At 43.0% G+C, this 121,896-nt stretch overlaps 2 protein-coding genes across 2 annotated transcripts; one reads left to right on the top strand and one right to left on the bottom strand.

Annotated features, from left to right (window-relative positions):
• The first annotated feature begins 58,869 nt into the window (after positions 1-58,869).
• Positions 58,870-72,807, top strand: CHORDC1 (cysteine and histidine rich domain containing 1). Its single transcript, XM_070942918.1, has 11 exons — positions 58,870-58,958; positions 63,167-63,216; positions 63,973-64,029; positions 64,453-64,613; positions 64,948-65,048; positions 65,297-65,355; positions 65,886-65,956; positions 66,084-66,189; positions 68,109-68,228; positions 70,029-70,091; positions 71,521-72,807. The coding sequence occupies exons 1-11, from the start codon at positions 58,895-58,897 to the stop codon at positions 71,671-71,673; spliced, it is 1,005 nt and encodes a 334-aa protein (XP_070799019.1). The 5' UTR covers positions 58,870-58,894; the 3' UTR covers positions 71,674-72,807.
• Positions 72,808-77,540: 4,733 nt separating this feature from the next.
• On the bottom strand, positions 77,541-118,886 carry NAALAD2 (N-acetylated alpha-linked acidic dipeptidase 2). The gene is made up of 18 exons (XM_070944012.1): positions 118,840-118,886; positions 116,677-116,863; positions 115,478-115,579; positions 113,912-114,037; positions 111,679-111,865; positions 109,225-109,318; positions 108,657-108,755; positions 101,190-101,275; positions 98,398-98,517; positions 97,954-98,036; positions 96,850-96,913; positions 90,469-90,536; positions 88,546-88,637; positions 85,890-85,980; positions 83,216-83,480; positions 81,477-81,558; positions 80,874-80,966; positions 77,541-77,800 (listed from the first exon to the last, which is right to left on the bottom strand). Exons 1-18 carry the CDS (start codon positions 118,869-118,871, stop codon positions 77,611-77,613), a joined length of 2,061 nt encoding a protein of 686 aa, XP_070800113.1. The 5' UTR covers positions 118,872-118,886; the 3' UTR covers positions 77,541-77,610.
• Positions 118,887-121,896: the final 3,010 nt, after the last annotated feature.

Here is a 121,896-nt window from a genome sequence, read left to right on the forward strand (position 1 = left end):
ACCAGTAGGGAAAAATTTTGGATTTCACCCCTGGTATATAAGCTGTGTGTGTGTGTATTCTGTGAGTAGATATATATACTTTCTTTTGAGAGCAGGCAACAAAATTTCATTTTTAATGTGGGTTCACAGTAAAAAATGACAATAAAGGTTATCTTATCTATCTTACCTTATCTAGTTGCCAAGCATCTGAATTTTGATAATGTGATCATTGGGATGCTCCAATGGTCATAAGTGTCAAAAATAGTCATACGTCACTTTTTTCAATGCTTTTGTAACTTTGAACCCTAACCCTAAACGAATGCTAGTAAGTCAAGGACTACCTGTACCTGGTATTTTGAACATATAATTTCTCAAAACAAAAAATAACAGGCTCAGTTTATGAACCAGAATATTATAAGCTGGAGATTATAAAGAAATAGAATTTGGTAGATTTATGACCAGGAAAATTCAGTGCAACCAATCTGGCAAATTGTTGGCAAATTATGCTTGAATGCTTAATGAGTTTGTTAATTTGAACTGTAGTTAAGTCTATGAGCAAGAAATTGAGAACTGACAGCAACTGAGCAATGAAGTGAAGGCTCTGTTTTCCTGTACAGTTTCATTTTAGAATAGAATAGAATAGAATAGAATAGAATAGAATAGAATAGAATAGAATAGAATAGAATAGAATAGAATAGAATAGAATAGAATAGAATAGAATAGAATAATAACAGAGTTGGAAGGGAACTTGGAGGTCTTCAAGTCCAACCCCCTGCTTAGGCAGGAAACCCTACACCACTCCAGACAAATGGTTATCCAACATCTTCTTAAAAACCTCCAGTGCTGGAGCATTCACAACTTCTGGAGGCAAGTTGTTCCACTGATTAATTGTTCTCACTGTCAGGAAATTTCTCCTTAGTTCTAGGTTGCTTCTCTCCTTGATTGGTTTCCACCCGTTGCTTCTTGTCCTGCCCTCGGGTGCTTTGGAGAATAGCTTGGCTCCCTCTTCTTTGTGGCAGCCCCTGAGATATTGGAACACTGCTATCATGTCTCCCCTAGTCCTTCTCTTCATTAAACTAGACATACCCGGTTCCTGCAACCGTTCTTCATGTTTAGCCTCCAGTCCCCTAATCATCTTTGTCCTCATTGGAATTGTATTTCAATGAGACTTTTAGTATGGCCCTTCTTTAGGAAAGTCTACCTATCTTGAGCTCTTCTTCCCATTATCAATTATAATCATGTGGGAATGGAGATTTTGCAGTATCCTTCCCCTGGAGAGGGGTGGGAATGGAGATTTTGCAGTATCCTTCCTCTGGAGAGGGGTGGGAATGGAGATTTTGCAGTATCCATCTCCTGCCATGCCCACAAAGCCATGCCCACAAAGCCATACCACGCCCAGAGAACCGGTAGTAAAAAAATTTGGATTTCACCACTGACCGAAACTAGGAAATCGTATCATGTCACAAAGTAAAGAAAATGAACAAGTCGGTCCGAAGGTTCAGGCACCGAGATATAGCAATGTGGGAAAACAGAATACAGCGGTAGAACAGCAAGATCGATACTAAGGTTATTCCATCATTGGACCTTCTCTAGATCCTAAAGAAGACTGTCATGCTTTTATTTGTGTGCTTTGTAATTTATGATAAAAGCTGTTGCCAAGGGCTAAGCACCTTAAAGTGTTATTTAGAAGTATCCAGGAACCTGGATAGCTGAACAGACAGAAGCACTGTAATTTAACACCAGCTGTCGGTAATTAAAGTGAGATCGAATCTCGCCAGGCTCAAGGTTGACTCAGCCTTCCATCCTTTCTAAGGTAGGTAAAATGAGGACCCAGTTTGTGGGGGCAATAAGCTGACTTTGTATAAATAGACAAAAGTATGAAGGCTATTGCTTAACGCACTGTAAGCCGCCCTGAGTCTCCGGAGAAGGGCGGCATATAAATCAAATTAAAAAAAAAAAAAGTAGACCTGAATCTTTGACTCTAAAGGAGTTTTACCTACACTGAACTCCCTTGGTGTCCTCACTTTGAAGGATACCGTATCTGTCTTCTCAAAGTCTCCATCTGGAGCTCAGATCTGGGTATCCATATATGAGATGCTGCAGATATTGGATTTTGAATAGTCTTTCCTAGTGGTTTGTGGTTCAAGGGCTTCTTAATTGTAAGCTTTGTGGGGAGGGAGAAAATGTAGTATTGGGAGGGTTATGCCAATTTCTGAGGGATCATTATATGAAAGAGGCTGGATGGTAATCAAATTGCACATGAATCATTCATTATATGTGTGATGGGGACCATTTTTCTCCTTTGCTCACTGCTTTCTTTTATATTATGCAGTGCCTACTCTGGGCTTCCCCATCCATGCCTTTGTTTTTCCATATATTGTAAATCCAGCAGGAACCTGCTCTATGATTTTTGGCCATGTGATCAGAGAAGGATAATCAAATATGAGTCCAGAGAACTCTTGACTCTCTAAAGGTAAAGGTAAAGGTTCCCCTCGCACATATGTGCTAGTCGTTCCCGACTCTAGAGGGCGGTGCTCATCTCCGTTTCAAAGCCGAAGAGCCAGCGCAGTCCGAAGACGTCTCCGTGGTCATGTGGCCGGCATGACTAAACACCAAAGGCCCACGGAACACTGTTACTTTCCCACCAAAGGTGGTCCCTATTTTTCTACTTGCATTTTTTACGTGCTTTCGAACTGCTAGGTTGGCAGAAGCTGGGACAAGTAATGGGAGCTCACCCCCTTACGCGGCACTAGGGATTCAAACTGCTGAACTGCTGACTTTTCGATCGACAAGCTCAGCATCTTAGCCACTGAGCCACCACATATATAGGGTTTTATAAAAACAAGTCTCTTTGTTCGGCTGTTCTTAATAGGCATCTCATGGTGATTTTGACAATGGCATATATTTTTAGAAAAGCTAACTAGCAGTCACAAGAATTTGCTACTGGCACAAAAGTAAAATAATACAGTGAGTGGTGATTGAAGTTTTCCACAAAGAAATGTTATTTCACATTCTGGATTGGATTTTCTCCCCCTGAATTTATAGTTTAAATAGGTGGGAGTGTGTAGTTAGATTAATGCACTAAAATTGTTATGTAAGATATAAAGTTCTGGTGTAAATTTGCATTCATGGCACTAAAGGAAAAGAAGGGGAGGATCTCTCTTTTTCTTATTTTTATTGTCCTTCCTGGTAATAATCGGATGAAAAATATTTCATATATTATTGAATTATTGTTATGCACATATTCCTTCCCCAAAATTTCATTAAGGTTAAGATCCTATCTGAATCATTTCTCTTGTATAAATTTGCAACCAATCACAGAACTGAATGGAAATTGGCATGAAAGCTATGGTTTTTATAAATAATTTTTTTAAAAAAATCATTTATAAGGACTGTGCTTCAAAGTTAGAAACTGAGGGGATTGGCCCACCAGTTTAAATAGTTGTGCTAGAATATTGCATGTATTCAGATAGGGGCATAAACAATGAACAATGAGATGGAATTGTAGAATCACCAAGTTTGCTGAATTGTGACCTGTTGAATAAGCTACAATTAGCATGGGTTCATTCATCATCAATATAAAATTATATAACATCCCAAATAATTTCTCTTCTCCCAAGTTGTCTAAATATTTATGGCTTGTTTTTTTTAGTAAAGAAGCCATAAATTTAGTAAAATGGCATGGTGGCTCAGTGGTTAAGCTAGTGGGCTTGTCAGCTGGAAAGCCAGCAGACCAGGTTCAAGACCTGAGCTTCATGCAACAGGATGAGCTCCTGTCCTTGCTCCAGCTCCTGCTAACCTAGCAGTTCGAAAGCATGGATAGGTGCAAGCAGATCTCACCTCTGGGGGCAAGATGTTCCAAAGAGCAGGGGCCACAGCAGAAAAGGCTCTCCTCCTAGACCCAGCCAGCTAAAACTCTTTGACCAATGGGGTCCACAGCTTGGCCTTTCTGTTGGAATGAGTGGAGCAGGCCCATCCCTTTGAGATGACACAATTCCTCAGATAACTTGGTCCCAAGCCATGAAGGGCTTTAAAGGTGACAAGCCACAACTTGAATTGGACCTGGAAGCAAATCGGCAACCAATGCAGCTCACACAGCAGCGGTGTTACATGTGCCAACCAGGGGCAACCAGAACTATCAACTCTGCCATTTTCTGTACCAATTGTGGCTTCCAAATATCTTTAAGGGTAAAAGCTAAAGGTTTCCATGTCCAATTGTGCCTGACTCTAGGGCATGGTGTGCATCTCTGTTTCTTAGCTGAGGGATCCAGCATCGTCCAAAGACACTTTCTATGGTCATGTGGCCAGCATGGCTGTATGTGAAAGGCACACAGAATGCTGTTATTTTCCCACCAAAGTGATACCTATTAATCTACTCGCATTTGCATGCTTTCAAACTGCTAGATAGGCAGGAGCTGGAGCAAGGAATCAAGAGCTCGCCCCATCACACAGCGCTTGGGTCTCGAACCCAGACTGTCAGCTTTCCAGCTGGCAAGCTCACCATATTTAACCACTGAGCCATTGCGCCCCATGTAGAGCACCTAAATAACTTGCAACATAACCTTCCAAGCCAGGGGTGGGTTCTACTTACCTTTACTACTGGTTCGCATCGTGCCCGCGCGCACATGTGCAGATCATTTCTAATGACATCCGGTTCAGTGGGCGGAGCCTCCTGCCAGTTTTACTACCTGTTCTTGTGAACCGGTCCAAACCGGGGGCAACCCACCACTGTTCCAAGCCCATTTCAGAAAATAAGCAACATCATCTTTATTTCTTGACACGTTACACTCAGAAGAATCTTCAAATGAGTCAGCTCCACTGCACCCTGGTCTTCAAATCCCATTTCTTCAAGGTAGTTTGTTGATACCTCTTAAATGCCATCAAAGTTAGCTGTCAATTTGACTCCTCATGATGAGAAAATGTTGAACATACTTGGCAAACAGACCTGGATTGCTGTCACTTTGAAGGGTTTCGATTGTTTTGCTATCTGATGATTGCAGCCGATACCTAAATTAATGATGAAAATATTTCCATTTACATATCACCTTTTCGCTCCTTTATACTAATAAGAAAGTCCAGAGAAAAGGCCAGGATTTTCTTGCTCGTATCTTCTTTCCAACAGAAACATTTCCAGAAAGCCTTCTCGGTAGATTTTGAAGGAAATTGTTTACGCCAAAACATCATAAACTTGTACGTTTTCCTGCTACAAGATACAATGAGGACAACAGACTTAGATTTTTGCTTTATGAAGTTTGGCTAAGGGTATATACAAGGGCAGGACAAGAAGCAATGGGTGGGAACTAATCAAGGAGAGAAGCAACTTAGAACTAAGGAGAAATTTTCTGATAGTTAGAACAATTAATCAGTGGAACAGCTTGCCTCCAGAAGTTGTGAATACTCCAATACCGGAGGTTTTAAAGAAAATGTTGGATAGTCTGAAGTGGCATTTGTCTTTCCTGCCTAAGCAGGGGGTTGGACTAGAAGACCTCCAAGGTCCCTTCCAACTCTGTTATTCTATTCTATTCTATTCTATTCTATTCTATTCTATTCTATTCTATTCTATTCTATTCTATTCTATTCTATTCTATTCTATTCTATTCTATTCTATTCTATTCTATTCCTAGTCTAACAATTTGCCATATATTACATGACCATAAATAAAAATAGCTCTTTTAGAGATAGTTTATTAAATACTATTTATTAGAATAGTTATATTGTCCTGAAAAGTGGGGGGGGGTCTTAAATTTGCTTACAAAATAAGAACATTAAATAGCAAATATGTGCAGCTAAGCACATCCCAACACCCCCCTTAGGCAGCATATTAAAATAGATGGATGGATGAATGTGTCTAAAACTATTCTGCCAATTCTCGCTAGATCAGGAACTTGTGAGTGATATAAATTATTATATCCTATTGAGGGACCACTTATTTTTTTTAAAGGTTTTAGAGAAGAGACAGAAGGTAGGTAAAATACAGTAATTCTTTATATCTTCCATCCAAGTACAGGTAGGTCTCAGCTTACAACCACAACTGAACCCAAAATTTCTGTTGCTAAGCAAGACAGTTGTTAAGTGAGTTTTGCCCCATTTTTTGTCCTTTCTTGCCATAGTTATTAAGTAAATCACTGCAGTTGTTAAAGTTAGTTGCGTGGTCATAAAGTAATCTGGTTTTCCCATTAACTTTATTCTAGAATAGAATAGAATAGAACTGCTAGGTTCAGCATCTTAGCCACTGAGCCACCGTGTCCCCATAATTCATCTTTACTGTGGTCTATATCGCTCATAAAAACCTTTGATTGGAAGTAGAATAGACCAAGTTCCAGTTCTGATTGAGTTAACCTTTATGACTTCTATTTAGAGATATTATGAAAGCACTCTCCCTGATTTCAAAGACCGGGGTGGACTATCAACTGCTGAACTTTATCAGACGGATCCCTTTTAATCAAGAACTTGGTTGTGTTCCATCTGAGGTGTTGAAATCTAGCAACTTGCTCATTGAGAAGCACGAATTATCTCTTTTGCTCTTTAAAAATAAAATTTCAAACTACAAAGGCCCCATCTTGTTGACTGAAGGCAGGCAAGCTTTGGCAAACTCACAGCAGAAAAAGTTCTAGTTGTAAGGTTTATTTTCAAAACCTGAGTGTATTTAGACATGATCAGTTGGGCATTATTTTGATGTGCAGTTCTCCTATTAGCAAGCCATAGATAAGGGAAACTAATTATAGTATTAAATTGAGGGTTTCATTTTGCCTTTTGTACGCTTCAAGAATGCTGTCACGGAAGTAAGAATTATACTTCTTTTCTTCCTTTCCTTTGCCAAAGACAAGAGAACTAGAAAAAGAGTTTTAGGCACTAATGAATGCTTGAAGGTGAATTTTTTTGAAGCACAGAACATTACAGGAATTTTTGGAAAAAGCAGAAGTCAGAGTTGATGGCGCAATGTTGCAGAAGGAACAGCATCATGACACGCCTATAGAAGTCCATAATAGAGTTGAAAGGGACTAGGAGGTCTTCTAATCCAACCCGCTTCTCAAGTATGCCTATATCATTTCAGACAAAGGATGATGTTGCCCAATATCTTCTTAAAAACCTCCAGTGATGGTACACCCACAACCTCTGGAGACAAGCTGTTCCACTAATTCATTGTTCTCACTGTCAGGAAATTTCTCCTTAGTTCTAGGTTGCTTCTCTCCTTGATTAGTTTCCACCCATTGCTTCTTGTCCTGCCCTCAGGTGCTTTGGAGAATAACTTGACTCCCTCTTCTTTGTGGCAGCCCCTTAGAATTTAGAACCCTGCTATTTTTTTTTTATTTGATTTATATGCCGCTCTTCTCCGGAGACTCACAGGGCGGCTTACAATGCGCTAAGCAATAGCCTTCATCCTTTTGTATATTTATACAAAGTCAGCTTATTGCCCCCACAACTGGGTCCTCAATTTACCTACCTTAGAAAGGATGGAAGGCTGAGTCAACCTTGAGCCTGGCGAGATTCGAACCTGCAGTAATTGCAGGCAGCTGGGCTTAATAACAGGGTGCCTTAGACCACTGTACTACCAAGGCTCATTTCATGTCAGCCCAGTCCTTCTTTTCATTAAACTAGACATACCCAGTTCCAGCAACCGTTCTTTATATGTTTTAGCCTCCAGTCCCCTAATCATCATTGTTGCTCTTCTCTACACTCTTTCTAGAGTCTCCACATCTTTCTTACATTGTGGCTAACCAAAACTGGATGCAGTCTTCCAAGCATGGAATAAATGCTTGGAATACTGCATAAAATCATAAAATGGTATTAAAACTTCACATTTTGGAATTTTTTTTTTTTTTAATTTGATATATATGCCGCCCTTCTCCGGAGACTCAGGGCGGCTTACAATGCTTTAAGCAATAGCCTTCATTCTTTTGTATATTTTATACAAAGTCAGCTTATTGCCCCCACAAACTGGGTCCTCATTTCACCTACCTTAGAAAGGATGGAAGGCTGAGTCAACCTTGAGCCTTGGAGAGATTCGAACCAGCAGAAATTGCAGGCAGCTGTGTTAATAACAGGGTGCACTAAACCCTTGTACTATCAAGGCTCATGGAATTTTACTTTCCATTCTTCATTATCCAAGCAGCCTAGCTTGTTATTTGCTCCCAATTCATCCAAATTGTTTAGCCACCTTTCTTTGTCATACAAAAGGGATCCAAACAGAAACAAAACTGGTCAGGTGATCAAAATTTGGGCACTCGGCAACCAGCAGGTTTTTTTTATTTTTAATTAGATTTATATGCCGCCCTTCTCCGGAGACTCAGGGCGGCTTACAATGCGTTAAGCAATAGCCTTCATACTTTTGTATATTTTATACAAAGTCAGCTTATTGCCCCCACAACTGGGTCCTCAATTTACCTACCTTAGAAAGGATGGAAGGCTGAGTCAACCTTGAGCCTGGCGAGATTCAAACTTACTTCAAACTTGCAGGCAGCTGAATGTTAATAACAGGCTATTAGTCTGTTGAGCTATCCAGGCTCCTGGACAATGGTTGCAGTGTTCCAGGATCATGTGATCACATTTGTGACCATCCCTGCTGGCTTCCAACAAGCAATCTGTGGGGCAAGTCGCTCCCTTAACAACCATGCCAAATAAGTCATAAAATGGGACCGTTTCACTTAACAACTGCCTTGCTTAGCAATGAAAATTCTGGTCGCCATTGTGGTGGCAAGTTGAGCATCTTAATCATTATTCCAACTGATATCAAAGTGGGGATGATGAGCGTTGACTGACAAATTGACTATGCACATAGCAGCTGCTGTGAATGGACCGAATATGTAGAAAACCTCTCCAATGAGCAAAGTGTAGCCACATAGTTGTTCACCTCTGCGGAATAGCAACAAATTCTCCCTTCAGTTGACAGAATCACTTCACATGGTTGCTTCTTCAGCTAACTGTTTAAGTGTCCCATCAAAGATCAGCCCAGCTTGGGAGCATCTGCAGAGGGGGTTGAAAAGATAATGGTCACAACTGTGTGATCAAATTTCCCAGTCACAACACAAATAAAAAGGAATGCCACTATGTTAACTTTGCCTCTGTCTCCTGTGGGTATGCCTGGTCCACCTATACCTAAAACAGCTAAAATGTAAATTCTCTTTGGAAAAAGAGAAAACTCAGCTGTAGTACCATCTGGCTAACCTGGAAGATAAGCCTGTTCAGATCAGTAGTGGGATTCAAATTTTTTTACTACCAGTTCTGTGGGTGTGGCTTGATGGGCGTGGCTTGATGAGTTTGGCAGAGAAAGGATACTATAAAATCTCCATTCCCACTCCATTCCAGGGGAAGGATACTGTAAAATCTCCATTCCCTCCCCACTCCAGGGGAAGGTTAGTGCAAAATCCCCATTTCCTCCTGATCAGCTGGGATTCTGATGAGGTGGGCGGGGTAAGCGAGCGGCGACCGGGCCGGGGACCGGTTTGGGGGCGTGGCCAGCCAATGTTATTACCAGTTCTCTGAACTACTAGAAATTTTTACTACCGGTTCTTGCAAACCGGTGCGAACCCACCACTGATCCGGCTGCATTTCACCACTGGTCTAGCATAAGTTTTATAAGCTCTAGTTAGCAATACAATGTTTCCAGAAAAGAAGCTTCATAGAATTAAGTTTACAACTCTTAGTGCTTTTTTAGCAATGCTCTTACAGTGAACTTTGGAGCATAGATCGTCAGAGATAAGTACACCTAGGGTTAGGGTTGGTTGGTTTTAGATTGGTTTTCTTATTTCTGGGGTCCTTGGTGCTCTCTGATCTTGGTTGTTTTCTTGCAGACATTTCATTACCCAACTAGGTAATGTCATCAATATTAGAAGGTCGTGGGGTTTGTTCTCTGTTTATATACTAGTGATTTGCCCTACCAGTGTTGGTGGGAGTTTCTTGATTAAGCTGTTGCTTACCATTTGATTGTTTGTGTGAGCTGGTAGTTCCTTGATTGGTGTATTGTTTACTGATTGATTGTTGGTCTAGTGTTAAGCTTGGCGTTAATCATTGCTTATCTGGGTGACGATTGCTGGTGAGGAAATGTTTTGGTCTTTTCTTATTTGATTGGTGACATTCAAAGATTTGCAACTTATCTGAACTTAGCTACATAATGATATACAACTGAAGTAAACACATTTGGAAGCGATAGTAAATCAGAGTGGGAAACATCAAAGGGGAAAAAAAGGACAAAAGAGAAGCAGTAGATTTAGTTGAAGGGTGTGACACACTAAAAATTGATATTAAGCAAACTATGCGTGATATTTTATGTGCAATATTTTTAAAGCTGAAGCCTGTGGGCACCAAATTGCTGATGAACAGTTTGCTTTGGGTGCCAGTCAGTCTTGCAGCCCTATTCTAGTTCATTTGTTTACTTATTTAACATGAATTTCATTGTAGCTCGTCTGTTCTTTTATTCATAATGAATTTAACGGGAAATAGGAATGCTGCAAAATCATGCATTCAGCCTCAATGCTCGAAGAAGAAACAGTCATCAAATTTCAAAGGTATTGAAGACTAGACTAAACTAGACTAGAATAACAGAGTTGGAAGGGACCTTGGAGGTCTTCTAGTCCAACCCCCTGCTCAGGCAGAAAACCCTATACCCGTAATGGCAAACCTATGGCACGTATGTTGTGGCCCGTACGTGGCCTGTGTGATTGGTGGCTGATTCGGACAGCGAGGAGGCTGGTGTGGTGCTGCGCCAGCAGCCTGTGCAGCTGGCACTCGAGTCAGACAATGAAGAGGCTGGAGAAGATGTGGTACCAGAGGTGGGGATTCAGCCAGGGCCTTCAGAACCTCCAGAAGCTCCCTTAAGTGAAGAGGATGAAGAGGAGGAGCCTCTTCTCGATGCACGGGCGCGCAGAGCTGCCAAAAGGCAGGAATGGCTCCTCAGGAGGAGGTCTCCTCGAGAGTAAGGCTTGGGGCTAATTGGCCACTCCCCTAGCCTATTTAAGGAAGAACGCCGACTGAAGCAATTTGCAGGGAACAACTTCGTTCACTCTCCTTCGTGCCTTGATCTTAGTTCTCTGCAAATTGCTTCTGGGCTTTCTGCCAACCATAGTAAGATTAAGATTATTTATTCTTTGGATTCTTGTAGGCTGTTAAGAAAGTTAATTAACAGCCTTTATTTGAAAAAAAAACTGATTTAATTTAGTAAACTAACGTTTGTACAGACTTTGTGTGTGCTGCGTTCTTTGGGGTCCGTAGCTGAGGCTCTTTTTTTTTTTTTAATAATTTTATTAACGATAAACAAACATACATATACAAACATACACACATAAAAACAAACTATACATAAACAAACTGTACACTAAAATCAAGTCATGCAACTTGAGCTTTGTGAATGGAGCTACATCGGTAATTTGTATAACCCTATATCTATCTATCTATCTATCTATCTATCTATATCCTTCATTATATAACAATATTTATGTAATGATATTAATTTTGGTTCCTCATTTTTGTGTCCTTGAGTCTTCTTTTTCTCTAACCAATCGTACCATTTTTGCCAAATCAAATAGTAATCTGAGTCTTCTTTTTCTTGAATTTCTTTGGTAAGTCTGTCCATCTCCGCACATTCCAATGTTTTTTGTATTGTTCTCTCTTCTGATGGTGTGTCTTCCAATTTCCACATTTGTGCAAAAGTTAAACTTCTAAGTGTATTGTGCTTCATAGTCCCAAAACATTCCTTATACATCAATGAATCGTTTTATTTATTTGATTAGATTTTTATCCCATCTTTTTTTTTTATTTTTATAAATAACTTAAGGTGATGATCATACCTCATATCCCTTCTTTCTTCTTTTTTTTCTCACAACCCTGTGAAGTAGGACAAAACGACTGACCTAAAAATAGACCCAACCTGGGACTATTTTCACAGATAATAACATTTGTTGCTCCCAGACAATAATGTAAATTGGATAATCGTACCTTAGAAAGTTGTCTTTGTTGCTTTTAATGTTTTCATTTGTTTAGTTGTATCGTTTAAATATAATTTTAGATATTGTTTTAACTTTTGATTGGGAGCTGGCTGGGTTAGAAGATGGGAAGCTGTATGAATACTTTAAACAAGTAAATACATAAAATAACATTTATGCTTGTATCGTAACCATGTTCCTTTTTTCCTTGTTTGTTAGCTCTTTGCTGATTTCCGTACTGGAAGCGCAGCCTGTGCCATTATGAAATATTAGTCTTCGCTCTGATAAGAAACATTCAGAAGGCACCTAAAAACAATAACAGGGCTGTGAGTTTCCTATTTTCCTTGTCCTTTGGATAATTGCCAAGTCCATTTCCCTGTATCTGTCTGCTCTCAGAGGAATTGGGGGGAAAAAATATGTAGGTCATCCCCATTAGTCAGTTCCTAGGCTGTTGTCTTTGATCAGGAGGAAAAAGCAGGAAAGGGGGAAAAAATCCAGCTGTCAAACCTTGTTTTATCATTTGAACAAAGTCAGCAGATCTGCGCTGGCAGTTTTCTAGCCGTATTAAGCCAGGAGTAATGGCATTTCTCTTCCTGTGAGAGAAAGAGGCAAAAAAGTTTGTGCGCGTGTGTGAGTGTGAGTGTGGGCGTGGGTGTTTGTGTGGGTGTGCAGCACAGCAGGGGGCATCTTCTGTGAGCGATGATGTCAGGTGTCTCGTGATTTCCTTGTGCAAACGCATCGCAGGCCGCCAACAAGAGGAACATCATCGTAAGAAAAAAAGTGTCAGAATCCTGCAGGGCAGGTAGTCCTCGACTTACGACCGCAATTGAGCCCAATGTTTCTGCTGCTAAGCAGGATATTTGCTAAGCGAGCTTTGGCCCATTTTACGTCCTTCCTTTGCTGCCATTGCTAAGTGGACCGCTGCGGTGGCCACGTTAATAAGATGGTTGTTAAGTGAGCCTGACTTCACCATGGGGGATTTTGCTTGTCAGAAGGCCGCAAAAGGGGATCTCATGACCCCCGGGACGCTGCGACCATCATAAATATGAACCCATTGCTAAGCGTCCGAATGTAAATCACATTCAATTCTCTGCTCAGAATCAGAAGCTGCAGACTAAGACATGCCCTGGCTCCAATCTATCTCAGCTCCCAATTGGCTGTCTTAGTTGCTATGCCTATTCATTGTCTGAACTTATTACCATGTCTTCCCAGTCATGAATATTCTGACAGAAGATACCTTGTAGATCATCTAGTCCAACCCCCAGCCCAAGTAGGAGACCCTACACCATTTCCAACAGATGGCAGTCCAGTCTCTTCTTGAAAGTTTCCAGTGATGAAGCTCCCACAACTTCTGAAGGCAACTTCTGTTCCATGGGTTGATTGCTCTCACTGTCAGAAAATTTCTCCTTATTTCTAGGTTGAATCTCTCCTTGATCAGTTTCCGTCCATTATTCCTTGTCTGGCTTTCGGGTGCCCTGGAGAATAGCTTGATCCCCTCCTCTCTGTGGCAGCCCCTCAAATATTGGAACACAGCTACCCTGTCTCCCCTGGTCCTTCTCTTCACTAGACTAGCCATGCCCAGTTCCTGCAACTCTTCATCGTATGTTTTAGCCTCCAGTCCCCTAATCATCTTGGTTGCTCTTCTCTGCACTCTTTCTAGAGTCTCAACGTCTTTTCTGCAGTGCGGTGATCAAATATAAAATGGTTCTTTTTAGCAATAATTTAAACATATACAGTAAAAGCATTGCATGGTGGAGAAAAACTGAAATCAGGTAAATCATGTGGACCTATGGTAGCACAATAACTCAGCTGCACACATCAATATTTATAGACATACCTCCTTCCGTTCAGTTTGATGGGGCGGGGGGGAATGCTCTCAATTTGTTTTGATTTCTGGCTTCCTAAAAGAAGAAAACTTAGACCTAAGTTTAGGCAATTTTTGTCTTCAAAGTTTAAAAGGATGAGGGATAGATGGAAGCGCTTTGTTTTCCATCGTGTGTTATCAGATTGAGAGTTTGAGGCATCCTTTCAGTTTCCTGCTTCAGTCACTTCCGGAAGGAAGTTGCACCTTCTCCCATCATCAGAAACAAACTCATAAAGAGAAAGAGGAAGAGAAATTGAGATGAAATTCACAAGCAACCTGAGAAAATGGAGGCGTTGAGTATCACCTTGCTCCCACTTCCAAAATGGATGAAAATCTGCAGTCATAGATCAATCAAATAAAGGTGATGTGTGTATGTGTATATGTATATGTATATGTATATGTATATGTATATGTATATGTATATGTATATATGTACACATATATACATACACACCAGTCATGAAATCCAAATTTTTTTACTACCGGTTCTGTGGGCGTGGCTTGGTGGGCGTGGTGTGGTGTGTGGCTTGGTGGGCATGGGTTGGGAAGAATACTGCAAAATCTCCATTCCCACCACACTCCAGGGGAAGGATACTGCAAAATCCCCATTCCCTCCCCACTCCTGGGGGAAGGATATTGCAAAATCTCCATTCCCACCCCTCTCTGGGGCCAGCCAGAGGTGGTATTTGCCGGTTCTCCGAACTGCTCAAAACTTCTGCTACCGGTTCTCCAGAACCTGTCAAAACTTGCTGGATTTCACCCCGATACACACATACACACACACATACATAGATATATAATATATCTACATGTCTACATCTATCTATCTGCCTGTCTGACTGCCTGTCTGACTGCCTGCCTGTCTCTATCTATTTACAGTATCTGTCTCTATCTATCTATCTGTCTGTCTGTCTGTCCATCCGTCCGTCCATCTGTCTATCCATCCATCCATCCATCCATCCATCCATCCATCTCTATAATTTATCTGTCTGTCTGTCTGTCTGTCTGTCTGTCTGTCTGTCTGTCTGTCTGTTTAGTGGTAGATCAAATCATGGAGAGAAGTAACCAGAACTAAGGAGAAATTTCCTAATGGTTATAGCAATCCGTCAATGGAACTGCTTGCCTTCACAAGTTGTGGATCACTGGAGGCTTTCAAAAAACAGATTGGACAACCATTTGTCTGAAATGGTATAGGATTTCCTCCTTGAGCAGGGGGTTGGACTAGAAGACCTCCAAGGTACCTTCTATGTCTTCTACAGCCCTAGCCTTGTTATACATGTATGCATCATTATATACGCACACATTTATTTTGCAATTGCACACACTTACAAAAGGAGCTGGCTTTTTATTGTGATGCTTGACATTTTTGCAAATGTTTAGCGTGCATGTGTGTGTGTCACCTTTCCCCCCTAGATGACCCCTACCCACATCCCACCCTTCCTGCTCACTAGCCCGTATGACAGCTACGTCTGGGTGTGATGGATTTGTTTACGCAACAAGGAACCAAATGAGGTGGACTTATCAAGACATTCACCCCTTCCCCCAGCCTTGCTTATAAGAAAACACCCACAGAAAATACTTCTGAATTTATCTCATTTGTGAGCGATGAGATATATAGAGGAACCGCATTTTCCTCCGAAGACAAGCTTTCTTTCCGGCAGTAAATACAATGTTTGCGAAATGGAAAAGAGCCATTTCAGAGCTGTTACAAGTCTACTGAATAATTGAATTATTACTCATTGGTGACCAATGGAATTTGTTACCTGCATGGTTCCAGGCCTGAATCAAAGTAATTACACTCACAGTGTCAGCAAGGTGAAATAATAGTATCAGGCTGTTTGGAATGCATAGGCAATTCTGAACAGAGGGCTTGGGGGAAAGGGAGGGGCCGTAATAGCACCGGTAGAGTCGCCTTCTTGCTTTCTTCCTGGTTCCCATGACTAAATACATTCATTCTGTTTTGCTTCATTGGGGATGACAAAAAACAGAGCTGCAACATCCATCTTTGGAGAAATTAGCACACCGTCTTTAATAGAAGTAACATGAATGAGCTGTCATTCCTATGTCATGAATGAACCAGAAGTGGTATTCAGCCGGTTCGGGCCAATTCACCTAAACTGGTAGCAAAAGTCACGGGTGGGCCCCCATCCCACTCCTGCTCTATGCCATCCTATTTAGGCACATTTTTGAGGCTGTGTACATTTGCGGAAGGCGCACGCATGAGCAAAGCACATGCACAGAAGTGGCACCTGAGAGCGAAGTGAGCGAGTACAAGCGTGCTCACATTTGCGAACCAGTAGGGAAAGTAGGTGAATGGATACTACCCCTGGAATGAACCCTACAACCCAGCTGATGCTGCTACAGGTAGTTCTCGACTTACGACCACAAGGGAGCCCAACATTTCTGTTGCTAAGTGAGACAGTGGTTCGGTGAGTTTTGCTCCATTTTATGCCCTTCTTTCTTGCCACGGCTGTTAAGTGAATCACTGCAGTTGTGAAGTTAATAACATGGTTGCGAGGTGAATCTTTTTATTTTTTTTCAAAAAGTTTTTATTTTTATTTCTCATAATCATATTTAAATGTACAATCTTTTATCCATCATTTTCCATCCATCTTATCTTTTAACTTTCATTTTTAGTTGTTCGGGGCTGCTCTTTTACCATTTACCTTCCTTTATTTTACCACAACTTTCCCTCTTCTCCTCCCCTTCTCTTCCTTCCTCCATCTCTTCCTACTTTCTTCGTTCTTCCTCTCCTTCTCTTTCCTACTTCCCCTTCACATCCTCACATCCTGGACATAAACTGTTTCAACGCCTACCCTCAAAACGACGCTATAGAGCACTGCACGCCAGAACAACTAGACACAAGAACAGTTTTTTCCCCAAGGCCATCACTCTGCTAAACAAATAATTCCCTCAACACTGTCAAACTAGTTACTAAGTCTGCACTACTATTAATCTTCTCATTGTTCCCACCACCCATCTCCTTCCACTTAGGACTGTATGACTGTAATTTTGTTGCTTGTATCCTTATGATTTATATCGATATTGTTTCCTGATTGCTTATTTGTACCCTATGACTATCATTAAGTGTTGCACCTTATGATTCTTGATGAACGTATCTTTTCTTTTATGTACACTGAGAGCCTATGCACCAAAGACAAATTCCTTGTGTGTCCAATCACACTTGACCAATAAAGAATTCTATTCTATTCTATTCTATTCTATTCTATTCTATTCTATTCTATTCTATTCTATTCTATTCTATTCTATTCTATTCTATTCCATTCCATTCCATTCCATTCCATTTTTTATTTTGATAGTAGTATCAAAATAAAGTATTTTTAGTACTTTAGTAACCTTATTAGTAACCTTGACTATCACTAAGTGTTCTTTCTTTTTATTCTTGATGAATGTATTTTATTCTCCTTATGTACACTGACAGCATATACACCTAAGACAAATTCCTTGTGTGTCCAATCACACTCAGCCAATAAAGAATTCTATTCTGTTCTGTTCTATTCTATTCTATTCTATTCTATTCTATTCTACTCTATTCTATTCTATTCTATTCTATTCTATTCCATTCCATTCCATTCCATTCCATTCCATTTTTTATTTTGATAGTAGTATCAAAATAAAGTATTTTTAGTACTTTAGTAACCTTATTAGTAACCTTGACTATCACTAAGTGTTCTTTCTTTTTATTCTTGATGAATGTATTTTATTCTCCTTATGTACACTGACAGCATATACACCTAAGACAAATTCCTTGTGTGTCCAATCACACTCAGCCAATAAAGAATTCTATTCTGTTCTATTCTATTCCCTTCCCCCACTCCTCTCTTCTTCAGTTATGAGGTGAATCTGGCTCCCCCATTGACTTTGCTTGTCAGAAGGTCACAAAGGGTGATCCCATGAGCCCAGGATGCTGCAACCATCATAAATACAAGTCAGTTTGTCAAGCGTCTAAATTTTGATCAGGTGACCAAGGGGATGTTGTAGTGTTCATAGGTATGTGCTCTGTAATAAGCACACTCCCACCAACACTGAGAGAACAAACTACTTGCATATAAACAGAGTGCAAACCCCACTCCCTTCTAGCATGCTGATGTTACCTAGTTTGGTAATCAAACGTCTGCAAGAAAGCAACGAAGCTCAGAGAGCACCAAGGACCCTAGGAATAGAAAGGCAGAAGCCCTTGTGTTCTGACCCAGCTCCCCAAATACGACAAACCCTCTGAAGTGAATTCAAAGATTTTTTTATTAGGAGCGCCACCAGCCCCGGAAAAAGTTTCTCTTTCACCGCAGGCTAACAAGTACTAAATAGTTGCCTGCCCCCTGCCTTTTATCCCCAGAGCTAGGGTGGGGCTTCACTAGCAGCAGTGGCTCTTCCGTCCCAAGGATCAGCCCATATATTTCCACTGCTCTCCTCTCCTCTGCCTTCTGCGTATCCGCATGTCAGGCATTGGACCCAGCTGTTCCTCCTCTTCCTCATCAGCCACCTCCAGACCTGGGGGCTGTTGACTCTCCATTTGAGGGCTGATGGATGGCCCAGGCTCCACCTCTGTCTCTCTCTCCAACAGCTCCATTCCCTCTTCCCCCTCGGAGCTCTCAGGTTGCCCTTACACTCACTCTGACTCTCATGCCTCCTCCTCCTCTGATTTGACTGCCGAAGGGGCCGATGGCCAACAGGCCACAACACCTTGTTAATCAACTGTAAATCCCCCAAATATCCATCAGCTGGTCTACCTTCTGTTTATTATATCTATTATAGCTTTTGAACTAGGTTTGGGGAAGGAAGATTTGTTTTTCTTTTCATTTAATGCTTCTCTACTTTATACTAGGGGCCACACATTACAAGAAGAAGATGGGACAAGAACATAAAGCTTCAGTTTTGGTTGCCATGATGTAAAAAAGATGTGGAGACTCTAGAAAGAGTGCAGATAAGAGCAACAAAGATGATTAGGGGACTGGAGGCTAAAACATAAGAAGAACGGTTGCAGGAACTGAGTATGCCTATTTTAATGAAAAGAAGGACTAGGGGAGACATAATAGCCATGTTCCAATATCTCAGGGGTTGCCACAAAGAAGAGGGAGTCAAGGTATCCTCCAAAGCACCTGAGGGCAGGACAAGAAGCAATGGGTGGAAACTAATCAAGGAGAGAAGCAACTTAGAACTAAGGAGAAATTTCCTGACAGTTGGAACAATTAACCAGTGGAACAACTTGCCTGCAGAAGTTGTGACTGCTCCAACACTGGAAATTTTTAAGAAGATGTTGGATAACCATTTGTCTGAAGTGGTGTAGGGTTTCCTGCCTAAGCAGGGGGTTGGACTAGAAGACCTTCAAGGTCCCTTCCAACTCTGTTATTCTATTCTATTCTAAAAATGTCATGAAATGCAGGGAAAAGAATAAATTAAAGCAGGTAATATAATAATTTGAGAACCTTGGACCCCACAAATTTTTGTGCTTGTGCTTTGGAAGACAAATGCATCTAGCAGACCACTTGGAAGAAGACAAGGGATGTTTCTGTCATTAAAGTCAGATTATATTCCTGTCACAACACGGTCTCCAGGAATCAATGTGAATTGCCCTTCCACCCCCATTTGTGACTCCACCTCAGTATTTATCCTGATTAAACTGATCATCATCAACAGATGCAGAAGGTTCATAAAGGCAATAAAAGCAAAAGAACTCCAAGCTATCTGATAAAAAAAAAATTGCTGGCTGCTGTAAGACAAAAGTTCATGATTTCAATTATTGGAGCACTGCCGTCAAAATCCTTTTGCAAATTAGATCCACTCAGAAGCGAACAGAGTCCCTGGAGTGAATTCATAATTTACAAGACAGAAAGACTTGGCTCATTCAAGACGAGGTCATGAATTCCTTGGCTAATGAAATGTTACATGAAGTGTTTCTTTCACTTTAACAAACGCACCATTTCATGCCTCTGGAAATGACTAGCAGGAGAATTTATAGGTGTAGGTAGCAATTTGGCCTCTTGACAGGAAGAAAACGGACTCCGTATCTGTGCAGTAGGGAACTAAAAAGTTCCCTAAGATGCTACTTGTTGTAGGATGATTTCCTTGATGTTTGGACTAGTGATTCAAATATGTACCAAGCTTTTCTCCTTTCATTCCACATAGCTGAACGTAGCTCAGGGAGAAAAAAAAAGTAAATTTGCTTTATGCTTCATCACTGGCTATATGGTGACCTTGATAAAATAAGGAGATAACTAGAGACCTGGGAGAGCAGAAATAACAGAGTTTATCCAAGACCTATATCCGTGATGGCGAACCTATGGCACACGTGCCAGAGGTGACATGCAGTGCCCTCTTTGTGGACACACGAGCCGTCGCCCCAGTTCAGCTCCGCCGCTCATGCGCGCATGCCTCCTGCCAACTACCTGGTCTTTGGGTCTCTGCAGCACATGTGTGGGGGGCAGGGGGCATGTGGGGGGGCATGCGGATGAACGGGGTGGAACGAATGCAGGGGTGCATGCACATGCACGGAGTGTGCATGTAGGGGGCATGTGGGGGGCAGGGTATGTGTGGGGGGCATGCACATGTGTGGGGGGCAGGGTGCATGCAGAGTGTGTGTGCACTTTGCATTTGGGGGGTTCAGGTGCGCGCTTTGGGCACTCGGTCCAGAAAAGGTTAGCCATCACTGACCTATATGGTCCTTCAAAAGAATGACAATTTAGGATTTCCAGCTGTCACTTAAATGAATCTAGATTGAGACTCTACAGAACCTTACCTCTGCCTTAACTCCTATAGTTAAGGAACCCACATATTTGCTTGTCTGAATAAAGGTTGCCCTCGATTTGCAACCGTTTTTTTAAATGGTTCAAAGTTACATCGGCACTGAAAAAAGTGACCTATGACCATTTTTTTCACAATTACAACCGTTGCTGTATCTCTGTGGTCATGTGATCAAAATTTAGATGCTTGGCAACTGGCATGCATTTATAACGATTGCATTGTCCCCAGGGTCATGCAATCACCTTTTGTGACCTTCTGACAAGCAAAGTCAATGAGGAAACTGCATTCACTTAATATCCATGTTACTAACTTAACTGCAGTGATTCACTTAACAGCTGTGGCAAGAAAGGTCATAAAATGGACCAAGACTCACTTAACAACTGCTTCTCTCAGCAAGAGAAATGTTGGACTCAATTGTGGTTGTAGGTTGAGGACTACCTGTATAAACTTTGTAAGCTCTCTTTGGGAGAGCTACATAAAAAAGTTGTACTGACCAACCCAGCCAATGGGAGGAAATAGGCATGGACTTTATAGTAGAGCTACCAGAGAGTGGGGGGAAAACTGTAATCTGGGCAGTAGTTGACTTGTTCTCCAAGCAAACCCACTATGTAGCTGGTCCGAGCTTCCCATCAGCCCAGAACTATAGACTGCATGGAGTGCCAAAACCCATCATCTCAGACAGAGGGGTGCAGTTTAAGTTCTGGTGGGAATTCATGAAGCTAATAGGTCATCCCAGGGGCTTACTTCTGCATTTCATCCGAGCATGAACGGAGCCATGGAATGAGCTAATTCAATGGTAGAGCAGTATCTACGTTGCTATGTCAACTATCGGCAATCAAACTGGGCAGAACCCCTGCCATTTGCTGAGGTTGCATACAACAACGTGGTGCATAGCAGCCCTGGACTCACCCCATGTACAATAGCTACAGGGATGGAATATGTACCCATACCATTCTTAGCACATATTCATTCTTAATTTTTAGTACATATTTGTGATCCATATCAGTCACTGTTCTGCAGCTGAATCATCTTGATAGATTCCCATGTTGTTTGTTGGACTCAAATAGCAAAATAGGCTAGACTGATCCAATATCTTCATTTAACATTTATTTGATGTCTCTATTGAAAGCTTCAAAGGATTATACATCCAAATTGACAACCAGAACTCAAAATTTCGTAAGGATTATTGGCCACAAACTAAGAGATGGGTGGGTGGATCATGGTGCTATTATATCATTGCTATCCTTGGTGACCACATAGATACAATTTCTCCATGATGATTTGTCCCGAATCTGGTCATCCAATGGTGGACTCATCCTCACTGTAACTCAGTCCATCACATTACAGCTGATCTTCTCTTTCCTTCCACCTTTCCCAGCATTAAAAACTTCTCCAGAAAATTACTGTATTTTTCAAACTATAAGACGCTCCAGACTATAAGATGCATCTACCTTTTGGGGAAGAAAACAAGAAAAAAAATCTGCCTCTGCCTCCCAGCAATTTGCCTCCTTGCAGCAAACAGCAAACAGTCTAGTCAGCTTCAGCACAGCCTGATTTAGCATGAGCAGCTGATTGGTGGTTGGATCTGCCACCTGGAATACCACTGATCAGCTGTTCCAGGCTGTGGGATCACCACCACACATCGGTGCCATCGCCGCCCATCGTCGCTGCCACCTATCACTGCCTCCACATGCCCCATTTTCAGCCTCCGTGCATCCCATTTTTGGCCTCCAAGCACCCCGTTTTCGGCCTCCACGCATCCTGTTTCTGGCCCGTTCCAGACGGCAGGAATCTCTGTCGCCACCTACCCCCGCCGCCTGGAAAGGGCCAAAAATGGGACACGTGGAGGCCGAAAATGGGATGTGCAGAGGCAGCAATAGGTGGCAGCAATGATGGGCGGTGACAGCAACGATGGGTGGCGACGGCACCAATGAGTGGTGATGATTCCCACAGCCTGGAACAGCTGATGGGTGGTATTCTGGGAGGCAGATCCAATTGCCAATCAGCTGCTCATGCTAAATCAGGCTGTGCTGAAGCTGACCAGGCTGTTTGCTGCAAGGAGGCAAATTGCTGGGAGGCAGAGGCCAAAGTGTGGTGGCTGATGGACGGGCTGGGCTTCAGCAACATTTGCTCTATAAGACGCACAGACATTTCCACCCACTTTTTTTGGGGGGGGGGGAGAGAAGTGCTTCTTATAGTCCGAAAAATAGGGTAGGTCTTTATAGATTGCGACTGAAGTAGAATCATTTAATCCTGAATAAGGAATAGATACTTCAAAACTAGCTTTCCAAATGAAAGGATGAATGCTCTGGACGAATGTTCCTGCATAAGAATCTGAAGGGGAATGCCGCCTAAGGATTGAGGCAAAAAGCAATTTATAGCATGAACATCTGCATTCTCTTTCTTTCCTGATTTCCTGTAATAGTCTTGACAGCAGCGAAACATCTACAATATACTAGCGCAGTGATTTAGACCGCGGACAGTTTCTTTTAAATGCAGAATCCAATTATAGGAGAACACCTGGAGTGGTTGATACGAAGCTTTGCCCAGACAGAAGAGCCAGCTAAAATATGTTGCTTCAGATGATGACAATGCTTATGTGTTGGGTACTTTGGCACGGGTCTAGAAAGACTCTTACAACGCAAACAAAGATGAAGGACAAGCTGACAATTTAACAAATGCTAGAACCAGTGGCAAAAATTATGCACATCTGAAGAAGACAATGTCTATGCTGCAGTGATAATTACAGGACCAGCTGTGTTGGAAGGGAGTTAGAAAGCAGGTTTCATAGAGAATCATTACAAAGAAAAGGGAGAAGGGGAAAATATATTTTACATATAAGCAGAGAGATATGGGCCTGTGTCTTACTTTCTAGTGTAGGAAGGTTTTTTTTAATCATTTTCTATGGTATATTTCTTTTTCTGGGCTGCCACCAGGAATCAGCATCTCTCTCACATTAATAGTTAATAGCTTGTTTTTTTACAAATATGAAAGGTCAGATTAGATTCTCTTCTGTTGCCTGTGTATCGGTCATGATGTATGCCCCCTTTTCCCAATATGCACTGGTTTCCATGCCATCGCCCTCTGGTACTAAGTGTTTTGTGACGGCTTAAATGAATGACCGTGTAATGTACTTGGGAGTTGAAAAACTTCATCACAAAATTGTGAAAAGTTTCAGTTTTAGCCTGCAGAGACTTTAAAAACTGGGTATTACCTTGGAAAGTTAGAATTCAATAATGGATACTTCGATAGCCTTAGTTATTATTATTTATTTACCGTCTGACGTATGGACTAGCAATATATTGTATTTTTTGGAGTATAAGACGCACCGGAGTATAAGACACACCTTAGTTTTGGGGGAGGAAAATAAGAAAAAAGCTGATTGGTGGGTGGATCGCCCTCTCGGAATACCCCCAATCAGCTGTTTCTAGAGGTAAATTTTAGCAACAGATTCGTTGGTTGTGAGCGCTGCGCCTTGCTTTTTTTTTTTCTGCCTCTGAAAGCTTCCAAAACAGAGCTTCACAAAAAAAGGCTTTTTTTCTGAAGCTCTGTTTGGAAGCTTTTTTTCTGAAGCTTCTTTCAGAGGCTTTTTTTTTTCTGAAGCTCTGTTTGGAGGCTTTTTTTCTGAAGCTTCTTTCAGAGGCTTTTATTCTAAAGGACTATCTGTACTCTGTTCAATCTCCTTTCTTTGGTATTGGTATATAGATTAACCTCTTCCGATCTGTTGGTTATTGTGTCATTCTCCAGATTAGTTAGCATAGTTTGGTTAGAACCTTTACTGATTCTTCTTTTGTTGCTTGCCATATTATTTTAGATAAAAGCCTTTCAGAGGCTTTTTTTCTGAAGCTTCTTTCAGAGGCTTCTTTCAGCCTCTGAAATCTCCATTTGCAAGGTTGGACAGGGCTACATTCAGAGTATAAAACGCACCCAGATTTTCACCCTCTTTTTTGGGGAGGAAAAGGTGTGTCTTATATTCCGAAAAATACGGTATACCATGTTTCCCTGAAAATAAGACCAGGTCTTATATTAATTTTTGCTCCAAAAGATGCATTAGAGCTTATTTTCTGGTTAGGTCTTATTTTGTGGGAAATACCGTACTAAATGCACCCATCTGGCTGACAATCTTAACTGGGGCTTATTTTGGGGTAGGGCTTATATTAAGAGCATTATATTAAAATCATGCTAGGACTTATTTTCCAGTTGGGTCTTATTTTGGGGAAAACAAGGTATTTAACTTCACCTAGATTAGTAAAACACAATAAAATATAAATGTTAAAAAGAGCTATGTTCAAATAGAAATGGCTAGACCATCTAACCATTGAAGTGCAGCATCATTTATATTTTTTTAAAAAATATCTCTTCCAACTACAAAGCGTGGATGGTCTTTCCAACCTGCTCCTTCAAAATCCAACTTTCACTTCCACAGAGTGTCACAGAAACTACCATTGTTTCCATGATTCTATTTGTAGGTACTGTGTAAAGTTTCCTTAACGTCTGAGCTGAATTCCCTACTTTTTTTTTCTTTTTAAGGAAAAAAAATGCAAAATTTCACATGAAATTTTGCATTTTTTTTCCTTAAAAAGAAAAAAAAAGTTTCCCATTGCAAAGTTGTTTTAAGAAAGAAAAATTAAAAAGCATTTTTGACTGCAAAAATTATGCTTTGCTTTTCCTGAACACTAACATGTGATATCGAAGGTCATCCTAATATATTAGGCACCATATTCCTTGGGTTACATTCATGCCCATTGCTTCATTCAGAGGTTCTTCAGGGCCTTCTTGTTTCCTCTTAATACTTTACACCTTGTGATGCACAGCTTGGGGTCTTCTTACCAGTGGTGGGATTCAAAAACTTTTTATTACCAGTTCGGTGGGCATGGCTTGGTGGGGGTGGCAGGGGAAGGATACTATAAAATCTCCATTCCAGGTCCACTCCAGGGGAAGGTTACTGCAAAATTCCCATTTCCTCCCGATCAACTGGGACTCGGAAGGCAGAGAATAGATGGGGGTGGGGCCAGCCAGAGGTGGTATTTACCGATTCTCCGAACTACTCAAAATTTCCGCTACCAGTTCTCCAGAACTGGTCAGAACCTGCCGAATACTACCTCTTCTTCTTACCAAGAAGGAAACATTTCACAAAGTTAAGGAACAAAGAAGACTTTTGTGTTGCTGTTCTCTCCCTCTCTCTTTCTCCATGGCTAAATTCAAACTTTTCTTGTCTTGAGGATGCACCTTAATCCTGAATGGAAAAGGCTGCAAGGCACTGAGTCACAACTGAGGTGTCTCTAAGGTGGGACTTTTAACTAGGCAAGTATTCATTCCATCCTCTGTATTTCCTCTTTCATTCATCAGAAGAAGATTTACAAGAATCCGAGGACAGCAGCCAGGAGAGGCAGCAGCAGAGAGGGAATTAAAAAAAAAAAAATACAGAACTGATTCCGCCTAAATACAGATAACTGAGCCACAAATATTATTCATTATTTTTAGAAGGCAGGGGAAGATCACCCAAGATCACTTGAAGGAAGTCAGAAGCAATTTATTTTCTGCGGTACTTACATTCTTTGGTTAGCAACGGCTGTAGATTAAAGCCTATTTACAGGCTCAGTATGTATTGTGAGTTTGGGAGAAAGGAGGACAGAATAAATTATAGCCCTTGGCAAATAACTGGGAAGCTGACTCTCTCTCTCGTGTTTAAGATCATCATTTCTTTCTGAATCGCTCTGGGGAATGAAGCAGCAAAAGGACTAAGCATCAGAAGAATTCGGAGAGATTTACAAGGGCAGCGGAAAGGATGGCCATTTTTCCTCCTGTTTCCATGGCAGGGCTCCCATGCCTTTAAACAAATATATCTAGAAAAGGACACGGTGGCTCAGTGGCTAAGATGATGAGCTTGTCGATCGAAAGGTCGGCAGTTCAGTGGTTTGAATCCCTAGTGCCGTGTAACAGGGTGAGCTCCCGTTACTTGTCCCAGCTTCTGCCAACCTAGCAGTTTGAAAGCACATAAAAAATGCAAGTAGAAAAATAGGGACCACCTTTGGTGGGAAGGTAACAGCATTCCGTGCGCCTTTGGTGTTAAATCATGCCAGCCACATGACTGCGGAGATGTCTTCTTACAGCGCTGGATCTTCGGCTTTGAAACAGAGAGGAGCAGCACCGCCCCCTAGAGTCAGGAACGACTAGCACATATGTTCAAGGGGAACCTTTACTTTTATCTAGAAAAGTATTGCAGGTCAGGAAAAAAAAATAATACTTGGAAAGGCTTTCCCTATTGACTCTTTGTGAGGCATTTTTATGCCAATAGCATGTAGACTTATATACCGCTTCAAAGTGCTTTCACAGCCCTCTCTAAGTGGTTTACAGAGTCATAACATTGCCTCAAACAACTTGGGTCCTCATTTTACTGACCTGGGAAAGATGGAAGGCTGAGTCAACCCTGAGTCAGTGAGGATCGAACTCCTGACAGTGAACTGAATTAGCCTGCAATAGTGCATTCTAACCACCAGGCCACCACAGCTCTTATATCTAAGGCAAGGATGAAGAAACTGAGGGCTAGAGTGGTATACCTGCCCAAACATCATTTGGTTAGACAAAAGCTCCAAAAAATTGAATTGAACATAGTTCAGATCAGGTAAATTCAGCTCAGCTTGGCCCGGCCCGGCCCAGCTATTCAGAATGAAGAATACAGAATAATAGTGTTAGAAATGACATTGGAGATCTTCTAGTCCAACCTTCAGACAAATGGCTGTCCTGTCTCTTCTTAAAAGCCTCCAGTGATGAAGCACCCACAACTTCTGAAGGCAAGCCATTCCATTGGTTAATTGTTCTCACTGTTAGGACGTTTCTCCTTAGTTCTAAGCTCTTGGTGATTATACAGATCTATATACTGAACCTACAATTTCGGAATTTCTTAGAAGTGTCTCATCCAAGTCCCAAGCAAATCCACTCTTGCATAAGGGTTTTGTTGTGGTTGTTGTGTATTGTACTGTTGGGATTCCATATGTTTGGCTAGATACTTCTACTTTTTTTAACAATTTCTGGTGATTTTGAGACAAAAACCTCTATTGGTATCCCTGGAAAGGGTTCATTGTTGTTAATTGAGAAGTCGTGTCTGGCCCATTGCGACCCCATGGACAATGTTCCTCCAGGCCTTCCTGTCCTCTACCATCCCCCGGAGTCCATTTAAGCTCACGCCGACTGCTTCAGTGACTCTATCCAGCCACCTCGTTCTCTGTCGTCTCCTTCTTCTTTTGCCCGCAGTCTTCCCCAGGATTAGGTTCTTCTCCAGTGAGTCCTTCCTTCTCATTAGGTGGCCAAAGCATTTGAGTTTCATCTTCAGGATCTGGCCTTCTAAAGAGCAGTCAGGGTTGATCTCCTCTAGGACTGACCGGTTTGATCGCCTTGCAGTCCAAGGGACTCACAGGAGTCTTCTCCAGCACCAGAGTTCAAAGGCCTCTTTGGCGCTCAGCCTTTCTTATGGTCCAACTTTTACAACCATACATTGCAACTGGGAAAACCAAAGCCTTGACTATACGCACTTTGGAAAGAGTTCAGAGAAATGTAAATTGTAAAGAAAACCCTTAAACTATGCAGGTTTGGGCAGTAGTACTTCAATGGAAGACCATTATGGAGTGTGACACATAAAACACAAGGTCCAGTTTTAATAATAGCATTATGGTGAACATCTTCTTGGCTTTAGTTTAATGTATCCTGCAGACACCTCTGGTGGAATTATTAGGGTAGTAGACTAAATAGAGAACTTCGGAGTTAAGAGACCCCAGAGAATGAAAATGCAATGAAAAATCAGTACCATCTTATTCCCCCAAAAAAATTCATTCATGAGATTAGCAGGAGCATCTCGCAGGAATCTTTCTCTTATTTAGCCAAATGACTCTACAGGCAGTCCTCAGCTTATGGCCACAATTGAAGCCAAAGTTTCTGCTGCTAAGCCAGGCAGTTGCTAAGTGAGTTTTGCCCCATTTTACGTTCTTTTGGCCACTGTTGTTAAACGAATCACTGCTGCTGTTAAGTGAATCTTGGGGTCATTAACTGGCTTTACTGATTGATTTTATTATTATTATTATTATTTATTCACTTTATATACCGCCCTTCTCCTATTGGACTCAGGGCGGTGCACAGCCAAGGATAAAAAACATACCAATACAAAATTTAAAATCAATTTTTTTTTTAAATTTGATTTATATGCCGCCCTTCTCCGAAGACTCAGGGCGGCTTACAATGTGCTCAGCAATAGCCTTCATCCTTTTGTATATTTATACAAAGTCAGCTTATTGCCCCCACAACTGGGTCCTCAATTTACCTACCTTAGAAAGGATGGAAGGCTGAGTCAACCTTGAGCCTTGGCGAGATTCGAACCCTGCAGTAATTGCAGGCAGCTTATACAGCTTTTGCATATTGGACGCAGGCAGAGAAGGTCACAAATGGTGATAACGTGACCCCAGGATAGTGCAACTGACACAAACACATGCCAGTTGCCGAGTGCCTGAATTTTAATCATGTGACCATGGGGAATGTTGCCTATATATAGAAACTTTTTGTCTGCATCATTTCAAGGATCATTTTGGGTACTGAGCAAATCAATTCCCTCGTCTTCTTTTTTCCTCCTGGTTTGTCATTCAATTGATGGCAGAGAAATTTTCTTTCGATATTTATTTTGAAAAGAGAAGGAAAAATCAGTGAAAATCTCACAGGCAGACTGTGGCACCTTTACACAAGAGTGTTGTGGTCCACCAGCAGCCTGCGGAGCTGGCAGCAGAGTCGGACAGTGAGGAGACTGGGGAGGAACATGGGCCAGTCCTGGAGTCTGGAGAAAGCTCGGACGAGGGCTCTTGCATCAGAGGCAGAGATGGAGCCAGGGCCATCTGGGAGTTATGCACAGACTCCGAAGCCTCCAGAGTCGGACATAAGAGAGGCAGAGGAACAGGAGGAGCCTGTTCCTAGTGCGCGCATGTGCAGAGCTGCCAGAAGGCAAGAACAGTTAAAACAAAAGGGACGATTTAGGAGTAAGGCCAGGAGATGATTGGCCCCTTCCATAAGGCTTAAGAGAGGAGCAAAGGCACGTGGGACCTTTGCAGGAAAGCAACATTGTTAATTTTGTTTCCTGTCAGCATCTCTGTTTAATTCTGGACTCTGTGTGGCTTTGCCAAATAGGTCTTTGGCAGCGTGTCAAGGGAGATAAAGGTTGGTGATTATCCCGAAGGACTTCTCCCGAAGGACTTTTTGCAACTAATTGGGACTCAGCTGTGAATGAACGTAATTCACAGCTGTTGCAATAAAAGAGGTTTTTATTTATTAAACCACTCGTGTGTTTTAATGACTCAGGAAGCTTAGGTCACAACAGAGAGGTTGTCAGGGGCTGAGTGTGATGTCCTCTCTTTTGTTGTGAAATTATCTTCACAGAAATGTGGGCCTCCTCGGTTTCTCACATGTGTTAAAAGTGAGGCTATTATGACCCAATGCTCCCATGGGGCTCTTTAATAGCAGGCATTTTGTCACTTGTTATGTCCATATAAGGGCATCCGCCCTGATTGGCTGCCAGCCATCGGGCGGGAGATTTGAATCCCTGTCTAGGGGCGGTGCGTCTGCCGGGAGCGAATATAAGGAGAGCTCCGGCAGCGCGCCAGCAGTCTTCTTTTACTTGTTACTATGTAAATAAAGTTGTTACATGTATCGAGCTGGTCACGTCTTCTGTTCCTGCGCCTGATCTAACACTGGCGACGAAGGACTAGAGAAGAGAACCTGAGAAAGACTCACGGCACGATCGCCCAAGAGCTGAAGTCACTCCACCACAGCGACTTCCAGAATGGCTACCCCGCAAGCCCCGATGACCGCGCTGAACCCGTTCGACCCATCCCGGGAGAAGTGGAGGTCATACATGGTCCGATTCCGGCAGTTCCTGCGAGGCAATGGATACCAGAACCTCGATGATGAGAGGAAAAGAGCCCTCTTCCTGGCTCATTGCGGATCGGACGTCTTAGAGATGGCGATGGACCTCGTGGCACCTAGGGACATCGAGGAGATGTCCTGGAATGACCTGCAGGACGTCTTACAGGAGCACTATGCACCTACAGGCACCCCCATCGCAAACAGGTTCACCTTCCAGCAAAGAAACCAGCGGGAAGGTGAATCAATCAAAGAATTCGTGGCAGCGCTCCGCCAACTCGCTGCCAACTGTGAGTTCGACAATGTGGACAATGCCATCCGGGACCGCATTGTGTTTGGAATGCGAGATGTGGGGCTGCAGAAGAAATTCCTCAGCAGGAAGAAGATTCCGCTTAAAGACGTCCTCGACGAGGCAACAGCGGCGGAAACGTCCGAACAAGCAGCCGCTGCAATGGTAAAAGCAAGAGGGATCCATAAGATCCACAAGTCGGGCCCAACCTCATCAGACGAGGCAACCACTCAATCCGAGTCTGATGAGGAAATGGCCGTCCACAAGGTGTCCCGCCCTCCCAGGCGGGAAACCCCACCGCATGGCGACCGCGGAGAGCGATGCGGCAGCTGCAGAGGCGACCACCCCAGAGAGACCTGCAGATGGAGGGACGCGACCTGCCGCCGATGCCTGAAGAGGGGCCACATCGCCGAGGCCTGCAGAGCCACAGACCCAGCCCCGGAGCCGCCCAGACCGCGATTCCGGGAAAATCGCAAAGATAACCAGAGGACATCCAAACGGTCCTCAAACCAGTCCCGGCGCGGGGAGGAGGAATATCCCCGAAACAGAACGGTGCACCAGACCACCACCATTGCTCACACAAGCGACGAGGGGACCACCAAGTTCCACGTGACGCTGCTAGCAGAGGGGTCTCCGTGCAAGATGGAGGTAGACTCCGGATCCGCCTTCTCCATCATGGACTGGCAGCACCTACAACAGCTGAAACCGGCATACAAAAGGACCCAGCTGAAAGCCCCGAAAGACAAACTTGTGGACTTTAATGGAAACCCCATCGACATCCTAGGCAGAGCAACCATCCATGTGAAGTACAACGACTTCGATGGAAAGCTGCCCATCACCATCGTGCAGCACAGCCGACCGAACCTGCTGGGCGTGGAGTGGTTCAAGCCTCTAGGACTTTCACTTCAGGGCATCCACGAGATCCGCAGGGACGAACTCGACTCCATCATCGAAGAGTTCAAAGAAGTCTTCGATGGTAAGCTGGGGAAATTTGTGGGGAGGCCAATCTCCTTTAATCTGGACAAGGGAATCACCCCAATCAGGCTCAAGCCCCGCCGAGTTCCATTTGCCCTGCGGCCGAAAGTAGATGAACAGCTGGATAAGCTGATCGCCCAGGGCGTACTGGAACCGATCGATCATGCCTCATGGGAGACCCCCATTGTGACCCCACTGAAGCATGATGGGTCTGTGCGCATCTGTGCTGACTACCGTTGTACCATCAACAAGGCGTTGGCACAGAGCGCATACCCAGTCCCAGTGGTGCAACACCTGCTGCATTCCCTGGGATCTGGATCAATTTTCGCGAAACTGGACCTGGCCCAGGCTTACCAGCAACTGCCAGTGGATGACAAAACGGCGGAGGCTCAAACAATTGTCACGCACAGAGGGGCATTTAAATGTAACCGCCTCCAATTTGGAGTCAGCGCTGCCCCTGGCATATTCCAATCCATGATGGAACGCCTTCTCCAAGGCGTTCCAGGGGTGGTGCCTTACTTCGATGATGTGCTCATCTCCGGTGACTCGAGACCCCAACTCCTTGAAAGGCTCAGGCTTGTCCTGCAGCGGTTCAAGGACAAGGGTTTGAGGGTCAGGCGGGACAAGTGCATCATAGGAGTACAGGAAGTCGAGTTCCTGGGCTTCCTCATTGATAGCACAGGCATACACCCCACCAAATCAAAAGTGGAAGCAATCCATGAAGCTCCAAGCCCAAAAAACAAAACGGAGCTTCAGGCTTTCCTTGGGTTGCTCAACTTCTACGCCATTTTCTTAAAACAGAAAGCCACAGTTGCTGAGCCACTCCACCGCCTGCTGGGGAAATCGGCTTCCTGGAAGTGGGGCCAGGGGGAGGAAGCGGCATTCCGGGCCATCAAAGGACTATTGACGTCCAAAAGCGTCCTCATCCAGTACAGCGAGACGCTCCCCATCAGACTGACCTGCGACGCGTCGCCTTACGGGGTGGGGGCAGTCCTCAGCCACGAACTGCCCAATGGCTCGGAAGCCCCAATCGCGTACTTTTCAAAGACTATGTCCGGCGCAGAACGGAACTATAGCCAGCTGGACAAAGAAGCCCTGGCCATCGTGGCTGGAGTGAAGCGCTTCCACGAATACCTCTACGGAAGACGCTTCACCATAGTCACAGACCACAAGCCTCTCCTGGGACTCCTCGCAGGCGACCAACCAACCCCGACCTTCATGTCCCCAAGAATGACGAGATGGGCCATCTTCCTAGCTGGCTACTCCTATAGGCTCGTGCACCAGCCAGGCACAGCCATAGGGAACGCTGACGCCCTCAGCAGATGCCCGTCGAGGAAGCCGGTCGAGGACCCAGCCCCCACGCTCCACCTACTTCACATTGATGACGACGCCAGCTGCCCGGTGTCATCCGCAGATGTGGCCGTCCACACCCAAAAGGACCCCACACTCCGCCAAGTGAAGTCCTGGATCCTCAGAGGGTGGCCAGCGGAAAAGCCAGAGGAAAGGTTCAGCCCGTTCGCAAGGAAACAGGAGGAGCTGTCCACCATCAAAGGCTGCCTGCTATGGGGAGACAGGGTGCTGATTCCAGGCACCCTGCAACGGCGGACGCTAGAAACCTTACACAAGGGGCACCCGGGCATCGTCCGCATGAAGGCCCTGGCACGGAGTTATGTCTGGTGGCCCTCCATGGACAAAGACATTGAACAATGGGTCTCCAGATGTGACCCGTGCCAAGAAGTTCGCCCAGCGCCGCCGCAATCCGAAGTCGCGAAGTGGGAGACCCCCAGCAACCCCTGGTCGAGGATCCACATTGACTTCGCGGGTCCGATGCAAGGGCGACACCTCCTCATCGTGGTAGATGCCTTCTCCAAATGGCTCGAGGTGGTGCCGATGGCATCTACCACAACTGAAGCAACCATCCGAGCCCTGCGCCGCCTGTTTGCCACACACGGCCTACCGGATGTGCTGGTCTCAGACAACGGCCCCCAGCTCACATCCCTGGCCATGGAGTCCTTCCTGGCAGGACTGGGCATCCGCCACGCCCTGTCCGCCCCTTACAGGCCGGCCGGAAACGGACAAGCCGAACGCATGGTCCGGCTGACCAAAGAGGCCCTCACCAAGATGGGCCCGGGGGACTGGCAAGAGCGCATAGACAACTTCCTCCTCACACAGCACATCACGCCACACGCCACCACCCACAAGAGCCCGGCCGAACTGTTGATGGGCAGAAGGTTGAGGTCACCCTTGGACCGGCTGCACCCCCAATACAGCCCGGAAGTGACCGCAACCGCCAGCCGCCCGCTTCGCGCCTTCAGCAAAGGAGATTCAATCTTCGCGCTGAATTTCAGCGGCTCTCCTAAGTGGCTGAAGGGGAAAATTGCCAGCACAACCGGGCCCAAATCCTACGTCGTTGAGTTGGAAGATGGACAGTTCACGAGACGCCACATCGACCAACTCCGAAAAAGGTGGGGGGGGGCACATGAAAACCAGCCTGACGAGGGAGGCCTACAACACCCCGACGAGGTAGGCCTCCAACACCCCGGCGAGGTAGGCCTACCACACCCAGACCAGGTAGGCCTACAACACCCCGACGAGGTAGGCCTACAACACCCTGACGAGGTAGGCCTACCACACCCCTGCGAGGCAGAGCAGCACCACCCCGACAAGGTTGGCCCAGCCCACTACCAAATGCTGTCACACCGGCAGCCCAGCGAGGTAGACCGGGGCCAACCGCACGGGGGATGGCACCACCAACCCAGCCAGGTGGGCACTGGGCACGGCAAGGCCAAGGACCACCAACCCAGCCCGCAGGTAGACCGGGACCTGCCCAGAGGAGGAGCAGCGCACCCCACCAGTTACAGCAGCCCATGCCAGCCCAGCAAGGGAGACTGCAGTTCCAGGCGAGTAGACCGGGACCCATCCAAGACGGGCACCCCCAAACCTATGGGCAAGGGTGGCACTCGACTCCCCGGCGAGAGGGACCCCCGCCCATCACAAGAGGCAGCCAGGAAACAACACCCCGACCCGGATGACCCTAGGCACCACCCAACGGTAGACCAGGGACTAGGGGGAAGGGAAAGCCGACAACAACCCGGCCAGGTAGGCCTGCACCACCCCGGCAAGGGAGACCTCCGCCGCCCCGCAGAGGTAGTGCCGCAACAACAGCCCGACCAGGTCGACAACCACCGACCAGACAGGGTAGACCAACACCAGCCCGACCTAGCAGACCAACACCACCCCTGCTAGGTCGGACAACGCAACACGGGCCAGCACCTCCCGCAGCCGGCGGGCCGGTCCAGAGGGCACCAAACAGAACCACCACCCACCCGGCACCAGGCCGAACCGCAACCGAACCGCAGCGCCCGGGAGACCAGGGAGGAGCAAACGATGGACTTACCGAGACTCAGACGCTCTTCCCGGGTCGGAACCGAGCCACCGAGACGAGGAAACAGATCCACAGGCCAGGAAGAAGACCACCAGAACCAGCCACCCAAGGTCTGCGGTCCGGCCGGAGGCGCTGGGGGTGACCCCGCTCACTCGACAGCCGAACCAAGCCCGGTTCCGGAGAGGGAGCCCGGAGACGACAGAGCCCCGTCCATCCAGGTCGGAGACGGAGAACAAGTGAGACTGCGCAGGTCAGCTAGGGTGCCGAGGCGTCCTACGTACCTGCGCGACTACGTGACTTTTGTAAACGAGATTGACAGTTCAGACTAAGGGGGGAGGAGTGTTATGTCCATATAAGGGCATCCGCCCTGATTGGCTGCCAGCCATCGGGCGGGAGATTTGAATCCCTGTCTAGGGGCGGTGCGTCTGCCGGGAGCGAATATAAGGAGAGCTCCGGCAGCGCGCCAGCAGTCTTCTTTTACTTGTTACTATGTAAATAAAGTTGTTACATGTATCGAGCTGGTCACGTCTTCTGTTCCTGCGCCTGATCTAACATCACTTCTAACCAAGAATCCTGCATTATCATCTCTTTCCTGAATAAAGGTAGGTAGGGAAGAGAAATAGGAATTTTACTCACCTTGTTTCTCTGCCCGCAAATTTTACTAAAGAAGTTTAAAGACCATCTGGTGACAAACGTCCATCATTTTATCACTTGTCGACTCCCAAACTAGAAATCTGAAGAGTTTTAAAATCTCCCACAACATTGAATGCTGAGGTGAGCAATATTTTTGGTGTGATGGTGTTCTTCCTTATTAGCTTTGGAGGAAATAAATAAAACACCAAGTTTTATAGAAGATCAAATGAGATGTAATTATATTGCCAGTGACAGGACTGGAAAATTTGGCCTCGTTTGCCAAAGCATTCAATATTAGGTTGACTTCTGCTAGAAGCACTAAGAAATTAAGGCATCAGGCACCAGGAGTCTGTGAGTTCTAGAGCCTTGGGCATGAAAGCTGGCTGGGTGACTTGGGGCTAATCATCAGGAGACTGTGAGTTCTAATCCTGATTTAGGCATGAAAACTGGCTTAGTGACTTTATGCTAATCATTCATTCTCCATCCAGAATAAGAGGTTATCTGGGGCGGGGAGGGGAGCTTTAAATCTGGGGAAATTTGGCCCAATCAAATGTGTGGACTAAGTTAAGATCAGAACTCACACTGTCTCCTGCTGATTGGCCCAAAATCACCCAGCCAGATTTCATGCCTAAGGCAGGACTAGAACTCACGTCCTCCTGGTTCCTAAGGCCAGCACCTTAATAGTGGTTCCCACAAATTTTATCAAATTAGTTATTTTCTAGGGCAGTCCTAAAGAAACTGAAAAGAGTTTGGGGTTTTCTGACAGACTAAGTGACCAAGCGGTTAAAATGAACCAAAGTTAATATGTGTTTATGAAGCTGCCGGCTTGTTTGTCGATCTGAAAAAAAAAAAAAAATCCCGCTGTGAATTTAGCAGGAGCTTTTCTGAATATGTTTACCCCAGATTGCTGCTCTTGAGAGCTATATCTAGGTTAAGATTAAATCAAACCTAGGAACTTCTCGTTCACAATGTGTTTTCATGGATGTATTTGTTTTGCCTGTATTCCTGTGAGAGATGCTGACCCATTTTATCTTCCAGCCTATAGTATCCGCTTCCCACACCCCGTGCTACACTCCATGGGGAAATTAGCTAGCAAAAAATAGCTAAATCCAGGCATATTTGATGCTGGGCTGGGAAGTCAAAAGAATCACAGGGTCCTGGCTGCAAAATCACAGTTGCCATCTTGACTTTTTTGACCTGTGGGCCTATCTGCTAAATCCCTCATCATTTATGATAAAGCTCTTGCAGAGTAAGTAGAGGAATGAGTTACAGTAGGTTAACATGGAACGGTTTATGCAGGTTTTATATTTGGGATTCTTTCTTTGTGCTTGATACAATTTTATGCCCTGAGCCTTTCTACCATTTAGTATCCAACTGCAACATTTGGTGTTGAAATGCAGATACCTAGAAAGGAATAAGTGTCTGGGGTCTGTTACTGATTTTCCTTTTCCCCCTTGCAGAGTTATCTTCCTAATAAGCAAAAGCAAAAGAAATCTTATACTGCCATCTCTTGGAAAACCTGTGCCTTTCGGGGAGTTACGTCGCTTTTGTAGGCATTTGAATATTTGTATTTTAATAAGAGCACAGTGCAGTGATTTAAAAATGGGGAAGGAAGGAAGGAAGGGAGGGAGGGAGGGAGGGAGGGAGGGGGAGGGAGGAGAGGAGAGGAGAGGAGAGGAGAGGAGAGGAGAGGAGAAGAGAAGAGAAGAGAAGAGAAGAGAAGAGAAGAGAAGAGAAGAGAAGAGAAGAGAAGAGAAGAGTTCTTTATTGACCAAATGTGATTGGACACACAAGGAATTTGTCTCTGATACATAAGGGAAGAGAAGGGAAGCGAAGTAAAAGAGAGGGAAGGGAGGGGAGGGGAGGGGAGAGGAGAGAAGAGGAGAGGAGAGGAGAGGAGAGGAGAGGAAAGGAAAGGAAAGGAAAGGAAAGGAAAGGAAAGGAAAGGAAAGGAAAGGAAAGGAAAGGAAAGGAAAGGAAAGGAAAGGAAAGGAAAGGAAAGGAAAGGACATGCACCAACACACACACAACTGGCTTGGGAGAATGTATAATATGGTTGCTTATACAATTGATACCTATAGATAGGATGTAAGAAAGAGAAAGGACCTCAGAATAGAAAAGTCTAGTTGGCCTAATCCGACCACACGCCCAAAGGAGGCTTGGTATACGGGATGCCGTACTAAAGCTGATGGCCATCTTGTTCCAGTGAATATGAACCACTGAATGTCCACTGAATGTGAAAGGCAAGAATGTATGTCACTGGCCTCTAGCTAGTGGCAGTCTCCTAGGAAAAGGAACCGATTCTCACTTTAGCAACGTAAATTTTGAGCTCAATTGTGGTTGTAAGCCGAAGACTACCCATACATACTGCATGCATAAATATTGACTTTCTGCATTGCGCTTCCTTACTACAAAATGTTAAGCTGTTTCAGAAAGATTCCGAAGGGAGATATACAATCCTTCACTTCTAAACAACAACACTCCTCCCCCAAACAAAAAAAAGAGAGAGAGATTACCACTGTGTTTGCAGAGATCTTTTTGCTGCACGATGTGGATTGTTCAACGTGGCAATTTTATGGAACGTATAGATAATGATTGCCATTCTACTATGGTAAACAACTTACGTTTCGTCTCCCTCCTGACTTTACTCCAGATAAGGATAATTGCCTGGAAATTCCCTTTACTAAATTGTCTTTTTTTTTTTCTCTCTCCCTTGGACAGGCTCCCTTTATTGCATTTCTTGTTATGGAATCCACAAAAAAAAAAAAAAAGCCTTACAGCAAATCTTTGCGGGTGTGAAATTCTCCTGTTCCTGCACTCCAACAATGGCACTCCACAAATGAGTTTGTTATTAGTATGTAAGGCAAATGCCCTCCTCCCACAAAACAGGGAGGAAAAAAAAAGGAATATCATATTGATTGAATTTATGAAGCTGGCTTTGTTGCAATATCAGAATGGCTCTGAGCAAAACCTATTGCACTGCAGAGGCATTAATTTAAAGAAGGGAATTAATTTTAAAAAAGAAAAAGGGACAGAGTTGCAACGAGTATGCTGCGTTTATAGGTATTCCTCGACTTACAACCAAGAGTGGGTTTCACTTACCTTTACCACTGGTTCGCCGCACACACGCTCGCTTTGCTTTTTTTTTTTTTTTAATTTGATTTATATGCCGCTCTTCTCCGGAGACTCAGGGCGGCTTACAATGCATTAAGCAATAGCCTTCATACTTTTGTATATTTTTACAAAGTCAGCTTATTGCCCCAACAAACTGGGTCCTCATTTCACCTACCTTAGAAAGGATGGAAGGCTGAGTCAACCTTGAGCCTTGGAGAGATTCGATCCAGCAGAAATTGCAGGCAGCTGTGTTAATAACAGGGTGCACTAAACCCCTGTACTATCAAGGCTCTTGCTTCATGCTGTCCGCGCAGGTGCCTAACCTTCCGTGCTTGCACTTTGCTTGCTCACGCGCCTTCCACGCATGAACCCGGCCTTGAAAACGTGCCGCTACCGGTTTGCCTGAATCGGTGCGAACCGGCTGAATACCACCTCTGCTTACAACCATTCATTTCTAACCATTCAAAGTTACAACAGCACTGAAAAAAGTGACTTATGGCCATTTTTCAAACTTAAAACCGTTGTAGCAGCCCCACAGACACCTGATCAAAATTCAGGTGCTTTGGCTAGCCAGCATGTATGTATGATGGTTGAAGTGTCCCAGAGGGGTCATGTATTCACCTTTTGCGACCTCCTGACAAGCAAAGTCAATGAGGGGAAGCCTGATTCGCTTAACGTCCACATGGTTCACTTAACGACGACAGTGATTTGTTTAACTACTGTGGCAAAAAGGTCATAAAATGGGGTGCTGCAACTCCCTTAACCACTGCCTTGATCGGCGATGGAAATTTTGGACTCCATGATGGTCGTAAGTCAAAGACTACCTGGCATCTGTTTCTCCAAACGACAGGTTATTCGCCAAATAATTGCCTCATGAATTATGGATGCTATCATACGTAGGCCAAGACAACCAAACATGCTTGGGGAAAGGACGATGGTATATAAACCAATGTCAGCGAGGCTGACTGGGGAATTCTGGGAGTTGAAGTCCACACCTCTTCAAGCTGTCAAGCTTGAGAAACGTTGGTATAAACAGTGGCAGATAATTCTGCCAAAAATTCTAGATTAACCTCCATATCAGTCCTTGTGTGACTATGGAAGAAGCTTTTTTCCTGCTCTTGTAAATGTTAGCCGTTTTATAATGCTTCCCAATCTTTCCCTATCGAGGTTATATCTTCCTTTTTCCTCATCTCAATCCAGTTTTTTTTTTAATCCTTCTCTAACTACTCCTTGAGGGATGCAGTGGATCAGTGGCTAAGATGCTGAGGTTGTCAATCAAAAGGTCGGCAGTTCAGCGGTTCAAATCCCTAGTGCCACGTAACAGGGTGAGCTCCCGTTACTTGTCCCAGCTTCGGCCAACCTAGCAGTTTGAAAGCAGGTAAAAAATGCAAGTAGAAAAATAGGGACCACCTTTGGTGGGAAGGTAACAGCGTTCCGTGCGCCTTTGGCGTTTAGTCATGCCAGTCACATGATCACGGAGACGTTTTCTGACAGTGCTGGCTCTTCGGCTTTGAAATGGAGATGAGTACTGCCCCCTAGAGTCAGGAACGACTAGCACATATGTGCGAGGGGAACCTTTACCTTTACTTTAACTACTCCTTCCTCTTATCTCCATTTTTCTTCTTGTTGTTTTACCTTTTCTGCTGGGAGAAGGGAGATAAGTACATGGATGAGTGATACGTTTGGGTGCCACCATTTTTTTGTGCATGACAGAATAGTTAACATATGCAGATTGGCAGTCAATTAATGTTATAAATGGACTACCTTCCCCTTACAGGCTATTAATTTTAATCAGTCATTAAAATCACTGATTTGTCATTTGTATTATTGGCGTCCCTCATCCCTGCACCATTTAGGCTGGTGGGGGAAGAGTGTCACACATCCACAAGTTTAATGCATTCATGTATGAACGGGGGGGGGGGGAATAGTCAATGTGTGTATGGGCACACAAATACACACATTGACTATTCCCCCCACAAAGCAGAGTTTTTGTTGTTGTTGTTGTTGCTGTTGTGTTGTTATGCTCTTGAAACGTAGCATCTGAAAGGGAACTGATGGCCAGTAATTTGGAACACAGCACAGGAATGCTCTTGATGCATCATTAACTTAGGAAACTTATGAATGTCAATGAAAGGAAACATTCATATAATTCCACAGGACACATCATCCCCAACAGCTGGCACCTGTCTTCAACAGGTAAGGGACACAGGGCAGAAAACATCCTGCAGCCAAAAAGGCTCCACACCCATTTGCACCACTCAGGTGAACCTGAGGACACACATAAACCTCCAAGTGGCCTCAACGACTCTCTAATGACTCTGTCTGCAAGGAATATAAATCCTTCCATTCCCCACTATTCTGTCAGAGCTGAAGAAGCTTCTTGGATGAGAAGCGAAACGTCTTCAAAGAAAAACAAGAAAGTCCAGTTGCCTCCTGAAAAAGCATCTTTGTGTTAGGGTTAGGGTTAGGGTCAAAAATAATGTCCTGTATCAAGGAAATAAAAATAGAAAATAGATCTCAGGAATAGCCCATCTTTCCATTAACTCATTAGGACCGCGCCAACAGAGTTGGAAGGGACCTTGGAGGTCTTCTAGTCCAACCCCCTGCCTAGGCAGGAAACCCTACACCACTTCAGACAAATGGTTATCCAACATCTTAAAAATTTCCAATGTTGGAGCATTCCCAACTTCTGGAGACAAGTTGTTCCACTGATGAATTGTTCTAACTGTCAGGAAATTTCTCCTTAGTTCTAAGTTGCTTCTCTCCTTGATTAGTTTCCACCCACTGCTTCTTGTCCTGCCCTCAGGTGCTTTGGAGAATAGCTTGTCTCCCTCTTCTTTTGGGCAGCCCCTGAGATATTGGAACACTGCTATCATGTAATCCCTAGTCCTTCTTTTCATCAAACTAGACATACCCAATTCCAGCAACAGTATGTTTTAGCCTCCAGTCCCCTAATCATCTTGGTTGCTCTTCTCTGCAGACGTCTAGAGTCTCCACATCTTTTTTACACCACCAAAACTGGATGCAGTATTCCAAGTGTGGCCTTACCAAGGCTTTATAAAGTGGTATTAACACTTCACGTGATCTTGATTCTATCCCTCTGTTGATGCAGCCTAGAACTGTGTTGGCTTTTTTGGCAGCTGCTGCACACGGCTGGCTCATATCTAAATGGTTGTCCACTAGAACTCCAAGATCCCTCTCACAGTTACTACTATTGAGCAAGGTGCCACCTATACTGTGCCTGTGCATTTTGTTTTTCTTATGTACAGTAAATGTAGAACCTTATTTTTTTCACCATTGAATTTCATTTTGTTAGATAATGCCCAAAAAACATCTTCACACCGTATAAGAGAAAAAGGATGGGCAAATCTGCATTTTCTGAAAAAGAAACTACTGACCAAAAGGAGTTCATGGTATGAAAAATAATAATAATTTTAAAAAATTACAATGTGTAAAATATTCAGACATTAGGAGTGGGATGCATGAAAATAAATCAAACTATTCATGTAGAAGTTTGACAGCCAAACGTATCAAGATATAAAAAAGTGAAAACAAATACTATGAGTTAGAGACAAGCTGAAGCACGTATTCTAGCAAAGTTTTTTTTTAAAAAAATGATTGAATCATTCTCCTAAGCCTAACAGTTATAATTTATTTATTATGTTCATCCTCTCTTAATTATTTTTACAAATAATTCAAGGTGGCGACCGTATCCAACACACCTTCCTCCTCCTATTTTGCCCACAACAACCCTGTGAGATGGGATCAGCTGAGAGAGAGTGACTGGGCAAAAGTCATCAACCTGGCTTTCATGCCTAAGGCAGGACTAAGTGGGAAGCCCACCCACTCCTGAGAATGAAATATCTTGTGGAATATTAAGAGGCAGAATATTATATTTCCCAAAGAAGAATGGAGAAACATGCTCTAAAAGGCAGAAAGCAGCCCGTTTCCTGCATAGTAAAACAGCCCCCAGCAGATGCCTGAAGTCTTTAGAGATGGATATTTTGTGCCCATTATGAAAGACTGAGCCAATCTATTCACAAACAAAACACCTTCACCTCCAGGTGATGGGAATAAGAATTTGCATTCCCCCACTCAAATTCCAAGGACAGGACGTGACCTTTTAGGCAGGGGTGAAATCCAGCAGATTCTGACAGGTTCTGGAGAACCGGTAGCGGAAATTTTGAGCAGTTTGGAGAACCAGTAGTGGAAATTTTGAGTAGTTCGGAGAACCAGCAAATACAATCTCTGACTGGCCTCAGAGTGGGATGGGAATGGAGATTTTGCAATATCCTTCCCCCAGGAGTGGGGAGGGAATGGGGATTTTGCAGTATCCTTCCCCTGGAGTCGGGAGGGAATGGAGAGTTTGCAGTATCCTTCCCCTGCCACGCCCACCAAGCCACACCATGCCCACCAAGCCACACCCACAGAACCGGTAGTAAAAAAATTTGGATATCACCACTGCTTTTAAGACATAATAGGATTAACCCACCAATAGCAAAAGACACAAGCCCTTTCATTGCACAATCCCCAGAACAGTTCAAACTTCAAAGTCACGGAAACCTATAAAGATCCAGCCACTCATTCAACCATTTTTGTCAGCTGTCCCAGAATTGCATACTGTGGTTCTACTCATCAGTGAATGGAATCTTCCTTTCCAATCAGCCTCCATTTTTATTTCCAATGCCTTTATCCCGGCTTGGAAAGGAACCAGATGGATTTTTGTTCCAACAACTAGAATTCACAATCTCCTGCTTTCTAATCTGGTGCCACTGGACCAAAATGGCTCATTACTGGTCAATCTAATTTTATTTTTATTTTATTTATTTTTAATTTGATTTATATGCCGCCCTTCTCCAGAGACTCAGGGCGGCTTAGAATGCGTTAAGCAATAGCCTTCATACTTTTGTATATTTATACAAAGTCAGCTTATTGCCTCCACAAACTGGGTTCTCAATTTACCTACCTTAGAAAGGATGGAAGGCTGAGTCAACCTTGAGCCTGGTGAGATTCGAACTTACGGTAATTGCAGACAGCTGGTGTTAATCACAATGCTATCAGTCTGCTGAGCCACCAGGCTCTGTGAATGCAGATCCCAGAACATTCCAGAATCTTCAGCCATGGCCGGAGAATTCCAAGAGGTGAGGTCATCCTTGTTCAAGGTACTTACATTTGGCAGGTTAGGGTTCCCCACATGTGCCCTTAACTATACAACCTACCATACACCAGATGTTTTTACTCTATGTCAGCATTTTCATAACAGACGTGTAAGGCTTTTCTTCGGCAGACCAAATGATATGGAAAGAAGTCCCTAAAGATTTTTTTTTTTTTTTAAAGTGGAAACCCAGACAGTAGTCCAACCAATTTAAAACAATTTTTGGGATAGTTATCAGTGTGGTGTTTTTTTCCGCCCAGATGTTTGGGGAGAATGAGAAGCAAACATCAATGCAATAAGCCTGGATAACATTACCTCTGACACATGTAACAGTCTAATTTCACTGCTCCAATTATTTTATAAAATGTCAGCATCTTAATTCTAGCAGAAGGATTTACATTCCCTGTTCAGCGTTACAGACGAATACTTTATCTACTATTCGGAGTATTTGCCATCCCACTTCCTTTGCTTTTATTTACATATCCTAATTCTCTCTTCTTTTGAAATAAAAATTTGTTTTGACTCAGAGTCATCCTTTGGAGAAATAATTGCTAGGGTTTTTTTTTTCCCCTCCATTCTTAATCTCTCTTTAGTTCTTGGCTTAATTTTTCTTTTTCTGTAGAAAAAAAGAACAAAGAATATCTTGGCCTGAAATTAATCTCTATGTAGTGTCCCAGATTTTCATGAAGTGTAAAAAAAGAACAAAATACATGCCAATTTCAGGGTTCTTCTATTACCATATCAAACACAAACACACCCAAGATCTGATCCAATCCAATGATGGGAAAACCCAAGACCAAATTGTCATGCATTTCAGTGGAAATGGAAACGGAGTTTTGACAGTTATCAAAACAAATTTCTGAACAATCTGGAAAACAGCACAGCTGGAGGCCACTAACGTTTCTCAAAATTCCTCAAAAGGCTTTTTGTTCATGAAACATTCAGAGGACTGCACTGTGCGGTGCAGATAATAAATGGGGCACACCACCACCATTGCAAAGTTAGAAGAGCTGTAAAGGAAAACACATTGACAGATGCACCAACCAAAGGCACCTATTTGCATTTGGCAGCATTCTTCTAATTGGCAAAGTTTTTGCAGGCTTTCTTTTAGGACAGGCAGTCCTCAACTTACGACGGAAATGTATTTTGCTAGGTGAGAAATTTTTTAAGTAAGCTTTGCCTCCTTTTATGACTTTTCTTGCCACGTTGGTTAAGTGAATCGCTGCAGTGGTTAAATTAGTAACACAATTGTTAAGTGAATCTGGTTCCCCCCTTGACTTTGCTTGTCCTGAAGGTCGCAAAAGGGGATCCACATGACCCTGGGACACACCAACCGTCATAAATGTGAGTCAGTTGTCAAGCGTCCGAATGTAAATCACATGACCATGGGGATGCTGCAATGGGCATATGTGTGAAAAATGGTCATAAGTTAATTTTTTCAGGGCTGTTGTAACTTTGAACGGTCATTAAGGAAATTATTGTAAATCGAGGACTACCTGTATGTATTTTGTGTGTGTGTATGTGTGTATGTGTATCTGAACATCCATCTTATCTGAGTAATATGGACAAAACCAGAGTGTTTCTCATAGATAGCAATAGCAATAGCACTTATATACCGCTTCACAGTGCTTTCTAGCCCTCTCTAAGCAGTTTACAGAGTCGGCCTATTGCCACAACAATCTGGGTCCTCATTTTACCCACCTCGGAAGGATGGAAGGCTGAGTCAACCTGGAGCTGGTCAGGATTGAACTCCAGGCTGTGGGCAGAGTTAGCCTGCAATACTGCCTTCTAACCACTGGGAAGGGAAGGGAGAAAGGAAGGGAGGAAAGTAGCTACAGCACTTAGACTTATATACTGCTTCACAGTGTTTTACAGCGCTCTCTAAGCGGTTTATAGAGTCAGCCTATTGCCCCCAACAATCTGGGTCCTCATTTTACCGACCTCGGAAGGATGGAAGGCTGAGTCAACCTTGAGCCTGGTGAGATTTGATCTGCCAAATTGCTGATCAGCAGAAGTAGCCTGCATTACTGCACTCTAACTACTGCGCCACCGTGGCTCTATGGTGGACTGTAGATTGGTCCAGTCTGAGTATAAAACTCTGAATATAAAACTCTCTGACAGTATTGCCCACTGATGTTTCTGGCATCATCAAAAAACTCTAAAATCTCAGCTTTGTCCTGAGAAGCTGCTTAAATAAAGATTAAGATCCAAGCAAGGCACGCGAGGTAAATGAACAATCTTCCATTGTCAAGAGAAGGGCCCCTCGAGTATGCAAAGAACGAAAATTGCAGAACTTGCAAACATCCTCCTGTCTGAGTTCGCACACGGCATTAAATCTTGGCTTGTTATCCCATGAATTATTGAATAAATCACAGGTGGCTGAGTTCAGCTCTGGCAAACCATAAACCAGTGGTTTACAAACCCGCGGGGACAATGTTTGCCCTGAAGAAACCTGAGGAAACAATTGTGACTTAATTCACGGGCGAAGTCAACCGCTGTCATAACAAAGTTAATTCAATTTTAAAGGCTTTAAAATGGCTTCTAGCGTGACCCTTGTAATAGGCACCACTATAAATGTCCAGAATTTCCCATTAGATCAGAATACACACACTCAACTACCGTACGGATGAATCCTTTTTAAGGTGAATAAATTATTTCCCGTATGGCCTGCTAGGAGCATTGTTGGAAAAAAAGAATTGGAAGGAATTCCAGAAGCCTTTCTCTCTGGGCTATACCTTCCTTACTTTCCATTTTGTCCAATTAAACTGAAGCTTTATTATTTTTACAAATAACTCAACAGAATAACAGAGTTGGAAGGGACCTTGGAGGTCTTCTAGTCCAACCCCGTGCTCAAGCAGGAGACCATATATCATTCCAGACAGATGGTTGTCCAATCTCTTCTTAAAAACCTCCAGTGTTAGAGCACCCACAACTTCTGGAGGCAAGTGTTGTGGTCCGCCAGCAGTCTGCGGAGCTGGCAGCGGAGTCGGACAGTGAGGAGGCTGGGAAGGAACATGGGCCAGTCCTGGAGTCTGGGGAAGGCCCGGATGAGGGCTTTGCGTCGGAGGCAGAGATGGGGCCAGGGCCATGTGGGAGTGATGCACGGACTCGGGAGCCCCCAGAGCCGGACAGCAGAGAGGCAGAGCAACAGGAGGAGCCTATTCCTAGTGCACGCATGTGCAGAGCTGCCAGAAGGCAAGAGCAGCTAAAGCAAAAGGGATGACTTGGGAGTAAGGCCAGGAGATGATTGGCCCCGCCCATAAGGCTTAAAAGAGAAACAAAGGCACTTGGGCCTTTTTGCAGGAAAGTAACATTGCTAACTCTGTTTCCAGTTGGCATCTCTTGTTTGTTTCTAAACTTTGTGGGGCTTTGCCAAGTAAGGCCTTTGGCAAAGTGTCAAAGAAGATAAAGGTTGGTGATTATCCCGAAGGACTTCTTCCGAAGGACTTGTTTTGCAACTAATTGGGACTCAGCTGGGAATGAACACAATTCACAGCTGTTACAATAAAATAGGTTTGTTTGGGACTAATTTTGTATTGTAATGACTCAGTAAGCCTAGGTCACAACAGCAAGCTGTTCCATTGATTAATTGTTCTAACTGTCAGAAAATGTCTCCTTAGTTCTAGGTTGCTTCTCTCTTTGTTTAGTTTCCATCCATTGCTTCTTGTCCTGCCTTCAAGTGCTTCCAACACATATTCCTCCATCTATTTTCCCCAAAACAACAACCCTGTGACGTGAGTTGGGTTGAGAGGGGGGGGGGAGAGAGAGAGAGAGAGAGAGAGAGAGAGAGAACTAGCCCAGTTGGCTTTCATGCCTATGGTGGAATTAGAACTCACATTTTCCTGGTTTTCCCACTGAAAAGAAAAGCAACTGAGCCCTTTGGAGGAGCTAACTAGCTGAACTGATTTATTGGCTGGGTTTTCAGGCAATTAAACCAGGAACTAATAATATTGAGGTTCAGGAAGTTTTTGTAGTCAGCCAGCTATTGCCTTAAAGCAGGGGTGTCAAACTCGTTGTTGTCATGTGACATATCACATGGTGGGCGTGGCCAGTACATGACACATCTGGCCCACAGACTGCGAGTTTGACATCCCTGCCTTAAAGCATTATGGGAACCAGATGATTGTGTTAAACCGTGGCATGCTTTTGCCTAAGCACGAGAATCTGTAGAGATTTTCAGTCATCCAGGTCATGGTTGTCCGAAAGGTGCTTTTTCAGGAGGAGCAACTGGTCTTTCTTGTTTTTTCTTTGAAGATGTTTCGCTTATCATCCAAAAAGCTTCTTTCAGCTCTGACAGGATAGTGGGGAATGGAAGGATTTATATTCCTTGCAGACAGCCAATCATTTGCATCCGTTTAGAAGGTTTGTTGGAAGCACTTGGAGGTTTACCTGTGCCATCAGGGTCACCTGAGTAGTGCTCCTGCAGCTTTGGCTGCAGCTTTGCTCTCGGATCCAGATAGCAGCTGACACAGGCAACATCAAGGGGATGTATGATGGCATCAAGCAGGCCTTAGGTCCAACACAGAAGAAATCTGCCCCTCTGAAGTCTGCTACAGGTGAGGTTATCCAGGACCAAGCACAGAAGATGACACGCTGGGTGCAGCACTACTCTGAGTTATATTCCAGAGAAAATGTGGTAACTGAAGAAGCATCAAATAACATTGAGTGCCTGCCTGTCTTGGAGGAGCTTGACAGTGAACCAACTTTAGAAGAACTAAATGCGGCCCTGGACTCCCTTGCCTCTGGCAAGGCACCCAGGAAAAATAACATTCCTGACGAAGTTCTGAAGTGCTGCAAAGAGAACATCTCCACTGAACTGCATGAAATCTTCTGTCTTTGTTGGAGGGAAGGTGGAGTGCCACAGGACATGAAGGATGCAAATATCATCACACGGTACAAGAACAAAGGTTTCAGGGGTGACTGTAACAACTACTGTGGCATCTCTCTTCTTAGTGTTGTAGGGAAGCTGCTTGCCCGTGTCGTACTGAAGAAGCTCCAGGTGCTTGCAGAGAGAGTCTATCCAGAATCACAGTGTGGATTTTGAGCCAATAGGTCCACTACTGACATGGTATTTTTCCCTTAGACAGTTGCAGGAGAAATGCAGGGAACAAAGACAGCCACTTTTCATAGCCTTCATAGATCTTACGAAGGCTTTTGACTTGGTTAGCAGGGACGGCCTTTATAAAATTCTCCCCAAGATTGGATGTCCACCTCAGCTCCTCAACATCATCAGGTCCTTTCATGAGGAAATGAAGGGCACTGTAGTTTTTGATGGCTTAACTTCAGATTCCTTTGATATTCGAAGTGGAGTGAAGCAGGGCTGTGTCCTCGCAACAACTTTATTTAGGATCTTTTTTGCTGTCATGCTGAAACATGCTTTTGGAACTGCAACAGAGGGTATTTACCTCCAGACCAGATCAGACGGAAAACTCTTTAATCTCTTTAGATTGAGAGTAAAGTCTAAAGTCCAGCTGAAATGCTTACAGGATTTCCTCTTTGCTGATGATGCTGCCATCACTGCTCACTCTGCTGAAGACCTTCAACAATTTATGGACAGTTTTAGCAAGGCCTGCCAAGACTTTGGACTAACAATCAGCCTGAAAAAAACACAAGTCATGGGTCAGGATGTGGATTCACCTCCCTGTATTACAATCTCTGCACAAGAACTGGAGGCCGTCCATGACTTTGTGTACCTCGGCTCAACTATCTCTGACACTTTCTCTTTAGATACTGAGCTGAATAAACATATTGGTAAAGCAGCCACCACATTTTCCAGACTTACAAAGAGTGTATGCTTCTCATTAGATCAGTGTTTATTAACTTTGGCAAGTTTAAGATGTATGGACTTCAACTCCCAGAATTCCCTAATCAGCTTGGCTGGGGAATTCTGGGAAATGAAGTCCACACATCTTCAAGTTGCCAAGATTGAGAAAGTCAGCCCTAGATACATACCTCCACATATTTAACATTAATTGTAACTAGAGCTCAGGTAAAACTGGACTGCTCTGGAATTGGATCAAATGTAGTTTTTTTGTTTCTGACTTGCACCTGATTGGCATCTGTGGGCTGGGGACAAAAAAATTAAGAGATTATATAAAGGAATAGCACGATCATCGTGGATTTTCTCACACAAACATACACCCACATACATCAAAAATGCTACTGTTGAACCTTAACATTCATCACTCAGTTGCTTAGCTGTTGCATCGCATCTTAAAATATAGATGGCTTGGTTTATTTCTGAACAGACAAATCAAAATCCAGGATTAACGAATTCTACCACAGTAATTTTCTTAGGTAGATTCAAACTAGAGATGCCAAGAACTCAATCTTGGTAAGAAGGAAGAAAAAAAAATGGGCAAGGACACTCAACTTTCTTTCTGAGTACTGGAAATTCTAAGTAATAACTTTATCCAGGAGTATATAATTCAGTTTAGACTTTAAATAGGCTGGTGTTTTCTGAATTAGGCCCTTCAGTGCCATCTACTGCTACTTTTATGAACTTCCTATATATCTCAACCAAAATCAAGTATTAAAAATTCAGTTACAGTGAAAGGAGCTTGTTAGCGCTTAACATTTTATATTTTAAACAGAAGAGGAAGCATGGTTATCAATATAATGAATACAACAGTATTATTAGCTATCTACAAGGAAACCCAAACGAGGCAAATGGGAAAACATATATTTGGATGGAAAAGAGACCAGTTCAAAATTCTGCCATTGTGTACTTGTCCAACAAGATGACAGCACAAAGCCAACCTTGGCTGATCTTTAAAGATGCTAAACAGGATTGCCAGTGTAGAAAGCTAGCACCCACCCCTCTCCTAGAAGAATGAAATACTTTAGGAAATATTAAAAAGGCAGAATATTATATTTCCCTAAAGGAGAAATAGAGAAACGTGCTCTTGGAGGCAGAAAGCAGCCCCCAAGTGTTTCTTAATAGCCCCCAGGAGATATTTTGTGCCCATCGAGAAAGATTGGGCCAGCCTATCTACAAAACAAAAGATCTCCAGCTCTAGGATGATGGGATTAAGACATGATCCCACAGGCAGAGGTGGGCTGCTGCCGGTTCGCACCGGTTCAGGTGTACTGATTGTTAAGATTCTGTGCAGTTCGGCGAACCGGCAAATGCCATTACATGACCACCCAGCCATGCCCACCCAGCCAGTCAATAAGGCAGAGAATCGATTGTTTAAAAAAATTGAAGACCACCACTCCCCACAGGACATAATAGGATTAACCCTCTATCATCTAACAGCAGAGCTCACCACATTGCACAATCTCCTGGGGACGTTGCATCACCCTCCAGGCTTCAACCAAATTTAGCTAAGACAAACTCCTAGGATTTGTACATGGCCCCATAGGAGTCTGACAACAGCCAATAGAATACATGTTCTTGCACAGGAACAGGAAGCTCAAGTGCAAAGCCCACGAGAAGGTACAAAAAAACCCTCACTCTCAACTCCATGTGGTCAGTTACCCAGAATCACACCTGATTAGTGGTTCTGCTTCATCATTAAACCATCTTTCCAATCAGCCTCCATGTTTCCAATGTCTTTATTCCAGCTTGGAACTGAACCAGATGGATATTTCTTCCAACACCAGGCTACCATTGAATGGAAGATTGTCAGAAAATCCCAGGATTCATAGGAAATAACTGGAAATCAATGGTCAACCACTAAATACTATTGCCAAGATAAATAGTATTAGACATGTCAACATTGGCATCAGGAGTCAAACTTGACTCAAAGGAGACTTTAATAACTCTTTTTTTCAGATAGGTGGTAACATCAAATAGTCTGCATTAACAGAGGGATAGAATCAAGATCACGTAAAGGGTCAATACCACTTTATAATGCCTCGGTAAGACCACACTTGGAATACTGCATTCAGTTTTGGTCACCATGATGTAAAAAAGATTTTGTGACTCTAGAAAGAGTGCAGTGAAGAGCAACAAAATGATTAGGTTAAAACATATGAAGAACGGTTGTGGGAATTGGATATGTCTAGTTTAATGGAAAAAAAGGACTAGAGGTGACATGATAGCAGTGTTCTAATATCTCAGGGGCTGCCACAAAGAAAAGGAGGTCAAGCTATTCTCCAAAGCACCTGAAGGCAGGACAAGAAGCAATGGGCGGAAACTTATCAAAGGGAGAACCAACATAGAACTAAGGAGAAATTTCCTGACAGTTAGAATAATTAATCAGTGGAACAACTTGCCTCCAGAAGTTGTGGGTACTCCAACAGTGTAGGTTTTTAAGAAGAGATTGGACAACCATTTATCTGAAATGATAATATAGGGTTTCCTGCCTGCGCAGGGGGTTGTACTAGAAGACCTCCAAGGTCCCTTCCAACTCTGTTATTCTATTCTGTTAAAGTCACTAAGCAATCATAAGTTGAAGAAGTCCTGTGTTTTTGCAATCATCCAACCCAAAAGGAGCTGTAAATAACCACCAATGTTGTAGTCTTTGCAATCAAGTGTGCCCCCTTTTCAAAGTCACACTGACATCATATGTGGAAATCATTTCATTATTATACTTGTCAGAGTTAATAAGAATGTCAACAACAGCATCTAAGAGAGCACTAAAAGTGGGACTTAATGAGCAATCATTACTTCTAAATAGCTGCCTTTAACACAGCTTGTGAGGACAGAAACTTTTAATGAACTCTGAATGATGGGTACATTTCTTGATGGAGACCAATCATTCATAATGCAAAAGATGCTTAAGTAGAAAACCGTCCAATTAATTTCTAGGAGTACAAGAAACAACTGTTTATTTTCAGTCTGGGACATTTCTCCGTCAAAGTTGTGGTTAAATAATCTAGGATCTGCTTAGTGTTACCTGCTCTTGATATCCAATTGCATTTGATCTCTGAATTGTGGGCAGCAATTCAATTATTTCTGTAATTTTGGTGTCCTTCCCATTGGCATCTGAAAAAAAAAATGTTTTGAAGTTTGTTATAATATTCGCTCTATGTTTCATGGGGCAATGGGATGGTAGAGTTTTGTTATTCCCTAGATCTGTGTCAAACACAAGGCCCGCGGGCCGGATCTGACCACATCGTCCTGGAAAATGTAAGGGGCTGGCCCTCGTTGCTTCAGCCCGGTCTACCCAATGCGAAGAGGAAACATAACAGCAGTTTGCAGAGTGGCGTCAACCTGGCCACGCCCACCCAGTCGGCCACGGCCAGTGAGTGGTGTCAACCTGGCCACACCCACTCAGTTGGCCACACCCACCCAGCTGCCCCCCCCCCCCCGCCGAGGTCAACCACAGCCCTGATGCGGCTCTCAATGAAATTGAGTTTGATACCTCTGCCAGTGGTGGGTTGCCCCAGTTCAGAGTGGTTCGCAAGAACTGGTAGTAAAACCAGCGGGAGGCTCTGCCCACTGACCCGGACGTCATCAAAGTTGATCTGCGCATGCGCAGAAGAGCGCACACGAACCGGTAGTAAGTAGAACCCACCCTTGACCTCTGCCCTAGATTTAGCATTTGACAATGCTACTGGCCAGGGGTGAAATGCTCCTGGTTCAGACCGGATCGCCCGATCCAGTAGCGATGGCTGCAGGTGGTTCGGAGAACCGGTAGCAAAAATCCCTGCCCCCCCCATGCCCAGCTGAGCCGCACAATCATCAGAAGCTTTTTTAAAAAAAATTAAAAGCATTTTTTCTACAACCTCTTCAGCCAAAACAATGTTTTTTAAAAGTTAAAAAAAAAAGCCTCTGATGATCGCGCGGCTCAGCTGGGATCGTCAGAGGCTTTTAAAAGCATTTTTTTTACAACCTCTTCGGCCGAAGAGGTTGTAGGAAAATAGTTTTAAAAGTAAAAAAAAAAAAAAAAGTTACCCACACCCACTCAGTCACATTACCCCACCACCACCACCACACCCCAAGCCATGCCCACAGAACTGGTAGTAACAAATTTTACATTTAACCACTGCTACAGGTAGATCTCAAGTTACAAACTCCAATCCTGCAATTACAGTTGTAAGTCAATGTGGGGAGCTGGATTCACTTAATGACCACATGGCTCACTTAACAACTGCACCATGGCAAAAAGGTCATAAAATCGGGCAAAATTCACTTTGTAACAGAAATTCTGGTCCCGGTTGCAAGACTTAACCGGATACAATAAATAACAGGGGCAGGTGTGGAGCAAAAATAGAGGTGGGGGGGTATTCATGGGAATTACTTGCAAGTATTTCATTAACATTCGTATATATCACTTAAAAGGTTGTCACAGATTGGGGGGGGGGGGTTTGCAGCAGGCTGTACTGCAAATATTTTGAAATGAGAATTTATTAGCCATAAACATTTGTTGTTGTTTCAGTATTTCAAAGCGTACACTGTACTCTTTAGAGAAAACCTTGTTTCTCATCATTAATTTGCTTTTCAAGTTCTGAACATTTAGATACTGAAGAGCACAATTTGGGCACATCTTCAAAAAAATAAGTCTTGAAACTGTATAAAGAAGGCATCAGAGGTGGTATTCAGCCGGTTTGGACCGGTTCAAATGAACAGGAAGTGGAGATCATGGGTGGGCCCACTTGCCCCGGCTCTATACTGTCCTATTTGAGGCTCTATACCTGTCCTTTTGAGGCCAGGCACCAGTGTTGAAATCTGATTTTTTTTACTACTGGTTCTGTGGGCGTGGCTTGGTGGGCATGGTGTGGCTTGGTGGGCATGGCAGGGGAAGGATACTGCAAAATCTCCATTCCCTCTCCACTCCAGGGGGAAGGATATTGCAAAATCTCCATTCCCACCCCACTCTGGGGCCAGCCAGAGGTTGTATTTGCCGGTTCTCTGAACTACTCAAAATTTCTATTACCGGTTCTCCGAACTGCTCAAAATGCCGGTTCTCCAGAACCTGTCAGAACCTTCTGGATTTCACTCCCTGCCAGGCGCATGCACAGAAGGCGTGCACGAAGCGAGTGTTCGCGTGCAGGGCGAACCGGTGGTAAAAGTAAGTGAAATCCACCGCTGGAAAGCATAGCATATCAAAAGGCCAAGCAGTTTTAACCATAAACCAGATAAAAACCTGCAACGTTCTTTCTTGTTTTCACTGGAAATGTTTAGCCTGGTAGCTGCTTTACAATAGAACAGTGGGAGTTGCCCTAAAGATCAATAAAAAAAAGCTTTGATTTCTGTAATTGTGATTAGCCAGCAAAGAAGCATCTTCTTTTGAAGTCAGCTGTGTTTGTTTTCCTATAAGCAATGTGGCTTGGGGTATTGATATTATAGTTGGTTAACATATTCAGCCAAATATGTAGACTGGGGTTTGGCATTTTTGTCCAGCTATCAAGTCCTTCCCAATGATCTGAGATAAGAAGATATTGTTGCCATCTTTTATTATTATTCCTGGTATTGTTGTGGCCCGTCAGCGGCCTGTAGCTGATTCCAACAGCGAGGAGGCTGGTGTGGTGCTGCACCAGCAGCCTGTGCAGCTGGCACTTGAGTCGGACAGTGAGGAGGCTGGAGAAGATGTGGTGCCAGAGGCAGGGATTCAGCCAGGGCCTTCAGAACCTGCAGAAGCTCCTTTAAGTGAAGAGGACGAAGAGGAGGAGCCTCTTCTCAATGCACGGGCACGCAGAGCTGCCAAAAGGCAGGAGTGGCTCCTCAGGAGGAGGTCTCCTCGAGAGTAAGGCTTGGGGCTAATTGGCCACTCCCTTAGCCTATTTAAGGAGGAACGCTGATTGCAGCAAGTTGTAGGGAACAACTTTAGATCACTCTCCTTCGAGTCTGCAAAATTGCTTCTGGGCTTTCTGCCAACTCCAGTAAGACTGTGATTACCTTATCTTAGAATTCTGGTAGGCTGTTAAGACAGTTCATTAACAGCCTTTGAATGATAAAGACTAAGTTATTTGAGTAAAATAAGCTTTGTATAGAGTTTGTGTATGCTGCGTTCTTTGGGGTCCGGAGCTGGGGCAGAACAGGTATTATATAATATATAATATATTGAATATAAATTCAATAAATAAATAAAATAATAAATAAATGGTACTGTAACAAGATCGAAGCTGTTCCAAGAAAAGCTGCCTGTTGCAATTCACGGAGGGCGATTTTGTCAATGCTAACGGTATTCAACTGGTGCTCCTAACTCCACTCTGTTCAATTAAAAATTGTATTATTTAATTTTCCTCAGAATCCCCACTTCATCCTCATCACTGGGAAATAACAGAGGCTCAAAGTGGCATAGACTGAAATGGCCTCTTTACAACCTGAATCACTGCTGGTGCATTCAGAAGTATGATGTTGTTGGAAGGAAAATCCATCTGGTTCAGTTCCAAGCCAGGAGAAAGACGCTGAAAACAAAATGGAGGCTGATTGGAAAGAAAAATTCGATTCATTGATGAGTAGAACCACAGCATGTAATTCTGGGAAAGCTGACCCAATGGTTGAATGAGTGGATGGATCTTTATAGGTTTCTGTGACTTTGAAGTTTGAACTGTTCTGGGGGTATTGCAATTAAGGGGTTTGGGGTGCTGAAAGGGTGTTGGGCAATTCCTATTGTGGCTAATGGCTTTTGTCCTGTGTTGGATCTTGGGTGAGGGGCTGCTTGTTCTAATCCTACCATTCTGCTTTTGTTAGCTCTCAAAACTTTGCTGCAAGGAGTTTCAAAATATCGTGTCTTGAATGGGCTTCTGCTGGCAGTATTTTGCTTTCCTTATGAACGGAGCCATCTAGATAATTGGCTTCCTCTTTCAATAAGCTTGTTATCTCCTTAAGTGCCGGCATCTGCTGTTGGCTATTAAGAAGGAGGACTGGGGGGCTACTTCCTGCCTCTAAAGACATGTTTCTCCATTTCTCTTTTAGGAAAATATAATATTCTGCCTTTTTTAATATTTCCCAAAATATTTCATTCTTCTGGGGCGGGAGCTTCCCACACATCCATTGCTCTTGTCTTGCAAACGATCTGTTCACACATATCTATGGAGATTCTCAGTCATCCAGGTCATGGTTGTCCCAAAGTCGCTTTTTCAAGAGGCAACTGGACTTTCTGGGTTTTTTTCTTTGAAGATATTTCGCTTCTTATCCAAGAAGCTTCTTCCGCTCTCTTCTTCTTCTTCTTAGTAATACTAAGATTGCATTACTATTATTCTTCTCTTCCTTACTAGTATCTATCTCTTCCCACTTATTACTATAACCATGTTACTTGTATCTTTAAATTTATATTGTTTTTTATTTGTTTCCTAGTACGATTTGATAGCTTATTAGTAACTTTGGCTATCACTAAGTGTTGTCTTTTTATTCTTGATAAATGTATTTTATTCTCCTTATGTACACTGAGAGCATACACACCTAAGACAAATTCCTTCTGTGTCCAATCACACTTGGCCAATAAAGCTATTCTATTCTATTCTATTCTATTCTATTCTATTCTATTCTATTCTATTCTATTCTATTCTATTCTATTCTATTCTATTCTCCAAGAAGCTTCTTCTGCTCTCTTCTTCTTCGTAATACTAAGACTGTATTACTATTATTCTTATTTTCCTTTCTAGTTATCGATCTCTTCCCACTTATTACTATAACCATGTTGCTTGTATCTTTCAATTTATATTGTTTTTTGTTTCCTAGTACGGTTTGATAGCTTATTAATAATCTTGACTATCACTAAAAGTGTTGTATCTTTTTATTCTTGATGAATGTATACTGCTCAAAAAAATAAAGGGAACACAAGCAGAAGACATCTGAGATCTGAATGAATGAAATAGCCTTATTAAATACTTTGTTCTTTACATACAGTAGTTTATACACTGCTCAAACAAACTAAAGGGAACACAAAACTACTGTATGTAATGAACAAAGTTTTTAATAAGGCTATTTCATTCATTCAGATCTCAGATGTCTTCTGCTTTGTGTTCCCTTTATTTTTTTGAGCAGTGTATTTTATTCTCCTTATGTACACTGAGAGCATATACACCTAAGACAAATTCCTTGTGTGTCCAATCACATTTGGCCAATAAAGAATATTCTATTCTATTCTATTCTATTCTATTCTATTCTATTCTATTCTATTCTATTCTATTCTATTCTATTCCATTCCATTCCATTCCATTCCATTCCATTCCATTCCATTCCATTCCTATTCTATTCTCTTCAAGAAGCTTCTTCAGAGCTGAAGAAGCTTCTTGATGAGAAGCGAAACGTCTTCAAAGAAAAACCAGAAATTCCAGTTGCCTCTCAAAAAAGCATCTTTGGGAATCCGTTCACAAGTAACCTTCCTTAACCCACTTCTTGGATAGACCCAGTTCCCAGGTTCCTGCAAGACCCAAAACGGGCCGCCCTAGCTCCGCTGCAAACCAACATTTCTTTTTTTTTTTTTTAATTTTTTATTGAAAATTATTAAAAAATACAGAAAAAAATATAATAATATGGATAGAATTGCAGAGAGTAATATAATACATATAGAGTTTTAAAGTATCAATTTTCGGCTGGAGAAAGTACAAACTTCCATTAAGCTAACTCATCAAAAGAAAGGAAGGTTTAACCAGAAAAGAAATTCTCAATCGTCATGCAGTACTCCTGGAAGTATTTACCCACGTTCACATTAAGGTTAAACCAACATTTCTTGACCCAGTGAACCATAACCAAGATTTAGCTTTTGCAAAAAAAAAAAAAAAAAATGTTTAATTCGCCTCTCTTGGATAAACTTAAAACAGGCGCCTAACCCGACTCCCTAACGCGCATGCGCCGCTCGTCCTCCCTTTCCCTCCAGTTCCACGCGCCCGCTGCGTTACGCGTCTGCGCCTGCGCCCGCCGCCTCAGCCCGGCGAAGTTTCGCGAAGGTTCCCGAAAAATTGCCGCTCGGCAAAACTGTCCGAGGAACCCCCCCCCCCCCCGGAAGAGGCGGCGACTTCCTTCCTGTCAATCATTCAAGCCTAACTGTAATCAGAAGCGACCGGCGTTTTCTCCTTCGTCGGCTTCATGGCTCTGCTCTGTTACAACCGGGGATGCGGCCAACGCTTCGACCCCGCCACCAACACGGAGGGTGAGCGCGGCCTTTTATCTCCTCAGCTTTCCTCGCACCGTCGGCTTTCCCGCTCTCCGGAGACCGGGGACTACAGTCTCCATGGTGCGCAGGCCGGGGAAGCGAGCTGTTTGAGGCGATGGGATTCGGGAGCCAGAGCCTCTCAGGAGGGAAGGCCGCGTGGCGGGTGCTTATGAGGGGGTTGGGGTGGTCGTGGAAAGTTGTGGGGTGAAGGTTTTGTCCTCCCTGCCTGTGGCGGATTGTGTGGGAGGCGAAAAAAAATATGAGGGGGGAAAAAAAACCCCTAATAAATAAATGTGTTAAATTTATGGGCTGCCCATCTTATCCCCCAGGGCAACTCTGGGCGGAATTTTCAAGCGAAAAGTCAAAGGATCAAAGCCTTTTTAAAAGTCTCCCTCGATCTGGGCCGCTTTAAAGATGGCTGGACTTCAACCGTCTTTAATTAAAATTTAATTAGTTTTAACGATGATATTGTATATTTATGTTTTAATTTTGGCTGTACATCGCCCCGAGTCCTTCGGGAGGAGGGCGGTATATAAATAAAATTAAAAAACAAAAAACAAAAAAACCCAGAACTCCCCAGCCAGCCCTTTCCTAGCGAGAGGATTCTGGGAGTTGAAGTCCACCCATCATAAAAGCGGCCCGGATTGAGGGAGGTGGATTTAAACCCTCCTTTTGAGTCCAACTTGATCCCTGATTTTCTCTTCATAATTCCACCCCCCCCCCCCCCAGTTACCCTGGGGTTAAGATGGGCTGCCAATGGGGAGGGGAGGAGAGGGAATAGGAGTAGGGTAGGGTAGGGTAGAGTTCGAAGGGACCTTAAAGGTCATATAGTCCTCACGCAGGTAGGGATTCGAACTGTGGACTTTTCTGATCGACAAGCTTGATGTTTTAGCCACTGAGCCATATAGAATAGAATAGAATAGAATAGAATAGAATAGAATAGAATAGAATAGAATAGAATAGAATAGAATAGAATAGAATAGAATAGAATTCTCTTTTCTTTTCTTTTCTTTTCTTTTCTTTTCTTTTCTTTTCTTTTCTTTTCTTTTCTTTTCTTTATTGGCCAAGTGTGATTGGACACACAAGGAATTTGTCTTTGGTGCATATGCTCTCAGTGTACATAAAGAAAAAAATAAAATATATTCGTCAAGAATCATAAGATACAATGATAGTCATAAGGTAAAGGTAAAGGTTCCCCTCGCACATATGTGCTAGTCGTTCCCAACTCTAGGGGGCGGTGCTCATCTCCGTTTCAAAGCCGAAGAGCCAGCGCAGTAAGAAGACATCTCCGTGGTCATGTGGCTGGCATGACTAAACGCCAAAGGCGCACAGAACGCTGTTACCTTCCCACCAAAGGTGGTCCCTATTTTTCTACTTGCATTTTTTATGTGCTTTCGAACTGCTAGGTTGGCAGAAGCTGGGACAAGTAACAAGAGCTCACCTCGTTACACGGCACTAGGGATTCGAACCGCTGAACTGCCGAACTTTTGATCGACAAGCTCAACGTCTTAGCCACTGAGTCACCGCATCCCACAAGTCATAGGGTACAAATAAGCAACCGAATCATACTAGGAAACAATATAAATCGTAAGGATACAGCAACAAGTTACAATCATACAGTCGTAAGTGAGAGGAGACGGGTGATAGGAATGATAAGATTAATAGTAATAGTAATAAATTTAATAAATAAAAGGGGAAATCAGTGTTGCCTTCTTCCTGGATAGTGTTTTGACCTTCCTGCCAAGCGGACAGCTGTGGAATTTGGTCTGGCTCCATTTGGACTGTCAAGGTCTCCTAAAGTCACTGGTGCTAATCATTGGTGGTAAAACACTATAGCATAGCATTAACAGTATTAAACAATATGGGAGTGCTCCATCACTGCCTTTTTTTTTTTTGGATGCTCTTTGACTTCTTCACAACTCAACACCTATCTGGCCTGCAGCCCTGGTGGCCTTTTGAGATCTGTAAAAGCTTGCTAGGGATAGGAAAGAGGAGAGTTATACACAATTGTTGATTGTAGACTATATGTCAGAATTTTGCTTGCAAGGAGTATACAGTAACTCAAGTTGGCTAGTGCTTTGGAGATGCTCTCTTAAGGTGTCCCCTGTAGCCAGAAGTTTGGTTATTGTCAAGCTCATAATTTTTCATTTTCTGATGGGTTTTAATTTTAGTTTTGATTTCAGTTGTATGAAGCTTGTGGTCCGTGGAGATTCTCGGTCATCCAGGTCATGGTTGCCCCAAAGGTGCTTTTTTCAGGAGGCAACTGGACTTTCTTGTTTTTTCTTTGAAGACGTTTCACTTCTCATCCAAGAAGCTTCTTCAGCTCCGATTGGATGGTGGGGAATGGAACATCATCTACCTCCAGTCTACAACACAGTCCTTTCAGCAGTTCCAAGAAGGCTCCACATCCATTTGCACTACTCAGGTGACCCTGATGACACAAATAAACCCTTCCATTCCCCACCATCCAGTCAGAGCTGAAGAAGCTTCTTGGATGAAAAGCGAAACGTCTTCAAAGAAAAAACGAAGTCCAGTTACCTCTTGAAAAAGCACCTTTGATATTAATCTTATGGTTGCTTTACATTCTTTGGCTTTATTTATTTATTTATTATTGTTATTGCCATAAGCTGCCTTGAATATTGTAATAAGCTGAAATAATAAGTTCACATGTACTTCTCACCTATTGGCAACTCTTTAAAACTACTGTATGTTTCTCACTGTAGCTGTAGCCCAATCCCTGTAAATGATGTATGATAAGTTCCAGCAAGTGAAAACATGTGGGTTCCTTCATTGCTTCATTAACAGCTTTTCCCTCTTCAGATCTGGATCACTGCACATCCCTTGTTATATAATGTAGCATTTGGGATATTAGCAATTTTTGTATGTGAGAGCATTCTTAGCCCCCTTTTGTATGTGTGCAAATGTTTAAGTATAACTTCTAATACATAAACTGAAATCATTGTCTTATTAAATACTTTTCCTTGATGTTCATATATAAATAATATATAGAAGAAAGAAATCAGAAGTTGCCAATGTGTACATGGCTATCTCTTTCTTCCATGTCTCTCTTCATTTTCCCCACATCTTTTTACTTGATGATATCTTGTGATGATGTTAAAGAAGAATCCTTTGTCAGAAAGAAATTGCATGGATTGAATGGTTGAAACACCAGCAGTCTCTGGTTGCTGTGTTCCCATCCCATGTCTTCTACCTTTGGAAAGGCACTCAACTGAGAACTCTGGCTTTAACTATTATTTTTCAGGATATTTTCCCAAACTGGAGAGGTTCTTTCCTCCATCACTAAAGAGCTGGCAACGACATAGCAGAGGGCTAGTGAATGTAATGTACAGTCAATTCTCAATATTTGTAGTAGTTACTTTCTATAAAGATGCAAACATTGAATTGGTCAATACTAAAACCTCAGTTGTGAATGTGTCAGGCGACTCAATTTTTTTGCTCTTCTGCATGTCCATGAATGACCATGAAATCACTGCAGATATTGATTGCGGTTACAAATTTTAGCAAGTAGGCAAATTCACAAATACAGAATTTGTGAATAATGAGAATCTACTGTATTTATCTCCATCCCCTTATCTGATGTTTAGGTGTTACATTCATCTTGAAAATGAAGTTCAGTGATTGTTTTGCATAGTTCCTTCCTTTTTAAAAAAAAGTATGATCTATAAATATTTGTGAGGTAATATTTCTGCAGAGTTTACATAATGGTAATTAAGGAAGAACTTTATTTCTCTTGCACAGTTAATAGTTCAACCCTATTTTAGAAGATAAGTTTAAGCAATATGTATGATGCCCATGTGGAATGTACACTTATAGTGCCTGGAGGGATATGTGTTATACAAATGAAACTTTAATATAACAGAATTATGATTTGCCAAGAAACATTTCAGAAATATTTCTTTATATAACAAGATATTATTACATAATACATTGTAAAAATAATAACTAAATGACACTCGTTCCCTGAACAGCCTACATTCTAAATTTAGACTACCAGAACCCAGCAGAGATGAGAGAGAAGCAAGGACAATCAGTCAGTAGAGAAAAGGAATTTACAGGAAATTGCAGGTTTTATTTCATATTTCGAAAATATCACTGTTGCATAAGACTAAATTGTTCTGCTAAATACTGCTCATATAAAGTTATTCACTTGAGTTTAGCTAAGCTATTTGCTTTTTCATTTTTAGAATCATGCACATATCACCCAGGCGTACCTGTCTTTCATGATGCTCTTAAAGTAAGTGGCAAATATAATTATTTCAATGGCTTTTAAAAAAACAAACTAAATCATACTAATTGCAGTTATTTCAAATGTTTTCATGACCTCTTATCAGTTTATCCAAATGTAGTAAAACTCGTATATTTTTTTCCCTAAATTCCTCAAATAACACTAACCTTCAGTATAAACACATGCTAAATCATGAGGAAAGGTTGCTAGATTCAGCCAACTGAATTGCGTTGAATGCTTTTCAGTTTATTCAGGGTTTTTTGGCTCAGTTGGGGAAAAGGGTATTTGCTAGATATGATTCATATTTTGATTGTAAAGTTAATTAACTTGTTTCATTGCTTAATCAAGCCTTAGTTGGGCAGTACAAAACAGAGATGAAAAGAAATGATGCAATTGAAAAACAGAAAAAGTAAGAATCGTCAAATAATTTAAGAGGAATATATCAGATTAGTGTTAAATTTTCTTCTTTTTAGTTCATGTGTTCTTTAATAATATTCGCTAGAAATTGGAGAGCAACCATCCTAGATGGGAGGAAGGCTCAAGCAAGGAATCAGCTTGGACTCCCCAGCTAAATACAATAGGACTAGGTCTAAACTCCTCCCCCTTGAATGACTTAGGCCTTATCTGATTGTTCCCAGACGAAATTTGCCAGTCTGGATAGAGTCCTGTACTGTAGGCAGAGAACAATAAGGTTCTCTACACATATAGGTCTGGTTTTTTGCACCTGACACTAGATAAGATTTCAATGTCACCAAATTTTTACAGGGCTGGTCATGCTGTAAAAGAAGAACGACAGACTTTTCTGATTTCTTAAGCATTATGGTATGTATTGGTAGCTATATAACTTTTTATTTAACTATATGATGATGATAATGCTTGAGTGCCAAATTCAGTCAATTATTTTTCCATTGGCAAACACATGCAAAAGCTAGCTGGGTTTATTTAATTTCCGGCAAGTATACTACATGATATTAAACATACTGTGTTTAAATGGAACTCTTATTATCTAAGCTTTTTTAAAGCACAGGATCTCTGCTATCCTACCACCTTACAATACTGTGAAGAACAGAAGTTGGTATAGATGTACACGTATGATTAGTCTAGTAAAAAAAAAAGGAATATCTGCTTAACCAAGCATACAAATTAGAATGATAAAGAATTTGAAGGTTAATAAGAAAAGAGACATTTTCAAGTACATTGATAGAACTGAGTAACAATTTGTATTAAATAGTGTTTTTACAACAGGGTTGCACCAAGGGCTTCCATAATAGTGAGAAACCTCCCGAACCAGTCAAACCTGAAGTGAAAACTACCTCTGAACGAAAAGAAGTAGCTGATCTGAAACCTAAATTTCAAGAGCATATAATTCAAGCACCAAAGCCAGTAGAAGCAATTCAAAGACCAAGGTAACAATATTGTGATAATACCAATTAAGACTGGCAATGCCAAATCAATTTCATAGGTTATAATTTAATTTTTTGTATTTATTACTTGTTGTCTTAGTGTAATGTCCATGTTTTATTTTACTTTTTTCCTGGAGAAAGCCAAAATGTCTTTGTAAACCAATCTTGGATAAAATTGTAAAACTATACGATATAATCCTTTTTAATCATAAGAGTAACTACGAAGAATATTACTATTAAGAACTCCTTTTAACCTCCTTAAAATATGCAAAATATTTAGTTGTTGAGACTGAATAATCAGAATGATGCATTTTTTTTCTCCCCTGTGGTTCCTTAGTTCTGATGAACCAATGAGCTACTTGCAGTTAAAAGTATCAGCGTCCTTGAAACAATCGTTAGAAAAGCTAAAGCTATCATCGGAAAATGAAATTAAAAAAGGTATGTAGCTTATTAATATTCCAAGGTGATTTTACCAAAAAATGTGTTGTGCCCATTATTATTATACATCATTTTTGCAGTGTGCATGGTGCTATCGTTTGAAAAGCAAACATCTTGTGTACAAAATACTCAGTGTGAGTGCTCCTCTGATCTCTTATACAGTACATCCCAATCCTCCCCCTCCCCCCAAAATTTCTTTTAAGCACGAAAACTTAGAAATGTTCTAAAGGAGAGTTCTTATTTTACAGAAGATGATAGCGATGAGATAAAGATTGGGACTCCGTGCAAAAATGCAGGCTGTTCAAAGGTAAATACCTTTAAATCTTATTTAAACAACACAGTAGACAGTCTGAGTTATTTCACATTGTTCTTGTTTTTTTTTAGTACAGACCCACCAACCAATGTTAGATCAACATATCCCATGAATAGTTACCATATGTATATATCCAAGTGCATTTTTTTGCATTCACAACCAAGAGAGTTTTCACCCGTTTTCTTTTTTTTAAGTACACATGAATCATAACAACAATGAGTTGTTATTTTAAACAAAGTCTAAAGTTCAAATGTTGATCCAAATCTGCATAGGTAAATATTTTTCCAAATGTCCTTTAAAAGATCCACAGAAAAGCCTTCCCTCCTCCCCCTTTTTTTTCTCATCCAGACAGCTGGCAGAAACTTGGCTCATTGTGTAACGCTTTCAGTTGATGACCAATGGGAATTGCAAAATAATAAAAATGGCCATGGCCATGCGTGACTTTTTCCTGCTTGGCAAGCACTGGGATGTAACCTGCTGTAATTCTGTGGCTAATGAACTATTTTCTGTTAACGTGTCCCTAGACATTTGAAGGACCAGGCAGCATGGAAGACGTGTGTATCTATCATGCTGGTGTGCCTATATTCCATGAAGGGTGGGTATCATGTGGCTAAATTCATTAAAATTCTTTATAGATGAGCAGCATATTTGGATGACTAGCAATAATACTATGTGATTCTATGTAAGTTTTATTTTTCCCCCCTACCCTTTGTAATATATAGGATGAAGTATTGGAGTTGCTGTAAGAGGAAAACATCAGACTTTAATACTTTTTTGGCTCAAGAGGGCTGCACAACAGGAACACACCTATGGATTAAGAAGGAAGCCGTAAGTAGTTGCCGCTACACTGTTTGGCTACATTGATTGGGAAAATCTAAATGTTTTTGGCTTTGCATTTAGTCCATTTGTACCTTAAGATAAGAACTTGAAATCTGTGAAATTTTGAATAGAGGAAACAACTGGTAGCTTGAATAGTATGGGAAATCCTGTACTGTTGATCATATGACCCTGGGGATGATGCCACGATTTGTAAGTGTGACAAATGGTCATAAGTCACTTTTCAGTGCCATTGTAACCTGTGTAATAAACCCATTGTATTTAAACCCATTTACAAACATGTTTATTTGAGTTGTTCTTGAGTTTGTAGTAAGTTATACTATGTCTTATTACACAGGTTAATCTGTTTTTCTAAAAATGCAGTTGTACCAAAAGTTTAGCTCTAATTGTCCTTTTTGAGACACATTGCCAGCAAGTTTTTTTAAAAAAATATTTATTTTTACCCCATCTTCATTTATTTTTATAAATAACTCAAAAATTAATACACCGAAAATGACATTCATGGGTCTGAGAACGGGAAAGTTTGGTAGAAGCATATGTTCTGTTTTCCATGCAGCATTAAACCTTAATCATACAGATTCCTTGGAATTGTCCATAAAATATTCTATGTAGTTTCCCCTTTTCCCACACCAGAGGAGGGTATCCTGAAATCCCTCTCACTTGCTTCAATAGATTGAACTATGGCTAGAATGTAAAAGATCACCTTCACCCACCGTTTTCATGTCATGAGTCATGAGCCCTGGTGGCCCAGTGGTTAGGATGAAGTATTGCAGGCTAACTCTAACACAGTCTGTAGTTCGATCCTGATTGGGGCTCAAGGTTGACTCAGCCTTCCATCCTTCCAAGGTCAGTAAAATGAGGACCTGGATTGTTGGGGGAAATATGCTGACATTGTAAACCACCCAGAGAGTTCTGTAATAAGTATAAGTGCTATTGCTATTTTGCTAACTGTTCCTGCCTGGCTCTCCAATAAGCAAGGTGTATGAGGAGCTGTTTCTCTCCCGTTTAGCTCTCCGATAACTGGAGCTAGCAAGTCATGATATTCCTGGGCATAAATATTGATAGCTCTGCCATGTTGAAGAAATATATTTTATTTGTGGAGCAACCTTTTACAGGTCCTTGACTTACGACCACAATTGGGACCAGAATTTCTGTTGCTATGCTAGGCGGTTAAGTGAGTCCCATCCAATTTAACAATCTCTCTGCCATAGTTGTTAGGTGAATCACTGTAGTTGTTAAGTGAACCACACATTGTTAAACAAAATCCATTTCCCTCATTGACCTTGTTTGTCGGAAGCCATCTTGGGAAGGTTACAAATGATGATCTCCAGGACTCAGGACAATTCAAGCATCATAAACCCATGTCAGTTGCTAAGCACCCAAACTTTGATCACATGACTGTCTGAGGACGAGTTTTTAAGTAACTTTTTTTGGTGCTGTTGTAACTTCAAATGATTGCTAAATGAATGGCTATAAGTTGAGGACTACCTGTATTTCTTTTTATGACAGTGCTGTTAAAAGAGTCTCTTGCAGTGAATTTGCTGAAGTAGGTTATACAAGTAGTAGACGAAACAGCAGGGACTTCTGAAATTCCAGACAGTTTGGGCCTACCTTTCATAACCTTAGGAAAACTTAAATATATATATATATAAAGAGTTCCGTGGCTTGTCCTACGTGGTAGGGTGGAAAAATGCAGCTTGCTTTTGTTATTTAAAGACGCCGCTGCATATATTCTGCCAACTGAGGAAAAAAATCTTCGTTTTGCATACATGTTCCCATACTGTTTTTAGGGAGAGCTTCTGTTTCAAACTCTGGCCAACAGTGGCAATCTTCACTCCAATGAAAAAATAGATAATAGTTGTTGTTTTTTAATGAAAGCATTAATCATGTTTGTCTGCTCAACTTTTAAGGGGAAGAAGGTGGTGCCATGCAGACACGACTGGCATCAAACTGGGCGTGAAGTGACAATCTCAATCTATGCGAAGAATTCCATTCCTGAACTTAGCCGGGTAGAGGCAAACAGTACATTAGTAAGTTATTTTTTTCCTTTGGTGGGGCTGACGTACATGCACAAACTTTTGATTGACTACATGCCATCAACTCAGTGTTGATTCTGTCCCAAAGGTGCTTTTTCAGGACACAAATGAACTTTCTTGTTTTTTCTTTTGAAGACGTTTCACTTTTCATCCAAGAAGCTTCTTCAGCTTTGACAAGATAGTGAGGAATGGAAGGATTTATTTCCAGAGGAAAAAATTGCAGGCTACAGGAACCATTTGCACTACTCAGGTGACCTTGAGAACACAGATAAACCTCCAAGTGCTTCACCAACCCTCTAAAAGGATGCAAATTACCAAGCTGCCTGCAAGGAATATAAATCTTTCCATTCCTCACTGTCCTGTCAGAGCTGAAGAAGCTTTTTGGATGAGAAGCGAAACGTCTTCAAAAGAAAAAAAAGTCCAGTTGCCTCCTGAAAAATCCCCTTTGCGACAATCATGACTTGGATGACTGAGAATCTCTATAGACTTTCAGTGTTGACTCAGTGTACATAAAATTTCCCTATGGTGGTTTGCCCCTAATCTGGTACTTCAGATCTTCCAATGATGTGCTTATGGCCACTGTAACAGAGTGCATCCATCTTGCTGCTGATCATCCTCATCTTCTTCCTTCCTTCAACCTTTCCTAGCATTTGAACTTTTTAAAGGGAGTTAGGTCTGTACCACCAAAGGACATCATACTGCATTAGAATACGAAGTGTGTGAGATATCTTTCATAGAGCAACACGACAATAAACTATGTCTATTAAATTAGTTGCAATAAAGTATACGCACACAGATAAACATATAGAGGTGGTCTGAGTTCTTTGTAGGTCCTTTTACGTGAGGCTGATTAAAAAAAAACTATCTGTTGGATGGCGGGCATGACAATGTAATGAATATATAATTGGTTCAATAATCACATCCAAAGAGTAATCACCAGCAGCTCTTCATCAAATTGTAGAGAGGTTTTAAGGAGGTGACGCATAGTTCAGAACCGGAACTTGTAATTTTTAACATTTTTATTGGATGAGATCATAAAGGGATCACTTACCAACTTTGTAGAGGCCACTACATTGGGTGGCGTAGTTAATACTTTGGAGGACAATTTTTTTTTTTAAAAAAAAAATCAGATTAAAAAGATGGGCTGAAAATAGCAATGCAATTTAATAGAAGGAAATACAGTTCTTCCTTTGGAAATGTAGCACATGGAAACAAGGTGGCAAATACTGCAGTTAATAACAGCAGTTGTGAAAAAGAGCTTGGGATAAGGGTTGATTGGCAAATTGGATATGAGCCAGCGGTATGATGCGTTTGCAAAAAAGGCAAATGCAATTTTACACTGCATCAGTAGGTACGCAATTTCCCAATTGTGGGTTTAATTATTCTGTTCTGTGTTTTGTTTGGGTATCTGGGGTGGTATCAAGTTTGGGTCACCTGCTTTTAAGAAGGAATCAGAGAAATCGGAACAAGTTCAAGAGAATGGCGTAGAACTCTAGAGAATGGCGTAGAACTCTAGAGAAACCACTCTAGTAAAGAGTGGTTTTTTTTCATGTAGTGTTTTTCAACCTTGGCCAGTTGAAGATTGATGGACTTCAACTCACGGAATTCCCCAACTGGCTGGGAAATTCTGTGAGTTGAAGTCCAGCCTTCTTCAATGGGCCAAGCTTGAGAAACACTGCTTTCATACATTTAAAGGGAAGGGTTACTTCCAAGTAATAATAGACCTGTTTGGATAAATGTGAATAAACTTGTGTTTCTCTTTCATTGCATACACCTTTCTTTTATTTTTTGCAGCTAAATATCCATATTGTGTTTGAAGGTGATAAGGTGTTCAATCAGAATCTGAATTTATGGGGTGTAAGTACATAATTCTGCTACAAATCTTCTGCTACAAATTTTCCCTTGAAGTCTTTTTATGGGTTCTGTTGTCAGACTTCTCTAATGCTTGTGTTTTAAGAAATATGCAAATGTCTAGTTGACAGTTGTGGAAGTGATTAATGAATGGATTCTGTGCACTTAAGTCATTACTAAATGTGTGTTTTGCAAAATTCTGTATTATGGCACAGTGAATCAGTTTTTCATTCATCACAATCATAGCCTATTATGAAACAAGTTAAAAACCTAACTGTTGTGTCATTTGACTGTCTTGATATAAAACTGTGACATTTAGGGAAGATTGTATAAATGCATATTGATCTCAGAAATCTAGATAAGAAGACTTCAAGACTACTGTTACTATAGTTTCCTTATATTTTCATACTTTGGGAGCAAAATGTCCAATTTTCCTGTTCATTTGCCAACTGCAGATAGTCCTCGATTTATGACCACAATTGAACCCAAAATTTCTGTTGCTAAATTAAGTTAATTTTGCCCCATTTTATGACCTTTCTTGCCACAGTTGTTAAGTGAATCTAGCTTCCCCGTTGGCTTTTCCTTATCAGAAGGTCGCAAAATGTGATCGAGTGACCCTAGGACACTGTTACGGTCATAAATATGAGTCACTTGTCAAGAGTCTGGATTTTGATCCCCTTACCATGGGGATGCCACTAAGGTCGTAAGTGTGAAAAATGATCATAAGTCACTTTTTTCAGTGCTGTTGTAACTCCGAGCGATCACTAAACAAATTGTTGTAAGTCAAGGACTTCCTGTATTCATTTCATGCACAATTCTCTCATAGGTAATATTGACTCATGTTATAAGGTGGATTTTTTTCCTCAATGTTCAGGGACTTGCACTAAAAAGCCTCTTTCCGAAGTTATAACAATGGTTACTGATTTCTCTGTAATCAATTAAGACTGTCATATGCCAATACTACAGGTAGTCCTCAGCTTATGACCACAATTGAGCACAAAATCTATGTTGCTAAATGAGAGTTAAGTGATTCCCTCATTTTACGAGTTTTCTCACCATATTTGTTAAGTGCACCACCGCAATTGTTAAGTTAGTAACACAGTTGTTAAGTGAATCTGGCTTCCCCATTGACTTTGATTATCAGAAGGTCGCAAAAGATGGTCACATGACCCTGGGGCATTGCAACTGTCATAAATATGAGCCAGTTGTCAAACATCCTGATGTAAATCATGTGACCATGGGGCAGCTGCAACAGTTGTAAGTGTGGAAAATGATCATAAGTCACTTTTTTCAGTGCCGTTGTAATTTCAAACGGTCACTAAATGAACTGTTGTAAGCCGAGGACTACCTGTATAACAGTCAACTGACGGCATTGCCTTTAAAGAGCCCACCCAGTTCCATTGCTTGAACTGAAACCACTATTTTCCTCTTCCAGGTGATTGATGTGAAAAGGAGCTACGTAAATATGACGGCTACAAAGATCGAGCTCACCATGAGGAAAGCGGAGCCCATGTTATGGGCAGGCTTGGAACTCCCAGCATCCAAATTGCAACACAAAGAGCCTCAAAACATTGTAGAACAAGCTTGAAATCTGAAAGTTTTCCTGTTCCTTGTGCCTGGCGAAATGGTGACTTGGTATTTTAACACAATTTGATTTTATGGGCAGCCCACTTTTTTTAAAAAAAAAAAAATTCATTCCAGCTGGAGTGTAGTGCATGGCTTTTAAGCAGTAGGGCAGACCACTGGTTTTGTTATACCGACTCCTCAATTTCTCCAATTTCAGCTGATGCCCGTAGAAACCTCTTGCAAACCTCAGAATTTTCTCTGCCATCATATTATAAAGGGATCACATGTTCTCATTGTCCCAAATTAAATAATGTCTAGAAGCTAGTCATCTCTAGCATCTTCTAGGAAGCAGTCTCCTATACATTGAAAATGCAAGTTAAATTCTCATTAGGTTGTTGGATGCTTGCAAGATTGTTTCTCAGTCTATAGCAAGGAGAGCACAAATATTGGTGCATTTCTGTATCATATTTTTTTTTAATGTTATTAAATGCAGAAAAGAACGGTAGAGAAAAACCTGGTGGTTTTAGACTTACCTGTGCAAAGAAGCTGATAATTCTTCTCTTTTTTTTAATTCATTGGAATTCCGGAAATATATTGTCAGTGAGCTGCTAAGCTACCTCTGTGCACTTATTTAGAAAGCCAAGACTTTCCAAAAACCAGGCACTGGAAATTTTGGGTCCGTTTCGTTTGCCTCATCCAAAGAGGAAATAGCATTGACAAAATGTCCATATTTGCACATCTGGTTTTGGTGGCTATGCTTTTCTGATCAATTTTTCCATCTCCTTTGTGGTAAAGCAAGTAAGCCAACTTGGTTTATATCAAGACGTTCAGTTTGCTACCTTTTTGCCCGAAGTTGTGACTTTTAATGGGAGTAGAGGAAGCTGGGAGGGCTGAAATACACACAACAAGTACAAAATGGCCAGCTTTATGCAAAACTAGGATCTTTACGTAAATGTCGAATTGTGTTGCAGAATAAGTTACAGAACTTTTTATATACTTGAAGATGGCAAAACCACTATAAACACAGAACGCTTCAGTGATGTCACTCAAGTCATAAGGGATTGCACGAAAAAAGAGGGGCCTTTTTAAAAAGCATGTGTTACTTGTATTTATAATATTTCTTTTTTTTAAAAAAAAAGTTTTAATCTGGCAGCTATAGGAGAAAAATAAATCGGCCTTTTGTGGTTGTAATTCTTAATAAGGATTTGAGACAGTTTAAACTGAATTTTCTAAGAAAAGATAACTAGAACAGGGCCCCCTCAACCCCCAGTCTGCAGCCCAGTGCCAGGCCATGGCCTGTTTGAAACTGGGCCTGCAAGCAGCAGGTGAGTGTGCCTGCACGAAGCTGCATTGGTGCAAGTGGCGTGCGCACACACGATACCATCCCCCCTCACCACTGCCAGTCTGCAGAGCAGGAAATGTTGGGAACGCTACTCTAGAAGATAGACCTTAAATCAACCGTACATATATAGAATCTGCTTCTTCTGTCCTTCGTGCTCCAATTAGCTCTGGAGCATCTGCTTTTCTGATCTGGATGGTCAGCTTCTTTGAATTTCTGCCTAAAAGCCACCACACTGTACCCCAATCACCCTTGAATGCAAGTACCCTGCCTTCAGGGGTCTGGAGAAGCCATTCAGTGAGTGACAGACCCTCCCAGCAACTTACACTGTTGTTATGCCCAGCAGATTCTTTTGGTGATTATTGATATTTCCTGTGGCTTGACCCCTGGGCAAGACAGCAAATTGCATCAAGACAAGTCAAGCAAAATTTTAATTGCAGCAAAGTAAAGCAGGATGAATACAAACACTTCTTCTGATATTTGAAAGCAAAAAAAAAAAAAATTGCTCTTCAAGAACAAAGCCATGGTTTAAAATAACAAGTAGAAATTGGAGAACGTGCAACAAATCCAAATTGATCTTAATTGTCTAATTAAAGTTTCTGGAGAGTAATTTTCCAACGAGAGGTCAATTTGGTCTCAGAATATCAAATGGTTGCTCTTTGTTAACAATTGTAATTTTACTTCCCAGCATTGTCATGTTTCATTAGCATGACACTTGGATCCAGTTCATATTGCATACCAGTTTGTTCAAAGGCAATGGCGCTAGCAAGACTTGAAACCAATATATGCAGGCACCTTTGGGAGAACAGTACTCCATTCCCCAGTCTGTCAGTTGCGTGTTCATTTACTTGCCTTGATAAAGTCTGATTTTTAACCACAGAAGTTATCATACTGTAACTTTCCTGTTTGTTTGTTTTTTCCCTGCCCTTGAAATAAGCTGTTGGCACTTGAGGTGCAGTGAACAATTTTCACAGGCTTCTGTGGTTCAGACCTATTGAGGGATTGATTCGTTGTACGGAATCCTTCCCAGCACTGTGTACTCCTGATGGGCCTCGACAGCATTCTTTGTCTGCCATTTTTGTAGTCTCCTATTGCAGGGATCCTCAATTTTAACAACTTTTAAGGCTTGTGGACTTCAACGCCTAGAATTCCTCAGCCAGCCAGCTATGCTGGTTGGGAAATTCTGGAACTTGAAGTCTGCAAGTCCACAAGATTGGGGACCCCCTGTTATTGGGCAAGGAAAAAAAAACCTGGTCAATAATTTAGCTTGGAGTGTTACAATTGCAAGGCCTCCTGTAGGTCTTAATTTGGGCAGTTGCTCAAAGGACTCTGCCATTTCAAGCACAATTTTCATGTTTATAGTTGAATCACTTCTTTTCCAATCAAACGCATGGGCATTCTTAAATGCAAAGCATGTTTAAATTGGGACCCAAGTTTTATTAAGATATTAGTGCTGTACAGCCAAGTCACCATTTCCACAGTCAGTACTGTTGGATTTTTGTCTCGGGAAAAAAAAAAAAGATCTATTCTGTATAGTAATAAAGATATATGCTTTAAATTATAGCATGAGATTTTTTTAAAAAAATCAGTGGCTGTTTTTTCATACCGTACCTAAGAATTTCAGTTGTGTATGAAAAGTGAAGAAGAAGGGTGTCTGGAACACTTCGGTTTTTCAGATGCTTTTCTTTTCTTTTTCTTTTGGTTTTCCCATGCATGGATGTTCATTTTAAATTGTGTTGGATGATATTTGATTTCATGCTTTCAGATATTTTTTATAAATTTTGAAATAAACAATTTAGTGCCTAATTTCTACCTTTTTGGAAGAATTGTGAGAATATTTTGTTTGTTTGTTTGTTGCATGTAAGAAGACCTGTTTGCTCAGATCCAGATAAGATTAATTGAATGTTCTGGCTTATATTGTGTAAATTTGTGCAGCGGATGTATTTTATTGACTATTTCCATCAAAGCCATTGGCAATTTAATACCACAGAAGGACCCATAGAGAATGTTTTTATCATATGTGGAGAAACTGTTACTTATAGAAGAGCTGAGAGATTGCTTTAAGCGAAGTTCAGGTACATATTTCTCAAAGCAAAATCAGATTCTTCCACAGGATCAATCTACCCCATTCTTCTTTCTCAACCTGGTTTGACATTAGTTGTGCAAGAGCAATGTAGAACATCTAAAGAATACCATTTGGAGGAAAGTTGAACTCTATGCTATTAGGTACCTAGGGAAAAAAACACTGTTTGGAGGTGACATGTAGGTGACATTTGACATGAGGGATGTACACAAGTTATGAAAAAAAGTGTTGTATCTGACATGGAATAAACTACAGATACTTCAACTTATGATCGGTCCTTAACCATGAAGTTAGGGCAGGCCTTCCCAGAACTATTTGTGACCTGTTTGTGACGTGTCACATGATTACATTTTTGGGCATTTGGAAACTGGCTCAACTTTGATGGCCATTTGCAGTGTCCTGCAATCACATGACTACAATTTGCAACATTTTTGTTGTTGTTGCCATTTTCCAGCCTTTATTTCTGGTTTCCAGCAAAAAAATAAAAATAAAAACAAGCCCATTCAGCAAAAACTGATTTGTTTAATGTCCCCTGAGGGCAGAGGTAAACCTCCAGTTAGCCTCAGCAAGTCTCAAAAAGAATAGTAAGGACCAGTTGACTCCAAGGAATATAAATTGGTGGTGCAGTGGTTAGAATGCAGTATTGCAGGCTAATTCTGCTGACTGCCAGCAGTTCGGAAGTCCCAAGTTTCACCGACTCAAGGTTGACTCAACCTTCCGAGGTCAGTAAAATGAGGAGCCAGATTGTTGGAAAGCAATATGTTGACTATAAACTGCTTAAAGTGGGCTGTAAAGCACTGAAGCAGTATATAAATCTTAAGTGCTATTGCTATGAATTCCGTTCACCACCATTCAATCAGAACTGAAGAAGCTTTTTGGATGAGAAGTGAAACATCTTCACGGAAAAACAGTAAGTCCTGTTGCCTTTGGAAAAAGCATCTTTGGGACTCTATCGTGTGGGCTTCAAAAATTTTAGCAAGGGGTTCTCTGGGTGCTGGGTGGGCGTGGCCTAGTCAGCCTCTTGCACCACAGCGGGTGGGAGCGTTTTTGCCCTCCCCAGGCTCTGGAGGATTTCCTCGAGCTTCTGGGAGGGCGAAAACGGCCTTCCAGGCCCTGGAGGCCAAAAACGGGCCCATTTCCAGCCTTCCCAAATTTCTAGTAGGTCTGTTTTTCACCCTCCCAGAGCTTCCGTGCACACCCTGCACTTACCTGCATGCAAAACGGGCCACGTGGGGACTTCTGGGAGGGGCGGGGCAGGGTGGGTGGGGCCAGCCAGGAGTGGGGTTTGGGGGTTCTCTGAACTGCACAGAATCTTAGCTAGAGGTTCTGGACCCCAGCAGCCCACCCCTGGACACTACCCCTTACCTCGCCTCCACGAGCTTCCTGAGGTGCATAATCCACCACTCCAAATTTTCCCAAGGCCCTCCCTCTTTAGCTGCCAGCACTGATGGCCCATCATAGCATGTCTCCCTCCCTTGCCTACCCCACAATTCTTTCCATGTATCTTCTCTCCCTCCATACTTGTGCTACTGCTTCTCATATTGCAATATCTTCTACTCAGCCAACCATTTCGTCTTCCCCCTCCCACACACCCACCTAAGTTCCCCATTTGTGCTCAGAAGAAAACAGCCATATGCAAAGAGCAAAACAGCTTCGTTGTATTTTGTGCATAATCCAAAACATCAAAGCGGCCACGGGCTGTCTGAAATCAGCTACTCCATTCACAGGCCAGTTTATGAACGGAACAATGTTGACATCCTCAGGCTCCATCACTTGAAGCTAGATGTTTTGGGACTGCCTTAAGCAGCGAAAAATGCAGAAAGTCCTTGACTTGCAACCAGTCATTCAGGAACCTTTAAAGTCAGAGCAAAGCTGAAAAAAGTGACTTACAACTGGTCCTGGCACTTAATGAACGTGTTGCAGCATCCCCACAACCGTGTGATCAAAATTTGAGCACTTGGCAATTGACACACATTTACAACAATTAAAGAGTGTGCTGTAATCCTCTGATCACCATTTGTGGCCTTCCCAGCCAGTTTCTGACAAACAGGGCTGTGGGGGAAGTCATATTTCTTTTAACTACTCTTTGATTCACTTAGCAACTGCAATGATTTGCTTAACAACTGTGGCCCAAAATATAAACTTGGACGTAATTTACTCAACAACCACTTTGCTTAGCGACAAAAACTCCAGTCTCAATTGTGGTCATAAGTCAAGGACTATCTTGTGGTCTTAAGGACTACCTGTATTGGAGTAAAGGGGGATTTCAAATTTTCATTCCTCTGATTCCTTGAATCAGAGGAATAGGACAAGAAAATCCTGATCATGTTACCTAATTTGGTAACGAAACGTTCAGAAACTAAATTGAAACAAGCTTGGAGAGCAAACGACTACCAAAAACCACTTTATCAGTGTTCAAATCACCAGAATTGGAAGCAGTATTACCATAATGTGCTGGAATTGTAAAATTGCACATGTAATATAAATTTTCCGGCCATGCAAATCAAATTGGCTGCTTCTGTTCTACAGCCGTCGTTTTACAAAACCTCTTCCAGAATCCCTGCAGAGGCCTGCACGGTGAAGGCTGCAATAGAGATCTGTCTTTTGACTTCCTTCCAAGCTTTCTGTGGATCTGTCCTGCTGCCTATATCAAACAGAGCATCATAGATCCCTGGGAATGACATGCCTGCGTATTTGTTGCGACTGCTTGGAGCAAAAACAATGTGTCTGCAGAGTAAAAAGACAGAGGCAAAAAGAGAAAAAAAATTAGCAAAGTTGTGCAAATTTAGCAGAACTGAAGAAGCTTTCTTGGATGCGAAGCGAAATGTTTTCAAGGAGGGGGGAGAAAAAAAACCCAGGAAAAGTCCAATTGCCTTTTGAAAAGCATCTTTGGGATGTTGTGGCAGAACGGCAAATCTTAACTCTAAATGTCAGGCTTTTAAAGTGCCTTCTGCGAAAGCTTGCAGGAACAATGTTTAGCAAGGTATAAGAAAACAACAGGACAGCCTGAAACATCCTTAACAAAACTGCCTGAAATCAAAATGTTTTTAAAAATATAGTTTTGCCTTATATTCAGTGGTGGGATTCAAATAATTTAACAACAGGTTCTCTGCCTAATGACCGCTGGGTGGGCCTGGCCATGGTGGGCCTGGCCAGGGGTGTGAAGGCAGCAAAAACGGACCATAGGGGGATGTGTTGCCCGCCCCCCCCTCCGCGCGCGCCTTGTTTTAGGCCTAGTAGGCTTCTCTGAAGCCTGGGAGTGAAAATGGGCTGCGGGGGGACAACATCACCCCGGCACCCCATTTTGGGCCTAGGAGGCCTTCCTGCACTTACCTGGGAGCCAAAATGGGCTGTGTGGGGACTCCTGGAAGGGATGGGGCGGGGAGGGGCCAGCCATAAATTTAACAACCGGTTTGTCCGAACTGGCCTGAACTGGCTGAATCCCACCACTGCTTATATCAGAGAACAACGTACATTAGCTGTTTCCTGAAGCTGTATCAGCAAGAAGTTCACAAAGGGAACTTGTCCCTTATCCTCACAGGAGAGATTATATTTTAACTGAAACTGTAGTGGCACAGTGGTTAGAATGCAGTATTGCAGGCTAACTCTGCCCACTGCCAGGAGTTCGATCCTGACTGGCTCAAGGTTGACTCAGCCATCTTTCCATCCTTCCGAGGTGGGTAAAATGAGGACCCAGATTGTCAGAGGAGCAATATGATGACTCTGTAAACCACTTAGAGAGGGCTGTAAAGCACTGTGAAAGCGGTATTTAAGTCTAAGTCAGGGGTCAGCAACCTGCGGCTCCGGAGCCGCATGCAGCTCTTTGGGCCCTGTGCTGTGGCTCCCTGTCAGGTGATCCCACCACTGGCTGGCCCCGCCCCTCGCCCTCCCCTCTCAGTCACTCCTCACCTGGCCTGAGAAGGTAAGGGCGACGGCAGAGGATGGAGAAGCGGCCAGGGCAGAGATAGAGAGATCCAGAGTGTGGGGGAGAGAGAGATACAGAGAGAGAGGGAGAGTGGGGGGAGAGAGGGAGGGTGGGAGGGGAGAGAGAGCTATGTTAAAAGGATTTTGTGGTTCCCGGTGTTTTTTAACACCTGATTCTCTGCCCTAATGACCGGCTGGGTAGGTGTGGCTAAGGGGTCATGTGGAAGTGAGTGACATCGAGTTGGCCACGCCCACCCAGGTTTTGTGGCTTCCGGTGTTTTCTGTGGGAAACGGGTCCAAATGGCTCTTTGAGCATTTAAGGTTGCAGCCCCCTGATCTAAGTGCTATTGCTAGTGTTTTGCCAACTGAATATGGAAAAACATCTTTGTTTTAGTACCAATTCTTCTGCCAAAAGTGCAAATGTTCTCGGCAGGTTGACTTTTGAATACTGGTTACCTGAGCAGCTGAACTCTTTAAACCCATTTGTTCATTCATCTCCCAACCTCTCCGGTCTATTATAGGTAGTCCTCAATTTACAACTATTCATTGAACAACGGTTCGAAATTACAAACCCACCTGAAAAAAAGGTGACTTATGACCAGTTCTCATATTATGACCATTGCAGTTTCCCCACAATCATGTGATTAAAATTTGGGCATTTGGCATAACCGTTATTTGTTCCATGGTGGCGCAGTGGTTAGAATGCAATATTGCAGGCTAACTCTGTGCACAGCCTGGAGTTCGATCTTGACCGGTTCATGATAGAATCAGCCTTTTATCCTTCCAATAGAATAGAATAGAATTCTTTATTGGCCAAGTGTGATTGGACACACAAGGAATTTGTCTTGATGCATACGCTCTCAGTGTGCATAAAAGGACAAGATACAAGATCAGTAAAGTGAGGATCCAGATTGTTGGGGACAATATGGTGATTTTGTAAACTGCTTAGACAGGGCTGTAAAGCACTATGAAGCGATGTGTAAGTCTAAGTGCTATTTGCAACCTACCCAGACAGTTTCTGACAAGGTGAGTCAATGGAGAAGCCGGATTTGCTTAATGACCTCATGATTCAGTAAACAATCGAAGTGATTCATTTAACAACCAGGAGAAAAGTGATTGCAAAAATGGGGTGCAGCTCCTTTTAACCACCATCTCGCTTACCAACAAAAATTCTCAGTTGTAAATCGAGGACTGCTTGTGACACAGCAAAAAAGTCAAGTGTTACTAAGTCATACTTAGCAAAAGTAAGATCACCACAGATGGGGACTGCAGCCAAGAAATTAAAAGACGCTTGCTCCTGGGGAGGAAAGCCATGGCAAATCTAGACAGCATATTAAAAAGCAGAGACATCACCCTGCCAACAAAAGTGCATATAGTCAAGGCTATGGTTTTCCCAGTTGCAATGTATGGCTGTGAAAGTTGGACCATAAGGAAGGCTGAGCGCCAAAGAATGGAGGCCTTTGAACTCTGGTGCTGGAGAAGACTCCTGCGAGTCCCTTGGTCTGCAAGGCGATCAAACTGGTCAGTCCTAGAAGAGATCAACCCTGACTGCTCTTTAGAAGGCCAGATCCTGAAGATGAAGCTCAAATCTTTTGGCCACCTAATGAGAAGGAAGGACTCACTGGAGAAGAGCCTAATGCTGGGAACGATTAAGGGCAAAAGAAGAAGGGGATGACAGAGAACGAGGTGGCTGGATGGAGTCACTGAAGCAGTCGGCGTGAGTTTAAATGAAGGATTTACTATCCAGAGGATAGTAGAGGACAGGAAGGCCTGGAGGAATATTGTCCATGGGGTCGCAATGGGTTGGACACAACTTCGCAACTAACAACAACAACAACAACTTAGCAAAAAGTCTCATTGCACTCAGATGCTTTACCTGTAGAATGGTCTGCCTGGCAAGCCAAGAGGATCAATGAAAGCTCTCTCGAGAAACATCAACTGATCATTCATGCTCCGAACAGCAATGGGGCTGCAAAAGATAGAAGACAGAGGAAGGTATCAAACACCCCTGTACTGTTCAGGATAATGTTTCTCAACCTTGACAACTTTTAAGATGGGTGGACTTCAACTCCCAGAATTCCCCAGTCATACATGAATTCTGGGAGTTGAAGTCTATTACACAGTGCTGAAGCACTGTGATCAGTGGTGGGATTCAGCCGGTTGTCTCTGGTTCGGGGAAACCAGTAGCGCCGACTGCGGTAAGCCCCGCCCACTGGCCCGGATGTAATGCCGTCCTTTTTAGCCACGTTTTTAAGGCCATGCGCATGTGTGGGAGGTGCGCATGCAAGTAAAGAGCATGCGCAGAAGGCTGAGCATGTGGAAGGCACACGCCGTCATATTTGCGAACCGGTAGGGAAGGTAAGTGAATCCCACCTCTGACTGTGACACAAGCAAAACTTTCTCCTAAAGACGAACGGATGAACGATTATCAATAACGCCAATAAAGTTGCATTAACTTTTGCAGAAATATTAAACTTACTTATTCATGTCAAGCTGTGAAAGCCTGCGGTGAAAAACAGGTGCTACAGATGCAAAATGATTCACAGCCGAAAACAGGGCATCTGCGAACAGAAAAGTTGCACAGTGAGCTTCAAGCTTTGGGATTTCTAGAGTTTAAACGAGATCGAGAAAGATGGCCCTGCACGGCTTCTGGAATTCATTTTTAACACCATCAGACTAGCTCTGTTCTGGGTCACATGACCAAGATGGAAGAGGGTGGGGGGCTTAGGCTGGAGGAGTTGGCAATGGATTGAGCCTCTGCCCAACAGCTTCTATAGGAATGCATGGGAAGGGGAGGGGAGAATATTTTTCTGGATTTTTCCCCCCCTCAGGAACTTTTACAGCACGTTTCCTTTGCCAAACATAGGAATTAATTAAATGGTTTTTAAAAATCCTTCAGATTCTATTATTCTGTGGACTTTCTATGTGTTAAATACAATAACAGATGTGTCAACTTGCAAAGCTTTCAAGTTGCCATGAGCAGGAGGGAGGGAGAACTGAAGTGAATTCCATACATTCTTCCTGACTGCAATCAGAAGGAGGGTGTTGGATTTCACAGCCAGACAAAGTGGTTAATTGGAGAATGTGATTTATGACATGGCCAGGGAGAAGGGGAGAGACAGGGTCGTAGGGGAACGTGAATCTACGTGGGATTAGTTCTAACTGCATCCGAATATTGCCGAAATGGTGCTCCTAATAAATGACTGTATTTCTTTGAAGTTTGGCTCATGGCTCATGAATTAATTAGGGCATCTTTCGGAAACTTCACAGATGTTAACAGAGGAATTTGAAGATTAGAGTAATGTTTGGGTTAACCTATCGACTGTTTTCTTTATTTTTATATATATAATATGATTAGATGTTGGGTTGATTTGTTTATTAGATTTCCACATCTGGAATATTTGTTTATTTTATATGGCATTTTTGATCATTATGGATCAAAAACCCCTCAGATAAAGGGAAGAAAACCTATTATAGGGTTTCCTGCCTAAGGAGGAGGTTGGACTAGAAGACCTCCAAGGTCCCTTCCAACTCAGTCTATTCTATTCTATTCTATTCTATTCTATTCTATTCTATTCTATTCTATTCTATTCTATTCTATTCTATTCTATTTATTCTATTCTATTCTATTCTATCCTACCCTACCCTACCCTACCCTACCCTACTCTATTTTTTAATTCATTTTTCAACATCCAGCTGGGGTGGATTTTTTTATGTTTTAATGTTAGATTTATTCGACATTTTGAGATTGTTTTTTTCCTCCTTATTTTGTACACAATATTTTTTTTTTCTTTTCACTGTTAGTGTTGAATGTTCATTTTTCTGTTTGTTTGGGGTTTAGTTTTTTTTTTTTTGTTCTGTACTTTATTTTTGTTGATAAAATAAATATGTTAAAAGAAATCTATTTATTTTATTTGTTTATTTTATTAAATTTCTATACCGCCCTACTCCCGAAGGACTCAGGGTGGTGAACAGCCACAAGATAAAACACATAAATACAAAAATTTAAAAACAGAATAAAAACGAATTAAATAATTTGGCTGAACAAATTTAAAATACCCCATAATTTAAAAACAAATTAAAATTTACATTTAAAAAGGGGAGAAGATTTAGGCCAGATAAAATCTATGATTTTATCTTTGGTGGGCAGAATGATGGTGAATAGAAAGCTCGATCATAAATTTATGGATTCCGCGTCACGTTCAAGAGAAACCTTACCAAATGAAACTTGGTACTTCTCAAGTTCTTCTTTGTGTTTCTTGGCCTGGTCATAGATTTCATTAGCGTAGAGTTTCAAAGCTTCTGCATAATCCTGACAATGGAAGGGAAGGACTGGAGAATCTGCAAGCTCATAGACTAAGCCTGCACGTATTTGAGCCACAGTGAACTGTTTCTGGAAAGAGGGATCGTAAAACCGTTTGACCAGTTCAAAAGTCTCGTAGGTAGTGTGGTATACAGGATAATTACTGTATTTGTCCACTTTCTGTCAAAAAGAAAAAAAAATAAATGAGTCAATAGAATGAAGTCCATATTCAGCGGCAAAGTTTCAAATTTCCCTTCAGAACATCTCTTCAAAACCAGAGGTAAGTCAACAGCATCCCAAATAATCAGAGTCAGTGGTGGGTTGCCCCCGGTTCACACCGGTTCTATAGAACCGGTAGTAAAACCTGCAGGAGGCTCCGCCCACTGACCCTGACGTCATGAAAATGATTCTGTGCCTGCGCAGAAGAGCGCATGCGCGCACGCGCGAAGCAAGCTCGTGCGCGTGGCCCACTGGTGAATTGTAAAATTTGTTACTACCGGTTCTATCCATTTAGCTCTGAGGAAGCCATTTTTAGAAGCACTGTAGAAGGTAAAACTGAGTTTTAATGACTTTGTGGGGCCTCTTGGCAGTTTATTGAATGGTTCAAAAATAATGGTGTCGCCAAGTCAGACTCAGTCTTGCTATCTGCTATGGGTATGTAAAACCACCAATGAAGGATGGGATTGGCTTGTACCATTTGCTCCCGAAAAAGGGGCTTGGTACGAACTCTGTCAATCAAGGAATTTTGACTGAAAGACTGTAGGAGAAGAGTCTTTTTTCGCTATGGTACCCACCCTTTGGAACATCTTGCCACCAGAGATGAAACCCATCCCTTCTGGCCTTCTGGAGGGCCTTAAAACCTGGCACTGCCAACTGATTTGGGACCCTGATAGGGGTAACCTATGCTGGAGATGGCTGATGGAGTAAGAGAGAAGACCTTGTTTCCTTCCCATCCATTCCCTTGATTTTTAGGAACCCCAGTGGCACAGTGGTGAGAATGCAGTATTGCAGGCAAACTCTGCCCACAGTCTGGAGTTCAACTCAGGGGCTCAACATTGACCGAGAACCCATATTGCTGAGGACAATATGCTGACTCTGTAAACCGCTTAGAGAGTGCTGATCTCGGCAACACTGGCTGCCAGAGCAATTCCACCAAGAAACACGCTTGGGTGGTGGTTCGAGGATGGTTTATTTGCAGCTAACAGCAACAGCTTGCTACCGATATGCTAACAGCAATCATGTCAGAGTTCCCGCATCGGCGTTTAGCGCTGTTTAAATAGCGCGCTGAGAAGCCGGCATCCGTTTCCACCTTTCCGGCTTCCAGGGGCATCCCGTGCTGACGTCAGCCCGGATCTGTTAACCCTATCAATCCCACACCCATCGCCCCACACGATCCTGCTCCGCCCATCACCATGCAAGCAGAGCCCTATCCACGCCCCAAAACCCATCACCAACACCCGTGACGCGCGACCACCCCCTCCCGATCACACACACACATGCCGCTTTCAGCAGTCATTGTCGAGTTCCGTTAGCAGCAGCAGATAGACGGCTCGACATCTGTAAAGCACTATGTGGCGCTATATAAGTCTAAGTGCTATGGTGATTTTAGTCTCTATTTAATTCTTATTCATCTAAACTATTTTTATAGTTTTATCTTTTTTATCATTTTTTAAACTGCCCAGACTTGCTCCAACAGTCAAGTAGATGGCAAATAAATTTAATAAATAAATTAATACAGTTTAATAAATAAATGTTAGAGAAGTGTCGTCTTCTGAACCATCCTCCAAGATCTACATGGTTCTGATTCCCCTTGCCTCAGAAGAGCCTTATAGCTTTGGCTGCTCTACCAAGCCCCGGGGGCAGAGGGATTTATAATGCCCTTGGGGACTGTTTTAGAATAGAGATGGAAGGTACCTTGGAGATCTTCTAGTCCAATTCCCTGCTCCAACAGGAAACCTAATACCAGGGGTATCAAACTCGATTTCATTGAAGGCCACATCAGAGTTGTGTTTGACCTCGGGGGGCTGGGGTGGGCATGGCCAGGATGGGCATGGCCAGCTTGACATCCTGCAGCCCTCTGCCAGTGAAAATGGAGCCTGGGAGGTCCATCTGTGGCCCTCTTGAGCTCCGTTTTTGCTGGCAGAGGCACTGTGGGCCGATCCTTCACTGTTTCCAGGGCAGCCCTGTGGGCCAGATCTAAGCACACTGTGGGCTGGATCCGGCCCACGGGCATTGAGTTTGACACCCCTGCCCTATGCCATTCCAGTCAAATGACTGTCCAATCTCTTCTTGGAAACCTCTAGTGATGGAGCATCTTCTGAAGACAAGCTGTTCCACTGATTAGTAATGGAAATTTCTCCTCAGTTCTAGGTTTTATGGAATCCTCCTTCCCCAATGTGGTTTTTGACCCACTTGCTGCTTTATGTTACTACATTTCTGTTTTTAATCTCTACTCCCTGTAGACCACTTAAGAGTGGCTTCGGTGATTCAAGCAGCTAAGAAATAGATTCACGGAATAAAATAAATATATTGACTGCTCTTTCCAAAAAGGTGTTGGTGACAGCTTTTTAAGCAAGCAGTTCGGCTTACCCGGTTCTTAGTGTAGCGGACTCTGCCAGACGCGATCCCTAATCTTTGAAAGAAAGCTTCAAAATCACTGCCCGATCCAAGCTTGTTGATCCTGGCCAGATAGGAGAAGGAAGAGGAGAATTCAAGATTCAATCTTCTTGTAACTTGTCAGGGTATGTAGATTTAATAGCTGTAAGCTGATGTAAGGTTGTAAGCGGAGGCAACTGAAAGCTGATGCAATGGGAATGAAGCAGCAGGGTTACTGCCACTTTAAGAAGCTGGGCAGAAGCTGCCTATATAAGGGAAGCCATTAGAGGGCGTCTCCCTTCTCCTCATGTTCTCTCTCCTCGTGTATCTCATTGCTCTCTTGTGTCAGTAGATGTATGATAAGGTATTTACCACGTAAATCTGTATATATTTAGCTGTAGATAAAACCACTGTTAATTATCTCAAGGCTTTATGTGCTGTGTGCTGTGTGCTGTGTTTTGCTCCTGGGTTTATCTCATAATACTAGTTATGCTGCCTAAACTCTGACATAACTTTTGGCACTTTTATGTTGGGGATAAAAAGAAGGGATCTTTGCAGATTACTTAAGTATGGTGGTGGGACAAGTAACGGGAGCTCACCCCATTACACGGCACTAGGGATTCAAACCGCTGAACTGCCGACCTTCTGATCGACAATCTCAGCATCTTAGCCACTGAGCCACTGCGTCCCATGAAAAGTCCTCTTAAAACACCTCAAATAAAAAAAGGAGAGGCAGCAGGAGAAGACAATCTGAATTTCCCATTTCTCAGAAACAAACCACATCATAACCTCTTCTAGATTAACCGAAGCTGAACAAATTTCTCTTAACTATGGATTTCTGCCCAGCTCGATCCCCAAAAATCTCTGCAACCCAGCTATTGAATTGGAAAAGTCCTGGTACATTGCTTGAGTTCAGCACTGGTGAACAATATAATGGGTGGCTTCACATAAAATTCAGATTAACAGACTACAATTGCTATATCTGCATAGCAGGAGACATTTTCACAAATGAACCATTTTACAGCTTAACGTGATGACCCAGTTCGCACAACATGTTGAGACAATGGCTAGGTTTTCCCTATGGAAGGATTCGGCAGCATATTATAGTAGTTCTTGACTTACAACAACAATTGGGACCAGAATCTCTGTTGCTAAGTGAGATGGTTGTTAAATGAGCCGTGCCTGATTTTTCGTGCCACAGATGTTAAGTGAATCACTGCAGTTTCTAAGTGAATCATGGAGTTGTTAAATGAATCCAACTTCCCCCATTGACTTTGCTTATCGGAATCCAGCTGGGAAGGGGATCACATAATCCTGAGATGAGCTGTGGTGGCCCAGTGGTTAGAATGCAGTATTGCAGGCTAATTCTGCCGACTGCCAGCAGTTCGATCCTAACAGGCTCAAGATTGACTCAGCCTTCAGTAAAATGAGGACCCAGATTGTTGGGGGCAATATGTTGACTCTGTAAACCGCTTAGAGAGGGCTGTAAAGCACTGTAAAGCAGTATACAGTTAGTCCTCGACTTACAACAATTCGCTTAGTGATCACTGAAAGTTACAATGGTACTGAAAAAAGTGACTTATGATCATTTTTCACACTTATGACCATTGCAGCATCTCCAGGGACATGTGATTTACATTAGGATGACTAATGTAACTAACTAGCTAACTCACATTTATGACCGTTGCAATGTCCCGGGGGTCATGTGATCACCTTTTGCGACCTCCTGACAAGCAAAGTCAATGGGGAAACTAGATTCACTTAACAACAATGTTATTAATTTAACAACGGCAGTGATTCACTTAACAAATGTTTGCAAGAAAAGTCGTAAAATGGGGCAAAACATACTTAACAAATTTCTAACTTAGCAACAGAAATTTGGGGCTCAATTGTGGTCATACATATGTAGCTATCAGTGTAACCATTGTAAACACATGTCAGTTGCCAAGCACCCAAATTTTGGTCATGTAACCATGGGAATGTTGTGACAATTGTAAGTGTGAGGATCAGTCAGCAGTAACTTTCTTTTAGTGCTGTTGTAACTTCAAATGGTCACTAAATGAATGATTGTAAGTTGAGGACTCCTGTGTTTCCCCAAAAATAAAACCCAACTGGAAAATAAGCCCTAGCATGATTTTTCAGGATGCTCGTAATATAAGTCTTACGCCAAAAATAAGACCCAGTTAAGATCATCAACCAGACAGATGTATTTAGTACCGTATTTCTCTGAAAATAAGACCCAACCAGAACATAGGCCCTAGCATGATTTTTCAGGATGCTCGCAATGTAAGTCCTACCCCAAAAATAAGCCCCAGTTATGATTGTCTGACAGATGGATGCATTTAGTACTGTATTTCCCTGAAAATAAGACCTAACTAGAAAATAAGCCCTAACGCATCTTTTGGAGGCAAAATTAATACAAGACCCAGTCTTATTTTCGAGAAAACATTGGTATGTCCACTTATTATCATCAAGGACACCATGCTCTAACCCAACTCCATTTGAGCCTAGCCTAGTGTGTTGCAGGTCAATGAGGGAATAGAAGCACACTGCTTTTACAGTTCTGCAGCAGATATAAAAACTATAATAGTTCTCCCATGTGTCCCCAGGGCAGGCGTGCAAATAAGATGTAGATAAGAACATATCTTACCTGGGTCGTTGATTATTTTCACTGGAAGGATCCTTCTCAAGCCAACTCTGATAGAGAGATTTTCCTTCATAGCCTTCATCAGGACTTGAGACCTATGTAGGAAATGAAACTTGTTCTGTCACCCATATTGCTACTTGAAGCATTTTAAATGCTTTAGATCCAAGCTGGTTGATTTGTTAGTTGATTTGAATACTTACCTAGCACAATCAAGACATTCTTCTAGTTTTACAAACTTAACGATAACTTAAGCAACAATAACAAAAAGCGACAGCCCAAAATCTGAGCCAATTTATTTAATTATTTTAAATTTTACATTGCTGTTTTGTCTGTATTTTTAAATAGGCTGTACACCGCCCTGAGTCCTTCGGGGGAAGGGCGGTATAGAAATAAAATTATTATTATTATTATTATTATTATTATTATTATTATTATTATTATTATTATTATTATTATTATTATTATTAAAATAAAGGATGTACCTTCATTATATGCTGCAGTTTTTATTGTGTGCCCTTGACATTATGTGCTGTCCGCAGACTAACACTGGAACCTATGTGCATTGAGTATAAGTGATGTTCAAGCTCATAATTTTCCACCAGAGTGGGATCTTATCCAGGATTCCAGCTCCTAGAGACCTCAATTCATTTCATCTTCACTTGCCCAGAGAACATCCAGGCTTACTGTATCTACATTAGATAGGAAAGCCAAAATTGGCTGCACCCAAACATGAGCAGTTCTGTTCTTGAGATGACCAGCCAGATAATCACAACTCACTCTTCATAGGTTAATACATTCTTTTTTTTTTTTTTAAGACTGCTAGATCATGAAGTGCTGAAATATTGGTGATAGGAGGAACCACATTCAGGGAGGCACAGATGCACGACACGTCCTTACTTCTGTAGACATAACCATGAGGCACAAGTGGTTCCTGTTCTGTCCCCGTCCCACACACACACACACCAACAGACGTCCAAGAGTTAAAAACCAAACCAGCCGACAAAATCCTTTTCCTTATGATAACGGAACTTGGCAGCAACCTAGTGGCTGCCTGCCAAGAGTTTATTACTCACGAAGGGAAAAGATAACTTCTCTCCGCTTCTGGTACATCAAAGTAAAATGTTCAATAATTACAGAGTAAATTAAGTCCAAATATAATCCAGCAAAGTCTATAGCAAAAGTCTGGCAATGCAGAATGACGTGGAAGCTTTCAGCTTTGTTCGTCACAAGGCTTGACTGGCCACCACGCTCCCTTTTATACCCTGTGGGGTGTGGTCCAGTGACTCAGCCTAATCTCTGGCACGCCTTTTCTTCTGTTGCGCGCGCTTATCTCTGCGACGCTGGCGTGGATCCAGCCAAGACTCATTACTCTCATCACTGTCCACCTGTGGCTGCGTGGACGTGCTTGGCCCCGGCCCTATCTCTTGCCCTTTGGCGGACACCGAAGGCATTGCCAAAGAGGAGGGTCCTGGAGAGGGAGGCCTTGCCAACTCCTCTCCTTCACTCTCGGAGTCCTCTCCTGCCGATGACACAGGCTCAGGTAACGGAGCCACAACAGTTCCAAGGATACTGCCCAGCCATCATTTTGTGGCTAATCAGAACTACCATAAAGTAGACAGGGTCAACATTTTGATTTTGAGGAGGAGGGAGGGGAAGGAAGAGGAGGGGTGGAGAAGAGGAGGAGAAGGGGAGGAAGAGTGAGGTGAGGAGGAGGGGGAGGGGGAGGAGGAGGAGGGCAGAAATGTGAACTGGCCTTCCTCTACTTGCCCTGCCTGAGTTTGATTTCCATTGCATACCAGAATAACTAAAAACTATGGATGTTGGTTCTGCTGGCTATTTGATGGACGAACATCTGGAATTGGTGGTGCTTTCATTCCTGGTTCAAAGCAAAATGTTTTCCCCATGCTGTGCATTGCCCAACTATACCTCTTTTGTCAGATTATAGACCAACTGGTTCAGAAGAGGAGTACAGTCAACCCTCAAAGTGTAATTGCCTGCAACACAAATACAGAAATTGTTTTGAATCAATGTTAGCAGTTCCCTCTCAAAAAAATTCAAATTAAAACATAGCCTCCTCTACTTCAAACTGAATTTATCTACAGGAGCAAACCTTCTCTCTTTCTTGCCCTTCAGGGAATTTTCCCTCCTCTCGAGTCGAGTCAAGGCATAAAAATTCTGACAGCTTACATGTAAACAGAAAGATACTTACATACATATCATGCACAACCATAAAACAACTCCTAGGAGACAGTGTAATTGAGATCCCTTGACAAAAAAATAAAATAATGGAAAATACCGCCATCTCTTCTGTTCTAAACCAACCCATAACATTAATTTCTGCACTTGGATAACTGGAATGTAGTTTTATACAGACACAGTCCTAGAATATGCTCTCAAATTCATTTGAGATGTCTAAATAAAGGTGATTCCTTATGGATTGAGGGGGCGTGATGGCTCAGTGGTTAAAGATCATGAGCTTGTACGCTGAAGAGCTGACAGCCAGGTTCAAGACCCAAGTGCTAGTTAAACGGGTGAGCTCCAGTTCCTTGCTCCAGCTCCTGCCCATTTAGCAGTTTGAAAGCATGCAAATTTATTTATTTATTTATTTATTTATTTATTTATTTATTATTTATTTATTTATTGGTTCGATTTATATGCCACTCTTCTCCGGAGACTCAGGGCGGCTTACAATACGTTAAGCAATAGCCTTCATATTTTTGTATATACCTGCTTAGTAGGGCTTTCGTCACCCCCCACAAGTGGTGTTCTTTTTATACAAAGTCAGCTTATTGCCCCCACAATCCGGGTCCTCATTTTACCTACCTCGGAAGGATGGAAGGCTGAGTCAACCTTGAGCCTGGTGAGATTTGAACTTGCAGTAATTGAACTTGCAAATCATCATCATCTCCTTTGAATGATCCCATAATCCCTTGAGGGGCGGAGTCTGGGCAACTGAATGGAGCTAATAGAGTGTTTAATGGCCAGATGCCCTTCCTGTCACCAATGCGGAGTTTTGTTCAGCAGATATATTCTCATTGTGCCCAATGAAAGCATTTTTTGAAAGCATGCAAATGCGAGTAGATAAATAGGTACCACTTCGGTGGGAAGGTAACAGCATTCTGCGCATCTTTGGCATATAGTCATGCTGGCCACGTGACCACAGAAATTGTCTTCAAACAACACCGGTTTCCTCAGCCAAGAAACGGAGATGAGCATCGTTCCCTACAGCTCAGGGGTGAAATCCAGCAGGTTCTGACAGGTTCTGGAGAACCGGTAGTGGAAATTTTGAGCAGTTTGGAGAACCGGCAAATACCACCTCTGGCTGGCCCTAGAGTGGGGTGGGAATGGAGATTTTGCAATATCCTTCCCCCAGGAGTGGGGAGGGAATGGGGATTTTGCAGTATCCTTCCCCTGCCATGGCCAAGCCACACCCACAAAGCCACACTACGCCCACTGAACTGGTAGTAAAAAAATGTGGATTGCACCACTGCTACAGTTAGACATGACTGACAGGGAAACTCCCCCCCCCTTTTTTTTTTTTACCTTATGGATTGAATTGTTATGCATCTTTTCAAAAATTTCAGTGCAGGTAATCCTTGAATAATGACCATAATGGAGCTTGCCCACTAGATCTGTAAGTCATGAGGATTGTAATTGTGTGACATTTCTTTGCTCTGGTGGCTAAGTAAGTGTCTCAGTTGTTCAGTGAATCAGTGGTTCAGTTTGAGCCAGATATTGCTGTCATGTCACTGTGGGACACTACAAACGGCCATGCTTGCAGCTCAGTTGCTGAGCTCCTGAAGTGTGGTCATGTGACTGTGTGGAAGTCCAACTGTCAGAACTTTGAATCCATGTTGTTAGTACCCCCCAAGTAGGTCTGTCGAAACTTTGAAAGGTTGCTAAGTGACTAGTTGTAAATCAAGGACTACCTATACCCGGGGTGTCAAACTCAAGATCCGTGGGATGATACGGCCTACGGGGTGCTTAAATCTGGTCCGCGGGGCCACCCTGGAAACAGCAAAGGACCGGCCCGCGGTGCCTCTGCCAGCGAAAACAGAGTTCGGGAGGGAGGGAGGGAGGGAGGGAGATTATAATGAGAGGGAGGGAGAGTCTGAGGGAAATCCTGCCTTAGCACTTGGCCCCCACAGGTGCCCCCCACAACATGAGTGATGTCAAACTGGCCACGCCTACCCTGGCCACGCCCACCTTGGCCATCCTCCACCCCCGAGGTCAAACGCAACCCTGATGCGGCCCTCAATGAAATCGAGTTTGACACCCCTGACCAGGGGTGAAATCCAGCAGGTTCTGACAGGTTCTGGAGAACCGGTAGCGGAAATTTTGAGTAGTTTGGAGAACTGGTAAATACCATCTCTGGCTGGCCCCAGAGTGGGTTGGGAATGGAGATTTTGCAATATCCTTCCCCCTGGAGTGGGGAGGGAATGGGGATTTTGCAGTATCCTTCCCCTGGAGTGGGATGAGAATGGAGATTTTGCAGTATCCTTCCCCTGCCACGCCCACCAAGCCACACCACACCACGCCCACCAAGCCATGCCCACAGAACCGGTAGTAAAAAAATTTGGATTTCACCACTGCCCCTGACCTATACATTATCCCATTTAAGTTTGTAATACCACTGTGAAGTTTCCGAAAGATGCCCTCATTAATTCATGAGCCATGAGCCGAACTTCAAAAGAAATACAGTCATTTATTAGGAGCATCATTTCGGCAATATTCAGATGCAGTTAGAACTAATCCCACGTAGATTTACGTTCCCCTATGACCCTGTCTCTCCCCTCCTCTCTGGCCATGTCATAAATCACATTCTCCAATTAACCACTTTGGCTGGCTGTGAAATCCAACACCCTCCTTCTGATTGCGGTCAGGAAGAATGTATGGAATGCACTTCAGTTAGGGAAATCAATCAGCTCTATCAGTTCTCCCTCCCTCCTGCTCATGGCAACTTGAAAGCTTTGCAAGTTGACAACCACCATCAGTAAATAGTAATTATAACACTAATCAAGGAGACAACCAACCTACAACTAAGGAAAAATTTCCTGACAGAACAATTAACCAGTGAAGGATTTGCCTCCAGAAATTGTGGGTGCTCCAACACTGAAGGTGTTTAAGAAGAAACTGGACAACCATTTGTCTGAAATGATACAGGATCTCCTGCTTGAGCAGGGGGTTGGACTAGAAGACCTTCAAAGGCCCTTCCAACTCTGTTATTCTGTTAACTTCAGCGTCTTAGAAACTTGCAGCACTTGCTGGAGTTCAGAAGTTAAATCGGACCTCAGTTGGTTAGTATCTGGATGGAAAACTACCAGGAAATCCAAGGACTGGAGGATAGATGGAAAGCTTTTTTAAAAAATCAAGAAAGAAGGCGTAGCTTTCCCCACTAATGTCAAGAAAACTGCATGGATGTGTGAACAAGTCTACAAAATCACCAAACATTAGGCACAACTTGAAGGAGACTGTACTGGAACAACTAATAATAATCTATTTTTAAAATGAGCATCTATTGCTAGGAAGATGTTCAAGATGGCAGGGCTAAAAATGAATTTCCCATTTTTAAAAAATCTGTTTTACATTGGCTAATGTTCATTCTGCTGGAAGAGAAATTATTCCGATTGTATTTCTTCTTCCCAAAAGAGAAGGGCATTTTGGCAAATGCGCCCACCCCCCAAAAAATCTCACAGATTGGGGCATTTTATGCTTACCTTACTTATAAGGTGGTTGAGGGCTGGATGTTGGCAATCTGTCTGTCACTCTAACTTCCCACTTAGTCACCGGATACTTAATTAAATTCAGGGGAGGTTTTTCCCAGGGGCTCTCTGCAGATTAGGATCTGCAAAAGATAGAGAGATGCTAATTAGAAAATAAATTTAGAAAGAGAAACTGCCTAAGAATGAGGTAGCCTCAATCTCTGCGTGGTCTCCATGTCTATCAGGCACAAAAGACCGAGGCCACACATTAAGTTTCAATTAAATTGATTTATTGCTCACGTCTATATACAGGGACGTTGTATAAGTGGCTAAGATGCTGAGTTTGTCAATCGAAAGGTCGGTAGTTCAACAGTTCGAATCCCTAGTGCTGCGTAATGGGGTGAGCTCCCATTATTTGTCCCAGCTTCTGCCAACCTAGCAGTTCGAAAGCACATTAAAAAAACAAGTAGAAAAATAGGGACCACCTTTGGTGGGCAGGTAACAGTATTCCGTGTGCCTTTGGCGTTTAGTCATGCCAGCCACATGACCACGGAGACGTCTTCGGACAGCGCTGACTCTTTGGCTTTGAAACAGAGATGAGCACTGCCCCTTAGAGTCGGGAATAACTAGCACATATGTGCAAGGGGACCCTTTACCTTTACCTTATATACAGGAATCTAGTTAACTAATGGTTAACATAATTTGGGCTCTAGATAAGTGATAATGAACTTAACGAGCGGTTGGACTAAGTCCATTTGTGGCTATTTAGTGACTCTAGGCTGATTCCTCTTTTGATCCAGGCTCTGCCACTCCTTCTCCCACAATGTCTCAGTGTATGAAGGGTATCCTTCAAGCCAACCTTGATTCCTGGTGACAAATGGATGTTTCACACCTTTTTCTCTCCCACCATCAAAAATATATATAAATAAATAAAAATGGTTTGCCACCGCTTTCCTCCAAGGTATCACTCAACCCTCCACCCCCTTGTCTAGTCTACAGCAGGGGTGGGTTCCAAATTTTTTTACTACTGGTTCTGTGGGCGTGGCTTATTTTGTGGATGTGGCTTGGAGGTTATGTGACTAGGTGGGCGTGGCTAGCTGGTCAGAGTCATTTCTGGAAGGTCCTCGCACTTACGACCAGTTCTCGCACTTATGACCTGACTCATTTGTTTGCTTTTAACACTGATCAGCTGTAGGACGGCCCTTTGAAGCCCCACGGCAAGAGTTTAAACAGTTTTTTTTCCCTCTAGTCATCAGCTGGGACTCAGGAGGCAGCAATAGATTGGGGGTGGGACCAAATAAAAGGTAAGAATAATGTGGGGGGGTGGGAGAACCGGTTCGGTGACGTCATATCGTCACCGCTACCGGCTTGGCCAAACCAGACCGAACCAGGAGGAACCCACCACTGGTCTACAGCCCATATAGCAATAGCACTTAGACTTATATACCGCTTCACAGCCCTCTCTAAGTGATTTACAGATTCATCTTATCTCCCCCAAAATCTGGGTTCTCATTTTACCGACTTTGGAAGGGTTGAAGGCCGAGTCAATCTTGAGCCGGTGAGACTTGAACTACTGAACTGCTGGCAGTCAGAAGAATTAGCCTGCAGTACTGCATTCTAACCATTGCACCACCACGGCGCTATCCAATCCTGCTTACAGTAACTTCCTAAAGGTAAAGTAAAGGTTCCCCTTGCACATGTGTGCTAGCCGTTCCCGACTCTAGGGGGCGGTGCTCATCTCCGTTTCAAAGCTGAAGAGCCAGCGCTGTCCGAAGACGTCTCCGTGGTCATGTGGCCGGCATGACTAAGCGCCAAAGGTGCACGGAACGCTGTTACCTTCCCACCAAAGATGGTCCCTATTTTTCTACTAGCATTTTTTACCTGCTTTCGAACTGCTAGATTGGCAGAAGCTGGGACAAGTAACAGGAGCTCACTCCGTTATGCAGCGCTAGGAATTCAAAACGCCGAAACGCCGACCTTTCGATTGACAAGCTCAGCATCTTAGCCGCTGAGCCACCATGTCTCTTCCTAGCCCAAGATAAGATTGTGTGTATGATCTGGTTTAAAATGACCTAATACAGTTACTAAATAATCTGTAGCTTGTTTTAAGGGAAGCTTAAAAGAGAAGCTATTTTTTTTGTTGTTGTTCCTGTAGTTTACTGATTACAATTCTGTCTATTGTAACCCATGATTGTCGCTTTGGATCTTGTATGAGTTGTGTGTTGCACACATCTCTTAATACAAGATTGGAAAATTGTGACTCTCAAGATATTGCTAAAAAGGAAAATTTCCTTTGAGTTGAGCCTGAGTCTTATAACTTTGTAAACACATCCATGCCATTTTCTTGGATGGTATAGAAATGGTGTTACCTTCTTCCAGAATGTTTTTCAACTTTATGGCCTAGTCCACAGGCCCACAATTTCTTGGTCATCTGCCAGCCAGGTCCAATCCTACTTAAGCTTTACAAGATCGCTCAAGGATGACTAAATGTATTACAACTGTGAGGGATCCTTGGTGCTCTCTCTGAGATTGGTTGTTTTCTTGCAGACATATTTCATAGCCCTAACTAGGGAATATCATCAGTGCTAGTCTATCTGATATTCACCTTCAATGGAAGAATCGGTGTTGATGTAAGCCACAGCCCGTGTCTGAAGAAGTTTGCTGTTCTCCTGCAATTGCAAAAAAAAATTAAATTAAATTAAAAAATGAACTCTATTATGCCCATTATTATCAATCATGAAGAGCATATAAATGAAAAGTGGGGGGAATTGGAAACTTTCCAAAAGTGGCTGAACTATAATTCCCAGAAACTCCTGTTGTCACAGCCAATGGAAACCGGGACTTGAAGTTCAGCATTATCTGTGTGGCCAAACACTCTTCAGCCCTGATGTACCAATCATGCTGTGTGCCCTGGTGGCGCAGTGGTTAGAATCAGTGGTGAAATCCAATTTTTTTTACTACCGGTTCTGTGGGCGTGGCTTGGTGGGTGTGGTGTAGCTTGGTGGGTGTGGCTTGGTGGGCGTGACAGGGAGGATACTGCAAAATCTCCATTCCCACCCCACTCATTCCCACTGCAACAGTCATGTGAAGACAGGTCATTTTTTTCAGTGGTTATAAGTCAAGGACCACCTGTGCATACCTAAGACAATTTTAGTAGTATGGCTGTAGCATTACTATTTATCCTTCATATTATCCTTCTTACTCCCCTCTCTTATTGGTAATCATATTATTATGATTATCATTATTCTGTTGCTTTGCATATACACAGAGAGCTTATGCCTCAGAGGCAAATTGCTTGAGTGTTTAATCTCACTTGGCCAAATAAACTCTTTCCTCTCTTCTTTTTTCTCTCCTCTCCTCTCCTCTTCTCCTCTTTTTTCTCTTCTCTTCTACCCTACCGGCAGTTCGAATCCCTAGTATAGGTCTCCTACGTGAGCAGGGGGTTGGACTAGATGACCTCCAAGATCCCTTCCAACTCTGTTACTGTTACTTTTAATGTTTGTTAATGTTACTGTTACCTACCCTACCCTACCTTACCCTACCCTACCCTACCCTACCCTACCCTACCCTACCCTGCCCTGCCCTGCCCTGCCCTACCCTACTCTATTTTATTCCATTCCATTCTGTGAGGACCAGTCATAAACCACTTTTCTCAGGTCGAGGACAACCTGTGGGTAAATAATACAATTTTACAGAGCCTTTCACTCACCTCTGCCCACTCTGTGGAACCTAATAATCCAAATTCTTCTGCATCCCAGCTGGCAAAAATGATTGTTCTTCTTGGCCTCCAACCTACGCAAGATGAAATTAAGATGACAGAGAAACCTTAATTCTTTGCCCTGCTGATGGCTGAAGATGCAAACCTATCCATGTCAATGGACAAATAAGCTTGAGTTAGTTTAAAAACGAAGCAAATACATCCTTTTTAGCATGACAAAGGAAGTTTAAGCTGCTTGGTAGAAACGTCTATTGGGCCTTCCTTTATCTTTGGAAGAAGAGTTTGCTTTATTTGTTAGCTTATTTCAGCTGGCACATTTATTGAGCAAAGGATCAAGGTGACTTAGAACCCACTTCAAACGCATGTTGACATTTAAATCCCAGCACATCCCATCTCTGCTTTGGGTTCCCAATTTTTTCCATCTATTAGTCTTACCCTTCTCCATCATCTTGCCAAAGCTGCGAGCAACCTCTTGTAGGACAGCAGCTCCTGTGGTGGGGTCAATACCCCCAAAGACCCAGGAATCTCTGTGGCCTCCGAAGATTATATACCTATCTAAGAAAAGGAAGCAGAAGAACAATACACTTTCTTAAAATTCAGAACAAACTTGCTGTCAACTCTCAAAGCATCCCTGGACTGCTCTCGCGTTGCCATAGGCCAGGGAGGATGGGAAACTGGCGAAATGGCACAGCAGCCAAAGACAGATGCACATTCCAGACTTATCTCTTTCAAGGCTGTATCACAGGGTTACCTACAGCAGCCGAAGGGGAATGATCTCTACAACCCATGTAATTGCTCCATTGGCATATATGACTGATGACACACCCTGGGGGGAAGGGGGAAACAGGGTCATAATTGGAGCGTAAATTATGTTTGGTCAGAACTGGCTTCACTTGGGAACGTACCAACATGAAGCTCCTAATAAATAACTGGATTTCTTTTGAAGCTTGTCTTGAGACTCATGATTTAATTAGGGCATCTGTTGGAACCCTGACAGCAAGCCAGCTCTGACCCTACGTAATTTACGCTCCAATTATGACCCTGTTTCCCCCCTCACCCCCAGGGTGTGTCATCAATCACATCCGCCAACAGAGCAATTTCACAGGTTGTAGAGGTCACTCCCCTTCGGCTGCTGTAGGTAACCCTGGGATACAGCCTTGAGGGAGATAAGCATGGAATGTGCATCTGTTTTTGGCTGCTGTGCCATTTCGCCGGTTTCCCATTCCCCCTGGCCTATGGCAACTTGAGAGCAGGCCACGGATGCTTTGTGAGTTGACACTTGCTAGATTTCTTTTTTCTATTTCAGAAATAGATGTAAAGGAGGTGGGATAGCCTGACAGAGGTTTTTGATGTTGGGTAGCTCTGGCCTGAGTTATTCGGGATTGTTGACCGAGGAATCAGCGCAAGGACAAACAAACAGTAGTGGTGAAACCTAAAGATGCTTTTTCAAGAGGCAATTGGACTTTCTGGTTGTTCATTGAAGACGTTTCGCTTCTCATCCAAAAAGCTTCTTCAGCTCTGCATCACTAAATGTCTATGGAGATTCTCAGTCATCCAGGTCATGGTTGTCCCAAAGGCGCTTTTTCAAGAGGCAACTGGACTATTTGGTTTTTCTTTGAAGACGTTCCTCATCCAAGAAGCTTCTTCAGCTCTTCAGAAGAAGAAGCTTCTTGGATAAGAAGCAAAATGTCTTCAAAGAAAAAAACAGAAAGTCCAGTTGCCTCTTGAAAAAGCACCTTTGGGACAACCATGACTCAAAACCCCTTTTATTGCAACAGCTGTGAATTACGTTCATTCACAGTTGAGTCCTAATTAGTTGCAAAAATTCCTTCGGGAGAAGTCCTTCAGGATAATCACCAACCTTTATTTCCTTTGACACGCTGCCAAAGACTTACTTGGCAAAGCCAAACAGAGTCCAGAATCAAACAGAGATGCCGACTGGGAACAGAATTAACAATGTTGCTTTCCTGCAAAGGGCCCATGTGCCTTTGTTCCTCTTTTAAGCCTTATGGGAGGGGCCAATCATCTGCAGGCCTTAGTCCCAAGTCGTCCCTTTTGTTTTAACTGTTTGTGCCTTCTGGCAGCTCTGCGCATGTGTGCACTAGGAACAGGCTCCTCCTGTTCCTCTGCCTCTCTGCTATCCGACTCTGGAGGCTCCAGAATCCACTCCTAACTCCCAGATGGCCCTGGCTCCATCTCTGCCTCTGACGCAGAGCCCTCATCCGGGCCTTCCCCAGACTTCAGGACTGGGCCATGTTCCTCCCCAGCCTCCTCACTGTCCAACTCCGCTGCCACCTCCACAGGCTGTTGGCGGACCACAACATCTATCACCATTGACCAGCACTCATGTCTTCCGTTGGGCCATCGATCTTTGCCCAAAGCTTCTGATGTTTCTACTGACTCCTGTTATTTCTTGATATTATTTTAAATTCCTGCCACCTCCTTGGAACTCAGGTATCCACATGTTGAAGCGGAAACCAACAAAGCAGATGCTATAAGCATTAAAACAGAATGAATATGAATGGGAAAGTATTAATTCCAATACCTCTCCCCCAAAAGAAACAATCATGGATATGTCCCCCTTATGCCATCCGCTGTAATCCTTGCCTTCCTTAAACACATGCTTAACTTGGTTTCCAGCTACCCGGTTGTGGCCCGCCAGCAGCCTGCGCGGATCGTGGCTGATCCCGACGATGAGGAGGCTGGTGTGGTATCACGCCAGCATCCTGCGCAGCCGGTGCTCGCGTCGGACAGCGAGGAGGCCAAAGAGGATATGATGCCAGAGGCAGAGACTCAGCCAGGGCCTTCAGAACCTCCAGAGGCTCCTTCCAGTGGAGAGAGCGAAGTGGAGGAGCCTCTCCTCAATGCTCGGGCACGCAGGGCTGCCAAAAGGCAGGAGTGGCTACTCAGGAGGAGAAGGTCTACTCGAGAGTAGGGCTTGAGGATAATTGGCCACTCCCTTAGCCTATTTAAGTCGCACGCAGCTAGTGCTTTCTTGCTAGAAACAACGTCTCATTACTACAGAGCATCTTGGAGAGCGAGCGACTTCTCATATCTGGTTTTCTATGCTGGAAGCCTGCATTATTGAAAAGGGTTTGTTTGGAATTAAACAGTGTTTGCGAAGCTTGGTGTGTGTCACATTCTCTGGGAATCCAAAACTAGGGCAGAACATACCCGAAACCTGCCCATTCTTGTTTTAAATAAAGCAATCAACATTCAAAACTCACCAGGCTCCACTGCTCCTTTGATGCTTCCAATCACATTATATATCCGTGTAATTTGACTGGTGCTATGAACGTGCATCTTAACTTTTCTGCCATAGAAGAGAAGGGGGGAAAAAAGGATTTGGTGACACAGTACCGTGTTTCCCCAAAAATAAGACCCTGTCTTATATTTTTTCGAAACCCAAAATAAGCGTTTAGCCTTATTTTCAGGGAGGTCTTAGTATTTTGCGGCGCATGGAGCAAGATGGGGCTCCTCTTGCCATCTTACCTGATTTCCAGCTCTGCGTTTAAATATTTTCGGGGAGGGCTTATTTTTTGGTGGAGGGCTTATTTTTGGGGGGAGGCTTATTTTAGCGCATGTGCTCAAAAGCCTGATTGGGCTTATTATCAGGGGATGACTTATTTTTGTCATCCCCTGATAACAAAATACCTGGAGCCACGAAACCTGGGTGGGCATTGCCAACTCGATGTCACTCACTTCCACCAGTCACATGACCCCCTCTCCCCCCCCCCAGCCATGCCTACACAGCCAGTCATTAGGGCAGAGAACCAGTTGTTAAAAAACACCGGGAACCACAAAATTCTTTGACATATTTCTCCCTCTCTCTCTGTATCTCTCTCTGTCTCTCTCTCTCCCATCTCTCTGTATCTCGCTGTCTCTGCCCTGGCCGCTTCTCCATCCCCTGCCATCGCCCTTACCTTCTCAGGTCAGGCGAGGAGTGACTGGGAGGGGAGGGCGAGGGGTGGGGCCAGCCAGTGATGGGATCACCTGACAGGGAGCCACAGCAGAGGACCCAAAGAGCCACATGTGGCTCCGGAGCTGCAGGTTGCTGACTCCTGACCTACAAGGTCCCTTCCAACTCAGCGAAGTTTTGGCAGTTTATGAAGGAGAAAGAGAGTGAAGAGTACATTTTTATTGATACGAATACAAGTGCTTTAGTTTGACAAGAATTCTATCTATAGGTGAAGCACACCTATAAATGAGGAACAATAAAGGAAATTGCTTTGGAGGACCTCAGATATTTCTTGGTTTTAGAGCCTGACACCCTCATTTTATAGCTTTTCCTACAATTGTTAAAGATTGAGTTGTTCCCAAGAGCCTAAGGAAACAGAGAAACTGGTAAAATATCGGGAATGATTTGTATCTTATTGTATTTTTTTGGAGGGAGGGAAACTCCTCTGATCCTTTCCTTACGGATGTTTTATTGTATTACTATATGTTGATGGGCCCACTTAAGAGTCCTGCTGTCTGCAGCAGGGACAAATTGAGTGAATGGGTAATAAATATGTGAGCATATGTTTCTTCCAGCCAGTTACGGCGACATTTATTTTAATTTACGTCATTGGGTTGATTTCTGCTCTAGGCTACGTTGTAAAATAATCAGTATATATACTTGTCTCTTGTGCAAAGACCATTTCTTTCTATGCTCCCCCTTGAAGTTGATGGATTGTTATTGACTGTGTGCCATCTGGGCACTGGAGACTCTTAGTAACCACATAGATTTTCTCCATGTGATTGTCCTTAACCTGGTCCAATGATGCACTCATTGCCACATTATGTGACCCTAAAGGTAAAGGTTCCTCTCGCACATATGTGCTAGTCATTCCCAACACTAGGGGGCGGTGCTCATCTCTGTTTCAAAGCCGAAGAGCCCGCGCTATCCGAAGACGTCTCCGTGGTCATGTGGCCGGCATGACGAAACGCCAAAGGCTCACCGAACGCTGTTCCCTTCCCACCAAAGGTGGTCCCTATTTTTCTACTTGCATTTTTTACGTGCTTTCGAATTGCTAGGTTGGCAGAAGCTGGGACAAGTAATGGGAGCTCACTCAGTTACGCGGCACTAGGGATTCGAACTGCTGAACTGCCGACCTTTCGATTGACAAGCGCAGCATTTTAGCCACTGAGCCACCACATTCCCATTTTATGCGACCCTATCTCCCCTCTATTCTTTCCTTCTTATACTTTCCCAGCATTAGAGCCTTCGCCAGAGAGTTAGTTCTTTCCATAATATATCCAAAGGAGGATAATTTGAGTTTGATCATTTGTGCTTCAAGTCAGAACACTGGGTTCTGATTTGTTGGATGATCCTTTGATTTGTCTCCTGGTTGTCCATGCTATTCTCAAGAGTCTTCTCCAACACCAAAGTGCTTCAATATATATATAGGTAATTCCTTGACTTACGACCACAATTGAGCCCAACATTTCTGTTGCTAAGCGAAGCATTTGTTAAGGGAATTCTGCCCCATTTTATGCAACCTCCCAACATTGTTACGTGAATCACTGAAATTGTTAGCTTAGTAACATGGTTGTTAAGTAAATCTGGCTTCCACATTGACTTTGCTTGTCAGGAGGTTTCAAATGTAGTGTAGTAATAAAGGAGGAGGAGGAGGGGAGGAGGAGAAGGAAGAAGGAGAAGGAGGAGGAGGAGGAAAGGAGGAGGAGGAGGAGGAGGAGGAGGAGGAGGAGGAGGAGGAGGAGGAGGAGGAGGAGGAACTGGAGAAGGAGAAGGAGGAGAAGAAGAAGAAGAAGAAGAAGAAGAAGAAGAAGAAGAAGAAGAAGAAGAAGAAGAAGAAGAAGAAGAAGAAGAAGAAGAAGAAGAAGAAGAAGAAGAAGAAGAAGAAGAAGAAGAAGAAGAAGAAGAGGAAGAAGAAGAAGAGGAAGAATTCTCCAAAGCACCTGAGGGCAGGACAAGAAGCAATGGGTGGAAACCAATCAAGGACAGAACTAACCTAGAACTAAGGAGAAATGTCCTGACAGTTAGAACAATTAATCAGTGGAACAACTTGCCTCCAGAAGTTGTGAATGTCCAACACTGAAAGATTTTAAGAAGAGATTGGATAACCATTTGTCTGAAATGGTATTGATAAGATAAGATAAGATAGGATTTCCTGCCTGAGCAGGGGGTTGGACTAGAAGACCTCCAAGGTCCCTTCCAACTCTGTTATAGAAGGAGGAGGAAGAGGAGGAGAGGAGGAGGAGAAGGAGAAGAAGGAGAAGTTGTTTCTGAGTTTGCAAACTATGGGAAGGAAAAGAACAGAAAAATGAGTTTTCAAAAAAGAAGTACTTAAAAAAAAGTAAATGGAAGAGCTTGCTTCTTAATTGGACAAGCTAGAACAATGGGCATTGCATAATCAACCTTCTGGCAATAAAAGATGGAAGTGATATATAAGTTCCCACAATCTACTTTATTAACATAGCAACGTGACTGGCAGCAGCACCCATGTACCGGCAAGCTAAGGATACCACTTCAGCATTACAACAACAGGGTCTTATTCTGAATTCAGGATTGGCAATAGAAGCTAAAATGTAGCTCACGTAACTCCTGTGTAGTGCTTGTCCTGAATTTAAATGGTTAGTTCTCAAATCAAAACTGACTATCCAAGCAACGAAACAACTTCAAATCGTTTTTCACCTATGAACCATCAATTACTGGCACCAATACAGATAATTGGATCCTGCCAGCTCTAATTTCTGCAGTTGTTATCTGTTTTGTAAACTAGGTGGATTTCCTCCTACCTGCATGCATAACAAAGCTGCTAGAGCAACCAATTTAGCCACCTCGTTGATAGCAACATGTAAACCTTGTGTAGTAAAGTTCAGTAAGCGCAGGTCATCCTTAACTTTACAACCATTTGTTTAGTAACCATTTGAAGTTACAACAACAGTGGAAAAAAGTGACTTGCAACTGCTCCTCGCATTTATGACCATTGCAGCATCCTCATGGTCACAGGATCAAAATTTAGGCATCTGCCAACACGTATTTATTATAGTTGCTATGTCCCGGGGTCACAATTGCCATTTGCAATTGTCAGCTGGCTTCCGACAAACAAATTCAATGGGGAAAGCCAGATTCACTTAACAATGTGTGATTCACTTAATCATCATCGTTTAATGATCCCATAATCCCTTGCAGGGTGGAGTCTGGGCAACTGAATGGAGCTAGCACAGGGGTGAAATCCAACAGGTTCTGGAGAACTGGTAGTGGAAATTTTGAGTAGTTCGGAGAACCGGCAAATACCACCTCTGGCTGGGGTGGGAATGAAGATTTTGCAATATCCTTCCCCCAGGAGTGGGGAGGGAATGGGGATTTTGCAGTGTCCTTCCCCTGGAGTGGGGTGGAAATGGAGATTTTGCAGTATCCTTCCCCTGCCACATCCACCAAGCCACGCCCACAGAACTGGTAGTAAAAAAAAAATTGGATTTCACCACTGAGGTAGCAGAATGTTTTAATGGTTGGATCCCCTTCCTGTCGCCAATGTGGAGTTTGGTATAGCAGATATATTCTCAGTGTGCCCAGAGAGAGAAATATCTGCCTCTACCTAGGATCGAACTCACAGCCTCCTGATTGTGAGGCGAGAGCTCCACCTCTAGGCCACCGTACCACTCCTAATGTGAGGTTCGCTTAATGACTGTAGCAAAAACAAGGTTGCCAAATGCTTCACTTAGTGACAGACGTTCTGGCCCCAATTTTGATCGTAAGTCGAGGGCTACGGGTAACCTTGTGAGTACAGAAAAATTAGGTGATAAAATGAACCAAGTTTTATAGAGAACAGGGACAAGAGTTATAAGAATCATAACTGGAGAATTTTTGAGAGGTAGGATATTATATTTTTGTCAGCTTTCATTCACTCTGGGTTTTATGCTCAGTGACAGCTGTAATTACCCACCACAATCCTAGGGATAATACCATATTTTGTTCCTGTGTCTCTATTTAGCGTTAACAGTATATTCTGTATTTCTCATGCCGCAGTAGTAGTAATAACACTAGGAAAACTCACAAACTGGCTAAGAAGAAATAGAGTGTGTGTGTTTTAAACCAAAGCCTAATGCATTTTAACCAGTAGCATCTTTAGTAACAAAAACGCTCATCTCTTTTCTGCTTTGAAGTATGTCAGCAGGTATGTAACCTACAGATGCTACAGATTAACAGAGTTGGAAAGGACCTTGTAGGTCATCTAGTCCAACCCCCTGCAGGAGACCCTACACCATTTCTGACAGATGGCAGTCCAGTTTCTTCTTGAAAGCTTCCAGTGATGGAGCTCCCACAACTTCTGAAGGCAACTTCTGTTCCATTGGTTGATTGTTCTCACTGTCAGAAAATTCCTCCTTATTTCCAGGTTGAATCTCTCCTTGTTCAGTTTCCATCCATTATTCCTTGTCTGGCCTTCAGGTGCCTTGGAAAACAGCTTGACCCCCTCCTCTCTGTGGCAGCCCCTCAAATATTGGAAAACTGCTGTCATGTCTCCCCTGGTCCTTCTCTTCACTAGACTAGCCAAGTCCAGTTCCTTCAACCGTTCCTCATATGTTTTAGCCTCCAGTCCCCTAATCATCCTGGTTGCTATCCTCTGTACTTTTTCTAGAGTCTCAACATCTTTTTTATAGTGTGGTGACTAAAACTGGAAGCAATACTCTAGGTGTGGTCTTACTAAGGCTTTATAGAGTGGTATTAGTACCTCACTTGATCAATAAAAAAGGCATATTCTCTGCAGAAAAGTGCACGTTTTTTTTTTTTTTTTTAATTTGATTTATATGCCGCCCTTCTCCGGAGACTCAGGGCGGCTTACAGTGCGTTAAGCAATAGCCTTCATACTTTTGTATATTTATACAAAGTCAGCTTATTGCCCCCACAAACTGGGTCCTCATTTAACCTACCTTAGAAAGGATGGAAGGCTGTCTCAACCTTGAGCCTTGGAGAGATTCGAACCAGCAGTAAATTGCAGGCAGCTGTGTTAATAACAGGGTGCTTTAAACCACTGTAGTACCAAGGCTCTGTTTTTATCCTCAGAAGTGATTACAGTCAATTTTATGTCAACAGGGAAGGCAGCAGCTCTTCCTTTCTTTGCAGCAAATGAAGAACGCAAATATGACTTTTGCTACAGTTCTATCCAAAATCTAGGAAGTCGATCCAACTTTCCTCCCAAAGGATTAAAAACGGTACAGGGAGTCCTTGAATTAAGACCACAATTGGGACAAGAATTTCTGTTGCTGAAGCCAGGTGGTTGTTAAGTGAATTGTGTTTCGAATGTTTCCCCCCCCCCCATGGTTGTTAATTGAATCACGGCGCTTGTTTTGAGATGTGCCGTTTTTAAGAGAATCTGGCTTCCCCCACTGTTTTTGCTTGTCGGAAGCCAGCCAGGGAGGTTGCCAATCACAATCATGTGACCCCCGGGATGCTATGACGATCGTAAGAGCCTTGGTGGCACAGCAGATTAAAGTGCTGTTAAGTAGCACCAGCTGCCTGCAATTACTGCAAGTTCAAATCTCACCAGGCTCAAGGTTGACTCAGCCTTCCATCCTTCCGAGGTAGGTAAAATGAGGACCCGGATTATGGGGGCAATAAGCTGACTTTGTATAAAATAGAACACCGCTTGGGGGGGGCAAAAGCCCTACTAAGCAGGTATATACAAAAGTATGAAGGCTATTGCTTAACGCATTGTAAGCCGCCCTGAGTCTCCGGAGAAGGGTGGCATGTAAATTGAACCAATAAATGAATAAGTAAGTGCGAAGACCAATTGTATGTCATTTTTTTTACATTGCTGATGTAACATTCACTGCAGAGGTGGGTTTCAGCAGGTTCTGACCAGTTCTGGAGAACCGGTAGCGGAAATTTTGAGTAGTTCGGAGAACTGGTAGTAAAAATTCTGACTGGCCCCACCCCCATCTATTCTCTGCCTCCCAAGTCCCAGCTGATTGGGAGGAAATGGAGATTTTACAGTATCCTTCCCCTGCCACGCCCACCAAGCCATACCCACAGAACCAGTAGTAAAAAAATTTGAAACCCACTTCTGGTTCACTGCACTAATGATTGTAAGTCAACCAATCTGCATCCTTTATACACGTGGGCAGGAGGCAAAGAAAAATTAAGTTCAGCCAGAAAATTTTGCCTGAAATCGCTTGCAAAATTCAAGATAACTGCTGACCCGAACTGGGAATGTCCTAATACAGGTAGTCCTTGAATTACAACAATTCATTTAGTGACTGTTCAATATAGAACAGCACTAAAAAGTGTGACTTATGACTGTTTTTCATAGTTATGACCTTTGCAGCATCCCCGTGATCATGTGATCAAAATTCAGATGCTTGGCAACCGGTTCATACTTATGACCGTTTGCTGTGTCCACCAAAGTCATGTGATCCCCTTTTGTGACCTTCAAGGCAAGCAAAGTCAACAGGGAAGCCAGGTTCACTTAACAACCGGGTTACTAACTTAACAACTTCCATTTATTCACTTAACAATTGTGGCAAGACAGGTTTGTAAAATGGGACAAAACTCATTCAGCAAATGCCTCACTTAACCCACAGAAAGTTTGGGCTCCTTTGTGGTTGTAAGTCGAGGACTTACCTGTGCAGCCCCTAAGACAGACAAATGGTCTTTCAGAAAACGAAAACAGCTTTAAGTGGATTTGGCCAGTTTGGATGGGAATTGAAGCAAAATGATAAAAATAAAAGAAGAAGAAGTTAGAACTAACCTTTTGGAGTATTGATCTAAAAATCCAGGCCCGACGTTATAGGATACGTTGAGATTTCCTTTCCAACTCTTGTCTGGAGCTGCAGAACCACCCATGAGCCTGGAAAAACAAAGAAACTTCCTTTGTCTTTTCTCACACTCTTTGAGAACTTTTTACACCTCCCATCCTGATAATGTTCTTTAAAAAAATAAGTAGCTGTCCTCCCAAGCCTTGGGACAGGACATTTGTGGAACTCAGATTGACTGATTGTGGAGCAGTTTGTTCGGACAGACGTCTCCATGGTCTTGTGGCCGGCATGACTAAATGCCAAAGGTGCACAGAACGCTGTTCCCTTCCCACCAAAGGTGGTCCCTATTTTTTCTACTTGCATTTTTTACGTGCTTTCGAACTGCTAAGTTGGCAGAAGCTGGGACAAGTAACGGGAGCTCACCCCCTTACGTGGCACTAGGGATTCAAACCTCTGAACTGCCGACCTTTTGATCGACAAGCTCAGATTCTTTTGAACTGAATCTGAAAAAGCCACCTTTTTCAGTTCACATAAGTACCAAATGTAATTTAATTTGCATACCTTAATAAAACTTCAGCATCATGGTAACTAATGGGGTGTACTGGAATGGTGGGGATTCCCACTCCATCACTAACGTCAAGTCTGAACATGTAGTCTGAAAAGAATCAAAGAAAGTTTGAGATGAGTAGGATAGGAACACATGGAATCAGGGTTACCAGTACTTGATCCTCCATTTGCAACCGTTCGTTTTGGGACCATGCAAAGTTTCAAGGGCACTGAAAAATAGTGACCGATGACCTGTCCTTGTATGTACAACTGTTGCAGCATCTCCATGATCACGTGATCAAAATTTGGGTGCTTGGCAGCTGGTTGCAGCATTCAGGGTCAGGTGATGACCTTCCCAGCTGGATTCTGACAAGCAAAGTCAGTGGGGGAAGCTGGTTTCTCTTAACCACCATGTGATTCACTTAACTGCAGTGATTCAGTTGAACAACCAATGGTAGAAAAGGTCACAAAATCAGGCATGACTCACTTAACAACTGCCTTGCTTAGCAACAGAAATTCTGGTGTCAGTTGTGGTTCTTAACTCAAGGACTATCTGTACAGTTTTCATTTACACTTGGCCAATAAAGAATTCTGTTCTGTTCTGTTCTGTTCTGTTCTGTTCTGTTCTGTTCTGTTCTGTTCTGTTCTGTTCTACTCTATTAACTTATCTTCTCCTCTCCTCTCCTCTCCTCTCCTCTTCCATGCCATGCCATGCCATGCCATGCCATGCCATGCTACTCTACTCTACTCTACTCTACTCTACTCTACTCTACTCTATTTAGTGATCTGCAGAGGCATTTAGATTGTGTTGCTGAACTTCCAACAGTAAAAACATTGATTTTTCAGCTCTGGCTTCACATTAATTTGCCACTGAAAGATGCCAATTAATATTTTCATACTGACATTTCAGCATTTTTTCAACCCTTGGAGGCATCACTCAATTGCTATGCATATCTCCACATGACTTATTTTAAAGAGTGTATCCATATTTTTTTGAGGAGCTTACAGTATTTTCCAGTTTCATCTGAAGTGTTCAAAACTGGTTGTTGTTGTTAGTTGTGAAGTCGTGTCCAACCCATCGCAACGCCATGGACAATGTTCCTCCAGGACTTCCTGTCCTCTTCCATCCTCTGGAGTCCTTTAAAGCTCATGCCTACTGCTTCAGTGACTCCATCCAGCCATCTCGTTCTCTGCCATCCCCTTCTTCTTTTACTCTCAATCTTTCCCAGCATTAGGCTCTTCTCCAGTGAGTCCTTCCTTCTCATTAGGTGGCCAAAATATTTGAATTTCATCTTGAGGATCTGGCCTTCTAAAGAGCAGTCAGGGTTGATCTCCTCTAGGACCGACTGGTCTGATCGCCTTGCAGTCCAAGGGACTCGCAGGAGTCTTCTCCAGCACCAGAGTTCAAAGGCCTCAATTCTTTGGCGTTCAGCCTTCCTTATGGTCCAACTTTCACAGCCAGACATTGCAACTGGGAAAACCATAGCCTTGACTATACACACTTTTGTTGGCAGAGTGATGTCTCTGCTTTTTAGTACACTGTCTAGATTTGCCATAGCTTTCCTCCCCAGGAGCAAGCATCTTTTAATTTCTTGGCTGCAGTCCACATGTGCAGTGATCTTGGAGCCCAGGAAAATAAAATCTGTCACTACCTCCATTTCTTCCCCATCTATTTGCCAGGAGTTGAGAGGGCCAGGAGCCATGATCTTAGTTTTCTTAATGTTGAGTTTCAAGCCAACTTTTGCACTCTCCTCCTTCACCCGCATCAAGAGGCTCTTTAGTTCCTCTTCACTTTCTGCCATTAGAGTGGAATCATCTGCATATCTGAAGTTGTTGATATTTCTCACGGCGATCTTAATTTCAATTTGTGATTCATCTAGCCCCGCCTTTCTCATGATGTGCTCTGCATGTAAGTTAAATAGGCAGGGCGACAGTATACAGCCTTGCCAGATTCCTTTCCCAATTTTGAACCAATCAAAACTGGTAACTGCCAACTATTACAGATAGTCCTTTACTTACAACAGTTCATTTAGTAACCATTCAAAGTTACAACAGCACTGGAAAAAGTTACGACCATTGCAGCCTCCCCATGGTCATGTGATCAAAATTCAGATTCTTGGCAACTGATTCATATTTATGTTACAGTGTCCCAGGGTCATGGAATCCCTTTTTGCAACTTTCTGACAATTAGAGTCAATGGGGAACCCAGATTCACATAACAACCGGGTTACTACTGCAATGATTCACTCAATCGTTACAACTGCAACAATTCACTCAACAACTGTGGTGGAAATTAACATAAAATTATCGTAAAACTCACTTAACTGCTGTCTCACTTAACAACAGAAATGTTAGGCTCAATTATGTCGTAAATTGAAGACTATCTATATATGGAAAGCGAACATTACATCAACAAGCTATGGTTTCTCCTACCCAAAGAGGGTCAGTCAAGGGCCTGTGGACACTAACCTTTGGCTGGATAGCCTGGAGTGAGGGGATCTCCTGCCCCGTTGAGATTTAACACATTTCCACGCTGAACCCCCTGTCCAGGAAGATTCCAGCCATCTGGGTAGGGTTTGACCCCAGGTGCACAATAATCTGCAGGATCAGAGTAAAGGATAATTCCTTTTGCTCCTGCCAACATGGCATTTTTAACCTGCAGAAAAATCAACTGTTAAGAAGCAAAATGGTCTTGCATCCCCTTGAGTTTCTGGGGTAGCATTAATGGGATTGAGATGAGCATGACTCCAAGGGTTACTGTATCTCTATGTATCAGAGGCAATGGTGGGATTCAGCCGGTTTGGGCCGGTTCAGGCCGGTTCGGGTGAACCGCTTATTAAATTGCTGGCTGGCCCCTCCCCTCCCTGCCCCTCCCAGGAGTCCCCATGTGCTCTGTCTTTGCTCCCAAGAGGCTGCAGGGAGGCCTACTAGGCCCAAAACAGGGAACGGGGGGGGCATGCCCCTCCCTCAAGGCCCGTTTTTGCTCCCAGGGGGATGCAGAAGGCCAGGTGCTGCCTGTCACACCCCCTGGCCACACCCACCCTGGCCATGCCCACCCAGCCAGTCATTAGGGCAGAGAACCAGTTATTAAATTATTTGAATCCCACCACTGATCAGAGGCCTTCCCATGTTTACTCTAACAAAATAGCTGATGCCCTCATGGTCACATGTCTGGACTACTACAATGCACTCTACATAGGGCTGCCTTTGAAAACCACACGGAAGCGTCAATTAATCCAGAATGTAGCAACCCAGCTGCTTTTGGTGAATATTTGGCAGCACTCCCTCAATCAGAATTGGGGGGGGAGGTAATTATCCTAGATTCAGAGCTTCCTCTTGGGAAGGCCTTTGCACAAATCCATTTTGTATCCTAATTGTGCCCATTCCTCTAATCTGGATTACTGCAACGCACTCAACAGGACCACAAATGGCCTACTTGTAGTGTAAGAGGAAATCAAGAAGAGGAGATCAAGAAAAGGAGAGATGAAATATAGTTGGGCTCTTAGGCCAGAGCAGGGTCTCTCTCTCTCTCTCTCTCTCCCTCCCTCCCTCCCTCCCTCCTGCCCTTCTTTCCCTCTCACTTTCCCTCGCTTTCCCTCTCCAGCTCTCCCTCCCTCTTCTTTCTCCTTCCCTCCTTCCCTGTCTCTTCCTCTCCCTTCCTCCCTCCCTCTCTCCCTCCCTCTTCCTGTCCTCTCCCTCCCTTTCTACCTCCCTTCCTCTGTCCCTCCCTCTCCTTCTCCCTCTCTCCTTTTCTCTGTCCCTCCCTCTCCTTCTCCCTCCCTCCCTCCCTCCCTCACTGTCTCTCCATCTCCCTTCCTCCCTTTCTCTCTCCCTCCCTCTTCCTGTCCTTCTCTCCCACCCTTCCTCTGTCCCTCCCTCTTCTTCTCTCCTCCCTCCCTCCCTCTCCTTCTCCCTTTCCCTCTCTTTTCCTCCCTCTCTCTCCCTCTCTGTGTTTGTGTGCATGTGTAGCAGGAAAACCTGATAGTCAGGGAAGCTGACAAGAAGTCCACAAATAAGAAATCAAGGTTAGGTTGGGTGGATTCATAATGGGAGCCCAATTATCAATTGGTAATCAAAACAGCATTATTCTGGATGACGTGCTAAACCAAGGTCCCTAGAACAATTTGCCTCTAGTAACCTTAACATAAAGGCTTGGCTCCCATAGTTTGTAAAACACCAACTGGACTCTCACCAAACATTCCACCACAAAGGACTGAATTGTATTTGAGGCTTCTACCACACAATTTTTCAAAAATTCCACATCCAATTAATGAACTGTTACTTTTTTAAAAAAATATATGTGCAGCAGAGGTGGGTTTCAGCAGGTTCTGACCAGTTCTGGAGAACCGGTAGTGGAAATTTTGAGTAGTTCGGAGAACCGGTAGTAAAAATTCTGACTGGTCCCGCCCCCATCTATTCTCTGCCTCCCGAGTCCCAGCTGATCGGGAGGAAATGGGGATTTTGCAGTAACCTTCCCCTGCCACGCCCATCAAGCCACGCCCACCAAGGCATGCCACATCCACCAAGCCACACCCACAGAACCGGTAATAAAAAAATTTGAAACCCACCGCTGATATGCAGTATTTAAACAAAGCCCTAACAAAGACATTAAAAATATTTCTTTTGGTAGCATTGATTGCCACCGAGAAACCCTAAAGACAGCAGGTCTGAAAGAATGAAAATGAAGATATTGATAACTCACTTTGTTTCCTCTGAATATTTTTCCATATCGGGCAATAAGAATCTTTCCTGTACAGTTTATTCCCATTTCTCTCTCTAACTTGAAAAAATCTTCCGTGCATCCATAGTTGACATAAACCAGATCGGCCTTTTCAGGATGGAAACAAAAACAGCATTTTTTTTTTTTTGTCTGGTACTGTTAATTTTGTTTCATTTCCTACTGTACACGCAATCAGTTTCACTTATGCAGAGAACTGTTTCCTGAACGTCTATGCTGGGGATCAACAACATGATGCCTAAAACTGCAAACATCCCCATAAACCCACATTTGATTCCTCCTTCAGGCCTCCCATCTCGTTTTTTTTAAAGTTGAAATGGTTTATTGAAAGTTAGCAATATCGCAAAGCAGAAAAGCTTTATTTACAGTAAATTGAAGCTGCCCAGATAGACGTACTTAGAAAGTAACAACAGAGTGTTGAGTGTTGACATCATATGATGATGTCAGGCCTGGAAGCCATATTTTTCGTTGGGCCTTCAGGCCTGCCACATTTACTATTGTGGGAAACTGGGCGGGGGGATTGCATGGAGCCAGGGTGATACATAGTCATAATAACATTCTTTTCTCTGAGAGTCAAGGACATCTTGCCCTGCACCTGGATGGCTGGAACTGGGAGGCATCTCCAGTTGGGACAGTGCTTTGATTGGACCATGTGATGGACATGTGAGTGCTGGGCAGGGACTTGAACTTTTCTTTGGGTGGGGAAAACCTGGAAGCTTTCAGATCAGGGGTGGGTTCTACTTACCTTTACTACCAGTTCGCAACGGGAGCGCGCGTGCACGCTCTTCTGCACTTGTACAGATCGTCAATTATCATGCCCGGGCGGGTGGGCGGAGCCTCCCACTGCTTTTACTACCAGTTCTATAGAACTGGACAGAACCGGAAGCAACCAGAAGCAACCGGAAGCAGATTCAGGTTTTCCCAGATGTGCCAGTATGACATCTCTAATGAAATGGAACTTTGAGGAAACTCAAGCTTTGGAGCTTTGGAGTTTTCTTTCATTGGGGGTGTTACTTGGAACCCTGACATTAACCCGAATCTTATCTTCATTAACCCCAGATGATTTCAATGACCCTCAGAGTGTTAATGACTGTCTGGCTGCAAATACGATAAATCCTTTCCATTCCCCACCAGTTAGTTAGAACTGAAGAAGTTTCTTAGATGAGAACTGAAATGTCTTCAAGAAAAGTCAAGAAAGTCCAGTTGCCATTTTTGAAAGCCGGCATCACATCTCAAGATACAGTGGTACCTTGGTACTCATCGTTAATTCGTTCCGGGAGACACGATTAGTACCAAAAACAATGAGTACGAAACAATTTTTTCCCATAAGGAATAACGTAGTGAGTCACCAGGCAGCTGACACCGACAAGTTCTAACTTGTACATCAAATACTAAACAAACAATGAGTACCAGGACAAAATTTTCACTTCAAACTGCGTTGAATACCAAGTTCAATGAGTTTCAAAGCAGTGGAGTGCCAAGGTACCACTGTAATAGATTTCAAACAAGTCAAATTGTTCAGGTCCTTACCTGTGGCTCACCCTGTGCTGAAAAAGCATTATACGGCGGTAGCACTCCAGAAATATTTGCATAACCTTCAGGAGGGGGTTCAAACAACGATGAGTTGAAAATCTACTCAGGGAAAAAAAAAAAAAAAAGACAGAAGTTTCTTCGAAAACTGAAATGACAGCCTGGTTAGGTTGTAGACTTGGCAGGCTCCTAACATTACAATTCTTTTGAAGGTTTCCGTTTTGATTTTCAAATTTCACTTAGAAATGGACATCTGATCCGAAGTGTTGAAATCAGAAGGCACATCTGCAATTCAGATTTACTTTCCAAGTGGTTATAACTGCCATATAAAAATTTAGGGAGCTCCATTTTCTACACTATAGAGTGCTATAGAGCACTGCACACCAGAACAACTAGACACAAGAACAGTTTTTTCCCAAACGCCATCACTCTGCTAAACAAATAATTCCCTCAACATTGTCAAACTATTCACTAAGTCTGCATTACTATTAATCTTCTCATCGTTCCCACCACCCATCTCCTTCCACTTATGACTATATGACTGTAACCTTGTTGCTGGTATCCTTACGATTTATATTGACTGTTTCCTAATATGATTTGATTACTTATTTGTACCCTATGACTATCATTAAGTGTTGTACCTTATGATTCTTGACAAATGTATCTTTTCTTTTATGTACACTGCGAGCTTATGCACCAAAGACAAATTCCAATCACACTTGGCCAATAAAGAATTCTATTCTATTCTATTCTATTCTATTCTATTCTATTCTATTCTATTCTATTCTATTCTATTCGCTGCAGAGGGTTGCAGGAGGACGTTGCAGCCGAAAACGGAGTTTGTGAGGGCCGCATGCGGCCATCCCGAGCTCCGTTTTTACTGTCAGAGGGTTGCAGGAAGCCGTCCCAGCTGAAAACGGAGCTCTGGAGTCCATTTTTGCTGGCAGAGCATTCGGCCCACCACAGGCGCCCCCGACCCAAGTGACATCAAGCTGGCCACTCCCACTCTGGCCACGCCCATCCTGGGTCCCTGAGGTCAAAACACAACCCTGATGCAGCCCTCAATGAAATCGAGTTTGACAGCCCTGTTCTAGAGGAATCTTAGGTTTTGCTGTGGCTTGCCTCCACGCAGTCTTCCACCCAGTTTTTCCCCTGGGGGCTTCTCCCCCACAGAAGAAGAAACATCTTGCTTTCTGTACCTCTTTTCCACCATCGTCGGTAATGGAGATATAGTTGGGAGAGCTTTGATTTGGGTAAGAAAGGAGGACGTCATAGTGAACCAGTTCTGCTGTGTCCAAGCCAAAGATCTTCCACTGGCTCTGGATTTGCTTGGCCAACCGAAGGTTCTGCTCTGTTCCGGCCACATGTGGGAAGCTGGTGAAGGAGCTAGAAAAAGCACAGCTCCTCAGGATGGAAGCACAGCTGAGCCCAGAAACGGGGCTATTGTTTTGGTTTTTTAAAAAAATCTATTTAGCATATAGCATCTACAGAAGTATATATTGTTATATATTATAATTATGAGCCACGGTGGCTCAGTGGTTAGAGTGCAGTACTGCACTCTACTGCAACCACTTCTGCTGACTGCCGGCTGACTGCAATTCGGCTGTTCGAGTATCACTCAGGTTGACTCAGCCTTCCATCCTTCCGAGGTGGGTAAAATGAGGACTCAGATTGTTGAGGGCAATATGCTGACTCTGTAAACCCTTTAGAGAGGGCAGTAAAGCACTGTGAAGCGGTATATAAGTCTTAGTGCTATTGCGAAGGAAGGAAGGGAGGCAGGGAGGGAGGGAAGGATGGTGGAAGGGGAAGAAAGGACGGAGGGAGGGAGGAAGAGAGGAAGGAAGGAAGGAAGGAAGGAAGGAAGGAAGGAAGGAAGGAAGGAAGGAAGAAAGGAAGGAAGGTTAGACTAGATCATTGCAAGCTAACTCTGCCCACTGCCAGAAGTTCGATCCTGACCAGCTCAAGGTTACCTCAGTCTTCCATCCTTCTGAGGTGTGTAAAATGAGACCCATATTGTTGGGGGCAATAGGCTGACTCTGTAAACTTCTTAGAGAGGGCTGCAAAGCACTGTAAAGTGGTATATCAGTCTAAGTGATATTGATATATTGATAATATATAATTAATTATAAACAGTGTGTGTGTGTGTGTGTGTGTGTGTGTGTGTGTGTGTGTGTGTGTGTGTGTTTTTCCTCTAGCCAGGTTTTTCCTACGTAACCAAGGTTTTTCTGCAGCCCTAGCTCAGTAGAATCACATCCACTCGATTCTGGGCTTTTTTCCTTTCTGGCAGCCAGCAAGCTCTTCCTGCTAGGTGAGAGACTAGGGCTGCAGAAAAACCTTGGTTACGTAGGAAAAACCTGGCTAGAGGAAAAACACACATAAATCCTATGAAGAAGTAAGAAAATAGATACTGTACCTTTACAGGGAGGATATATGAGATGTGGGTGTGGCTTACTGATGAAGGCTAACGAGCCAGAAATAGATCTATATAAGTCTCTCACCTAGCAGCAAGAACTTGCTGGCTGCCAGAAAGGAAAAAAGCCCAGAATCAAGTGGATGTGATTCTACTGAGCTAGGGCTGTGTTCTACCCCATTTTATGATCTTTCTTAACACAGATGTTTATATGTGCGTGTGTGTATGCATGTGTGTGTGTGTACATACATATACATTCACATACACACACAAGTAGTCATCAACTTACAACTATTATATATGTATATGTTTGTGTATATGTATGTATGTATGCATGCATGTATATGTATGTGTGTGTGTATATTCACACACACAGAAACAGACAGACAGACAGACAGACATATAGTTACATAGATAGACAGATATGGCAAAGTATTTGTGTGTGTGTGTGTGTGTGTGTGTGTGTGTGTGTGTGTGTGTGTGTATGATCAGCCCAACCCAGATGTCAGGTTTCGATGTCATCTCAAATAAAATAAATTGCATTTCCAAATGAATAGTCTTTGACGAAATCTTTCATTTTATTAAGCATGACAATCTGTCCCCAATCGTGGCGTAGCCAACACTGATTTCCTGACCCCAAACCTTCCCTTTCCATTCCCCAATTCTCTGCATCTCATTGGCCATCTTCCAAATCACTCTCCCCATATCTACTATTTCAGCTCCCAGGAATGTCCCCCCTCCCATCTCATCTCCCAGGGGATATTATCTTCAGGGAAAATAAGTAGATGAGAAGTCAAGCGTCCTCTTGCCAGCTGCCCCCTCTTCTCCTTCTTATGTCAGCACTAGAGTAAATGCAGGTTGAAGTGCTGACACCAGATTGTTTTCCAAAGCCTACAGAATTAAAAAAAAAAAAAAACAACACAGCAATCGGCGGTCAAAACAGCAGACTTACTGTAGAAAATCCTGGATATTTTCTGCCTTCATTTCCGAAAACAGCTGTTTTCTTACACTTAGAAAAACCTCGTTGGTGCCATGTGGCTCGATTAAGAATTTCACCAACCAACCTGCAGGGTCAAAAAAAAAGAACAAGATGATAGTCCATTTATTCCTCCCCAACAATCGACAGAATAACAGAGTTGGAGGGACCTTGGAGGTCTTCTAGTCCAACCCCCTGCTCAAGCAGGAGCCCCTATGCCATTTCAGAGACCTAATGGCTGACCTATATAGATAAAATAAGATAAGATAAGAAGATAAGATGATAAGATAAGATAAGATAAGATATAAGATAAGATAGGATAGGATAGGATAGGATAGGATAGGATAGGATAGGATAGGATAAGATAAGATAAGATAAGATAAGATAAGATAAGATAAGATAAGATAAGATAAGATAAGATAAGATAAGATAAGATAAGATAAGATAAGATAAGATAAGCTTTATTGCCATTGTTTTACTGTGAGAACATCAGTGGTGGGTTTCAAATTTTTTTACTACTGGTTCTGTGGGTGTGGCTTGGTGGGTGTGCCATGGCTTGGTGGGCGTGGCTTGGTGGGCGTGGTAGGGAAAGGATACTGTAAAATCTCCATTCCCTCCCCAATCCAGGGGAAGGTTACTGTAAAATCCCCATTTCCTCCCGATCAGCTGGGATTTGGGAGGCAGAGAATAGATGGGGGGGTGGGGCTAGTCAGAATTTTTACTACCGTTCTCTGAACTACTCAAAATTTCTGCTACTGGTTCTACAGAACTGGTCCGAACCTGCTAAAACCCATCTCTGATGGAGGCTCATCATCTGAGGTGGGCCGTGGTCTTAACTTTCCGCAGTGCCCGATGGAAGTCAAGTACGAATAGAACTGTCCAAAATCAAGGGCTTGCCCCTTGACCATTCAGTAACAGGCTAAGATGCAGAAATCAGCAGGAGAAAATTCAATAGGAAAATAAGCAAAAACGTCCCTCTTATAACCTTAAATCAAGCACGTCAGCTAAAAGAGACATGTGGACAGGACATATGTCCTGCATGCAATCAATCAATCAACCTGTCAGACTTCGATGCTATCTCAAAATAAATGAATTTCCAAACTGCCAATCTTGAAGGAAATCTTTTCTTTAATTGAGCACAGCTACCGGATCATGATTCGATGCGGACAAGACTGACCTTTTGCCCCCCAATCCCTCCCTTTCCGATCCCCAAATATCTGCTTCTCATTGGCTATCTTCCAAGTCATTCTTCAGACTCCTTGTCTCGTCATTTCCCAGGAATGTCTCCCCTCCCCCCGTCATTTCCATGACAACCGGACATCAAAGCGATTTAGCAGGCAGAAGTTCAGAGCTTATCTCTCTCTCTCTCTCTCTCTCTCTGCTCTCTATGCCAGCGAAACGCTGACACAACCTTTTGTTATAGAATTAAAAATTAAAACTTTAAATAAATAAATCAGAACAGGACCTAGTAGTGCATACAGTGAGATCATTGATGAGCAGCCGAATTTAGAGACAGTACAACAGCGGAATTTACCTACATTCGAAGAAACTCTATCATATTGAGCCCATAGTAACAGCTGTACTAGGTACGAGGGATGTATGTACGAGGGATGCGGTGGCTCAGTGGCTAAGATGCTGAGCTTGTCGATCAAAAGGTCGGCAGTTCAGCAGTTAGAATCCCTAGTGCCGCGTAACAGGGTGAGCTCCCGTGACTTGTCCCAGCTTCTGCCAACCTAGCAGTTCGAAAGCATGTAAAAAATGCAAGTAGAAAAAATAGGGACCCCCTTTGGTGGGAAGGGAACAGCGTTCCGTGCGCCCTTTGGCGTTGAGTCATGCCGGCCACATGACCACGGAGACGTCTTCGGACAGCGCTGGCTCTTCGGCTTTGAAACAGAGATGAGCACCGCCCCCTAGAGTCGGAAACGACTAGCACATATGTGCGAGGGGAACCTTTACCTTTAACAGCTGCACATAAAAGAAATCAGAATTTCCCAGATATTATAGAAGGTGGGGAGTTATAAAATGGGTCCGTGAATGTCCGTGAATGTTTCCAGAGGATATAATATAACAGGATATGAGCTGTGGTTTCAATAGTCCCTTGTCCACAGGGGCACAATCTCAGCTCATCTGGGACTTTTTTGTGTCAGCCCCACAGGACTGCTGTGGGGAGAGCCTTACAGCATGCTAGAGTTAGTGCTCTCCAAAATTTAGAGAGAGGTGGTGCAGTTCTTGGTAATCCTGCAAAAAGCTGCTACTTTAGGCTAAAATCAGAAAATATTTGCTGTCTAGGAGTGGTAAAAGGGATATTTGATGCCTGGAGCATCAATGTAGAATGAGATGGGATGGGATGGGATTAGTGGTGGGTTACTACTGGTTTGCTTGGGTTCGGGAAAACATGTAGCGGTGGCAGCAGTAGCGGGAGGCTCCGCCCACCCACCCAGACATCACGGACGCTCTGCGCATGCATAGAAGGTTCTGTGCATGTGCAGAAGCGCAGCGCGCGAGCTCTCACAGTTCCGAACCGGTAGCGAAGGTAAGTGAAAACCACTACTGGGGGGGATGGGATGTAGTAGAATGAAGAGAAGAGTAGATTAGATTAGATTAGATTAGATTAGAGTAGAGTAGAGTAGAGTAGAGTAGAGTAGAGTAGAGTAGAGAAGAGAAGAGAAGAGAAGAGAAGAGAAGAGAAGAGAAGAGAAGAGAAGAGAACAGAACAGAACAGAACAGAACAGAACAGAACAGAACAGAACAGAACAGAACAGAACAGAACAAAATTCTTTATTGGCCAAGTGTGATTGAAAACACAAGGAATTTGTCTCCAGTAGAGGAGCACACAATATATTTCCAAACAACAGAGAAAATAGTAGTAATAATAAACATCATCAAACATCTTAATACTATCCTTCTGTTGATGCAGCCTAGGAGTGTGTCATGCAGTCTCTTCCAGAATAGAGTAGAGTAGAGTAGAGTAGAGTAGGGTAGGGTAGGGTAGGGTAGGGTAGGGTAGGGTAGGGTAGGGTAAGGTAGGGTAGG

The sequence above is a fragment of the Pituophis catenifer genome, unplaced genomic scaffold (assembly GCF_029215685.1).
Source record: "Pituophis catenifer annectens isolate HBS135680 unplaced genomic scaffold, rPitCat1.0.hap2 SCAF_4, whole genome shotgun sequence".
Lineage (NCBI taxonomy): Eukaryota > Metazoa > Chordata > Lepidosauria > Squamata > Colubridae > Pituophis > Pituophis catenifer.

Coding starts and splice junctions, on each gene's coding strand:
- NAALAD2 (XM_070944012.1), bottom strand. CDS start 118,871: ATGAAGGCAGAAAATATCCAGGATTTTCTACA. Junction 108,756..109,224: donor GATGCTGAAGTTTTATTAAG/GTATGCAAATTA, acceptor TTGTTTTTCCAG/GCTCATGGGTGGTTCTGCAG. Junction 85,981..88,545: donor GAAAATAATCAACGACCCAG/GTAAGATATGTT, acceptor CTATCTGGCCAG/GATCAACAAGCTTGGATCGG.
- CHORDC1 (XM_070942918.1), top strand. CDS start 58,895: ATGGCTCTGCTCTGTTACAACCGGGGATGCGGCCAACGCTTCGACCCC. Junction 64,030..64,452: donor CTGATTTCTTAAGCATTATG/GTATGTATTGGT, acceptor TTTTTACAACAG/GGTTGCACCAAGGGCTTCCA. Junction 65,356..65,885: donor AAAATGCAGGCTGTTCAAAG/GTAAATACCTTT, acceptor ACGTGTCCCTAG/ACATTTGAAGGACCAGGCAG.